Genomic DNA, 144,179 nt, shown 5'->3' with positions numbered 1-144,179 from the left:
GCCACTGCAGCCATTTGCAGAGTGATCCAACAGATTGAGGATTTTTTTTCCCTGTCTCTCCTTCTCTCCGTACATCTGATCTGCCTATCCAATAAAAATTTAAAAGATTAAACTCTTTAAAATATTGCTTGTCAAGTATATAATTTTCAGATTTACTCAAGATGTGTTCCTTATAGACAATAACAGACGAATTTTGTTATTAACATAATAGTCATGTTTGTGCAACTCAGTCTAATGTGATAAGTCTACTTCATGAATCCATTTCCTCCATTCTTACCACAATACAATTCATATCCTTGGTTTAACTTCCAGAACTCTAAACAATTCTGAAGGGAAGATCTTGAAATAAAACACAGTATTAATAAGGAGAACATTAAAGATTATATATAAACAATTCCCCTGATATGGTTATCAAGTGAATGGCATTTTCATGCACGATTCTGAAATTTTAAACAAGTAAGTATCATATAATATGAAACTATATAAAACAATTTGCATACCAATTTTCATGAATGAGATTGAATTTACAAATGTTAAAATGAAAATTAAATTACATAATGCAGTATTATATCTGTCATGCTATCAATATCAACTCTTTTTTAGATCATCTTCAAATTAGTTTCAAAAAGTTAAAATTCAAATCAGTTTTGTAATCATTCTGTTCTTTGTAACCATCAGGAATAGTCTTAGCTAAATATAAGCTGATGTACATTAAAATTAAAGCAATTCAAAACAAGAGTGCTTGTTTTAGGCAATGGTGCTTTAAATATTTCATGTTTGTTCCAGCAGCCAGCATGAATTACCATAATTAATGGGAAGTGTGCAGTTCATCCAAAGTATCATAATTTTTCATTGTGTCATTTTTGAGACAAAACATTGCATACTTTTTGCAATCTCTTATGTAAAGAAAGAGTAGAAGCGATTTTATCTTCCCAACCAAGTAGTTTAGAAAATTCTGTATTGTTGTAAAAATATTCTATTATTATCCCTTGACTTTTTCAAAATTTTCTTTCTTAAACAGAATAATATTTATTCATTGATTTGTTCTTACAAAAGTATCATAGAAAACTCTTGAAACAAAGTATAAACTGGAATTGGAACTTATCTTTTGAAGGCTAGAGTTTAAAGTGACAAGATATGTAGTTTAGAAAAAAGCAGAAATCACAGCAAAATCTCTTTAAATCAAAACAAAAATATACGTACATATATAATGTATTTCATTTTGCAAAGTTCATGCAAATAATTCCTCAGTGTTGCACATTTCATAGTTCAAAAATGACCTCTATGGTTTGGAAATTGACCGTTCTGACTTTGCTGTACTCCTTGCTTTTTGTCCTTCTTCACAAGGATGTATGCTGCAGGGTGTAAGGCATGACCCTCAACTGTTTATTCTCAGACTCCTAATAAGAGCACTCTGAAATTTTCCAATTTGAGTTTTTCCTCCCATCTCAGAGAAACTATCAAAGTATACCTCTAACAATATCTTATATCCTAATATCAGAACCATCTTTCATCTGAAATGTTCCTTCGCTCTCTCTTATCTTCTGTGTTGAAATTAGATTTAACTAACTCCTGATATAATGAATAACACGGAGTTGATCTTAGCAAAAAATAGGATGAAATAGTTCCAGTTTTGCTGACTCTTACCTGAAACTTCTCTTATTTAAGAAATGTAACTCATTTATTATGTAAATTATTCAAAACGGAGGGGTGCAAAGAAGGTGCAGCACACAGGAGACAGAAATATTTCATCCACTGACTTATTCCTCAAATGCATACAACAGCAAGGACTGGACAATGCCAAAGTCAAGAACGTCAAGAACACAGAGCTCCGTCCAGGCTCCAGGGACTCAAGTCCTTGAGGCATGGCCTGTACTTCCTAAAATGTCCAGGAACAGGAAGCGGGAATCACAGCTAGGATTCACAGGATATGGCATAGCATCATGCCAAGTGGAGTCTTCACCTTTTTGACAACCACCCAACCAAAACCTCTTTTATTTTTGATGCTCTATTATTTGTCCAGAAAGATAACTTCTTCAATTTTTTTTTCTTACAAGGCCCCATATTGACGCTCTAAGTATCTATTACAAATGAAATGGAAAAAAAAAAAAAAACTTTTTCCTGTGGTATGTTTTCTTCCATTCATTGAGAATATCAACATAAACTATTCTTCTTACAATAAAATTTTATCACAATACTTTCGTTGTCAAAATTGTTTAGTGTTCAGTAAAGACACTCTCTTGATTAATTATGACTAATTACATCAAGTAATATTTTCACTATATTTTAAGTATAAAGATTTCCATTACTTTGGATAGTCTGCACCATCCATTGCTCCAATTCTCGTCACATGTCCAATTTTTACCAGTACTGAAAATCTCACTGCAAGTTTCACCAATTTTAGGAAGACTTTGCTGAACAAGCTACTTACCTGCCCCTCCACCCCCACCTACTGGGATATTCAAAATGGTGTGATTTGGTAACCCACAGAAGGAGTTCCCCAATTTTGAGTCAATCACCATGTGAAAACCTGGGGTGATTTCTTAATTTTGTAAACTTTTAATGTTTTAATCATAAAAATGGGTTCAGATACACAGCTTACATTGATTCTTTTTTCTTTTTTTTACATTGCTTCTTTTTTTAATAACTTTTTATTTTGAATTTTGAATTATGTGGTAAATTTCATATAGGCTGCAATTTCCGCAAAACTCCCACCTCCCCCAACAGATTTTCCCCATTTCACTACAATACCGTAGTCCTTCATAAGGAATCATAATTCTATTAGTCTCTTGGTTAAGTGTACCCCGACATCGTTGGTACAAATAATGTCAGACAGTCCAGCATCCCATTGTCTACACATGTCCAACAGTTTCATTGGGAATCCATCTTTTGTCTGAAAGCAGGGATGCATGTTCCATTATTCCCCCACATTTATATATGATAGACCCCATCACTATACATTTCCATAATTGAGAAGCCACAAAACCATATTAACAACTGATATGATTAGAATAGCCACAGCAACAACAACATCAACAACAAATTACAGCACCATGAAAAAGTTCACCACTGAGTAACCAACACAGGAGTGACAAGAAGGAAACACAAAAGTCTATTAGAAAAGCTGATGCCACCGTGTAATCCACAGGCCAGTGATGAATATGACAAGAGGAAAGGAATTAGTTGGAATAAACAAAACTGAAATAAAAACATCAAAACACCTGGGATAAAGCCAAAAAAGCAAGCAAACAAACCAAAACAGTATGTATCATATTATTGAATTTGCACTTTCCATATTGTTTTTTTTTTATATAAGAGAGAACATATGGTATTTGTTCTTCTGTGCTTGACTCATTTCACTGAGCATAATGATCTCTAGTTGTAAATGATATAATCTCATTCTTCTTAATAGCTGAATAATATTCCATGCCTCAGCAAATTTTAAAAAGTTGAAATCATACCATGCATCTTCTCATACCATCAAGAAGTGAAGCTAGGACCATCAAGGGGTGAAGCTAGGGACCAATAAGTCAAAACACCCAGGAAGACCTATAAACACATGGAGACTGAATCATATGCCACTAAATGAGCAATGTGTTAGAGAGGAAATCAAATGGGAAATTTAAAAATTGCTTGAAACAAATGAAGGCATCAACACGACATATCAAAACTTATGGGACACAATCAAGACGGTGCTAAGAGGAAAGTTCATTTCGATCAGTGCTTGTGTCAAGAAACTAGAAAAGCATCAAGTAAATCAGCTAACCTTACAGCTGAAGGAACTAGAAAAGCAACAACAAAGCAATCCCAAGATTAGTAGGAAACAAGAAATCATCAAAATAAGGTTATCAATATATTGCTTCTTAAAAGCTGGCATAACAAGGTATTTACACACATGTATGTTTGTGTGTGTGTATATCAGTTGACATAATAAATTTTATCTACAGCTTTGACTAAAGCACTTTTGCTTGCCACTTATGCAATCATTAATCTCATATCTGGTGATTGTGTATTACATCCATTGGTACTTAATCAACACAGGCACTTTCATTGTTCCAGGTATCAATTCAATATTTTAGTTTTCAATCATGCCCAATGCCACAAAGAAGCTGATTAATCAGTTTTGGCTTATTTGTTATAAGAATTTCTTATCAGTCTCTAGCTTGGATCATAATCTTTCCAGCATGGTAACACATTCTTTTAATCCATATACCTAGATAACAGACATAGGAAGCCCAGAGATCACTATCCCTACAGGTTGATGATAATAACATTCTAAGAATAATTTGCAACCAGAACATTGACCTTAAGTAAAAAAAAAAAAAGATTTCAAATCAGAATTATTATATTAATTGGCATTCATAAAATATTACATTCGTGTTTTTTTGAAGTAACATAACTATTTCATCATCCATTGCATCATCTGCCAAATGACAGTAACACCATCATACACTGTAGTGTGAAAAGAAATCATGATCATCTTTACGGATGTGCTGTATTAAACTATCCTATAGAGGCTAGAAGCACTTGAGATTAAACAAAGAGAAGTGACTTTGCTTTCATTTTCACTACTTTGTAACCAAATGTAGATAACTGTAGTTTAAAACTGATCAGAATGAGAAGGGCATTGTGACATAGCATGTAAAACCACCTTCTGTGATGCCAGTGGTTTAAGATTGATGAGATCCAAGCTGGCATTATAACATAGAATGTAAAGCCACCATCTGTGATGCCACCATCCCGTGTGGGCACTAGCTCAAGCACCAGTTGCTTTACTTCTGGTCCAGCTTCCTGCCAATGGTACAGGAAATTTAGTGGAGGTGGCTGAGGTACTAAGGCCTCTGAACCAACGTGGGAGACTCAGAAGAAGCTCCTGCTGTAAGCCAGTCTCCAGTATGGACATTGAGGCTTCTTGGGAAGGGAACCAGCAGATGGAAAACCTCGTTCATTCTCTCTCTCTCTCTGCCTTTATCTTTCTCCTATGCAATTCTGACTTACAAATAAATATGTTTTTTTTTAAGTGAGGAGACTTGGTCCTGTACACTGGATGCACACAGGCTATCAGACCAAGGATGAAGGACACAGATAAGACTATGGAAACCAATAGATGTTGCAAGATTTCAATATAAAACTAGACAAAGAGAAGCAAAAAGAGGGATCTTGCATGGTCACATGGAAATGAATGGATGAAAACTCTTGTATTTCACTAAAATGCAGTTTGTAACAGTACTAACAGTTCTGCTTTTTTTTTTCCTATGACATGGTGCTATTCTAAACTTGATAGGTGGGAGCCAGTTGTTGCATAATGGGTAAACCTACCACCTACAATGCAGATATCCTATATGAGTGCCCGTGCCCGTCCCAGATGTCCCATTTCTGATTCAGCTTTCTACTAGTGCACCTAGAAAAGGATTAGACACGGTTCAAATACTTGGGTGCCTGTAGCCACGTGACAGACCTGGGAGACACTTCTTGCTCCTCGTCTTGGACTGACCCAGTCCTTGTCAATACAGCCATTTGGGCAATGAACCAACACATGAACAAATCTCTTTATCTTCCCCTCTCTTCAAATCTGATTTCAAATACACAAATACTTTTTAAGTGGACTGGAAGGCCTGGTTTTCATTAAGATGACATACTCCACACAGGTTACTATGAATTAGGATTCAACAAAACTTTTTGTTTGAGGGGAAAAACAAGGTTTTATTAAGGGGAAAAACAAGGTTCTAGAAGAGTAGAAGAGCTGTTTCAACAATGAAATAAATTGCTGACACCAGACTAGCACTCAACTTAGAAAATACCAAGGAGAAAAAAAAATCCTAAATCAACTCTTGAGAAAAACACAATGACTTTGTGCATAGTAGATATCACAAATCTTTAGATAAATGATTCAAAGTGAAAAATTCAAACTGAATTGATAGAAAACCCACATTAATAACTATTTCAGCATTAACCAGCATTCCCTAAGAAAGAACTTTGCAGCAATCACTCAAAAATCATTGAAAAAGATTAACATAACATGTGAAATGAGACATACTGCAATTTATGCTAGACAAACTTTGAAAATAATGGACACTAAAATATTGAGTTCATATCTTATCAGTAACACCAAAAACCCAATGAGTAATTAGTAATTATGTGTAATTGATATGAATAATAATTTTGTAAAAAAAAACATTGATTACCAAGCTTATGTGCCAAATACATAAAACCAGTGTGAAATCATTTATTACATGGGGAAAATCTGTAAATAATTTTTCCCACTGATGCTGTTCTACATTACTTTATAGATTTTGCTCTCCCGTACAATGTTTCCAGATTTGTTACTAACATATAAATATGTGGCATTTATTTGTAGATGATAGTCAATCTAGTATATTCCACATAATAACAATAATGAGTTGGGTAGAAATTAAGGTAACAGTTTTCTTTTGCATCAATAATCACAGATTTGTAACAACTAAGGTGTCAAGCTGGTTTTGTACATTTAAGTGTTTTAATTACCAGTATTTCTGATTAGAATTCCCAGCTTTACAAATCTGAATCAAATAAATCAGAGCAATCTGATCATTACCACCACATTTATCAAAAAATAAAATTTGAAATATAAGCAAATTACAGCATACTGATAAGCAAATTTTTACACACAGAAATCAAATTTCCAGTTCCTCCTCATTGGAGATTTCCAACAGCTTGCTTCTCCGCTCTGCTAGAATGGTATCTCATGTCATTATTTTGCACCTTCAGTCTTGACTGACTTTTCTCAGTTAGTGAGGGATCAAACAAGTTTCCACTTGCTATTGTCACAACTGGCCATTGCAGAGCCCACAATCCCGGTTTAACTTTTGCATCCAGCAGTTCTTTTCCTCTCCATGACTCTTCTCCTGAGTATTCAGACTCACCCCAGGCACTTCATTTGTCTGTCTTTATTCTGTTTCTCACACCTCTCTCCTGCCACCCACACTTCCTGTGCCTGCATCCCTTTCACATGTCCTGAAGTCTATGTTGTCTGCTGCCCAGGTTCTTTCAGTTACTGTTCTATGTTCTGGTTGATGGGTGGGGCGCTTCATCTCCTCTTCAGGAGGTCTTCATCACAGAACATGGAGAAGAAAGAGACTTTCCACTACCATTGGGGGCTCAATTCTTGCCTAGAATCAAAAAAGACCATCCATCTTCTTTCTTTTTATCCAGCTTAAAGTCACCATCAGGAGAATAAAAGCCACATGCTACACATGGCAACTCCAAGGAATAGCAGAAATGGAGGTAGGTGTGTTTGAAGAATGTTGAATATACTTTTATATTTCTACTCTTTAGTCTATTTTTATCTCGCAGGCTCCTTGAAAGAAGATGGAAAGGAATTCTTTTGAAATGAGAGGAAAGGAACTTTAAATTGCTGGAAAATTATGTGTCATGTATTTGTTCACAGTTTTATGGGAATACACATTTGTCAAAATTAATGAAATTGACCCTTAATAATTATGTATTTTTGTGTATATTCATTATACTTCAATTTCAAAAGAAGATGATATTCTGTTCCTCTTTTATTCCTCCAGTAGTCTCCTATGCCAGTTGTCTCTTGATTCACTATCCAAAATGATACTGGTCATACGGTCACATAAAACAAATTAGAATGTAATGTTTAAATTACTCTAGCCATATTTATGTTCTGAAAAGCAAATGGAGGTACTGGCTGCTATCGTGGTCACTGAAAACGTAGAGTATGCCCAAAAGGCTCTATTGGGATATGTTGATCAGAAACAATGCCATATACTCAGCAGTTAATCAATAGCTATCATTTGTTGGTGATTGATTTGGTTGACTCCACCAATCCTTTTGGATGACCTGTAATCTATTACCTCTATTTGCCTATTTTCTGTTTTCTCCATCATTTATGGTTTATTTGCCTTAATCTGACCCAATGGCTTATTGTATATACCAACTCCATCATGTCCTTGAGTTTAAACCTAGACTTTCTTTTTTTGGGGGGGAGGTGACAAAAGATGTTTATTTGGTTGATTCAACCACTCATATAAAAGTTTAAAAAAAAAGATGAGTCAGGAATAGAAGAGTCAGGCTGGTGTGGTATCCCTGCCTCCTCTGGGGCAACACCATCATAAACATCTACACACCAAACACCAATGCATCCAGCTATGTGAAGCAATTACTAATGGACTTAAGGGGAGACATATATACAAATGCAATAATCCTAGGATATCTCAACACCCCATTAACACCAATAGACGGATCAATAAGAAAGAAACTCAACAGAGAAACAATAGAACTCATACAGATAATAGAACAAATGGACTTAGTAGATATATTTTTCTTTTTTTTCACTTTTTTTATTCATTAATTACATTGTGTTATGTGTCACAGTTTCATAGGTACTGGGATTCTCCCCACCCCTCCCCAAACGCTCCCACCATGGTGGATTCCTCCACCTTGGTGCATAACCACATCAAGTTCAGTTGAGATTCCCCCATTGCAAGCATATACCAAACATAGAGTCCATCATCTTATTGTCCAGTCAAGTTCAATGGCTTCTTAGGTATACCCTCTCTGGTCTGAAGACAGAGCCAGCAGAGTATCATCCCGATCAATTAAAAGCTCCAACATACCATCAGTAAAAATTTACATCATTATGGAATTAATTGACATAGTAATGAGTAGCCAATATGTTAAAAATAAATGCGAGTTCTTAACCACCTTCTGTGACCACCTCACCTACACTTCAATTTTAGTTTATATACAACATATAACATACATAACATAACATGTTATACATAACATCATGTTATCTTAAATTAAGGCAAACATGTGGTATTTAACCTTTTTGGATTGGCTCATTTTCCTTAGCATTATGGTTTCCAGTTTGGCCCATTTGGCCACAAAGAATTGCATTTTGTTTGGCTGGTACAGCCTCTATGGAAATCAGTATGGAGAACATTCGAACAACTCAAATTCAACATACCGTATGATCCAGCAATAGCACTCCTAGGAATATATCCAGAACACTTGTTGTATGAGAAACCAACATGCACTCCTATGTTCATAGCAGCACAATCAGTAATTGCAAAAACATGGAAACAGCCAAAATGCCCATCAGCAGAGGATTGGATAAGAAAGCTATGGTTCATCTACTCCAGGGAATACTACTCAGCTATTAAAAAACAAAATGCAGGACTTAGTAGATATTTACAGAAGCTTTCATCCTATGGACACAGAATACACATTTTTTTCAGCAGTGCATGGCACCTTCTCCAGGATCAACCACATGATAGGGCACAAAACAGTATCACTAACTTCAAAAAAAATTGGAACCATATCTTGCACTTTCTCAGACCACCAAGGAGTGAAACTGGAAATCAATAAATCAAAATGCCTCAGGAAATATGTAAACTATTGGAGGTTGAACAATATGCTACTAAATGCACAATGGGTCAGAGAAGAAATTAAAGATGAGATCAAGAAATTTATGGAAACCAACAAAAACTTAACTACAACATTCCAAAACTTGTGGTACACTGCCAAAACCTAGACTTTCAAATCACAGTTTGTACAGATTCACAGTCTTCAACAGGACATTTCTTTCTGCCTTTAGTAACCACTGTTTTCCCTGACAACCATGTTCAATGCACTTTTGTCATATTGTATGAACTGGATTGCTATCTGACTTCTCTATAATTTTACTTTCCTTAATTCATTCTTTCATATAGGTTAGCAACAGTGTTAGGCCACTCTTTTATTTGACTCCTCTCTGACCATTTTGGTCAGCATTGCTTTCCACTCCCCTGATAATAGCAGCAGCTGCTTTGGAACCTTGAATCATATCTTCTCTTGAATTGCAACTAAAAGCTATTGTGTAACTGTAAGGAAGCAGTGTGCCTAAATGAGTAGCTATCTGAATTCTAATGCATAGCAAAAAGGTTAGGTGTCATTGTTGTTTTGTTTAACATCCTTCCTAGAAGCCTAGCAAGTCCTTAAAGGTAGAAAAATATCTCCATTTAATAACATGCCTTCGGTGTTTAGCAGAGTTGTTTATGCATATCATTTATCTGTACAGCTTAGACAGATTAAAAACGATACCTTATTCTGCACATATTGGTAATCAGTAAACTTCAAAGATTTTAATTGTAGCATATGCAAGTGATTTGAATGCAAATAAGAACAACATAGTATAATCCTCCAGTAGATGAAAGAACAGTGTATAGTAAATCAGCCCTGAGTTTCTCAACATCAATACTTGTTGTTTATTTGATGTTTAACTCTCATGTAAATAATATTTAAAAGAAAACATCAGAGCTCATCGTCAAATCAGAAACATTTATCCCTGAAACCAAGATTCGGTACACATGTAACAATGAGCAGCACATCCTGCCATGCAACTGTCCCTCATGGCCTTGCCACTCCCCTTATGCAGATGGTCCACACCATGATTGCTTTCAAGTGGGAGTGTGTTTTGAAGCACACTTGTGTTTCCATGGATGGTTTTCCCAGGAGGAGCTTTAGTAGTTTCCTAAAACTGATGAGCTCTGTCCACCTCTCAATAATTTTGTGCCCATAGACCACAGCCATTTTGTCAATCATAGAATGCACCTGGTGCAGAGAGGGCAGAGTGAAAGTTGGAATGTAAGCACGACCTTGTACTGTGCTGTCCTTTGCCAGAATGTGGTTAAGGGAATAACCTTAGAACCACTGATAGGGATATAAAATTCATGGGCCACAAGACAATTCAGGATACAAAAAGATCTGGCTACATCAACCCCAAACTAAATACGTAAATTATCAGCCTTAAACCAGTGATTGTTTAATCTGTGCTGACACTCATATCAGATAGGAGATTTTATGGTTTCTTAATGTTGAAATCATTTGAAGAGGATTTGAATGCTGGTTCATGTTGCTGAGAAATCCACTTTCTATTCCTTTCACCCATTGTTAGACAAGGGGTCTAATTTATCAGAACATGCTGATATTGTAAAGCCTTGAGGGTATGAAAATAGGAAAATAAGTGCAGATGGATTTAAGTTTGACAAATAAGAACAACATTCCTGAGAAAAGCAAAGCACAAAAGCCCATCACCGTCTATTTCCATGCAGGACAAAATTCAATCAAACTCAAAAAGTATACTGATGAGAAACATATTCTAAATAATTGAGTTTTAATAGTTTCCATATAAATAAAATAAATAAAATATCCATAACCCAGTTGCACTAGAAATATACTCTGGCAGGCACACAGATAGAATCTCAAAAAAAAAAAAGGCATTTAAAGTAGTAAATATATAGAAAGTGGCAGTCTAAACCTTCTATATCAGTAATTTTTCATTGCTAAAAACCAGAAAAGAATGTTTTATATTAAATTATTACTAATTTGAGTCCAATGCACCAATCAAGGGAGAGAGAAGACTTTGCAACAAATTTGTTCTGTCTTGTATCTTCATTCGAACATTTTTTTTCCAAATCAAATTGCACTGCAGTATATACAAATAGCGTATCTTTCTCCCTTCCTAACCCCCATTCTGTCTTCATATGACAAGAGCCATTTTATTTTGGGATAGCTTTATAATGCATGATATTATGCCCTAAACACTTAGTTATTCGTTCATTTCTTAATTTTGAGATAGGTATATTTCCATTAGTTAAGTAGGAGAAAATAGAAGTGTTTTCATTATCTGTCCGCATTCATATTTAATTGTTGAATTGTCGAGAGTGCAGATAACAAGTGCCACAAATCAAATCAAACTTTCAAACCTATTAGTTAAAATTACTTTTTTACAAAAAGGCATAACAGAAGAAAATTTATCTTCCTGTAATATTTCTCAATAGGACTTTAGTTTAAAGGATTTTAGTAAATAGAAAATTGCCAATTTTACTTTGTTTAAACAAAAATTTATCTTCTGAATATATCATAACTTCATTGTTTTCTTACTCTGCAGTTACACTGATATAACTGGATATTTATTTCTTTAAAAAAAAAACTAATTTGGGAAGGCGGATTTCAGAGAGGCAGACACAAAGATCTTCATTTGCTGCTTCACTTCCCAAATGGCCGTGGCTAACCTGTTTTGTTTTTAGAAGATCCTTATATTGAATCCTCAAAATATAATGTCTACTGTGCAAAGATTATCTTTCAGTTTTTTATGCATATCTCTAAAAATATGGGGGCAACTATTAAATAAATTCATAGAAATAAATTCTGACACCAGCAAATATAGTTTATTTTATTAATAATTGATTTACTTTCTATTTTTAAGGATTTGCTTATTTTCATTGGAAGCCTGATTCAAGAGAAAGGGAGACACGCAGAGAGGTCCTCCATCGCTGGTTCACTCTTTAAATGGTAACATAATTCCAAGTTGAGCCAATTCATAGCCAGAATCCAGGAGTTTGTTCTAGGTGCAAGGTTCCAAGTCCTGGGACTATCCTGCACTGCTTTCCCAGGTCATAAACAGGGAACTGAATCAAAAGTGGGACAGCCAGGACGCAAACAAGCACCCATGTGAGATACTGGCACTGGAAGATGGAGGAGTATCCTTTTGAGCCATGGTGCCTACCCATGAATAATCCTTAATAATAAAGGTCAGGTGCTTCAGACCAGGACAGGGACAAGACCAACGAGTTGTATGTTTGGAAAAAAAAGACAACAAAAAAATCTGTAGTTTTGTTCAGGAGAATGTAAAATTTGCACATTGGAAACTGACAAGTTTAATCTTTGTGAATTGACAAAATATTGTGAAATTTCTCAAACTTTTAAATCCACAAGCTAACTGTCAGCATGAGTTGAAAAGCTATTGGCTAAATAAGAGATTGAATCTAGACCAGCAGTATGGTCATAATATTAGGAAACAGCACAACCCAGTGAAATCCTTAACTCTGGTTAACATGGACAATTGTTATATACTGCTAACGTTTTTAATGTTTCATCACACACAGATCTTGCTTACCTACACTCTCTACCAGGGCTGCCTTTGTGGCACGATGAATGAAGCCACCACCTGTAATTCACATATTCTATGTAAGCATGGCTTTGAGTTCTCCTTGTATCACATATGAGCTCATTCCTTGATGATTCCTCTGGAAGACCTTGGAGGGGCTATGACTCTTGCATCCAACTAGGAGCCACTGGCAGAAATCCAAGCTCCTGACTGCAATCTGACCCTGCCCGGGGAGGTTTGTGAGTGATGGTAAGACCCATCTTCCTCTCTCTATTACTTGCTTACTCTTCATTTTTTCTTTCTGTAAACCTTTCTGATAAAGAAAGATATCTTTAAAAATGTATTAATGCTTGCATCAGTAATTCTCTATTAATTCTGTCTCAACATTTTACATATTTAATCATAGTCTAATTTTAAATGTATGTGTAGTTCAAAACTACTCTACAGAGATAATCTTATGAAATAAATCAAAGTATAATTTTATTATTTACTGCATTCCAAGAGATACCTGTAACTTCATAACACTTTTTAATGCACATTTTAAAAGAACCCAGACAATGATTCCTGCTTTCTAGAGTCTTCATGTTTCTGTCGTTTTTACGCACCCACACAATAAGAAACTGAAATTACCATTTGAGAATGGTAACTTCAGAATATATTAAAAGCTTGGTATAAAATTATGTTGTATTGTTATTTTGAACTCTGCTGAAGTTGAACGCATGTGGGTATGATTAACGTATATGCACATGCAATAAATAATCTAAGTAAAATAATGAAGAAGACTGTCTTGGGGTACTTTCTGAGCCATTCTTCTTCTGTGCAGATGGAGTCACGGACTAGGGGTGTTGGAGCTTCAGTGTTTTTGCTCAGCCAAAATGCAAGTTGAAATGAAATCTCAGTGCATGAGTATTAAGAGAAGAAGCCTTTAGGAAATGATTAGTCGCACTCTCAAAAGTGGATTAAAGCCCTTAAAATAGAGTCCTAAAAATCCAGTTAGTTCCATTTAGCATTCCATCTCTGTATTTTGGAAGGCAGCTATCTTTGGTGAAAAAGATCACATTTTCTGGTCCTTTGATCTTGTACTTAGCCTTTAATCCCATGAGTAATTCAATTGTGTGACTTAATTTTTTTCCAGTCTCAGGTACTTTGTTATAGTAACACAACACACCAAAAAGGGGAGTTTCTTGGGATATCTTCCATTCTGGAAATATGACTATCTGTATGCGTCCGCAAGCCGATTTGACTCTCAAAGTGTGAGAACTGAGTATTTACTTTTGCAAAAGCGTTCAAGTCATCCAGGTGGGCCAATTTGAGTCTTCAGAGAGTTTACCTCAGATTCGGATATGTAGGTAAGTTTGAAAAAAAAGTAGATTACATTTCACTCTGACAGTAGCCTGAAAGATAATTAAGTCAATAGATCTGCGTCAGGGTGATTAAGGAACACACAGTTTCATTGAGAACTTGGGTAGTAAAATAAAACCTCGAGCTTTGAAGGCAATCAATGTAGGTTTCAGGAATCATAAAGAGGGTTTTATAATAAAGTAAATGCCCTTTCACGAGTAAAGCTAATCATTACCAATTCATGAAAAAGACGGGGAAAACTGAGCAGATCAGCCAGTTCTTTGTGCGTAGTTTATGTCCTCCCATGGTTAGGACAGAGATGGAGAAACCTCCAAATCAGTGTTTACTACGCGCATAATTAGAAACAACATCCTCTCTCCTGTACACTTTGGATCCATTTTATGCAGCCTCCTAAAAAGTGGGCATTTGATATCCTTTTATTTAAAACTGTTGCAGAATGGAAATAAAAGAACAGAGTAGTCGTACATTCAGTAGTGTTTTATTATAAGAAAGTGACTTTGCTTATAATTGGATTGTGGGATTGGGGGCAGAGGTAGATGCACTAGTGTGGACATTCACAAGGCGTTTTGCCTGTTCTCATTTAGCCCTCCGCGTAACAATGTGAGCTAAGTTGCTATGCTGATTTTAAAGGTGAGAACAGAAAAACGCAGAAACGTTAGCAACTTGCTGAAGAATGGACAGCATTGAAGTGTTGCTCTGGTATTCAATTTTGAATAGGTCTGTTACCTAAAGTCCTCTTTCCCTCATACCTTGATAAATGAAGGAGACAGCCAGGAGGCATTGAGGGTTAGTGTGAAAGAGAATGAAGCAGACAACTGAAAAGTTCTAAAACTAGCTAATGTACATGTTTTACAATTTTTGGTAAGTTGAGGCCAATTGAACTGGTACAGCAAACTTAATAATGTCAGAAAATTAATTACATCTGTATCTGTACATTTATATCTTAGCAACTGATGCAAATTTCTGCAGGTAACCATTAATACGAAGAATGATTCAAGCAAGTCGCTGTATTGCATAACTATTTTAACATAGACCATTATAAAATTATCAGAGACTTGATTTAAAAACATATAAAATGTGAGATACTAAAACAAATAATGCCTGCCTTTGTAAACATGTAAAAATAATTCTAGACTTTTATGGAAGACAATTAGCAACAGTATGAATAAGACTGGTGTTTCTAATTAGACTTCTTTGAGTCTGACAGGATATTTATATCATCTAGGAATGTATTCATTCTTTCCATGTCTTTGTTTTTTTCTTCACTAAAATAGTGCCTCCCACACAGGTAGAAAATCTTAAATACTTTGATGAAATTCATGCATATATTATCCCTTGTATATTTTAGTAGGCTTTTAATGAATGCCAACAAAACATTACTGAATTGCTGCTTAAAACATTCAGTACATATGATTATGTGAATTTTAATTTACTGTGCATTTCAACTTTTTGTTATTTTGAAAAGAAACTCACAAAATAAGTTATAAAAAATATACTATTTTAACTTATCTTTGAAAGCGTTATTGAAGTTATCAATATTTATGGTGCAAAAAATAGACACAATCTATACCAAGAAAGAACACAGTCACTTTGATGAAAAACAAACAGAAGGCCAATCAAATTGAGACAGATGACCCACTGCTAAGCAGGCATTCTCTAAGCATTGTCAAAAACACAGGAAATAAATCACTACAGATAAATAAAGTTATCAACATTCTGCCTCTTAAGATGACTATGGGTTTACCTTCAATGAAGGTGCAAAGCATCTGTTACAAGGATGATGAGGTTAGGAAGAGAGGGAATGGGGGTGGAGTTTCCCTGACCAATTTTAAAGGAGTGATTTGATGGTGTCTCATTCATACATTTATTCCGTCACTTGTCATAACAGAAGACAGAAAAGAACCCACAATGCAGCAACAAAGAAGAATTAGCCATTGTGAGGAGCTGAAATGTACTTGGATATTTGTTCCAGGTTAGTGGTCCTCCAAGCTGACTGCACAGGAACAACTGGGCACTTTGCACAAACAACGATGTTATGAACGACCTTCTGCAGCTTTCTTTTTGCCACAGTGTGCAGACACAATGCTTTTGACAAGAGTCTGCAGGTGCTTCCATTGTGTTGACGGAGCTGAGTGCAACTATAGGAGGCTCATTTTCCTATCTTTAAAAAGCAGTTAGGTATATTTCTATTTCATTCTTTATCTTAATATGTTAATTTACCTTAAGGGTTAATCTTAATATTTATTAAAATATTTTTAAACAAACACAAAGCAGTGGTATATGCTTGCAATGAAAGAATCTCAACTGAACTTGAGCTATGGTAATGCAACAAGGTGGAGGAATCCACTATGGGGGGAGGGTTTGGGGAGGGGTGGGAGGAATCCCAGAACCTATAAAACTGTGTCACATAATGCAACGTAATTAATAATAAAAAAAGAGAAAAAACAAACACAAAGCAGTTATTGCTATGCTACATCCTGCAGCAATTGGCTTGTTCCTCATTTACAAATCCCTGAAATGCTAAGCTACTTTAGATGTAACCTAGAAGCCAAAGTTTAACCTTCCTGGACAAGCATCACAAGCATGCTTCACCACGGCACGAGTGACATTCTGGGTTTTGTCTGTTTGTTTTTGCCCTCATTCTTGTTCGTTTGTCTTTGTTTTGTGATCGAACAGAGCTGTTCTGTTTATTACTGAATGGTTATAAAATTCAGAATCCCTGTTCTTTACCTACTACATAGATACCACTCTTTAGTTGTGACAAACAAAATCACTCCAATCACTGCCAGGTGTCTTTGCACTATAACTGATTGTTAACCCTGGGAGCTTTTTGTGTCCTTCATGAAGTATGAGGCAGATGAACAAACCGAGAAGAGAATTTTTAGTTAACTATGTTATTTAGCAGAGCAGAGGGATTGAAAGAGCCGAGACAAGGCTCCCAGGAAAGTAGCCTGGAGGATTTCTGTGAGCAGGAAAAAGCCTTTGAAGAGAACTGATTCAGAGCTCTTATATTCATTGCAAAGTTTATATAAGGTCCTTTGAGTAAAAAGTGCCTTATTTCTTGGTGATCTCCCCTGCCTTCCACACTTGATCTTTGCCTAAAGGCCTAGAAGCAACCCCCCCCCCCTCGCCCCCAGCTTCCTATTTCCCATTCCTTCCATCTGATTGGGACTTCTACAGGACAGAGCAAAAGTTCCATCCTGAGGCCAGTAAGGAGAATCTGTTTGTTTTCACCATCCTTCTGAGAGCGGTCCCGGACAACTGCTCCACCCAGCCGTCCCTCTCTGTGGCCCTGCTGCTACACTGTACTCTTCTCTGGACTCACCAGGGCAGTTTTTGATGGTTTTTGTACTCACCCCTGCTTTCTAGCTCGGGCTGTTTTCTCAGCTTGTTCTCCCTCCGTGTCGCCATTTCCACTATAATTGACTTATTTCACATAGTTGAGAGTTGATTCACTAGCTTGTGTTTGCTTTGCCCCATCATCAGGGCTTACACAATGAATGTCAGTGTACTGTCACTGGTTGAACATACATATTTTTTCGTAAGAGATGAAATATCTGAAGAAAAGATAGATACGATGGATTTAAAACACTTTGCAGGAAGAAATGAGTCACCCAGTTGAGGTTTATAAACCTCCCAAGAGTAGAGTTTTTTTGTAAAGTGGGTGAAACGTGGACAGAAAAGACTGGGAAACATCACAGATCTTGACAGACAGGGCACCGCCTCTCAGGAGACGGAAGTTAAGTGACAAGCTAGGTAAGAGAGAGCATCCCGTCACCTGCACCACAAACTTCTGAGAATTCTGCTGTGACGGCTTACAGCCTTCAGGGGAAACAAAATGGAGAATTCATTTCCACACAAAAAGAAAAAAATATGTTTTGTTTTGTTGTTTTATTTTATGGCAGCCATTCAGATTTTCCCAAGAAAGAGCATCACAACCAATGGACAAGTTTCAGCATCAAACACAGAACTTCCAATCAGTTTTGTGGTGTGTCACTCTGAAGTATGAACAGATTGTTGAAGACCACCATTCATCTGAGCAAAAACTAAGACGAGGTGGAAGAGGAAAGGGGAAGGAGGGATTAGAGGAAGCTTTTTTTAGAGATGCATTAATTTTTATTGGAAAGGCAGCTTTACAGACAGGAGAGAGAAAGATCCTCCATCTGCTGGTTCATGTTTCAGGTGGCTGCAAAGGCCAGAGTTGAGCCTATCTGAAGCCAGGGGCCAGGAGCTTCTTCCTAATCTCCCACAATGGTGGCAGGGTCCCAAGGCTTTGGGCCATGCTCGACTGTTTTCCCAGGTCATAAGCAGGGAGCTGGATGGGTAGTGCAGCAGTTGGGACACAAACTGGCATTATGGGTTCCTGGTGCATGCAAAGTGAGGATTTAGCTACAGAGAGAAAGTGCTGGGCCATACAGAAAATATTTTCACAAGATTTAGTATCTCATGATCTTTCAGGAATAAAAAGGATTAAATGAAGGAAGAACAGTTAATATAAAACACCTGTGAAAAACACTAAAATATGATTAAATGAATGTAAAAATATAGCAAAAACCTGCTGGATTCTACAAGAAAGACAAAATATGAAGAGATATTTGGACAGAAAATAATAGGGAATTTGATGAATAATTAAGAAATAACACATCCATATAATAAGATCTTCAAAAATAAGAAAGAAAATGTATAGAGAGTAAATTGACGAAAATAATAAGAATCAAAAAAAGATCTCAGATGTAAATAAATGAAGTACTCAGAGCTGGAATGACTTCAGAATTTGATTATTGAAACCAAATTTTCCAGAACCTTGCAATGTGACTTAATTTGGTGACAAGCACTATAAACAATTAAGTTTTAAGTGACATGTTTAGGGTAGTACCTAATCCAATATGGCTACTGTCTTCTTAAGAGGAAATTTGGAAACACAAAGAAATAACCAAGGCAGATTCACACAAAGAAATCAGGATGTGAGAAACCACCAAGACATTGGTCATTCGGATTTGGGTTTTGTGATATAGTGGATATCAGCACCAATGTCACCATCTTAAATGATCACAATTTTCAGTCCCAGTTGTTCCAGTTCATATTGAGATCCCTGCTACTGTGCCTGGGAAGGCAGCTGAACGTGGTGTAAGTACTCAGGCCACCGAGGTCCACATGGGAGATCCTGATTCCTTCGTTCTAGCTGTGGCTTGACCCACACCTAGTTATTTTGGTTTGGGGAAATGAACTGTAAACAAAAATCAATCTCTCTCTCTCTCTCTTTCCTCTTTCTCTCTGCCCCAATGTTGTGTGTCTGTGTGGGTGTGTGCCTGTGTCTCCCTATCACTCTGTAACTCAGTCTTTCAAATACGACAATTTTTAAAAATAGCACTAAAAACTTACTTGATCATTTATAGGCCAGTGAGCTGAGCTGAGTCTCAGAAGAAACTCAAGCAGTCATGCCTGCTTCTTTTATTTTGGATATATTTATATAGTCTATCTATATACAAGTTATCTATTTCTGTAAGACACCCAGTCTTCAATATTTTGTTCTGACAGGTCTAGCAAACAAAAGCCACCACAAAAAGAATAAACATTGTCATCAAGCCCCTTCATAGTGAAATCTCAAAACACAAAGTTCTAATTAAGAGTGAGAAAAGCTCCTAGAGAAGTGAGTTTTGCAAATATTAAGAATATGGACAGTGCCATAGTTCAGAAAAACAACCCTTGAAAGGGGAAGCCAAGTGGATATTTCCTTGACAATCCAAAAAGAGAATTAATTTTCCAGCTAGAGTTCTATATCCAACCAATCAATCAAAAGTAGAATAAAAAACTTTTTGGCAATGCATGGTTTCAAAATATTCATCACTCATGATTTCTGCTGAAGAACATATTGCAAGATCTATCCTATTAAATTCAGTGAGGGAAGCATGACAGAAAATGACATGAAATGGAGAGCGCTAGTGATACGCCCAGAAGAAAAGTGAAAGGAGCAGAGAATCATTTGGGATAACGGTGAAGTTTGAGTTTGAAAATGGATTTATGTAATTGAGGTACAGAAAACTTTTAAAAAATGAAATATTTTTTAACTACAGAAAAATATACAAGAATCCACAGTTGTGGGTATGGAATTTTTGGATATAAATGTCAAAGATGAGTGATATTTACATAGAAATAATAATGTACGCATGAGAAAACACCTACCTAGTAACTCCTGGGAAACATGAAAATATGCCTGGGAGGAAGTGTTGCTCCAACATGTGAGGACGCATCCTAACTTGGTCTATCAGGAAGCAAATCTAATTCATCTGAACCTCTTGGGGCATCTCATACGCATTACACTCTAATATAGGGAAATCATTTATAGGAAGGAGAAATATTCGCATCAGCTGTTTGGGACCACATTGTGGTATAGCAAGTTAAGTTGTAATCTGACACACTGGGGTCCCATACCAAAGGTATGCCAAGTGTGACGCTTCTGATCACATTTACTGCTAACGTGTTGGGAAGACAATAAAGGTATCCCCGTGTGCTTGGGACACTTACACCTCTGTAGGAGAAAGATTTTGCCTCCAGGCATTGGCCTAGCTGAGCCACCATGCTCATGGCCATTAGAGGAGTGAACCAGTGGGTGTGCAATTTCTCTCTCTCTCGGATACATACAATAAATCATACATTTTCAAAAAAAGGTCCTTATAGGAAACAAGAACAAAAGAAGAGCCAGGATGGGTGCTCCTTTTGTTTGCTTTGTTAAACAGTAAAATATTTTTGAATTTAAAAATGTTGTATTTTTCATGATTTGACGAAAACACCAATCAATGTGACTCTGGTTTGGTATAATCCTATTCCTGCCCACTCGGCTGACTTAGCCCCTAGCAGCAGAGTCAGTGTTGCATTTCAAAGATTCTTTCCCCTTCTAACATCCTTGAATCTTCATTTGGGACATAATGGATCTTACAAATTTGTCACATACTGGAAATTTGATCAGTGTCCTCTTTTTATCTTTCCATTCTAGGAGCTAAAGAATAAGACAGAAATCCATTTATTTGAACCTGTGTCCTGGGTTAAAACGGTGGTTATATCTCCATGCCTTTCTTCTAATTAGAAAACGTAGAATATTCATTGCTAAGAGCAAATGAATAATTTGAAACCCTGTTACATAAACTGCCGCCATTGGATATTGCTGATCCTTGGAGTGGTGACCTCCACATATCCTGCCTGGAAACTGGCAGGTGGCTCTGCTGAGCTGACTGGCAGGGCTGCTTACGGTGATTCCTCTCAACAGCAGTTTGAAGTTTCTTCCCATAGGACATGGATTCAAGTCATTCTGGATTTAAGGCACCATCTTTGAAATGAGTACACTATTACCTTTCCTGTTTAAAGAAAGGAATGCTTGGTGGGGGCGGGGGGGGAGGGATACTTTAAGCTTACTCTAGCTTCTAAAATGTTGTTTTAAACTAGTATATGTTTCTCAGAGCAGACAATGAAAGCAGCTTCTACTAAAACCAGCACGAAAGCAAAGAGATTCTTAGCATTTCTGACAATAACGACCGACAAGATAAATATTTTAGGAAAATGTTTCCCACTGTTACTGTTAGATCACTATGGAGGAACTAGTACTCAGAGACAGAAAGAGAAAATGAGTTTGTCCACGGAGCACTTGAACAAAGGAAGCTGATGGATTTCTCGGTGGGGAAATGAAAGACACATTCACATTACTGGTTCTTTTTTAGGTCTTGTAACTACGTTAATGAGCCTTGTCTTCTGGTTCTTGCAAATGTTAACATTCTCAGACTTGAGTGTGCCTCAGCTCCCAGACGACAGCAGGAGCTTTTCCTGGAATAGAACAAAAAGAGACCCAGGCCCCTAGGTCTGTGGGGAGAGGTCTTCAGTTTGTTTTCTAAAGCAAAACACATTTTTGGCATTATTTCTGTGGTTTGCTCAAATGTGTTTCATTTTCCTGAATGAAATTTTTAGTTATGTGCTGTTCTTTGGTATCTTTTCTTCAGCTTGTTTTCTCAAAAAGCCAGTGCCTCTGAAATAGCAAAGAGTGCAAACCCATATTGACTTGCACAAAACGTATGTTCATTCACATGGAACTATCAGGCATTGTAAAGTCTAAAACTCAATTTCACCACTTTCCCAATGGCCATGAATCCAAGCCTTATCCAATGGAACAGGGTTCTGCTGTTTCTGTCCCTTGTCAGTGCCTGAACTTCATGCAGCCTGGAGCTGCAGCAGCCCTTACTGAAAATGGCAAAATAAGAGGCTTAGGCTTTCCCTGGCTACAGTACACAATCCACACATGAAAATGTTGCCAAGTGTACCAATTAACGGAATATCAAAATTTGCATCATGGTTAAGTCCTATCACTTGAGGGTTCTGTGCTCAAAATACATGGCAGGCTCTTGGAAAAAGGATGTGGTCTTTGCATATTTTTAAGAAAATCTGCAAAATAGTAGAGTGCATGTAGACAGCACGTATTTGAGGGGAAAATGATCTTGAAATTTAATTTGCCACTCTATGTATTTTGCTCTTTGACACAGTATGTAAGCCTAACATTTAGGATGGTTTTATGCAGAGGATATACATCTTTGCAGAATTATTCCAGAAAAGATCAAAGTTGTACAAAGATGGTGTCCCAAAGTACTCGCATATAGTTGTTGCTAATACAATCCTGATAGTTCCATAGATAAAGATGTTTCAGCTAGTTACAGAAAGAAAAGGTAAGAAGGACCTTTGAAATGGTCTAATGAAATATCACTCTCACAGATTTTTTTTAATAAATAAATCAAACAAGTCAGCCTTGTGCACTAGGATGTATACCCAGAGTATCGCTGCTCTATGAGTTCATACATCAAACTCTTGCCGCGCATTTAGTTTACGGCCTCTGTGTAGTACCTAGGTTGATGTTCTTTCTGCTCCTGACCAGGAAGCAGAGATTTTCCAAACTAAATTGTTTAGGGCATATGTCCATGCGAAAAGATCACAGAGCGGTCTTTCTCACTAACTCTCAGTATCACAACCTGCCAGGTGGTCACCCCTCATTAGCGGCTACCTCAAGAGCAGAGCTTGGCAGCAAAAAATGGGAGAAAATAATTGGGTGGAATTGAGGGACTGAGCAGAAAAAATTTCCTGTGCTTATGTACCACATGCTGCTCTATTGCATCTAAAATTGTCAATGTATATACAAAAATGATAGGTGACTATATGCACACACACACAGATACCTAGTAACATGATAATGACTAAGGGGAAGTGTTCTTTTTTTTCCTGTCCTCTGGCAGGCAAGGCATGAATACACAAATTAGTGTTGACACAGGGAACAGGCACATGTCCTCTTGTGGGCTAAAGTTCCACTGGACACTAATGAGCATGCCTTCTAGCGTTCCCTCATTAGACTCCAACTCTTTTCTTCCAGTTTCTGAACTTTTCCCATTACAGATTCCAGGCTCAATTAATATTAAAATGTGCAGGAATCACCATTTTCAGAAAAAGCCAGTAAACTGCATTATCTCCAATGTTTGCACTGATACAATGCACAGTGATTTTTCACAAAGAACTCATTTACCCACTAAAATACCACATTCGGAAACTGTCGGTGCAATTGTAAGACATCTTAAAAATGCTTTACAGAAAGATATTGCAAACAAGGGGAAGCTTTCCAGAAAGCTGTCGTGTTTAATGTCCCTAAGACCTACATTCTGAATCAATGAAAAAAGAAACATGAGTTAAATGAAGACATTCTCACTAAGCACTGGAAACAGTAAGTCATGACAAGTTCAATTATGGGGAACGAAAAAAAAATGTGTAGTGCACTGGAGAGTTTTAAAAAAGGGTTTACACATAGATTTTTTTTTTTCTTCCTAACTCTTGCTACTCTAATTGTTTTGCCAGCTCGCTACAACATAAGGCTTCTGAGGCAGTTCACTACTTGTCAAGCCAAATTGACAACACTTTGTGACAGCTGGTCAGATTACAGACAGCAAGAGATAACAGAAGGTTTGGCCATGCTCTAACATTCATTGGCAGAAGGAGATGGGACCCTCAGTCCTCAATGTCCAGACAACCCCTTTAAATTCAATTAATGAAATATTAAATAAGCTGAAAAGGTATTTTTGACACTTCAATAGCTGACATTTTAAATCATCTGACTTAAATTAAGAATTGCTTAGATTTTTACAAAGGATTTTTTTCCGAAGAAATTGCAATCCAGAAATTCCTCTTCGACGGTCTTCTTCTAGGATGATTTTATGGTTTTATGGTCTTAAGAACAACGTCATACACCAAAACTAAAAAGGAAATTCCTGAGCATTCCAGGATCGAGTGCAGTCTAGATCCAGGCTTAGCGTATGAGGGGAACGGATTGGATTTAGTAGGTGGGGAAATGGCACAGGGCAAGGAAAAAGAGTAGAATATCAATTTGCCAAGGGGCTTCTTCACAGTTGCTCTTAAGACGGTATTTAAAAACTATACTCTCTAAATCACGCTGGGAGAAGATACATTCTGGGAGCCATGCAGTTGGGGCGGATGGCATGGGGTATGATGAGCACAGCTCCTCCCTTAGCAAGGCTACCAGGAGTTTTTGGCTGTGTGGCAAGGCCTAGAACAACATCTCTCTAATCCCAGCATTGCTGCCTCACTTCATTGCATGAACACTCAATCACTTGTGCAATATTTCCTGGAATTCTCCAGAGGTTGTTGTTTGTCTTGCAAATGTGAAATGATATCTGTAACTGATTTAATACTAGAAACTGATTATATCAATCATGCAATGGTAAAAAGCTCTTTAGCAACTTAAATCATTGAGACACAGCTAAAAGCACACAGTAGAGCAATTGAGCCTATACTCAATTACTGTCCCCAAGTGTCTTACTGTGTGCCCACTTTCAACCTGGAACTTACTCTAAGATGTATGATGTTCTCCATAAGATAATATCTTGATAATATCCTGGAACAGATGACAATCATAGAAGCACAAAGAGTTTGTTTACCATGCAACCTCAGACTGTTACAACACATGAAATGACTCATTTTGGCTTCTTACCGTGGAAGGCAGAATGTATATGGACATGTTTTGAAGGGAGACAAATGGGAACCCCCAAAGAAAGATGGTTCAAAACTTCTGCCTTATATTGGCACTTATATTTAAGGAAAGAAAATAGTTTGAAAACATAAAAAGATGTTTTTTGTAAAGCTCCTCCATTCATAGAAAGGCTGAGTTGCCCTGATCCTGATCCTTTTCACTGACTTTTGACAAAAGAATAAAAACAATTGAATCAGTACTAGATGAAGGAAATGATAATTCATATATGACTGATTTTAAGATTTAATAAAGAATTTATTATATATGCCTTTTAAATTCCTTTCATTTATGGACTTTCTTTTTAAATCTTGTACTCTTGATATTTTAAGTAATATTAGTTATGTTTAGTGAAAATTGATTTTGGATATAAGTAAACCAACTGTCACATTTGCTGTCAACCGAGGAGTTCTTGGCTTTAGCCGCGTAACTGCAGGTTTGAGTGAGTAATGGCTTGCTAAAAATGTTTTCTTTGAAGTAAAATAATAATAGTGTGTTTTCCTTAGGATTCTTTTTGTATTCTCTTAACCATGAAGTAAAAATGAAACAGTTGGATGTTGTTCAAAAGCTTGTGATGATGTCTGTAAAAATAAAGAAGGCAGCTTTTCTGAGCTGTGCATTATGAGCATCATGCCATAGTGGTCCACGTTACTTCCTATCTTCTGGCCCATCCAAGCATCCTTTGCAAGCTCTCAAGTCTGTTGGAGCTGGTCTCTGGCAGATACACACTATTATTTCTACTGATTTACTTTTTAATTATTACTTTGATTATTTCCAAGAGAAAACAGTGAGTACACAGAAGAACAATACTCTAATCTTCAAAGTTAACAAAACCAACCCACTTTATATTATAAATATACTATCATCTTCATTGATAGTAAAGGCCAAAAGAGATCACACTGAACTATGAGTTCAACGTTCTAAATTTTAACTCCATTCACTGGATAGCAAAAAATTTATACTCTGTTAATTAATCTAATACATATATCTTAGCATCTACTAAATACTGTCTTATTTCTAGACTTTAAAGGTTAATATCAGTGGTTTCAGTGGACAAAATTTCCTGTTGCAGTTGAAATTGCATATTATGCCAACAGTGATGCCTAAAGGGACATCCAGAGTAGCCATGCGTTAGTAGGAATTTCTTTATTATAATACAAAGACCGAAAAATAATCATTGATTTTTCAACTTCTATTTTTGCATCAAAATTTTCAAATGTTTGTTCTCATAGCTAGTAATTAGCACTGCTGCCTCAGCAAGCAGAAACAGGTATATGTAGTCTGTTTCAAATTTGTCGGCTGGGAACTGACAGTAACAGAAGGTTCAGAGAATTCCCCCAAAGTAGTATTAATATCTGTCACTTCTAAAAAATGTTTTTAAAATCCCATATTTGACAGAACTGAGTTAAAAATATTCGGGATAGAATCTGGTGTTTTATCATAGCTGATTAAGCTGCTGCCTGTGACACTGCGATCCCATATGGGTAAAGGATCATATCATGTTTGCTCCATTTCCCATCCATTGTCCTCCTAATGTGCCTGAAATAGCATTAAAAGGTGACTCATATCTTTGGGCCCCTGCACACACCTGCGAGACCCAAAATATGTCCCTGGGTCCTGACATCAGTTGGGCCCAGCCTGGGCATTTGTGGCCATCTGGGAATGCACCAGAGAGTAGGCATCTCAGTGTTTTGTCTCAGTATCTTGACATTTCGAATGAATAATTAAACCTTTTTTTAAGAGTTTCTGGATCAGAAATGATGGGAATAGAAGTGAGCAAAATGGAAATCAATCGTATCAAGAGCCCATGCTTTATATTTGCTTCTAGACTGTCATGAAATTACACCTATCTCAATGCGTTATATTGCAAGAACCACATAACTTTCACTGAATTTCTTTAAAAACATTGTGTCAGCCAACTTTCTTGTGCTAAGAACATGGAGAATGTTTAAAATATTCTCTCTTAGGAAAATCCTATCACTTGTCAGAAGATCTTATGACATCTCACACATGAGCAAAATCTACGCAGCCACTTCTATAAATTCAGTATCCCCGGGCAATGGGGAAGGAGAGCTTTCAGACAAAGCTTGTTTGTTACCATCATAGCAGTCTTGGTTTCATTCACTGTTCTTTGCTGATTACATCAAACCAGATGGGGAAAGAGATGGATAAAATGATAGCATGGAGATCCACAATTCCAATAACTAAGAAAACTCAGGGAATATTAGCATAGGCATCATTGACAAAGGAACACACATTCAGAAAGAAACAGTTTTGCTTAAAAGCATACAAACAAAAACATGGTTAACAAATTGCAGAGCACAAGCAAAAAACATACTTATTTAAGGAATGAAGTACATATAGTTTTGTTTTGTTTTTTTTTTTTAAGATGTATTTTATTTTTATTGCAAAGTCAGATATACAGAGAGGGGTAGAGACAGAGAGGAAGATCTTTCCTCTGATGATTCACTCCCCAAGTGACTGCAACAGCCGATGCTGTGCCAATCCAAAGCCAGGAGCCAGGACCTCCAGGTCTCCCAAGCAGGTGCAGGGTCCCAAGGCTTTGGGCCGTCCTCGACTGCTTTCCCAGGCCACAAGCAGGGAACTGGATGGGAAGTGGAGCTGCCGGGATTAGAACTTGTGCCCATATGGGATCCAGATGTGTTCAAGGCGAAGACTTCAGCCGCTAGGTCACTGGGCTGGACCCATGCATCTAGTTTTTAACAAAAATATTTTCTTATCATGAGAAAGCCCAAAATCTAGGACAATAGGTAACAGGAAAATACCATGTGAAAAATATTACATGCTGCAAGGTATTCCAATTAGGTGGAAGTCAGAGGATGGAGGAAGCGAAAGAAATATGAGTCAGTGTTTATAGGTTGATGAGAAAAGGCTAGGAGAACACCATGTGTACAAAGTCAGACAAAGAAGACTATGCATGGTTCAGTACAATCCAACCAAAACCAAGGTATTTGCAGGTGATGGGAAACCTATGGTAGGCCTCTGTCATAGAGGCCCTTTAACCCGTGAAAAAAAATTCAAGCTTGCCTCTCCAGGAAAGGGGAAGTGGTTTTGCATCGTGAGCAAGGGTAAACCTAGTTTACTTTATAAAATATATGTGAACAAGAGGAGCAGTGCAAAACAAATAATGTTTAAGCCACAGCTTCAAATTAAGGATTTTGTCACTTTGTTATTGAATGACTTTAGGTCATACCATCTATTACACAGAAATACAGTAGCTACCTGAGATGGCTAAACATCAAAATGAAATTGCCATAACAAGCATGGATAGATGCTGGGGTTAAAAGGAACTAATGGTATAACTATCAACATATCAACATTGGATGGGTCTAGTTTGTAGGGTAAAGCTACGGGAGTAGAAAGAAAGAATGACAAAAAAATGAAAATGCAATAATAGGATAATAGAGTTTGTAGGCAAATGGAGAATACCAATAGAAGGCATGAGTGGGACAAAAGATTGTTAAAAAGTTAAAAAGCGAGGATAATGAGGTTTGCATTACAAGAAGAAAACTTAGAAGTATGTATTAACAGTAAAATATCAGTAAAGACACCATCATATGGCATTCCTCCTGCTAAGGTTGGGAACCCATTTTAAAACAATTTTTCTAACAGGATGTTGTTCACAGTAGAGATACCCACTTTTAGGATATGTATAATTAATGATTTAGTTATCCTGATAGAAACATCCATGAAGAAAACTTCATAGTCTACCATTAGTGTTTCCTTCCACACTCAAAATTTTCCTTTAGGTTCCTGTAAGGTGAAGCCCACCGTGACTTTGGACAAGTGAGTTGAGCTTTGGCTTCCACACAAAACACACAATCATGATGTCATATGCAGACCCCTTGGGGGAAACTTTTTTAAAAGATTTTTTTGTTGTTATTGAAAAAAAAACAAATTTACAGAGAAAATACGAGAAAGATATTCCATCTATTTCACATTGGCTGGACTGAGTCAATTTGAAGCCAGTGGCCTCCTCTGGATCTCCCAACTGGATGCAAGGACCCAGGAATCGAGCCATCTACTGAAGCTTTCCCCAGCTGTTAGTAGGAGAGTTGGATTGAGAGAGAAGCACCAGAACATGAACTGGTGCCCATGTGGGATGCTGGCTGTGCAAGTGGAGGATTAGCCTGATGTGCCACACATTTCCCCGAGTGGGATCTACAACAGTTGGGATACTCAGGGGAATTACCCTCACTGTATTCTCACAAATGGCTAGTGACATTTAAGGCTGGGAAGCATTTTGTTAACTGAACCCAGGCCTTTGCTGAATACTGCCTGAGAACAGAAAGTATGATAAACCACCTGAACACTGGCTCAGATGTTTCGTTTTATTGATAATATGGTAGCAAGGATGGAGTGAATATGTGTGTGCTTTGAAAATGTGCATGCTGAAGATCTAACTCCCAATAAGATAGCACTTGAAGTTGAGGTTTGGGGAAGTCAGTAGGGTTAGGTGAGATCACCTTAGCAGGGTTTGTTATGGACTAATTCCTATATAAAAAGAGACACCACACAGATCATTTGTTCTCACTCCTATGCGACGATAGGACAAAGCCATTGTCTGTAACGAGAAAGGAGAACTCTCAACACAACCTGCTCATGTTGACATGTCGATCTTAAATTTCTAGTTCAGTCATGTGAGAAAATAGGCTCTGTTTTTTTTAAAAAAAGCAAACCTGAGTGATTTTCTGGCCAACGACTATGCACTCAAATAAGTGTGCTTTATAGAAAATAGCATCTATTGAAGAACAATGTGCCAAAAATTCTAGTGATTATCCCTAGTTTGTGGCTGCCTACTTATCAAAGATGTCATTTGGGGAAAAAAATCAAAGTTATATTTTCAAAAGTTCCTTTGTCAGGAGAGGAGTCTGACATTGTAATGCATGAGCTCCATACTTCACCAAAACACCAATTCCAGTCCTGGATGCGCTACTTCGCTCCTCGATTATGGCATGGCATAGTAACAAAGATGTCGCAAGTGCTTGGGTTGTCACTAGTCATGAGGAAACCCAGAACATGTTCCAGGCTCCTGGTTTGGGTGTGGCCAGCTCTGTCTCAAGCAGCTGTTTTGTGAGTGAACCCAGACATGAAAGAACGTTCACTCTTACGCTCCCTTTCTGTCCCAGCCTTTCCCGTCCTACCTTTCAAATGAATCTAACAAATATGTAATGAAGAGAGATAGAAAGAGAGAGAGAGACACACACACAAAGGGTTTGGTGTGTCCAACACTAGACAATGTGAACAGCTTGGTTCTCTACTGAAGTGATTCAGTTTGAGAATTAGCCCTGACAAATGATCAAGAATTGTGCCCACATGGGCACAGCTGTCTTTGTGGCAGAAGAATTTCAAAAGAAACTTGGCTCCCTTCTGAGTTGAGAGAGGCATAAGAAACGATGGTTTATTTTCTTGCATTACTGAGTTAATGTTGTACACTAGCCCATAGAGCCTCAATATCTCTTCTGGAAGGACCGATCTCTGCAATATATTAAGTGTACTTCTGGTTTTTAAATTACAAAAATTCAAAATTCAGTCTCGAGACAATAGAAAACCTCTCATAATAATAGCTATATCTAATAGGAGATTGTGATCTAGCTTTCACAAATAATGTCATTATGTTTCTAACAGAATAGTAAGCATATTGACTTTCAGTTCAAAAAGTAGAATAAAAGTTTAACACAGTGTTTCAAAAATGGTTGCTAATATAAGTATATTTAAGGATAGGATTGTAACTGATTCTTGACAAATAAAAGAATCCAAAAGTATAATGGTGTAATTATCATTTATTTTCATATTTTAATATAAAGGATTAGTATATTCTAATGTTTATTTGTGAAAAGATGATTAAATGTAACATTTGGATTAAATGTCTCTCGGTAAATTCTGCCCTAAAATATGTGAATTTAAAATAGTAGCAAGCCCAGCTGTGCAGCTCAAGGATCTAGATTGGAAGGAAAAATGGATCAAGACAATTTTAAAAGTCTGTGCTGATGAATATTGTAATCCTACTGCAGCTGTTGTAAGAACAAAATGACAAGAAGCACTTTCTATTGTGGAGCTCCAGTTACCAATCTGACACTGTAGCTTTATTATCTCTAATTCTGGCAAAAGTCCCATAAGGGAGTTATTACCATCTCCATTCACTGAAAAGAAAAATGAAACCCACACAGGGCCAATTACTTGTCTAAGACCACACAGGTAGTAAGAAGCAAGCCAGTTTAAAAATAGCTCCCTGTTGGTCCAAGTCTCACACTCTTTCTATAAAACACTAACTTGCTTAAAAATTTGATTCACAATAAATGTGTTAAATGGAACAAGCAGGGAAAACAAGAAAGACCATACAGTAGGATTATGTTCCAGGGTGATTGACTAAAAGGCAGTGGCAAGTGGGCTAGCAAAGAATAATCCCCAAACAAGAAGAAATCAGTAAGAAAGAGCTTCAGTAACCAAAAAGGCAGGTAGAAGGGGCTTCCAAAAAGATGCCGTTTTCTGAGTTTTCTATAGAAAGGGAAAAGATGTCAAATGAATAGAAGTATCAGAGTGGTGGAAGTCAAAGGCTTATATAAAAAAGAAGGAATATTGCATGGAGGCAGAGAGAAGGGGGTGAGGAGAGGGAGTCACCAATTCAGGTAGCTAAAAGATGAACAAAATGAAAGGAAATGAATGATATAGTCACCTAAAAAATAAAACAAAGTTCCTTCTGTACATCACCAAGTGAGAACCAGACACAATCAAAACTCGTTCCTGCTGCCCCCCGCCTGTCACCCAGCATTCGCAGGCACACAAGCACTGGACACTTACTCTGTGATGAACAAAAATTGAATTCTGGAAGAGCTTGGCATGTTATCAAGCATTCCAGTCAGTCTGGGACGTTGGTGCTTTGTTTAATTGATAGAAAGATTCTACGTTTTCTAGCTAGAATAAAGTCTCATCATAGTAGAACAAATCTAGTAACTCATATGCTCCTTACTGATTTATATTGTTAAAACAGTCAAGTTATATTTATAAAGTGGTCATCACAAACACCTGTACAAAAAGGACTGTGACCCTACCTTTCTTCAAGGTAAGTTATTAACTAGCTGAACTGATTTTTTTTTTTGAAGATCTGCAATTGATAATATTTGGAACTTATGGGTAGGAAGGACTAGGGACTGTCATTCGTCTCACCAGCTGTCCTGGATTTACACAGGTCACCATATATTAATCTACACACACAGCACAACTTGTGTGAAATGCCAATAATGCTTGCCTAAACACTAGAGAACGTAAAACATGGAACCTTGCTTTTGTTTTAGTTATACACCACGTTAGAGGTGTAACCCAGGATTGTTGTGCTAGATGTTCGATGTTACATAGGCTGTGTGAATCTAGATGATGAATGCTACAACTGATAATACAATTTTCCATTCTTTTTTTTAAGATTTATTTATTTTTATTACAAAGGCAGGTATATAGAGAGGAGGAGAGACAGAGAGGAAGATCTTCCCTCCGATGATTCACTCCCCAAGTGAGCACAACGAGCTGGTGCTGCGCCAATCCGATGCCGGGAACCAGGAACTTCTTCAGGGTCTCCCACACGGGTGCAGCGTCCCAAAGCTCTGGGCCGTCCTCGGCTGCTTTCCCAGGCCACAAGCAGGGAGCTGAATGGGAAGTGGAGCTGCCGGGATTAAAACCGGCGCCAATATGGGATCCCGGGGCGTTCAAGACTAAGACTTTAGCTGCTAGGCCATGCCGCCGAGCCCCAATTTTCCATTCTTGATACCCAGAGCACTGCTTCCCAAGAGCTAACAATTTTTGTCTGTTTTACTCACTGATTCACTATCAAAAATTTTTCTGTCTCAGGAATACAATATATAGTAATTTCCAAGAAATGGATTCAGATTTTTTCATTTATTAAAAAGCATCCCTCATTCAATGTCTGACAGTAAATCTTTGAACAGCATCTGCATTCCGTATTCTGTGTTGGATGCTGAGATTATGAAGTTAAGCAAGGAGGACATGCTTGATTCATATGAATTACAGTGCAATTAGAAACAAGTAAATAGCAGTGATACATGATGTAAGTGCATGCGTTGAAAAAGTTTCATAAACATATCTATTAAGAACATTTAACATTGGCTTATAAAGTTGTGGAATTCCCTCAGGATAAAGTATTCTTGATGATGAAAAATTCAGGGAACAGAGGCATCCTTTGTTAAAAAAATTGTATGGGTGAAAAAAAAAAAAAAAGAAAAAATACATGGTGTGATGGTGTGCCATATATGCATTTCCCTGGACTGTAAGGGTCAGTACATTTACATCGCAGATTGCAAGTGGCAGAAGAGAAATCTGGAAGGGCAACAGGTGTCAGAATAGTAAGACGCTGGTAAAACAGGCTTAGGATTTCGAGATTTCCCATAGAGCGATCCTTTGGGACGGACTGACTCTCCACCTATGCAATCTACCAAGGAGTCTCCCTTAAGGAGCAGCTGTACTTCATTAAAGGCATAGCTCAGATGCCTCCGCCTTTTACATCTCAATCATTCTTGGAAAAAAAATAAAAGGATTCTGCCTTTTTGTTTTGAGACTTTTTTCCTATGAATTATGTAACTAATCCTGACATCAGGGTTATATTGAGCTTCATGTAATGAACTGGATGCGAACATCTATCGCTTATGTTTCTTCTCTGTCAACTCAAAGAAGTGTAATGCAAACCAGACTAGGGTTGGTGTGACTATTCAATAGTCACCAATGACTCTGTTTCCTTTTCTGTGGCCCTCCCTTCTGTCTCAGCATATGCTTCCTATCCTCATAACAGTGTCAAAATCCCCAAGAAATAGTGAAGTTCCTGGATCATAGCTGTTTTCCATATCATCTTATTTTTAAAAGTGAAACTAGGGGAAAGGAGGATGCGCATCCCCATCCTGCATGTGTTTGACTGGAAGAGCTACTCTGAATGCAGTGGTGGCTCCGTTTTTAAGGGAAACAAGTTAAGGAAAGCTGTTTAGTCAATTGCACTCAGACATGAAGATTTAGAAGAAGGCAGGCAGAAAATGCCAAGATCGGATGTGCATTTTTTGATGATCATCCTGATAGAAGTGTGCTGTAGTAAGAAATCAAAGGCAAAATATAAAGGCTATACTATTCAGATAATCTTGTCCTAGCATGACAGTGAATTGAGAAGAAACTGGCAGTGTGCCTAGCAAAAAGTGGGAAGTTCACCAGCCATTGAGGGCCAAAATGCATGAACACTTTTTTCATTTAATTTCTATTATTATATTTCATGATTCGGTTTTGTAGGCATAGTGTCCTCCTCTATTGTCTGCCTCCTTCCTTTTAACTGCCTCCCATCATTTCCCTAAATTATTATAGTAGTATAATCCCTTATTAACATATGTAAGCAATTGGAGTCCCCTGTCTTTCACCATTGGGAAAGTTACCATTTATAGTTTTATTAACCATGTTTTTCAATGCAGCTCCCCTTTCTACGCATTCAACAATTCCTACGACCCTTATGTTTGAATGTGTTGCTGAATTCTTGGATTGTTGTCTTCGCTTTGCTCAATTTCTCTTCCAGGGTTCTGACTGGGCATTTTTGTGGGCGGTTACTTCTAGCTCCAAAATTCTTTCTTTTGCCTCTCTCATTCTATTATTGAAACTTTTCATTGCATGTTATTTGCTCCATTGACTTCTTCTTTCCTAATATTTCAGCTTGATTTTGCTTCAATGCTGCTGTTTCCAATGGAGCATATTTGTAAAATTTCTTGAGTTCCTGTATCTGCTTCGCACTGTTTTTAACGACCTTTATGATTATTTAAAAGTCTTCATTTGGCAGTTCCTTGATGTCCTTATCAGCTAATTCTGAGGCTGTAACAGTCTTTTATTCCTTTGCGGGCATCAGTATCTTCCCTCAGAGGGGCTTGTCACTCTTATCTTGGTCATTGCAATTCTTGTTTTGAAAGATATATTTATTTTTATTACAAAGTCAGATATATACAGAGAGGAGGAGAGATAGAGAGGAAGATCTTCCATCTGATGATTCACTGCCCAAGTGACAGCAATGGTCGGAGTTGAGCGAATCCAAAGCCAGGATCCAGGACCTCTTCCAGGTCTCCCACAGGGTGCAGGGTGCAGGGTGCCAAGGCTTTGGGCCATCCTTCACTGCTTTCCCAAGGCACAAGCAGGGAGCTGGATGGGAAGCGGGGCTGCTGGGATTAGAACTGGCACCCACATGGTATCCCGGTGCTTCAAGGCGAGGATTTTAGCCGCTAGGCTACCACATCGGGCCCAGTCATTGCAATTCTGATTAGTTGATTCTTCTCAGGCCAGTTTTACCTTTAAGCTGTGTGTTCCATGGGTCTGCACACCTACATTGCTAATGTCGTTCAGTGGTTGTGGCGATTGTGCCTCTGCCTCCGACTAGTTTCATTCTCCAGCTCCCACTCTGAGCTCCTGCCACGGCCTCCGCAGCCAGCGCCATACATTTCTACCCTGACCATCTGTGATCCTATGTCGTGGCCGCGCCTTTGCTCCGCCTTTCTCGCACTCACAGTTGCAGTGGTACCCAGGGTTGGGGTGGTACCAGCTGTGACTTTAAACTGTGTGGAACATGTGACTATCAGTGGGGCCCAGTTCCCCGCTGATTTTTCTGGCCTCACTTTGTGCAGAACCTGGATTTTTTTTTTTTTTTACTTTTGTTTACTTTTTTTTTCTTATTGCCAGAACCTGCTATAGTGAAGTCAGGGGACAATGCAGACCTATATTGCATGTAAACAGTGAGATGCTAAGTAGCTATTCCTTGTGAGATCAGCAAATTGCATTACTGGGGTGCAGTCTATGGGATGCAAGTGACTGAAGTGCGCAGTTAAGAGAAGGAAGGAATCCAGCTGAAAATTAGTTAACTTTCTCCTAAAACTGTGTGGTTCTTGGTTGCAGAAAGAAACAGAAATCTACCACATGTTGGCTTCTTCCTTGAATGACAGACCAGGTAAAAGTCAGAAACCAGGAACTCTATCTTAGCCTCCTACTGGAATAGTAGGGACCTAAATTTTTGAACCAGTATCTGCCATCTTAAGGGAAACTAGATAAGAAAACTATGGAACATGATTCCAGGCACAAGGACATCAGATACAAGCATGTCAAGGAAGGACTTAACCTGCTAAACATGAACAGCTCGTTTCATCCCCTGGCCTTTGGATGTAATCCAGAAACACAGCAAACAAGGTTTGTGAGGCTGCTCCCATCAAATACTGCACGCATTTTCCAGTTTCCCTTGTTTTAAGCAAAAAGCTATACTCTAAACACTCATTAGAAAGTATACTGTAATAAGTGCACAAACCAGCGATATAGCTGGCTACTGTCAATATTTATGCATTGTGAATAGTTGTTTGTGATACTTTTTGTTTTTAGTCTCGTGATGAGTCTGAGCGACGGACACAAAAATTGAAAGAGACTGACCTCGTTCCCAGAAGAAAGCATAGGAATACTGGTATCATTGCAATTCAGTGGTGGATGTCTCCAACACAAGGAAGTCATGAAGTGTAAGTATCAATTAATTAGAAAAAAAAAAACTGCCTTCCTCTCCAGCCTGAAATGGAGTAAGTTACATAAGAGTTTTAGCTCTGCATGTCATCTTCCAGGGGCAAGACATCATGTTCTGGGCTGAGCCTACTGACAAGCCTTGTCCGTTGGAAGGTCATTGCTTCAACTCCTGAATAAATTTTATCTGCTCATTCATCCAAAGTAATTTCTATGTGACAGACGATGTACAAGACCATTGGGACATGGCAGGGAACAAGAAAGACAAGGTTCTGCCTTCATGCACTTCACAGGAGGAAACGGAGTTTTGAAAAAGTCTTTGTCATCATGTCAAGTTCTAAAAGGCAAAATGAGACAAGGAGACTTCTGTGTGACACGAACACGTGTGCTTTCTGCTGGGTTCCCCTCTGTCCGGCAGAGTAGTCATCACAGTAAAGACAGCTTTAGAGAGGCTGGGAATGTATGAAAATTTTACATGACACTTCAAAAAAATTAGAATTCAGGACCAAAATGTATCATGTTCTATATATCTGTATCATCAAACATTTGTGTGAATGAAAAATGAAAACTATGGTGTCATTTTTATGCTTAAAAGGAGATTTCAACTAGATCTAGTAAAGAGGACAGATTTAAAAATTACACAAAATGTATCTTCTCATATATGTGGTCAAAGAGGATAAGAGAGTGCATTAATGTGCTTGAATGCAAACATTAACTAAATGATTTATTAAGGAGATATGCATGCATAACAACAGAATTTTGAAAATTACTTTTAAATTATACTTTTGGTAATTTAAAATATCTACTTAGTCACAGTAAAAACATTTAATATTTAGAGAATTTATTTAGAGATAGAACTGCTTTTTTTCAGTAGATGAGAGGGTACACAAGGAAAATTGCTTAATTGTTTAAGTATACACAAAAATTATAGACTGTAGCCAAATAAGACAAATGTTCTGAATTTAAGTTATTCAGACTTTTAATAATGGTGTTGTATTTGCCTCAATCAGTAGTGGAAGGTAGAGGATTTTTAAGAGTTGAAAAGAAAACAAACATGCTATGGGCCCAGCACGATAGCCTAGCACCTAAAGTCCTCTCCTTGCATGCGCCAGAATTCCATATGTGCTCATATTCTAATCCCAGTAGTCCTGCTTCCCATCCAGCTCCCTGATTGTGGCTTGGGAAAGCAGTCGAGGATGGCCCAAAGCTTTGGGACCCTGCACCTGTGTGGGAGACATGGAAAAGGTTCCTGTTTCCTGGCTTCAGATCAGCACAACACCGTCCGTTGCGGCCATGTGGGAAGTGAATCAATGGACAGAAGATCTTCCTCTCTGTCTCTCTTTCTATCCGTATATCTGACTTTCTAATAAAAATAAATAAACCTTTAAAACAATAAAATAAAATAAGCATGTAATGAAGAATTATTTAATGATTTTTTTCAGGTAGAAAGGAAAAGATATCAGGAAGAAAGAAATTCAAATTTACGTAGAAAACCTAATAATAAACAACAGGTCTTCCATAATGAATACAAAGAATAAATATCAGAGACCAATTTTCAGAGGAAAATATGAAAAAGCTTGGAGGCTATCAATACTTGAGGATTATTTATGTAGAATATCAGGATTGTGAAAAGTGAATATAATATAGCATCAAGGATTTCAGCTATTCCTACATTAATATTCTGGATAAAGCCAGATAAAGGGCCGTGTTTTCAAAGGGAGAATGGCTTCTGGAATCTGCAAGCATCAAAAAGGTGTTTTTGTTTTGTTTTGTTTTGTTTTGTTTTGTTTTGTTTTGTTTTGTTTTGTTTTAAAAAAGGAGAGTAACAATCATAGTAAATGTTGCGTGGTACCCGTTCCCTCTCTCTCCATCTCTGCATGTCTCCCCCCTTATCGCACATGTGCTGAACAAGGCACACAAAGTCAGCACTGCTTTATGTTTTCAACCCTTTTGCAACAACACATTGTTTGTTTTTTATTACTTCTTGTTTTGTTTTCTCCACCTGATCACAAGACCAGATTTTTCTGAGAATGTCTTTGAAAGGCAGAATTACTGAGAGAGAGAGAGAGAGGGAGGAATCTCCCATCCACTGTCTCACTTCCAATAACCATAATGTCTATGGCTAAGCCTAGCAGAAGCCATTAGCCAAGAACTCTGCTCTTCCCATGTGGGTGCCAGGTCAAGCGCTTCGGTTGCCTTCCAATGCTTTCCCAGGTGCATTGGCAGGGACACAAATTGGAGCAGCCAGGAGTTGAACCAGCTCTTATGTGAGACTCTGGCATTGCAAGCAGATGCTACAATCACTGTGCAATGATGCCAGTCCCGAGATGTTTCAACATTGGTTCATTCGTTGCAGCTGAGGCTATGTGACTGAATTCTGGAAATTAACATGTCTGTAATATGCATCTAGCTTGCGGAGGCCTTGGTATAGATCCTACAACACATTCCCTTTCCTGCCTTACTTTGGAAAGACCAAGAATGTGTAGTAATAGCCCACAATATGGAATGACAGACACAATTGAGAGCAGTGAAGACATCACCAGAAGACAGATTCAGAGGACGTCCCTGACGCTGACCTGGGCACTTTTGAGGCGCTGGAAACCTCTGGCTCCGGATGAGACCTGGCTGAGCCCTGCTTGTTGGAATAAGTCAGAGGGTTGAAGACCTCTATTTCTCTTTCTTTCTCCATCAATCTACTCTTTCCAATAAATACATAGCTATTTTTTTAAATGTGAAAATAAATCAACAGACAAACCTGTTTGACATAACATGCGTGAAAAAGAATTGGTGACATTTTGTTTGCTTGAATTAAAAGTATCTAAAATCTTCTAAATTTAAACATTCATGTGTAAAACACAATATGCAAATATTAGAATAATCAATGTGAAAAATAAAACCTGAGAGTTATGTATAATGTGTTAGTTCCCAGGAAACTAATGCTTAATAAAATGTAGAGTGAGTCATTAAAGGCTTTTTTCCCTTTGAGAAATCAAAGGGTATTGAGCATTCTGAAAAATTTGGGCTTATATTGAGATGCTTAATATGCACAAAACTAGCCATCATTTCAATTTGTCTCTAAAAGAAAAATTTCTGAGCTTAGTTGATCACTGATAGCTCAGAATTATTCTCTCAGCCAATTATCCTGTAGGTTCTATAAAAAACCCATTATGTATAGTTAATCTTAATACCAAATCCAATTTCAAAGAATATGTGATAAAGAGGCTCTCAAACAAATGACAGACGATTGTTGAGTTTGACTCAATTCAGATTGCATTCAACAACATCACATCTTTGCTCAATTTCACATAGCTCCTCCGACTCCGTTTTCCCCCTTTCTAAGCACGTATATCTACAACATCCCAGCAGTGTGTGTAGCTCGGGCTCATTTTAATTACCACTTACGTTCTTCCCTTCATTCAAGAGCATGCCTTTATTAAGTAACTATATCCATTTTCCACTTAAAAGTGCACAGAGAATTTTTTTGTCTTGTGTCATTTCAAGTTTTGAATGTGCTTATTTCCTTGTGATGACTGTCTTCCAGGTTTATGTACGACCCACTGCTAGACAAAAGAGTGGAATCAACCACAATCATAGTTTGTTCTTTACTTTGTACCATTTATATTAATTAATTGTGCTAATTGGTAATTTTTTATGAACAATTTTGAATATGGGCATCTTGTCACTTCATTTACCTGTTCTAACACCAGTGCTAGAGCAATGATGACTGTGATAGGATAATCATTATATAATACTAAGCCACGTTGAGAATTTTTGGGTTTCAGTGACTGCATGATAGATTTTGCATCATTTTCTTATTTTGTATTCTAGAATGTTAAAATCAAATTACTTGTGTCCTCCCACAATCCACAAGTAGAATCACTGATGTCTACTGTCATTGTATTTGAAGACAGGTCCTATAAGGAAATAACTGGAGGCCTAATCCTGCTAAGATTTTTTTTTTTAAGATTTTTTTTTTTTTTTTTTTATTGGAAAGGTGGATATACAGAGAGGAGAGAAGAAGATCTTGCCTCTGATGATTCACTCCCCAAGCAGCCGCAACGGCTGCAGCTGAGCCAATCCGAAGCCAGGAGACTCTTCCGGGTCTCCCACGCGGGTGCAGGGTCCCAAGGCTTGGGCCGTCCTGGACTGCAGTTCCAGGACACAGGCCGGGAGCTGGATGGGAAGCAGGGCCGCCAGAATTAGAACCAGCACCCATATGGGATCCTGGCACATTCAAGGCAAGGACCTTAACCACTACACTATCGCGCAGGGCCCAAACCCTTCTAAGATTTACAGATGCAAAGTGTGTGAGTCCAGGAAGGCACAGACTCGGAAGGACTCATGGAAACAGCAGCCATCAGCTGGCCTGAGAAAAGAGCTCCCGATTACAGAATCCCTGGTGTCATTCCGGGTCTTACGAATTTTGACAAAGAAAATTATGTTCTTTTTTTTTAAATTTTAAAAAGATTATTTATCAAAAATTGTTTAAAGGGCAAATGCAGGGAAAGACGGAGTGTTCCCCTCCTCTATATTTTGACCCAAATATCTACAACTTTTAAGACAGGGACAAGCTGAAGCCAAGAGCAGGGAATTCAGTCTTTGTGTCTCACACAGATGACAGGGTTCTAACCACTCAAGCCGTCTTCTACTGTCCCCCAGCATGCACATGAACAGAAGGCTTGAATTGAGAGAAGATCCAGGAAAGGAACTTGGAAAGTCACAGGAGATATGAATATGTCAGTAGGTGTCTTAACCAACCGACTAAATGTGCTCCCTCCTTCAAGATTCTCATTTAAACCATCAAGTCTTTGGCATTTGTTATAGCGACTCAAATAAATCAATTTCACGAGTTAAAAAACTGCTTTATGCTCTATTTAAAAGGGGTATCTGCTTAGCTTCAGGGTAATACAAGATAGGTGGCTTAAAGCTGTCTTAAGTTTTTCATTTTTTAATATTTATACTTCAGTTAATTATACTGACAAGTATTTCCTTTATATCTGGAGAAAAAATTACTAAATGAAGGAAGTAATCCAACATGTTTATGCAAAGTATATATTTTCACAGTGTCACAGTTCAGAAAAAAAACACAATTTACAAAAATATAACATCACGGGTGAAGTTTTTCTCAGAACATTTTTGTTAAAGATATATTGATTTTTATTAGAAAGGCATTTTTACAGAGAGGAGAGACAGAGAGAAAGATCATCCGTCCACTGATTCATTCTCTAAGTGGCCGCAATGGCCAGAGCTGAACCAACCCAAAGGTAGAAGCCAGGAGCTTATTCCAGTTCTCCCACGCAGGCTCAGGGTCCCAAGAATGCTTTCCCAGTCCACAAGTAGGGAGCTGGCTGGGAAGTGAGGCACCCAGGACATGAACCAGCACCCATATTGAATCCCAGGTGTGCAAGGCATTTAGCTATTAGGCGACCATGCTGGGCCCCCAAGGGCAATAAAGCTATGCTAGCGGTTGGCCAAACGTAACGGAGTTCCTGGTTTAGAGTCCTATCTCTGTTCTCCATTCAGCTGCCAACTTACACAGACTATCTCTGTTTCTTTGAAGAAAGCACTCTATGCATTCTTCTTGGACCATGCTCATAACTTCTCCAAGGTCACGAGACATGAACCTGATCAATTAGAACTGCCAACTGCTGCTCCAATACCTCCAACAACCATACAATTTGATGAAACGTTCACACACCTTCTGCAGCCTGAAGCCCAAGACTTGGCTTGCAAATTAGCAACTTGACAACAATAGAAACTAAGCACTTTGGATCACTCGGGCTTGCTTTGTTGATACTCTAATAACTTCAACTTCACATGAAATAACCTATGTCTATCTTTCTGGAATGAAGTCTTTTTCATTCTAGGTTTCTGAGCTGTATCTATAAACCATTCAGTGCTACATGATGTATTAATCAAGAGAAATGTATGGCCAATGTCAGCTGCACATTTTCATCAGGAGAAAAAGTCCAGGTGAAGTTAACAATTGTCAACATATAGAATGTAGACTAGAAACAAGATTGTTTTAAGGCCTAGATTTTGGGTGGCTTATTATAAAGAAAAAGCTAATAATGGGTCAGGTGTTTGTATTTGTGATACATTAACAGAAGTATTGAAACACTCTGTTTTATAATTAATGACTCTTGGGTAAGTTTCAACTTCCTACAAATCTTAGTAAGTACAAATATTCTCATATTTTTTTCCTAGAGGAAACGTCTTGGTCATATGTTTCTAATTTATTTTTATTTGTATCTGTATAAAGTATGCTTATACATATATTAGTTTCAGTTAGTTCCTATAATTTCTACAATGACCCTTTAAAAAAACTAAATGATATTGTTATATTTTCATATCTTCCAAAATTTAGTTGTCACCTTTTTTCCCACTCATAATGTACAAGTGTGTACTTACATCAAAATCGTAAGTAAATGTAAGGTCCTGCAGCATTTTCTGTTTTATGTTGCTCTATGACAAGGAGAAAAAGAAAACAAAATGGAAATTTGTCCTTGAATGTCATTTTTAAATGACTTTTACACAATTTTAACTAGAAACATTGTACTTAAGCATCTATTATAAAGTCACACATGCCTTAGCTGTAGACACCATGGGGTCATGTGTGTGTGTATTCAGTCAACCCAATTAGAAATAATGTTCATTTTCTTTCAGAACTCATAGCTGGATACAAAGAACTAATAAGTAAATCTATTATTTCAAGATATGCCCTGACCATCACAGTTTCATTATTTTGATTTCCAAATGCTCTGTTTATGAAACTGCACTTACCACGGGAAATTGGGGCACATGGCCAGCACAGTGAAGCGGTGCGGCTACGTCCATGTTTAGAATTGGTCTTCCACACATGTTATTTAAAGTTATTCTACTATGAACTAAATTCACAGCAACTTACATGTAAATATCATTAAATATTTGATCTTTAAGTATGCACAGGAAATTAACATATTGGAGGGAAATGGCCACTGTGCACTAGAAGGATGAAAACTCTAAGAAATTGCATGTTTTTTTCCACAATGACTTCTTGGTGAATAGGCATTTTGGTTTAGATATTCTCTTAGATTCTGAAGAACTTGGCAGTTGCTGAAAACTGTGAGTCACTGACTACAATTTAAAAATGTAATTATTACATAGTTAATGCCATGTGGCATTTTCCTCAACTCATTTGCTATTGACCAAATTCTCACGTTTGCCAATTAAGCATCCAAAATAAATTATAGTTAAAGAATTGCAGAATCAACCTTGTAATTTCAATATTAGAATATTTAAAATATATAGCAAAGAATACTTTATTAATAATCATTACCCATCAGTAAATCACTTTTCTAGAAAATCAGAATTAGAGCAGAGTTAACATTAAGTCAAACCCCAGAAAAACAAATAAATGTAAGGGTGCTTAAAATTTCTTTGAAATCACATGTTGCATTTTAATTCTATTTTCCACGGTTTTGAAATACCCTCGTAAGTGTTTAAGTTTTCGTCACGTTCTTTAAATTTAAGATAATTTACTTAAATAAAACTGCAAAACAAATGCTAATTCATTATTTTAAATGAAACAGTTGATTGCAGAACCCAGTGGCCTTAGAACTTACACAGAGAACAATGCAGGGCCCCTGTGAGTACAGGTGCAATAGGTCACCAATCACCCAATGAAGCTGTCTGATGAAGTCAGCATGATGAAGGTAATCAGCCAGCTAGGGACATGGGCTGGGCACACACCTTCCCCCTCTATGTCAGTCTTCCTCATCTACCATTCAAGTAACACCCCCAAACAAATCTACCACCACCCACCCAGCTCTACTAAGGCCCTTGAGGCCAGCATCAAGATTCCATCTCTGTTCCCTGGCGCTGCCATTGTGGCCTGCCAACAAGGAGCAGCACGCTGTCTTCATCTCCATCCTCCAAGTGGACACAGGAGAGAAGGCAGGAATTTCTCATCCTCTCTTCCCTTCTACTCTGCCCCCATCCTTAGCAGTGCCCTGCATAAGTTTTCAATCCGTTCTCTTTTGTAACAAACAGTAAAATTCAAATAAATAAAAAAGTGTATGAATTAGAAATCTGACTGAATTTATTGTTCTGACACAAACTCAAAACTTAGTATTTGTCCAAAAATTAATGATTTTGCCCATCATGATTTTAGAATTAAAGGTAATAACTCCTTACATTTTACTTAAGAAAAGCACAGATCGTTTCCGAAGTTATAAATTCTGTGCATTAAAACTGATATATTCTGAAGAGCAGGAACAAATTTTGAGGAATTACCTTATTACAAACTATTAATTATTCAAATCAAATATTTGTATTTTACACAAGCTAAGTTAATACATTTTAATGTAGAATTCCTTTTATGGGTACAATGTTGGTACTCAATGGTAGAGATGCCTTTAAGTTACTTCTGAACTGAAACTTAAATAAACAAAAAATTTTGATATATAGTTTATGCTAGTGATTTCAAAATTTTTTAATCATTTTCAATTAGTTGCATTTTACGTATTGGATTTTTATAACAAAAATTACACATACACACATGGATACATATACAAAGGAGTTCATTATTGGAAAATAAATAAATTATTTTTGTTCAAAAATGTGAAATTCATGAATAATTTTTGCATAATGGTTATTTTCTGTGAATTTCAAATATACATAAACATGTTTATGTACTTATATATGTATATATTCAGTCCTAAAGTAAATTTTTTCCAAAATAATATTTTTTTAATTTTCTTTTTTTTTCTTTTTTTTATTAATTACATTGCATTATGTGACACAGTTTTATAGGTACTGGAATTCTCCTCGCCCCTCCCCAAACCCTCCCCCCATGGTGGATTCCTCCGCCTTGTTGCATAACCACAGTTCAAGTTCAGTTGAGATTCCCTCATTGCAAGCATATACCAAGCATAGAGTCCAGCATCTTATTGTCCAGATAAGTTCAATGGCTTGTTGGGGAGACCTTCTCTAGTCTGAATTTAGAGCCGGCAGAGTATCATCCCAATCAATTAAAAGCCCTGACATAACATCAGCAACAATTTATAGCATTATGGAATTAATTGACATAGTATTGAGTAACCAATATGTTAAAAAAAAAAATGCAAGTTCTTAACCACATCCTATGACTACTTCATTGACATTTCAATTTTAGTTTATATACAGCCGGGTTCTATACATCTTAAAATGGCTATAGACGACTGTTCAGCTGTCTCGTGTCTATTTTCATTATAATATTTAGCATTTTATAGCTTTGAAGCATAATTTTGCTGAACCTGGCTATTTTTCGGTTAGTCTAGACTGGCTTATAACTCTAACAAGAAATATGTCAGCAGTTGAGGTGCAGAACAGTTTCAGGAGGGGTGTGCAGAGAAATCGTCAATACCCTAGTGAGGAGTAACTAATCTTTGTGTCCCACCTAGTGAGGTATAAGTGAATCCACGCTTACCGTTTTCTGTCTGATTCTAAGCTTTCCTCGTTGTTCTCTATCTAGTCTAGATTTTCGTTTGGTTGGTTATTTGCTTGTTTTGAGGGGTGTCTGGAGCGATCCTGATGGTCATTGCAAGAGAGGGTGAGGGCCCCAACTTGGAACCATGGGAGGACCAGAAAGAGCTCCCCTCCCTAGTCCCAAAGAAAATTTACTGTTTTTCTGTTTCTGTGGACTGCTCAGGGCTCCTGGCTGTTGTTCTGATGCCCTTGGATCCTGCGAGGAAGGATTTGGACTTCTTCCATCCCATGTGGTAGATCCAAGCAGGAGTGGATGACCTCAGATCAGAGTTCACGGCCTTCGAAGGCACTCCAATTCCCTGTGGTCTCCTTGGCAGTTGGGATGTAGTCCTTGGTGCTCATACTGATAGTCCTTGGTGAGGATCCGGGAGTCTTCAGGGTTGGGATACAAGCCTCCTCCTGTCCCCCTGCTCCGCTCTGGGGTCCCCCCCTGCTCTGTGCATATGACCTTTTGTTAAGAGGCTGTCATGGTTGCTCTTGATTTCCCCTATATATCTTTGTAGTTTAACTATTGTCTAATGCTGTTTCGAGTCTGTTGTTTATGAGTTACCAATTATGATCCTGATAGGTTATATTTCACGTCTTCCTCACACATTCTAGGGAAGATTTCTCTACTCTCCCACCCCATTACGGAATAACATAGGATATTAAAAGTATATTAGGTTTTACAATTCTTTGACGTAGATCATAAGCAATCTGACTCACATTGATTGTTGGTTCATTGGTTACTTCACAAAATCTTATTGCATGTGAGATAGGCTGTTTGAGGTTGAGATAATATTACATTTTACAGGTACTATTTTTCATATTGACATCATTTCATCTTAAATTAAGGAAAACATGTGGTATGTAACCACATGTTAGATTCAGTCCTAAAATAAATATTTTCCAAAATAATATTTTAACTTGCTGTGTGCAGTGCACTCTAAGATGATTTGTATTTCTCCACACTTTGTTAAATTCTGGTATAGGCACATTCAATGGAATGATGAAGCAATGGGTTAATGTTTTGATAAGTAATCAGCATTTCTTAGCATGCACAAATTTGTGTACCTGAAAATTCCTCTTACTGTGAACTATTGTGTCCACTTACTGTGTCTTCACCTTTACAAGTCCTTTTTCGGCTAGCACTTTTTTTAGTTCAAACGGCATTACTTCTGCTTTATTACCTAAACTCCTTCCAGAGGCAGTAAATGCAAAAGTGTCATCACAAACATTTTTTTTAAAAAAAAGAGAAAAATGAGATTTCAGTTTAGAGCATATAAGTAAGGAACTTTGAGGCTTCTCTATTTTAGCAAGGAGAAAGATGACCCTGCTGTAGAAGTAATCTTCCTAGACCAGAAGAGAAGTGAGGTCCAAGGCAATCCACACTGGGGGCTGGAATTTTCCCTGGGAAGGCAGAGGATGCAGCAAGAAGAGCAGAAGCTGATGAGCTGATGAAATCCACCTAAAAAGCAGACAGCAAATTCATTCATTCATAACACAGTTAATGGTGACTGACCCTTTAACTGTGCTTACCCTTCCTGAAGGCTACTTCCACCAGGGGGCTTGGAACAATTGGGTGCACACATGTCAGCCGCCAAACGAAGAATCCTGTGTTCTGGGTACAGAACTCTCTTCCTGAAATCACAGAATATTTTAAATACTTAACTAGAAAAGCAATCCTGAAGTAAATTTTACCTGTCATCTTTTCCAATTGACATACTGATATGCCATAAATTGAAATGATGACAAGCCAAGCAGTACATTTAAGGCAAAAGAATAAATATTATGCCATACAGTGCTCAACAAGAATGAGATCGCTCAAACACACAAAAGCAGTGTTTCCTTCAACATCTTAAAAATTGCTCCTGAGTGAGTTAATAAAAAATTTATTTAATGCAATCATAATCCCTCTTCCATCATTCCTGAAATGCAAAGACGTCCTGCTCATCCTGACTGCGCATCCACTTAATCCCCCTACAATAACCGTTTCCAAATAAGCTTTCTGTCTCTCTGATACTCACTGCTCTTTTCAATGTTTTACATGTTGCAGCTGACTTACATGACACTAAGAGATACTATGTCCTGTCTCATACAATATGTCGATTGATCTAAGCCAGCTGTAGGACTCGCATCCCTCTTTGCAATTCTAGGAGTAGTCAGGTGAAAACATTTCTGGATAAGGGACAAAAGGCCTGAGAATAAATGTCCAACTTTTATAGAAATGAAGTAAAGATGAGCAAGACATTTCTCTCCTCCCCTTCCTTCAGGCATCTGAATTGCTTTTGTGAGGCCCCAGTGCTTGGGGTATAGCTGACAATGGTGAACGCATACTGTGTTGACAATGCTGAGTTTCTGAATCATGCCTGTAACATGTTCACTCCCACTTTATCAAGTGAAGTCATAAATTCTTACATCTGTTATATTTAAACCAGTGTGGGGGAGTCTAGCATGCAATGCATTCCTTAAAATCAGTTGAATAGAAATCTTATTAATAACAATTTGTTTGCATAAATATTTTGATAATTCCAAGTATATAATTTCGTGTAACCTTACCACGCTGGCTGAAAGAATCAGTGATAATTAAACCAGTGTATTTTTTTTTTGTCCTGCTGTGACATAAACCGATCTCCCTCTCCATGGAAATGAGCTTTATTCTGTGATGCTGTCAATTTCATGAGAGGAGGAATTCGGTGAGGGATGCATCTGGGTTCACTGCCAGAGGACAGTCTCCTAGCTGCTGTACAGCTTCAGGCTGGCAGCTCAGCACCGAGACCCTCCCTTGCCCAGATGGTCTGTCCCTCCAAGGACTACCCGGCTCCAGCGTCAGCCTTCCCTGAGGTCAACTGAAGCTTCTGCTGCCATAGCTCACATTCTCCCTCAGTTCCATTCTGCTTCCCTCACATGCTCATAGGATGGGATCCAGGAGCTCACTAGAATTATCCACCTACTTGCTGATTCTGGCTTACAACAGGTGGTGTCAGCAATCATCCTAGGAAGCAGCTTCTGAAACGGAGTTGGGAAGCTTGATTGCCCACGAGTCAGCTAAAAATGAAGACCAGTAGGAGGAGTGCTATTAGCCCTTGGCAGCTAGTAATGGTAAAATTAGTGTAGTTCTTGCTGGTGATGAACAGGATTCACTTAAGTTTACCAACATAAGGAATGCAGCCACAGGTATACTATCTCAGGTGCTTGTGAGGTTTATGAGATAAATATTCTTGCACACAACAAAGAAAATTTTAAAAAGTGATCGTTCTGCAATTAAAGTGTTCGAGTGGTAGTGTCCCCTTGGTTGCTTGTTAAAATATTTTTATTGCCTGCAGGCGGAGTGCAATACAAAAATAAACATCTTGCTCATTAATTTATTATAAGACTTGCAGAGTGAATACGTTAAAGGATCTTGTCCTGATTGGAAAGAAATCAGTCCCTGAGATTTGGAATAGAGACATGCATATTTTCAGACCCTCCAGGCTTGTGGAAGTGGCCACATTCGGCGAGTTAACATTGTATTCATCCTTTCTTTGTGAAAGCTGTGGAGGCCTCAGCCTTAAATGTCATATCCCTCTGGCTCTATCCTCTCCTTCTATGTGAGTATAGAATATTCTTTACAATTACCTTGCACTATAATTTACTCAGGAAAATGTCAGGGTTGCTAGGGAGAAAATGGAATATACTGTAAGGGAACTACAAGGCAGGTACCATGAAGAGTAAAGACAGCAAGCTCAGGAATGGAATTTTCCCTCCAGGTTCTAGAATTTGACAACCTAGGAGCATTCTCCCATAATATAGAATTTAATATTCTGGCACACCAGGAGAGGATGCTAACGCATGCATAGGATGCCTCATAGAAAATAAGCAGGGGTTGATAGTGTGCACTATACAAAGCAGAAATATCTGAGCTGCTATGAAAGAGGAGAGGGAGAAATTCTATGTCCGAAGAGTCAGGCACGCAAGCCGAAGATGCACCCAGCGAAGAGCACCCACAACAGGGCCAGAGGGCACACCTTTCACTTTCAAGACAAGAACTACACCTGCAAGAATACAGAAGCTTGACTGAGAAGTTCAATAGGGACTTTCCTCCACAGTCTAGACTTGAGATTAGGACTGTGCCCTTAACGATAGAAGCCAATGAGGCATAATCATCAGGCATAGTTGCTGGGTATGTGGCTGATTCAGATGGCAGCCTACGTTATTTCAGACACAAAATGTTATCGGGATAATGAACAGAACACAGCACCTCTAGGAAAAATATAGACAGGCAGAAAAGGCATTATTCAGTCTGCAGGTTGACTCATTGAAACCCTAAAGTGGAGGACTGAAAGCTATCAAAGAACCTGAGCCAATTTCAGATTGAGAAGTAGTTGGTATTTAGACATAATTGAATAACAGATTCAAAACCCTGGGAACAAGAATATTACAGAACCAGAGTAAACATGCAAGTGATAACTGTGCATTCCTGGTGTGACCTGATATGGTTTGAATGTGGTCTGTCCCTTACCAGTGGATGTGTTAGAATAGCTGTCCCAATTGTAAGGGTATTGAGAGAAGATGGAAGTTAAATATGTGGCACCTAGGGCAAGGTACTGTGTCAACAGGGTTGCCGTCCTTGGGGATGGCAATGTAGATCTTCTAGAAACCCAGTTTCCACAAGAGGTTTTCTATGAAAAAGCCATACCAGCTCCTTGCTATTCTCTGGCTTCCTGTCCCCCGATACGATCTCTTTTACACAAGGCTGCACCATAATGCCATTCTTCATAACATGACACAATCAGGGAACTCTTCCTGAGGTCCATGGATATTGTTTGGACTTTCTGCCTCCAAATTCAACCTTTGGCACATTGTAATATCAATAGAAAGCAGATCAATACAGAAAATAGTGCATAGAGTATAACTGTTGTTGTATTTCATAATACCTGCATATGTATAATAAACTTTCAACCTGGGAAATGGGCAGGTGTTAGAAAGGTTTGCAGGACCAGGATAGAAAGTGTCTAGCATACCTTATGTGGAACATGACAGGCAATTCTGGTGGTGGCACAGAAGACAGACTAGGGAATTCATCTCCAAGAGAATGATTTTGTTAGGAACTGGAGAAAAGTTCATCCTCGTTATGGAACAACAACGAGCTTGCTTTCATGTTGTCCATGACCCATAGCTTTGCAGAAGCCCGGCTTGAAGAATGATGAGCCAAAATGATTGGGAGGTGGTAATCTTTTCATTGTAACTTATTTATTTATTTATTTATTTGATCATCAGTGAAACAGAAACATATACTCCCACAAAGACAGAGAGAACTTCCATCCACTGGTTCACTCCCTAAATGCCTACAAGACCTAGGGCTTAACCAGGACTGGGAACCAGAACTCAGTACAAGCCTCCCAAGAGAGTGACAAGAACTCAGCTACTTGCACTGTTACGTGCTACCCATCAAAATGTGTGTTAGCAAGAAGCAGAACAGAGTGAAGGGCTGCGGTTTTGTTTATACAAAAAAATTGACTCCTTCATAAAGAAAGTGTGACTTACATCTAGTACAGCGGGAATGAGCTATTCTGAGAGTAGGTTGGTATCTGCAGATTTGGTTATTTCTCCAGAGAGATTAGAAATCCACCCTATCTTTAATTCAGGTCCTTTGTCACCTTGTGATACTTCTCTACATGTCATAATACAGCAAGAAGCTCTCCACAAGATGCAGCTGCTAGAGTGTATATTTTATAGCCTCTAGAAACATGGTGAATGATTTGATATTATTTATTAACTAGTCTGCATATTCTGTGACAGCAACACAGAAAAGACTAAGAGTTAAGTGAGTGAGTATTAAGATACCATGCAAATGTTGAGCTACAGTTTTCGTAACTGTGATCCACTTTCAGTACATGTTAGCAGGCTGAAGTAGTAAGCAGTGGCCTGTGATTGTGTTATAGATTCCAAAATTAATTTCCCAAAAATATTATGGACTCATAAGCCAGAAAAAATAAAATTCAATTAAGAAAGTCCTAATCCTCCCGGGGTTCACCCTTGGAATGGAAAGTGTGTGTTATTCACTGTAGAAAAGAATTTGCTAATGCCTAAGTATGGTAAGATAATAGAATCATTTTATAGGCTTTAAGCATGCTCTGTGATTTCATTGCTGTGGGTTATGATGTTTTGTTATTGTTGATTTATGTTTATGAATCAAAGCAAGATAACTCTAATCTGCCAAATACAAACTCAAAATTTCCTTAAGTTTATGAAAAATGGAGTCAAAGAAGCATATAATGCAGTAGTCCTATTTAGTACGAAATGATAAAAACTGTGAAAATGCAAAGTGTTTTGTTGAAAATATATTCTGATCTTCCAAACCTAATAATAATTTCTTCATTTGGCTGTAAATTGCTGTTCTCAATATGGAAAGTATTGCTGAGATATTCCACCTTGCATTATCCTCAAATTAGATTTTTTAACTATAACTCTGATAAAAGTGATGCATTTAGAAGTCAAAGCTCGAGAGGGCTCATTCATTGGCTCAGGCTTCAATCTAGACCTCCCATGTGGGTGGCAGGAACCAAGTGCTTCACCATTTCCTGCTGGCTTCCAGGGCTCTGAAACACTCAGGATTCATACTCAAGTGCTTCAGGGACACGGCCATCTTCACACGCATCTCAGTCACTGCCAAGCGGCCACGCCCTTGAACATTTCTCAAACGTGAAAATCACAATTAAAACTAATGTAGTATGTAAACAGAAACCCACTTATAATATCCTTTATGTGTAACTGTTACTTAACATGGATTAATCACAGTTATCAACGGCATGCCTCATCCGTTCCAAGTACTCACTGATAATACAACTCTATGAAGTGCATAATTCATTGTCTGTTGTACAGAGCAATGAACCAAGATGAATGGTTTAGGCAGTTTCCCCATGGTCTGCCAGAAGGAAAATGGAAGAGTCAAACTAAAAACCAGCTTTGTGGACCCTAGATAGCCAGTTTTTACGCAGATCTTTGTTTTCTGCTCTAAATAATATTAATAACAACAATGATAATTTCTTTGAGGTTCCTACAGTTAATAAAGTTTTTGTAATACAAAGCATATATATATGTGTGTGTATATGTTTATATATGACATTTTGTATTATATGTATAAAATAGGTATGGTAAGAAAAAAGCCTCACAAGAAACAACTTGTTATACAAAAAGTGGGATGCTTTTGAATTATGTATGCATGTAATATATTTTTGTACATACACAAACTTTTCCCAATGTCAATATTTCTATTATACATCGCTTCAAAGAAACACATTCATTTTGCCCCAGCTGTGATATTTGGGAACAGCCAAAGATGAGTCCCTGGCCCTGTCATCAGAAGTCTTTTTATTAAATTTAGCAAAGTACAACTAGAGAACATAATAGTGAAATACTAGTAGAAATGTATTTATAACATAAATCTGTTGGAGTTCTAACAAAGTAGCTGCCTTCTTAGGAGATGAAGAATAGTTTCGTTAGGAATGAAAAGGAAGGAAATGACATCAGGCAGCCATGAAGTGAACATATTATTAAACTAGAAGGCATAGACTGACCAAAGTGAAAAAGACCTCAAGACAGAAATAGTTTAAAGTTTTCTATGCAAATGTATTGAAGGAATAATGGAAGGTAGCGTTGTTTAAAAGCATAGTTCATGAGGCTGAACTTTAACTTTGCTTATTTGTGAAGAAAACCCTTTAAAAGAGTAGGTGTAATAAACAATCATGTTCAGAACTGTATTTCAAGCATAAAAACAGGTACCAAGGATCAAATCTGGGAATATTGAAAAAGCCTACCAAGTAAAGTGCCCAGTGCCATAGTAAACTCACCTAGCATGTAAACTGGAAAATTAGAAGCAACACTGGATTTCATTAATACATACACAACCTTAAGACAACCGTAGTGCTTTAACTACATTCTCATGCAGAGTATGGATCAACCCATTATACAAAGCCAAAGCCCACATCCTGCACGGTAGCCTAGAGGCTAACGTCCTCACCTTGCATACGCTGGGATACCATATGTGAGCAGATTCTAATTCAGGTGGCCCTGCTTCCTATCCGGGTACCTGCTTGTGACCTGGGAAAGCAGTGGAGGATGCCAGAAGACTTAGGACCCTGCACCCGCGTGGGAGAGTGGGTGGAGGAAGCTCCTGGCTTCAGATGGGCTCAGCCATTATCGCTACAGTGGTTGTGGTTATTGTGGGAGTGAATCAACAAATGGGAGATCTTCCTCTTTGTCTTTTCGCCTCTCTGTATATGTGACTTTCCAATAAAATAAAATAAATCTTACAAAAAAAACAAACACCCACACACACACAAAAGTCAAGACCCGGGGACCAAATCCACCCTTCCGCCTTTTTCTGCATACTAGATAGAGCCATATTAATTCACATATGTATTTCATGTGGTTTCTTTTACTCTAGAAATGTGTTGTTCAGGGGTTGTCTAAAATATCACATGACATTATCAGTGTCTAAAAAAAGTGAGAAAAAGTGTTTTGATGGGTTCAGAAATTGTTTTGAAGAATTCTGAGAAAAATCTTGAAATAACACATATCTTTAAGTAAATGAGAACCATCTTGTTATAGTCAATAATAATATAAAAACTTATGAATTTAAATATCCTGTATCCTAGACCCATAGACACGTATTTGTAAATTACTGTCTAAGCTTGAACTCTTAATGAAATATGCATCTGATAGCTTTCAAAAGACAGAAATGCCACATATAGTTAATCTCATGCATTTCCATTCTTAAAAATTTTTCATGTTTGTGTGTGATATCATACAACTGAGTTTTTCCTCTTTTAGAGATTATACTCATTTTCTATGACTCCTGTTATAAAAACTACTTGCCTCAACTAAACCTACATTTGCTTCTTAAGGCAACATTAACAAATTATGAAAAAAAAACACTGCTTCAATATCAGCTCCTTGTTTGCATTTTGTTTGTGTGTTTGTTTTTAATCTCACAGCTCTGGAGTCTGGAAGCTTCAAAGTATGTTGTGAGCATGTCATCCTTCTGGAACACGTAGAGCTACAGCTTCTTTTGCTTCTCCAAGCTTCTACTTGACTGGCAACAATCTTTGCAGTTCCTGTCTGTCTACATCCTTCTTAACTGGGTATCTGTGTTCACTGAAAGCCTGTTTCTAAATAAAGTCATATTCACAGGTTACAGGTGTGCACAGAGTTTGCCGAGACACCACTCAACTCATCGCCCTGCTTAATAAAATCGAATTGAGAAAACCATCAAAATACCATTTGGAATAGCCTAAATCAAAAATCTTTAGCTTAACCCAGAAAAGGGATTAGATAACTCTAATTAGCATCAATTAATCACTTTGCCAAAAACAAGATATTTTAGAGACTATGTGAGAGATAAATTGTGTTTGGATTTTAACTGTTATGGAGGATACCCAATCCTGAGAGTTTAAGGAGACCAGATACTGAATCTTTTCTCTTTGTAAGAAAAATAAAAAAGGAAATATACAATTTGTTGATGAATCAATGTTCAAGATAATTGATATCTACCACAAAGCCTAAATTCAATCCGAGGTGGGAGGCTTTTCATACTCCCTGGAGCAACAATTGCCTTTTTGTCCCAAACTTGAAGAAACCAAGGCAAGGAACACAAAGCCTCCTGTCTGACTTTCTGTCTTAAGCCATTTACTGCAGAGCTTGCTGGCTATAAAGACTGCTGCCAAGGGTCTTTGTATAAACATGAGGTTTGGTGATGGGTCTATTGGTGCCTCCATGCCAAGGCTCTTTGTATAAACAGCCGGATTTGTTATGAGTCTATACAACAACAGGTTTTGTTCCTTCCCAGGTGAATATGCTGGAACCCAGACATGAGTTGCCCTCATCAGTCACAAATCAAACTCTGACACCAATTGGACAACGCAAGCATCAAAAAGAGATTTCCTAAAGGGAAATGAATTGGCACACAATGTGCTGGACAGCTTGCCAATACCCTTGTTTTATTTCAATGTATCATTTCTTGCAATTCCACTATATTGTACAACTGGTCACACAGAGATTAAATTTTCCTGCTAGCGTATACAACCTCAAAAGAAATCTATGCCATCATCTTCCATTACCTGTGGGATTATGTATGCTGATACAATAGCAAATGAAAATGTGCCCAGAATAGATACCTAGTAGTCATCCAGTGTAGTCCTATGGGATGCAATTCAAACATCTCTGTGCTCTGTGCTTAACGATTGCGTGTCTACTCTTTGCCAGTAATGTTTTTCTGAATGAAAAGAAGAAACTGGTTGTACTACTCTTAATTTTACTTTTAGTAAAGTTTCAGAGGTAGTTTTCTGCAGGAATTTAGCAGCTTTATTGTGGTACAGAAAACATCAACAGAATGGTTGTATACATAAGCAATCTGTATAAGCAAATACCACTTGCATCAGTCTAAGAGTACCTGATAAACTTGTCAGTGAAAGTGCTAAACCTTTCATAACATAAAAATGATTCACCTTCCTCATAGGATTCACTCATTTAAGTTCAACTCAACCCCAAAAAGGCCTGAGTTCTTGCTCATCTTCATGAAAAATTTTGCCACGAACAAAGAACTCATCATCCTCATTCTCAAAAATAAAAATTATTTTATAAGTAGTTACAGTATGTGCATAATCATCTCTTCTAATTTGTTGAACAAATAGAACTTACGTGTCGAATATCATGCAGAGCTGTCCCAAAACTTTTTTAAAACTCAACAAAAAATGAAACTGATGAACATTTTGCTAATTAGCATCTTAGTATTTATGAAATGTTGAGGAAAATTCTAGAGAAACAACATATAATCTTAATTTATTGTCTGCAATGGGAGCATAACTGAAACTTAGTCCTGCAAGAAAATCAAGTAGAAAATATGTAAATTTATTAGATATTTACATGTCCCTGTTTCATTAGCACAGTTCATATCTGGCCTTCAACAACAAAACTGTCTTTATTAACTATCTACTTAAAAATTCCTTACTAAAAAAAAAACCAGAAATTAAACATCAATAGAGAAATTTACTTTTTAAGATTTTATTTATGGGCCCGGCGGCGTGGTCTAGCGGCTAAAGTCCTCGCCTTGAAAGCCCCGGGATCCCATATGGGCGCCGGTTCTAATCCCGGCAGCTCCACTTCCCATCCAGCTCCCTGCTTGTGGCCTGGGAAAGCAGTTGAGGACGGCCCAATGCATTGGGACACTGCACCCACGTTGGAGACCCGGAAGAGGTTCCAGGTTCCCGGCATCGGATCGGCGCGCATCGGCCCTTTGCGGCTCACTTGGGGAGTCAATCATCGGACGGAAGATCTTCCTCTCTGTCTCTCCTCCTCTGTGTATATCTGGCTGTAATAAAATGAATAAATCTTTAAAAAAAAAAAGATTTTATTTATATAGAGAAAGATTTACAAACAGAAAGATCTTCCATCTGCTGGGACACTCCCCAAGTGGTCGCAATGGCCAGAGCTGAGCTGATCTGAAGCCAGGAGCCAGGAGCTTCCTCCAGGTCTCCCATGTGAAACCAGGGTTTCAAGTTCTAGGCAGTCCTCAACTGCTTTCCCAGGCCACAGGCAAAGAGTGATATGGGAAGTGGAGCATCTGGAACATAAATCGGCTGCCAAGTGGAATCCTGCCACTTGGAAGGCAAACGTTTACCACTGAGCCATCATTCCACATAATGCCCAATTCATTTATTTTTTCTATATAATGATATCTCAACTGTAAAAATCCACTTTTTATTATTCTTTATTTTGAAAATGAATGTGGCCTTCAGTGAGATGCTCAAACTCTTCGTGCAAACTGATGTGAAATAATTTTGTTCACACCTCCAAGCATATAATCACATAGAACTCTTCCATTTGAGTTCAAGGCCCTTGGCTGTGGGTAGGGCTAGGGGAATCTGGTCTATGCTCATGTGTCACATGTGATGGTGAGGACAAAAGCAGAAGCAGAGATCACAAAGTAAAACGTCCTACTTCAGAACAAATGATTAACTTCTTCACTTGAGTACAGGCCACAGCATAACAACGTAATTCCAGATTCTCTGTTTCTTTTTGTATTTGCCATAAGAAAGAAGAAACTTTATTGAACATTAATAGTGAAATCATTCTGCATTTTTAAAATGTAGATGATTTACTAAGAAGTTGTCATGGTAACCTTATGCTTATAGAACATCATTTGAGCCTTCAGAAATGTTCAGCTAGCAGGGGAGGTTTAGGGTGTTTCAGTGGGTTAACCTGCTGCCTGCAAAGCCAGCATCCCTGTGAAAGTTGGTTTGAGTCTCCATTGGGAGGCTTCTGATTTGGGTTCTTACTAATCTGGCCAAGAAAGCAGTATATATTGTCCCAAATCCTTTTGCCTCCAGACCCACAAAGTGGACACAATTCTGCCAGGGTTGGGCCAACCAGTGAGTGAACCAATGCATGAGCTCTCCACAATTCTTTCAAATAAAATAAATAGATCTTTAAAATAGAATAATAGATATCTCATTACAATTTTTTGAAATTAACATTGAAAAAAGTTTGTTTTTAAATTTTTCTCAATTTATCTTTTAAGCTGAACAGATTTACACATTTTTATTTATAATAAAACTGTGTTTCCTTAAGTTAAACTGCTTAGTTATGCAATAATACATCAATGAAAAAAGAAAAAAGTTTTCAATGAATTTTCCCCAACTATTTTATTTTTTCTGCATTTTTCCAATTATCTTATTATCTTGTTGCTCCATTTTAATGCACTATGTGTGTATTTATGCAGATAGCTTCTATAATTTATCACTTGTAGTTTTAACAATAGAGATCTATATTTTAAAAATATTTTCTGTTTTGCTGTGTTTAATTCTTATTTTTATCTTCTTAAAGATTTTTAAAATTTTTTTATTAGAAAGACAGATATACAGAGAGAAGGAAAGACAGAGAGGAAGATCTTCCATTTGCAGGTTCAGTTCCCAAGTGGCTGCAACAGCCAGAGCTGAGCCAATCCGAGGTCGGGAGCCAGGAGCCAGCAGCTTCCGGCCTCCAGGTCTGCCACACAGGTGCAGGATCCTAAGACTTTGGGCTGTCCTCGACTGCTTTCTCAGGTCATGAGGAGAGAGCCGGATGGTAAGTGGAGCAGCCAGGATACAATGCAGAGCCCATACGGGAACTCAGGGCATACAAGGCAGGGACTTGAACTTCTGGGCTACCGCCCCAGGCCTGTGTTTTGTTTCTTATTCAGTGGTATACTTTCTTTTACTTATATATGCTGGTTATTACTGATTTGAAATTCAATTTCATATTAATTTAAGATTTAAAATAATTGCTAAACGTTTAACTCAGAGTGCTTATCTGTCCCCATGTGTGTTCCATCCAAAGTATCACAGGTGAGATTGTTGTGTGGTTTTTTTCTCAAATGTGTTTAATAAATGGGTTGTTGCTTAATAGAATATAAGAATACATATAAAAATATTCTGATATGATATTATATTTATCAAGTTATTTTCCTAAGCCATTAGCAGGGTCCTGGATTGAAAACAGAGCCAAATCTTTGATGGCCATTATGTATTCATGTCCCTAAATTCCTGTCAGAGAATATCAGGCAATTTGTTTTTCTCAGATTTAATCCTAAATTAAGAAAAAAAAAAAAACACAAGTGAGATATGACTGCACAATTTAGAGTTGTGCTCATTGATCTTTTGCAACAATTTCTTGAAAATGTGCATTACTTGAATCTTATTCCCTCATTTCTATTGTTCTTTGGACCTGGTTAGCAAACAGATTTTAAAATTTTTTTCCCAACAGTGAGAATTGTTTCCCCAAACCACAGCCAAGACCCAATCTGTGGAGGCAAATAAATCACCCTGGCCTGGAGATGAACTCCTAAAGCACACAGAATCCGTCACTGCATGATCTACGAGCTTTGTGTCTGCGTTTACTTCCGATTCTCCAAGAGATTCAATAATTTGAAAGTGTTAATGTACATGAATGTGTGTCTGTGTGTATGCTAATATTGTTATATATTTTATCATTATATAGTCAGGGAATATCTATAAATTGTTTTTTGTTGTTTTCACTCTTACATAACGATGCTTAGATTTCAATGTCCAGCTATTACTTTCTAAGCCTTCCTTAACTTTTCTCAACTAAACTTTCTCAGAAAATCATTTTCAAGGCACTTCGCTCAACTAAAAATTTTTGTAGTTACTAATCAGGTATATTGTTAATGAGAAGCCATTTTAATTATTAAAAATGTCACGCAGTCCAGCTGATGTTGCAACTCATTTGTCCCTGTACAATGAACAATGAGAAAAGCATAATTGACAAGCATTGAAGAAAAGCAAACATTAGTATTTTGTGAACTTTAATTTTAATCAACTTGATCAAAACTAAGTTTATCAAATTGACTTGATTATGTCATTTCAAAATTACATTGCTTAACATTTCAATGATAAACAATGAGAATATTTTAATACTTGAATAGTGGTAGGATTTTAGCAATCACCTATGTTGGGCAGCTTAGAGTCCATTTTATCCTCAAGAAAATAAATTTATTAAGTAATAATCTGTCCAGAATTTTGCATAAACTATTTTATAACCTAAAAATTAGTCATATGGAAAGGTGAGCTACACTTACCAAATCCAAAACAGAAAAATTTTATGATCATGTATAATGGCAAAAACGTGGAAAAAAATCTGAAAAAAATCTGTTAAAATTCATCAAGGTGTGTCTAATCCAGTTATGTAAAAGGAAAACTGTGGAGTCAGCTATATATTATAAAAGCAAATGAAAAGATGTGTTTGAGAAATGTTTACTGAAAGTGTTTGAATATGATAGTGAAAATGCTGTGTGCAAATACATTCATTGAAAATGGAAGCAGAGTAGCGTTAGTTACTTATTATAAAGTTGACTGTGATTTATTAATTCAGACTTTTTTATTTAACGGGCAGAGCTACAGAGAGACAGTGAGAATTTACTCCCCAAGTGTCTCCGAAGGGTTTAGTTGAGCCAAGCCAAATCTAGCAGGTAAGAATCCGCTCATTCCTAGACATGGATACCCTGCTCAAAGTACTTGGGCCATCTTCTCCTGCTTTCCCATACAACATTGGCAGGAATCTGAGTGGGAAGTGGAACAGTAGAGATACAAGCCTATACTCATATGGGATGGCGACATTACAGGCAACGGCTTACACAGCTGTGCTACACAGCCAGACCCTAAACGCTTGTATTGAACAATAGGACAGATTCGGCATTCCCTTTGACATAATCTTTCCTGTCTTCAGATTACTCTATGTTCTCCAAGCAACCTATCTCTCTTTTTTTTTAATTTTCTTTTTTTTTTGAATTTTATTTATTTCTTAATTTCTTTTTTTTTTTTTTTTTAAGTAATGATTACATGGTTGATCAGGCTTTGAACCTGTCCAGCTTTGAACCTGTGTGTGGAGTCACTTTTACAACTGAAGAGTTACAAACTTTCTGGGTTGAGTTTTCCAAACCTAAGAGCGTGATAACATATACACAATGATTTCAGAAATGTTCTTAGAAAATGCATATTATTCATACCTTGAACACATATTTCCAAAAATTTTGTGTACCAAATAAACTTGTGTTTTACTTCCATTTTCCTCCAAAGGATTTGAAATGTATGCATACGATGTTTAAAGTTTCTGTCATACTTGGAAGCTAATAAAGTTTATGTTAGGATGACAGGAAAATTGTTCAGTGTTAAACATATTTTCCTTCCAGACAACATTTGAGCTTCATCAGCTGTTTCATTTTTTCACTGTCTTATTCAAGAGATAGCAGGGAGGACCTGAGGAAGGCTAGTCTTGGTATCAGCATTTCAGAAAAGAACTGATCTAAATCTCTGTTTTATTGCTTGCTCCCTATGTGACCTTTAACAAAGCAATTAACCTTCAGACACTTAGTTTTATCATCTGCTAAATGGAGATGGCAACCCTAGATATAAACAGTGAACAAGATCATTCTTGAAGGTATCTAATAAAGTGGCTGAAGCACGGTATGACGTCAATAAATATTAAGTTAATTGTAATTTTGCTTTAAAACCACAGTCATAAACTCTGATGTGAAATGCAGTCGTTTATTATGTTTCAGTAATTCATATCTCAATTGGCTTTAATATTATTAACAAAATGACTACACCCTCAAAGAATGAGTGGTAATCATATATTAATGGAGAGAATTCTTCATAAAAAACAGAATAATTTACAAAGCACCTGAATTGAACTTCCCAAATATTAGGTCTGTGTCTAGACACTTTGAGAAAGTTTGAGTCCATGTGTGTTAATGGCACACAGCTCAAAAAGAAAATAAGTCAAATTAAAAAGTGAATTGAAAATGGCATATTCCTAGTTCATTTTTGGCTGTTCAAGTGACTTATGTGGTTTTCTACATAAGAAAAGATGGTGTTACTGTCCCTTCTGATTTAAATTCCATGCACATATTCATAGACACAATCTGTAATGAAGGCACTGAGGCTTCAATTTTGGTTTAGTTGGTATATAACTAAAAATCGAGTAAACTCAGCAACGCTTTTGGCAGACATTTGACACAGCTGTGAAGATGTGCTTTGGGAAGATTATATCAAATATCATATTGTATGGGAGCTGGTTCCATCCACGCTTTACATCCGGTTTCTTGCTGATGCTCCTTGGAAGGCAGCATATGAGGGCTTATGATCTAGGATGCCTGCCACTAACGGAGATCTAACGTGGAATTCCAGGCTCCTGCTTTCCACTCACCCCAACCCTATTTTTGGATGTTTTTATTTTTTAATTTTTTTGGTTATTTAACCAGCTGATGGAAGATTGCTGTGTGTTTTTTCCCTCTTTATTTCTGATTTTCAGATAAAACAAAATTAAAAATAAGATTTATTCATATGTATATAAATATCCATGCATACATACACACACATATATATTTGATAGGAATGTGACACAGGGAGGAACTTCTTGGCTACTGACTGTGCTGCCAGTTGGGGAGTTAATCAGCATATATAAACTATCTTCTTTGTTCCTCCTCTCTGTAAAATCTGCCTTTCAAATAAAAATAAGTAAATCCTAATAAATAAGAAAGAAAAAAAATGTAACTGAAGCTTCCTCTCTAAAGAGAAGAGGAGGAGGACGAGAAGGGGGAATAGGGCTGTGCTTCTTGTTATGTGAACATAAATTGGTTGAGCTACTAGACTTGGGTTATCTGATGTGCCACAACCTACATTGCCTTAAATTCTCATTCATATGTCAAATCATATACATTTCAGAACATTAATAACCCCCAACTCTGACCATCCTGGAGAAGAAACTGAAGTTGGAAATTTTCAGTGTAGTGACTAGTAAACTCCTCTTTAGTTCCCTTCTTCCTATGCAAGTTCCTCAACAAACCAAATTCTAGCATCACAAAGAGGGAGTACTCTTATGCCAAAAGTAAAAGATTAAGCAGCAAGCTATTAGCTCAGAATTAATCAAAAGGTTCCTTCATGTTCAATAAAATCTGTCCTCCTCTATTATATTTAGTATTTTAATAAGGAACTAATGAGCAGAATTAAATTATTTTAAGGTTGGTTAAGCAGAGGCACTTAAAAAGTAAACTCTGCTTTGGGTAGATGGATAATAAGCGCCAAGTTATATCTCTCACACTGAGAATTCAAAAGGTGATTGCATTTTTCATGACCATGGAATCCAGTACCCTTTCCAAGGAGAATCATTAAGAATGTGTCATTATTTACCATAGTGCTACATATGTCCACTAGATCTACATAATGCCAGTAGAGCTTTTAAAGGAGGAGATTCAGCTGCCATTTTAGTCTGAGTATTTCAAACAAGTATTAATCACATGGTTTGCTTTTATCTGTGCTGGCAGTAACACCATCGTATACACAGGGAACAGGGGTAACAAGTACATGTTCAAACACTTGAGGAATGGAATTATGCATCAATACAAAGAGTTGTCTATGTCCCAGTATTATTTTTCTAGAATAACGTTTCTGAATATACATATATTTTACAGAGTTATTTATTTTTATTGGAAAGGCAAATTTGGAAGGAGAGACAGAAAGAAAAATCTTTCATCTGCTGTCTCACTCCCCAAATGGCCTCAACAGTGAGAACTGAGCCGATCTGAAGCCAGGAGCCAGGAGTTTCCTCTGTTTCCCCCACGTGCATGCAGGTTCCCAAGGACTTTGGCCATCCTCTGCTGCTTTTGCAGGCTGTAAGTAGAGAGCTGAATTGGAAGTGGAGTAGCAGACACACGAATTGGCACCATTTGAGATCCCAAGTGCTTTCAGATGGTAGATTAGCCTGTTGAGCCACTGTACGAGCCTGAAATAATTTTTTATCACACAGTAAATAATTCATCTAATTACTTTGTATGAGTTGGCATTATTGTTGGCATTATTTATATATATATATAAGATTTATTTGTTTAAAAGGCTGAACATCTTTTCCTGTTTCTGTCCATGAGTTACAAGTAATGAATCAAAGGATGCCAAGACTGTGTTAATGTCTTCTCCCTTACTATTTTTTGTCCTGTCAACATAAGAAAATCTATTCTAAGAATTGCTAGCTTCATGTAAGATAAGAATTAATGAAAGCTCTGCATGACACCTGGGTTCTTTCAGGTATAAAGGTTACATATTCTTAGATAAAGCGTGTCATCCTGAAAATGTGGATGATGGCCTCAATGCAGACTAATAAGATTATCTCTCCTTTAAGCATCTTGTCCTGACACTACCTGATAGCCTTTGCATGGGCTTGTGATGGCCAGAGTCACCGCCAGGTTGCCTGGCCATTAGTGATGTGACTAATGCTACGTTAAGGACGTTATCAATCTCTCTCTGTTAGTCTTTTACTTGCTGCAGTTTCTTTCATGACGGTGACATGATTCTTGGATGTAGATATCTGTATCTCTCTTCTAGGTAGTTATAGAAACTATTTCCCACCATTATTTGGACTTTTGGAATCACAAGTGGTGTCAATTTTTGCATAGTTCTTTGTCACATGAGATTTCTTTTCTGGTTTCAGAAATGCAATCTCCCCTTCCTTGATGATAAAACATTTTCCTGAACTATTTTAACCCTTCCCAGTTTAGGCTTCTTTCATTTCAGGTGGATGCTACAACACGTTATGGATTTAGTGAGTTCGTGGTGATATTACTAATCAGTGAGGTAAATCCATTTGCACCTGTTTATACATCTGGTTTGTTTTCTTCCCACTTGGCCATTTTATTTTGTTATTATTATTTTTACAGATTTATTTATTCTTATTGCAAAGTCAGACATACAGAGAGGAGGAGAGAGAGAGAGGAAGATTTTTCCATCTATTGATTCACTCCCTAAGTGGCTGCAACACCCGGAGCAGAGCCAATCGGAAGCCAGAAGCCCAGAGCCTCCTCTGGGTTTCCCACACAGGTGCAGGGTCCCAAGGACTTGCATCATTGTCAACTGCTGGATGGGAAGCAGGACCGCAGGGACTAGAACCGGCACCCAAATAGGAACCTGACACATTCAAGGAGAGGACTTTAGCTGCTAGGCTACCACACCGGGCCCTGTATATTTATTATTAAATGCACTGTGTTCTTTTCTTTATGCGGTCAGATTCCTTAGCATTAATTGTAATTCCTTTTGACATGCAGATTATTATTTGGTTTGATTTTTATCTCTATGAATTATTTATTTTACATTGTTTTGTTGTGTTTGTCCCTCTAGGTATTCTAATTGAATACATCATAGATTTACTTTGCTCTGTATTATACATGAGTGCCTTTCTTTCCGGCTTTTATTGTATTCAGACACCTTATGCCTTGATCTGTTTTCACACGCCCCTCAGTGTCTCCTTGCAACATTTTAAGAAAATTTGCTTTCTTTTGGAGGCTTGTATTTAGACTTTATTTTTTAAATGATGTGTTTTTCTTATTTTTCCAGAGTTTTGTCATTTTCTGCATATTTCTGGGTTTTATTCATTTTTATCAATTGCTTCTGAATTTGTCATTTGAGATTTTGTTTCTGTTATGCAGAAATCCCTTAGTGTATGCCATACAGGCTCTAACACTAATGCTTTCTGTCTTGAATTTATAAAATTTTTGTGACATGAAATATTGTTTTTTAATTTTGGGGGGTCTTTTTAATTTTACTTTTTCCTTCATTCTTAAATTTGCCTCCTTCTTTTCCTCATTCTTGTTCTTCTCTTCTTTTCCTCTTCTCTCTCATTTCTCCTCTTCCTTTTCACATTATATGTCGCAGTCTTTACTTTTGATTCATGTTCTGTTCCCTCAAGGAAGCCTCCAGGGCCCAACAGGAATAGGGTTTGTAGTCATAAGTGGAAAATGAGGTTCTAACTAGCCACCTTAGATCTTGGTTCTCTTCCATTGGTATAGAAAAACCAAGGTACTTGCAACTGATGTTCTAGCTCACCAAACTAATCCTCTACCTCCAAGTGCAAGCATACAATATTGGCTCCCTTTGTTCTGCTGGATGTTTCTCTTCCTATCCAGTTCCCTACCTGTGTGCTGGGAAAGCAGTAGAGGATGGCTCAAATCATTGAGACCCTGCAACCACATAGGCGATCCAGAAGAAACTCCTGGCTCCTGGTTTTGGATTGGCTCAGTTCTGGCTGTTTTGATCCCTTGGGGAATGAACCAGAGGAAGATCTTTCCTTCTTTGTCCATCCATCTCTCTGTAAATCTGCCTTTCAAATACAATATATAAATATTTTTTTAAAAACTCCAGAAAACTGCAAGTAATTTTATATATGCTGTTTTTTCATTTGGGTAATTAGGATATAACTGATTTTTAAACAATGGATCATAAATAAGTCTGTACTTTTATCTCTGGAACCTGTGTGCTATATTATACAGAAAAAGGGACCTTTTGTGAGTAAATTTAAAGGTCTTGGGATGGGAGACATCCTTGAATTCATGGGTAGACCCAATGTACTGCAAAGAGCCTTGTAAGAGGGAGGCAGGGGTCAGTGACAGAAGACAGCACAATGATGGGGGCAGAGATTGAAGTGATCAACTTGGAAGATGGAAAATGAACCACACACTAGGGTCCCCAGAAGTCATTACAAGTTTAACAAAGCTGGATGCAAATTGCTCCCTAGAAACTCTTGTAGGAGCCAGGCCTAATGCCGCTGTGACTGAGCCATGAAATGATTTCAAACCTCTGACCTCCAGATCTGCTAAGAACAAAGGTATACTTTTGTCAGCCACCCAGTTTGGAAATTTGTGACAAAAGTCATACTATGGGAACTAGTAAGCCATAAGTTTACAATGGTTCTCTGTAAAGGAAATCTTCCAATCTTTCACCCTGAGATGCCTTTCCATTTATCTGTGTGCTCTTCAATTTCTTTCAATGTGTTATGCTTTTTATTGTAGATTGTTACTTTGTTGGGTAAATTTATTATCATTATTATTATTATTATTATCACTTCACTAGCTATAGGAAATGGGATTATTTTCATGAGTTTTTTCGCAGATAATTTGCCATTGGTATATAACAATAGTACAGATATTTACATAACCTTTGTTTCCTGCAACATTGCTAAATTTTGTTTTCAGTTTAGTTTTTCCTTGGTGGAGTTTTTTTGTTGTTGTTGTTGTTTTCTCTGTGTGATATCATTATCATTGCAAGCAACTACAATTTGTTTTATTCCAATTTCTCCAGACAGGACTTAAAAATATTTATTTTTACTTGTAAAGCAGATTTTACAGACAGAGGAGGGATAGAGAAAATTTTCCATCCACTGGTTCCGTACCTAAAATGGTGCATCAGCCAGAGCTGAGCTGAGCCAAAGCTGGGAGCCAGTTCTTCCAAATAAGAAAACTTCCAGTTCTCGCACTTAGGAGCAGCGGCCCAAGGACTTGCTCCACCTGCTGTTGTTTTATAAGGCCTAAGCAGAAAGCTGGATCAGAAACACAGCAGCTGGAAAACAAACCATCTCTTTTATGGGGTGCTGGCACCATAGGGTGTAGGATTAGCTTGCTATGCCACCACACCTGCCCCTGGACAGGATTTTTGGTACCACACTGAATATAAGAGATGGCAGTGGACATCAACACTGTTTTCGATACCCACCTTGGTGATAAAACCATGCATGTATAGCCAATTCAACTTTGACAAAGGTACAGAGAAAAATCACTGGAAAGGAGGTAGCCTTTTCAATAGATAGATGTGGGGGAAGTGGGCATCCATCCTAGACAGTGAACCTAAGAATCATCTGTCCATTCTCATGGTGTATAAACATTGATTCAAAATAAAGACAAAAATCTGAAAATTGAAAATGTGAAACTCAGAAAGAATAGGGGAAAAACATCAAGACATTGGAATAGGGAGAATGTTTTTATTTTCCTTTGGAATCCCCAAACACCAGGGGAAAAAATGCAAAACAGACAAAGGAACTTTCCTTAGACTGTGCAGCAAAGAAAAATAAATAGAATATAGAAGCAATCTATAGAATAGGAGAAAATATTTACAGTTATATATCTCATACGTGGTTTAAACACAGACTGTAGGACTAATTCTAAAACTTAAACAGCAAAATATAATCCAATTTAAAAATAGACGGTGGATTTACATGGAATTTTTCCAGTGAAGAAATGTCAGGAGGCATATGAAGATATGGTCATTATCACTGGTTATCAGAGAAATGCAAATGAAAGCCACCATGAGATATGACCTTATTGTTTATTACCAAAAAGGCAAAAGCCAACAAGTGCTGGTGAGGGTGTAGAAAAAAAAAAAAAAGAAAATACATTCTCTTTGTTTATGGGAATATGAATTAGGACAAACATCGTGGAAAACAGAACTGCCACTTCAGCCACCACCCCACTGAATAAACCGACCCTGCCTAAGAGTTACCTGCAACCCCTTGTGTTTTGTAGAACCTATCGCAATAGCACGGGACAGGAATCAAGCTAAAAGTGCACCAAATAATCAATGGGTTAACAGTGAGGTGCTGCTGCAAAATACCGTGCTACCCAACCACAGACAGCAGGAATGGAAGTAAAGTTCACAGTGTTAGCTAAAATTAATCAGACCTTAAAGACAAATACAGCATGATTTTGCCTTACATATGAAATATTAAAAACACCATGAAATGTAAACTATTAACTAACATAAGACTGATTAGCACAGGCTGGGGAAACTAATGAGAAAAAAGCAATAGGTAAATTTGGATGGGCATGTGCAAGTTACAGCTAGAAATAACTGATAAATTGCTGTGTTGTGTTTCACTGTAATATAAATATAAATGATGATGACGTATTGTACACATCTTATAAAAGTAGCAGCATTTATTTTAAATGTTTTCATAACGATGTTTGAAGAGACAGGCCTCCCTGATGGGCCAAAGCGTAGTTTATTTGTGTAGAAAAATGTCCCATGGTACCCAGAAATCTTTACAATTTATGTGTCAAAAACTAAAGAAAAATACATTTTAATAATCACTGTAATTAATTTTTTTTTCATTTTAGCAAAACTCTTGAAAAGTTTCTTTTCAAGCTGGTATTCTGTTAGAGAGCAGATTGCTTTGTTTTTCATTTTGTTTTCTTTATTATCATTCTCTATCATACGGCTAATTGCTTTCTCATGACTAGGAAGTCTGTTTTCATTCTGAAAGGCTCGCTGGCAGGTGGATGTACAAGAATCACTTCCCTTGAACATTACCTACGTGGTTGGGGTATGGATCTGTCATGAGAGTCAGGCATGTCAATGAACATGTCTCATTTTCCTGTCATTACAGAGACCTCATAGCATAGCAGGTCTCATAGCTTGGCAGGTCCCTCTAAACCTCAATACCTTCTGTATAGCTCTAAGTTTCGAGTTTGAGCTTCCTTGCCATTTCCAAGTACATGTTTCCACACAAACAGGCAGTCGTTACACTCATTTTCCCAAATTGCCATCAGTTTCCCATAAGCTATAAAATAAAATTATGCAAGACACAAATGCCAAGACTCTCACCGCCCGTCTCCTGGGCTCTATTCCAATGTCCGAATGTCCCACACAGCAGAGATCCACCTGCAGAGTCTGTGAGCCACATGTCTTCATTCCCCCTTTACATCCTAACTCCTTATCCCAATTCCTACATCTCATTCATCTCAGAAATTATCAACCGCATTGCACAATATTTTAATAAAGGAGTAATTAGCAATTTGGGTGTTTGAAGTCTATAGAAACGGTTAACTAATCCAAAATTATATTAGAGGAAAATTCCAGTTAGAAAGCACTTCTAAAATAAACCACTTTACTGTAAGAGAATGAATAGCCTTTTCTTTCATCTTCCAAAGATGTAGATTCTAATAATATTCTTGTTTTAGAGCTTTGCGTCATTGGAAATAGTGTGAAGGAAAATTGCTCTAAGTAAAATTTCTAAGGACTCATTAGTTTCCTGTGGTCCATTCCTGAATCAATATGCATGCCGTACTTAAGTATTGTTGACAAATACGTGGAAAGACACTGCTCTTGTTTCTACTGTAACAGAATAGAATTCTTCTTTGTTATGAAATTATATACATCAACAATTCTAACATTTAAACATTGGAACACTGCACAGCGCATGTATTAAATCTAGATGTTATTTGTGGTATCTTTCCTGGAACACTGGCACTGTTTCCATAAGTTGCATCACTATAAACGCTGTCAATTTCGAAGTAAAAAAAAAAGTGTACTATTGAATGTAAGTTCTGTCAGAAATGATTTTATAACAAACCTTGATAATTATATTTCCAAACAAGCGAAAATGCTAAACCCAGAAGTCATTCTCATTCTAGCAGCAGTATGCATGTAGTTAGCAAAATAGTCAACCGTTGTTGACTTTTTCCAAAAAGAGACGACTCTTTGAATTGAGTGTTTTGACAAAATGATCATTTAATTTACTAATGCATTATGCATACAGATATTAAATTCTGCTGCATAATATTTCCTAAGCAAAACACATTGGATGAAGCCTAAAAATTATTTGTTTTGTAGCTACTATTCTGGAGCGTTTTTTCTCCACAGCAAGAGATAAATATCTTAAGCCAGAATAATATATTCCTGTTTATCTGTCCTCTGCTAAAAGAGCAGATACTCTAGACTGAATCACAAGCCTATTAAGAAAAAAATAATTGCAATTGCATTTTAAATATAGTGTGTCCCAAAAGTAGAGAAAAAAATTGCTTAGTCATGATTTACCAAATCTAAGCAAAATATCTATCAGAAAAGAGTTCTCTTTTAGTGTAGAATTCATTGTAAAAATGAATTTAAATCATTATGGAAAGAGTAAAGTATAACATTAATTATACAGTATTGTTTATCTAAATATAAATAACTTCAAAAAATCATGTGATTGTCCAAATATTATCTTCTCTGTCTAAACAGTTTCAAATACAAATTTCCTGTATAGTTTTTAAGTGCATTTTCAAGTTATTACCGTTGTGTTTGCAAGATAGAATCACTTCAGTACTCTTCTATATTGACGACTTCTATTATTTTACAGGATTATACACTGTGCAAAGGATTTATTTACTTGAAAGACAGAATTATACTAGGACAGGCAAAAATGGAGACAGAAGTATCTTCCATCCATTGCTGCATTCCCCAAATACCAACAACAGGACAACTAGACCAAGCCAAAGCCGAGAGCTTCATCTAGGTCTGTGCTGTGGCTGGCAGGGACCAAAGTACTCGGCCTTGCTCCACTGCTTTTCTAAGTCCATGACCAGGCAGCTGGTTCAGAAATGAAACAGCTGGGACCCAAACTAGTGCCCACATGGAAGACCAGATTCTCAGGCAGCATCTTCACCCACTGCAACAGGATGCTGGTGCTGGATTTATGTTTCAAGATATTAATAAGCAACATTACAGTACTATCTAGAAAATCAGTTAACCACCATAACAAGGGGAGAAGTATGTCAAACAATCTTCTAAAATCTATTCAAGTTTCTCAGGGGAAAAATATAACTGTTTGCATGGATACAAAAACCTGCACACATTTTTTTTATTTACCCTTATGAATGTGTCTGAGGGATATCAAACATTACATTCTGATACTCCTGAAAGCTGACAGAAGAGAGAGATCATCAGATAAGTAAGATCTTCTCTGAGGTTGTACACATGGACATGGTCAGAGAGAAAGAATGCAGAAGACCTTGCATCACGTGATGTTTTAATCATGTAGTGCAATTTCTCTTGAAGAGTATAGAATTACCTTCTTTGAATTACATAGAGCACGTGATCTTATCAGACCCAAAACAGAAATTTCAATTTTTTAGAGACTTTTAATTCATTTTTATTGATCAAAGCTAAGAATTTAGAATTCTGACCGGATGACCGGATCTCTGATGTGTACGCCTTGGGCCCCCATACTTGGACCACTGTCCTCTGCTCTTCCAGGTTCACTAACAAGGAGCTAGAAGAAACACTAAGCAAGGACTCAAGCCAACACTCCACCAGGGATGTCAGTGTGGCACACAGCAGCTTAACCAGCCACAATATATGTGAAAAGACTTGGTGCAAGTTGTCATTAAATTTAAAAAAAAAGTTTTGCTGAATTTAGAGTCATCAAAGCCAATATCAAACCCAAATAAGAAACAAAATCCACCTCAACCTTGCTTTTTTGTTTAGACATAGGTATTCATTTCTTCATTTGGCAAGGGGAGACAGTGAGACAGCCTGTTTGTTGATTCATTTCCCAGGTTCTTGGAACAGCCAGGGATGGCTAAGGCAGAACTCAGCATGAACTTCATCTGAATCTCCAATACATGACTCATCATTCTTGCTTCCTAGGTGTGTCAGCAGGAAGTTAGATTGGAAGCAGAGGCAGGGGTGGGACTTGATCTAATTAGAGATGTGGGCATCCCAAGTGGTGGCTTAACTGATGAGATTATAACATTTGACCCATAACAGTCCATGCTTTTAAAATCTAACTCATTTGTCTCTCTTTTTATAAAAGATCTACTCAGTTTTACTGAAAAGGTGGATATACATAGAGAAGGAGAGATACAAAGATTTTTCATCCAATGGTTCATTCCCCAAGTGCCCTGAGCTGATCCAAAGTCAGGAGCCAGCAGTTTCTTCCAGGTCTCCAACACAAGTTTAGAGTTCCGAGGCTTTGTGCCATCCTCTGCTGCTTTCCCAGGCCACCAGAATGAAGCTGGATGGGAAATTTAGCAGTCAGGACATAAACTGCTGCCCATAGGGGATGCTGGGCATCCAAGGAAAGATTTAGCCACTGAAATCATTGCTCTGAGATGATAGCATCACTTTTGACAAGTGAAAAGAATGATGAAAATTGATAAAAATTGAGAACTGAAAATTTGTGAATAGCAACATAAATAACATATGAAAAGAATCACAGAATAATTATTAGACAGTGTTGCAAGTCTAAAACACACTCTCTATAGGTAATATTTCAAATTTTGAAAAAATATCATTACCCATTATTGTTTTATTACTAGGTAAGTGGTGTTCTTGATATCAATGTATTAGAATCATCTCAAACAATAGTAATTTCAACATAGGCGAGTATAAAAACATTGGTTTTCAGCAGAGGAAATACCTGAAAATGATTGAGAAATTTTTCATGAAAGTACTCATTTAGATACTTTTTCAAAGAAATGGAAGACACAGTTTGTGTATCACGTGACCCCTAAATTTAGTGTCAAGAGATGTAATTATCTTTACAGTTCTTAACAGAAATAAAAGAATATATCAAATAAAAATAAAACAAAACAAAATCTCCCCCATCCAAGGAGACTTTCAGATCAGGACCCAACAAAGGTTATGTTAATATCTCTTTTGGTTTTTTATCTGAGCTCTATCTTTTCCCACAACTATCCTTTGCACTGAATGTCTAAAGAATTGCCAGAAACTGTTGCACAACAATACCAAAGTGTTTTCTCTTAAAAAAAAAAAAAATGTAGTGAGGTAGTTGGATGTGTTAAACATCCTTGATAATACCAACTTCCACATATTAAATATTGCCCATTTGGGGGCAATTGTGAAGACAAGAGAAACAAACATGTAATATGAGTGTATTGCATAGCATGCATGCATATACAAATAAAGAATAGTGTGGGGTGTATTTTGTAAACTCTGAAGTGCTGTACAAATTTGTTTATCAGAACAAGCCATTAGCCATCACTCTGCTCACCTCCCACGTGCTGCCATCTGTTGTTTGAAGGACTTTCATGCCCTTGTCTGTGCCTCAAATTGAGAGGTCCAAATTTTGGCATTTTCATAATGTTTCCAGTGAGAATTTTTTAATAAGTAGTGTTTAATAACATATGATATAATTCTAGCACGTATTCCAATTTAGGCAAAATTATGACATGTATCATTTTATTTTTTTCTAGTCAGTGTTCAAGATAGTATGAGATCTCCCTTGTGTTGGTAAATAAGGCCACACAGCAGTGACAAGAATAGTAACATTTTTTAAGAACCCTATTAATGGGCCTGACGGCGTGGCCTAGCAGCTAAAGTCCTCACCTTGAACGCCCCGGGATCCTATATGGATGTCGGTTCTAATCCTGGCAGCTCCACTTCCCATTCACCTCCCTGCTTGTGGCCTGGGAAAGCAGTCAAGGATGACCCAGAGCTTTGGGACCCTGCACCCGTGTGGGAGACCCAGAAAAGGTTCCTGGTTCCCGGCTTCGGATCGGTGCAGCACCAGCCATTGCGGTCACTTGGGGAGTGAATCATCGGATGGAAGATCTTCCTCTCTGTCTCTCCTCCTCTCTGTATATCTCACTTTGTAATAAAATAAATAAATCTTTTAAAAACAAACCTATTAATTCACTAAGTGTCTATGTTTGATATGATTGGTGAAATTGTGGATTTCTGATACATTTTTAAGTGATGTTTAGTTAAAATGTTTCTATGAATGATTTATTCTGAACTTTCACTCCTGAATAGCCATTGTTAACATTTGCTAAAATAGTCTTGTGTTTATTATGAAATACTACACTTATGTAATTATTAACTTTTATGTTTATTTTAAAACTTTTATGATAAAAAAGTAAGAATTGCAACCAAATATGTTCTGTCTACTTTTCTGGTTATTGTGGTGCTGCTATTTTTGCAGTCTTGCTAAAGGGAATAAAAGTAACCCTTGCATACACAGGCAGAATGATATTTTTGTTTTAATCCCTGTTTATCCCATAGTTCCTAGCAAAGCACTGAACCCTACATCACTTAGGATTATTTAAAGAATCAGAAACCTATTTCTGCTATGTAGGTTTCCATCCTATTACAAGGACAGATACACTCAGAGAGAAAAGATACACAGAGAAAAACACAAAGTGAGAGAGGAAGATACATATATGAATTTGTTTACCATGCCTTTAGGACTGATTGAAGTCCAAAATCTATGGGTCAAGCCAGACATACAGAAATTCCAGCAAGACTTGAGAAAGTTTTGAGTTCAAAATTTACAGAGAAATCTCAGGCAGAGTTTCAGCACAACAATCTAAAGAATAAATTTTTTTTCCAAGAAATTCTATTAAGACTTCCAAAGAATTGGAAAAAGTCCTGTCATATTATCAAGGGTAAAATAACTACTTTAAAGTTATTTGATTATAAATAATAATCATACTCACTGTATAACTTTATAGAATATTCTAGACTAGTGATTGACTAAACATCTAGGCACCTCTGCACCTCTGTTAAGTTAGCTCATAAAATTAGCCACTAAAAATCTTAACAATGATCCAATAACCTAATTAACCTTTTTGTTAATTTTACTTTTGTACACACATTTAAGAAAGAGTTGAAGATGTTATTTAGTGTTCAAACATCTGGAAAACTACATACGAAATGTATTATTTAAAAATTTAAATGATATTGTCTGGAACTCAACTGAAACAATGGTGACAGATATTAATGGCGCTATTGGCAATTTATTTCAAACAGGTTTGAAGTCAATCAGTTTGGGCAAAACAGGGACAGATGCTCACTGCGAGATTCCTTCTCTTCTTTGAATTTAACTTCCCACGAGAGCGTAAGTAAAGACATGTGCATAATTCATCACATCATGCTAAGGAAAGTAATTGCATACACCTGTAGTAGTGTTACCTTTTCATACATATGCTGAATAAATTTGCTTTTAGTTAGCAAGTGTTTCACCAGCGTGATGATTTGATAACGGGTAAATTCTTTCCAGTGCTCATTTGGTGAAGAAATCGGCAGATGTTGGTTCTAATCTTTTTGTAAAGGTTATTTGTGGGAATTTCTTACTTCTCTAACTTTAGATGCTTAAAAGACAATTTTCTTTTTTGGGGGGGAAAGCCAAAATGGGTGAAAGTTCAGCCAACAAACTGAGCAATAAAAGCAATAAGTACTTCTCAAGTACTATATTACATCCTATCTTCCCCCTTAGATAAAATCTCGTTCATATTATCTTTTTACTCATCTCTCCTATTCACCTCTTTTTAACCTTCCAGTGGGAACCAGATTTCAAACAAAAGGCTGCATTAGATGTTCACATCAGGTAAAATCAAACTAGGGCTTCAGGAATTTTCCTGAAGATTTGACTTGCAACTACCTGCATTATGCCAAAACTTAAGAAATTGAAATGGCATTGGAAAGCCTTACATTGGATTTCTAATTCCATTAGTTTGTGCCATGTCTCCTAATTTAATGTAATTTACTAAGGTCATTTGAGGAGCTCTTTCCAAAATGCTTAAGATTTTTGAAATGACAATGTAACATCCAAGTTCTGGCACGCCATCAGACTACTCCTTCTGATTAGATTCTCTGTAGCTATGTATGAACTTTTCATTTACAGGTACAGCATAATGTCTTATGTGCAGATACACACAAAATCCTTGGAGCATCGTAGAAATCAATCAGCTCTTTTGATTTGTTCATGTTAGATTTTGTAAATTGATACTTTTTTCTGGTTTTTGTCAACCAAAATTTGTTGAAACTTAGATTTAAGCAGGAAATTTACAAATAACCCAACAATACAGTTTTATTCTAATATCATACTTAATGTTTTTACTTTCTGCATTAATTCACCATTATTAATACATTTCCCTGAAAATGATACATTTGTAAATACTTTCTGTTAGAATCCAAAAAGATACTTACAAATAATAAACACAATCAAATTCAGCTTTTTTGATATAGTCTTTCAAATTGTAAGCAAATTTTCACCTTTTATTATTGTTACTTTGCTGCATTTTCAGATTATCTTTTACCTTTTTATAATACCTTTTTTATTAAGGAACTTCTTTTAAAAATGAAAATTATAAGGGCTGGCACAATTGGCTCAATTGGCTAAACTTCTTCCTACACTGGCATCCCATATGGGCACCAATTTGCGCCATGGCTGTTCCATTTCGCATCCAGGTCCCTGCTTTGTGGACTACAGAAGAGGATGGCCCAGGTTTAGGGGCCCTTGCACCTATGTGGGAGAACAGGATGAATCTCTTGGTACCTGACTTCACTGCAGCTCAGTTCTGGCATTTGTAGACATTTGAGTATGAACAGAGGATGAAAGATCTTTTCCTCTTTTTCTTCTTCTCTCTGTAACTCTGCCCCTCCAATAAAAGTGAGTAATTTAAAAACTGGAATTATAATATATTTTATACTATTTCATATAATACAGCATAATTCTGTTTTTTCAGATTTAAATATTCGGTGTTTTGCCAAATATTATAAATGCCTCTTGTCAACTTTTTCTAATTGAAGTCAATTATCATTTTCCGTATTACTAAATTTGCAAAACTATAATTGCAACACAACAATTTCTAACACAAATTTTATTCTAACAATACAATTGGACTTTTTTGTATTTATGCTTCACATTTTTTTTAGGTTTATTTTTATTGGAAACTTAGATTTATAGAAAGGAGAGACAGATCTTCCATTCATTGGTTCACTCCTCAAGTGGCTGCATAAGCCAGAGTTGAGCTGATCCATGCAGGGTCCCAAAATCTTGTGTCATCCTCTACTGCTTTCCCAGGTCACAAGCAAGCAGCTGGATGGGAAGCGGAGCAGCCAGAACATGAACAAACACCCATATGGGATCTCAGTGCATGCAACGTGAGGTCTTTAGGGTACTGCTCAGCCCATGTTCATGCTTAATTTAAATTTAATTAACTGATTTATTCTTTCTTGATCCCTATATCCTATGAGTCATAAAGTCACTCATTGTGAAATTTAGTAATTTATTTGGAAGATCAGGTTTAGCTACATGTTACGTAAAAATATGGGATAATATAAAGTATTACAAGTATTACATACAACATAATTATTTTCTTTTTTTTTAAATTTTATTTATTTTTTTTTTTAAGATTTATTCATTTTATTACAGCCAGATATACACAGAGGAGGAGAGACAGAGAGGAAGATCTTCCGTCCGATGATTCACTCCCTAAGTGAGCCGCAAAGGGCCGATGCGCGCCGATCCGAAGCCGGGAACCAGGAACCTCTTCCGGGTCTCCCAAGCGGGTGCAGTGTCCCAATGCATTGGGCCGTCCTCAACTGCTTTCCCAGGCCACAAGCAGGGAGCTGGATGGGAAGTGGAGCTGCCGGGACTAGAACCGGCGCCCATATGGGATCCCGGGGCTTTCAAGGCGAGGACTTTAGCCGCTAGGCCACGCCGCCGGGCCCTAAATTTTATTTTTATTAATATTTAGCATTATGTGACAGTTTCATAGGCTCTGGGAATTCCCCCATCCCTCCCCCTCCCCTCCCCCCTGGTGGATTCCTCCACCTTGATGCAGCATTACAGTTCAAATTCAATCAAGATTCTTTCCTTGCAAACATATACTAAGCATGGAGTCCAGCTACTTATTGTCCAGATGGGTTGAACAGTTTCTTGGGGAGTATAATTATTTTCAAAACCAGTCCCATTTCATATGCGTCACAACTAAAATATGGGCCAAAAACTACAAGTATCAATTAATTATATTATTCATTCATTAAGCACACATGTATCCATCATGTGCTGGCCTTTGTGTTTGAGAAGAAAAAAGTAACACAGAATAAAGCTCTTGTCTCATAATACAGATGAAAATGCAAAATAACTAATAAAACATCAGATCATGTGCATTTCATGAATTAAAAGCAGGCTAGCCGACTTCTGACAGGTGATGGCTAAGGAAGGTTTTCTGCAGGAAGTGACACTGAAACAAAGATTTGAATGATAATGAGAGAACAGTCTTGGAGGAGTGCTTCCCATACAGAGGCAGAGCCAGGCTTGCTGAACAGCTGAAGATTGCAAAAGCACTTTGCATGTATGATTCCTAGGAAACAAAGCTTTGCAGTTTAAGCTTAGAGATGAAAAGAATATGAAATAGCCTGTAGTTGTCTGGATTCTACTCTCTGAACTAATATACCTTCGTCTTGTCTTGTAACAGTCCATTCTTCTCTGGAAGTATCAGAATGGAAACGCTCTGGGTGGAAAACAACTTCTTGATTTAATGATCTGGAGAGCAAATAGAAGTCCTACTCTCCATGGATGAGGTCCCCTGAATTTGTCCCCTAAAAAGGACTCTCTAGTAGCTCAAAGAGCCAGAAGAAAACAAACATACAAACAATAACACACCGGTTGGGAAGGAAGGTTATAGTCGTAGAATGCGATCTAGACCGACGATCTTAAGGCCTGGAGAACTTTCTGCTAGAGCAGTGGAGATCCAGCACTGAAGACCTGATACAGGACATGTGACAAGCAGCTCCCAGAACAAATGGAAGAAGTGTCCAAGACACCCAGTGTTGCTTGAACGAGAGAACCTATGCCTCACAACTGAAAACTCCTTCAGAAAGGTTAGAGGGAAGAAAATGATTACTGATATGGAAAATAGTCTTGAGGGAACAGACTCGTCTGAAGGGACAGATCACGACTCCAGCATCAGTGCACACTGGGGGAACTGGAATCAGTCTACGCTAAGTCGAAGGACCTCAAAGGTGCATGTTTTCACTTACAAAGTTATTATTACTGAGATATTAAACTTCTTCTTTTCCATGGGTAGATCCCATTGTTACAGATAGAAAGATGGTCTGTTACATCTCTTATCAGATTACGGTGTATGTCAAAAGGTTTCTACCTATGTTTTGGCTTGAACATTTTAGCTTGAATATGTGATGTTATATAGCAAATTTCGGGATGTCACTCTTGACACTATGCTACATTACTCAGTTATTATTGGCAGACTGGGTTGAGTCGTTCTTGATACCTTGATAAAAATAGTCAAATTTGGTGGAAAAACATGTGATGTAAGGTGTTATAGACTTAAAAATGTGAGGAACATCTCATACCTGTACAAAAATGCAGTCAAATGGTATCAAAAAGCTAGTAAAGTCAGCCACAGGAAATGCCTTCTTCCAAAAATTGAATAAAGTTCAGTCTTGCCAATATCTGAGGCTCAGCTTTAAAAAAATCTTGGGGAAAAAAAAAAGAATTAAAACACAGGTTATCTATTCCCTTGAGCAAAATCTGAATCTCAAAACAGAAAATCTGGCTTACCTATGACCAGACCACTGAACCACAAAGAACATGAGCTAAGGAGCATCTCTAACTCAGTGAGTGTATTAAACCGTCTTGCACTGGAAAAGATAACTTGCAGCTCTGTGCAATATTAGTTTATTTGCTCATCAACTGTTACTTTTCTATAATTTAATTTGAAGTCTCATTTACTCTGCTACGAATCAGAACCACTCTTTAAAAGGTGATATGCATTCTTGCCTGAGAGTGATATCATGATACCTTTAAACACGCCCCAAAAATGACAAAAACAGTATCATTATAATAATGTCATTAACTCAGTTTAAGCTTAAAATTATGAACTTTGAAAGTTCCCTGTGTATGAATGTTTCCTGACCTTAATTTTTAGCGATGTGTTGTTGCACAGATCCTTGAAATGCCTTGTGACTCAGTGTACTGATTTAAGAAGAATAATGTTAAATACTTCCAGGAGCACCTTTAAAAGATTAAGGAAGACATCATATGCAAATAATTATAAACCTTTAAGAGAGATCAAGTTTATTTTTAAAGTTCATAGCATCAACAGTAATGATGCCATATCTTAAACACATCTGTAGTTCTTTCATACACACAAAAGAGAAACATTAGGAATTTTTCTCTTGTTTCTTTTCTTTTTTTGTGATGTATAGTTAGTAAACGTTGCCTTTCAAAATCCCTGAGCCTATGGAACTGCATCATAAAAAATCAAAATAAAAAAAAAGTTTCAGAGCGAATCATTCAATATGAATGAGGAGTATGTACAAAACACAAACCTTCCCCAGGTATGGTGTCATCCAACAGCTCTATACATTGCAAATTTTTCCTATTAAGATTTTAAAAGACTGAATGAAAAGAGAAAATCAGTTGTACTTTTATTTACATCAGCAAGTTATAGACATTTTTTTAAAAAAGAAGCGAGTTGTTTATTGTTGAAGTTCTGCACCGAAGGCAAAATGAATTCTTTTGTATTATTTTCAAAAAATTTAAAGAAAAAATTTCCAAAGAATAAGGCCAATCTTTTATAATTAGTAACAGATTTCCAGGTCCAATGTAGAAAATATGCTGGAGTCCAATTTTCTACCTGATCTTCTACAAGAATATTTCTAGGCAATTTTAATTAATGCGGGTTGTCATATTGCATTTCCCAAATTATAATGAAATGGGGTGAGATTAACATTGTTCACATTTCAGAACCTTGAAACAAAAGAAAAATGCTTTCATTGTTCCCTTGTTGAATGACTAAAAGCATACTGTAACTTTAAACTGGCTTTCCTTCTTTTAAAAAAATACATTTTTTTTGTTTTTTTATATATATATTTTTTATTATATTATTTATGTATCTGAGGTGAAGGGGGATATTGAGGGAGAATCCCCACCCAGTCTCCCACCCGCCCAAGATCCCAGATGTGGGGCATGCTGAGATACTTGCTCAAGTGGTCTTAATAGTCTTCCAGTTATGGACAGCTGCCAGTTACATCCCTCCCAGCTCGATTAGGTCATTGAAGAAGCCACTGATTGTCACAGTCCATCATGGAGTCTTCGTTTGCCCAGTATTTCGCTGCCCAACGTTTAGCTGAGGTGGTTGATTGACCTGTTCCGTCCTCCGTCCTCTTCAAGCCAGGGCTCTGAGTCCAGCAGTTCGATTGGGGAGATCACCAAAGAGACTTAGAGGTATTCCCAGATCAGATTCCCGCATGTTCCAGCTAGCACCGGTTCCGGCACAGTCCATCGCCACAATCAGTTGGTGGTTGTGGAATGCAGTTTTACAAAGTGGAGAGAGAAAGAGAAGGAGAGAAAGCCCTTCCAGCTACTGTTTCAATCTTTAAATGACTCCAGCGATAGGAGGGAGGGTGCAGGGGCTGTAGGACTTAGGTGTTTATCCCCTGATTTCCCAAGTATATTAGCAGAAAGTTGAATCAAAGAATAGCAACCAGGAATTGAACCAGGGCCCTTACAGCACACCTGCACCACAGAGGGAGGCTTAAACTGCTGTGCCACGGAATTAGCCCCAATTTTTCCATCTTAAATTGGAGATAGCACACTGTTTTCCTCTTTCTTTCTCTCTCTCTTTCTTTCTTTCTTTCTTTCTTTCTTTCTTTCTTTCTTTCTTTCTTTCTTAATAAAAATGCATGCAAGCGGGCTGGCCTTCAGTGCCAGCATTCTGAGTGAGCACTGTTTCGGGTCCCGGCTGTTCTGCTTCTGATCCATCTCCCTGTTACTGTGCCTAGAAAGGCAATGAAAGATGAATTAAGAGCTTGGGTGCTTACATCCACCTGAAAAAATTAAAATGAGTTCCTGTCTCATTTCATAGTGGCTCAGCTGTAGTCATTGCAACTATTTGGGGAGTCAACCAGCAGATAGAAGATTTCTGTTTCTCTGACTATTTCTCACTCTCTGAAATTCCGTCTTCCAAATAAATAAATATATCTTTAAAAAAGAAATACAGGCAGGGTTTTGCACACAGTTAGGATGCATGAATATTGAAAGTTTCTATCAATAAGCATAAATATCAATGACTAGGAAAACAGGCTATCAATCCATGATGAGTTGAGTTTAATCCTAATTTAAAAATAATTAGTGGGTCAGGCAGTGTGGTTGAGTGTGCTAATCCTCCTACTTTTGGTACTGGCATTCCATAGAGGTACTGATTCTAGTCGCACCTGTTCTGATCTAGCTCTCTGATTGTGGCCTGGGAAAGCAGGGGAGGATGCCTCCAGCCCTTGGAGATCCAGAGGAAGTTTCTGGTTTCCAATTGGCTCAGGTCTAGCTATGGAAGCAATTTGCAGAATGAATCAGCATATGGAAAATCTTTGTTTCTCCTCTAAGAAAATCTGCCTTTTGATTGGGAAAGCAAAATAACTAACTCTTCAAAAATAATCAGCAAATTATTTTGATTACTCTGACAAAAGACAATTTTAAAATATTGAATGGTTCTTTTTAATATTGCCCCCTTTTTATGTATTTGCATACATAATCTGTGCATATATTATTGCAAAATTTAAGCTTCCACATGACACTACCCATTATTTGATGATGAAGAAAATGCCAAATCTTCCTCTATCCAAGGTATCAGTATTTAATAGCTGACCGAATCTTGAGTATTACCACTGAAACAATAATACCAGGGGTGAGGTAAGCAGTTCCTGTCTGACGGTGTAACTTTGAACATTCTTCCCATTTCTAAACCAGAGACCTTCATGGCTCTAAACAAAATGTAACAAAGTCATCAGGTCTAAATTCGCATGTAAAAGTAAACATATTTATGGGCCCGGCGGCATGGCCTAGCGGCTAAAGTCCTCGCCTTCAAAACCCCGGGATCCCATATGGGCGCCGGTTCTAATCCCGGCAGCTCCACTTCCCATCCAGCTCTCTGCTTGTGGCCTGGGAAAGCAGGAGAGGACGGCCCAAGGCTTTGGGACCCTGCACCCGCGTGGGAGACCCGGAAGAGGTTCCTGGTTCCCAGCATCGGATTGGCGCGCACCGGCCCGTTGCGGCTCACTTGGGGAGTGAAACATCGGATGGAAGATCTTCCTCTCTGTCTCTCCTCCTCTCTGTATATCCGGCTTTCCAATAATAAATAAATCTTTAAAAAAAAAAAAAAAAAAAAAAAAAAAAAGTAAACATATTTGTGAGTGTAATCTTTCATATTTTATAACAAATATTTTTCTTCACAAATGCAAAGGCTATTCTGAAACATCATGTATAGTTTGGGTTAGATAAAAATTTTATTTTTCAGAGAATCAAGATGGCAGAATAGGGTAAGGACACATTTAAACGGACTAAGAAACATGTAATAAGGATGAAGCAAAGAGGACACATTCCAGGAAATAGGAGAGGACAGAACAACAGCAGAGGGGTACCTGGAGTCTGACAGACACAGGAAAGCAGCAGACACAACGGTGTGGTGCTGCAGTGACTGATACTTCAACAACATTCAGCTAATGGCAATCTGAACTCCACCAGCAGCCGGAATTCCTCCAGCAACCAGGTGGGAAGGGACTTTCACTGGGAGCTTGGGAGGTGAACCCAGACAAAGAATGTCTGTCCTGCCTGTCCATTTGATTTGACCAGGAGCAGAGACAGAGCAGCAGATCCCAGACGGGCAATGCGAGAACAGGGTGGATTTCACAACCCAGTCAGCCCCCTAGAGCTGAATTGGGCACCATTTTGCATAAGGAGGCAAAGGCAAGGGAAAGGACTGAGCATATGCTGAGCTGGGAGTGAACTCATTTCTGACTCAGTGAACTGCATCAATGTGGCATTCTACAGGTTCCACCCAAGAGAGGTGTGGGTAGCCCTCATATCTGATGGCCAGTAGATCAAGAATTCTAGTAGTGGTATGTCAGGCGCCATTTTGCACACTGAGCTTTAGGGCTGCAGGGACAACAGTGATGAGAACTCACTGAGTTCCCTGGATTGCACTGGTCCCACAGGAAACTAATACTGACTGTGGCATTGTACGGGTCAAAATAAGTTCATGTGGCAGCCAGACCTAATGTCCAACATTTTCCGACAAGATCAGCACCACCAACGACCTAGCTATATAGGGCACCTGGTGTCTCCCTAATCCTGGGACCTGCTCCAGCCGGAAGTGGGAGAAAGGTTGTACAGACAACAGTGCAGCCTCAGCATGGAATCACAGGAGGTGGAGAGTGGTGAACCAGGAGCTGGGGCTGTGGAGACCATGGTGGAAATCTAACATAAGAACCCAGACCTGGAACTTGCTGGGGGGAGTGGCACAATTGGCTGCAAGCAAAGAGTTGTGTACCAACTGCAATAAGTAAAATCGCTTTGTAGACCTGTGGGAGACAGAGCTTAGAAACCTGCCCCAAGGAGAAGACTCTGCTAACCAGAAGTACAATGACCAAGAGCAAAAGAAGAGACAAAGGCACGATGAATATTACTGAAAACTCCTCTGCAAAAGAGCAAAACCCTATGCCAACCTCAGAGTTAACTGAGGAAGACATCGAGAAAATGGGATACACAAAATTCAGGAAACTCATTTTAAAGCTTCTGATCAGAAATAAGAAGCACATACAAGATTTCAAAGAATTTAAGGAATATTTTACAAAAGCAACAGCAGCAATAAAGCAAATCAATGCTGATATATCAGCCTACTTTAAAAAAAAAGGCCAGCTCTTAATTAAGTAGCCTAATATTGGGCTTCAAAGAACAAGCAAAGCTCCAAATGAGCAGAATAAAAGAAATTTTAAAAACAGATGAGAAACGAGAACAGGAAAAGTACAACTAATTAGAATGGCTAGTTATTTAAGAAATAGAGAACATATGAAATTATTTAACTCATATATTTAAGAGAATATAGAAATTACTTAAGCAAATAATTTTTAAATGACCCTAAGCAAATCACAAGTTCAATTATTACTAATAATTTTGAAAGCAAGGGAAAGCACATGCACTGATAGCTTCATAAGTGAATTTATCTTTAAATGTTTAATTTATTCACTTGATTGGGAGAGTTTTAGGGAGAGCAGGAAAGATACCTACAGAGAGAGGAAGAGATATTTTACCCACTGGCTTACTCCTCAAATGGCCACCACAACAAGGGCCAGACTGGAACTTCTGATTGTCCTGCCTGGATGTTGGGGGATAACAACTGGAACCATCTCCCATTGTTTCCCAAGCCATTATTAGCAAACTGGATCAAAAGTGGAGCATCCAGGTCTTTGAAACAGCAGGTGTTTAGCTGACAGCATGCCACAATCTTCGCTCTTTAGTTCATGAATTCTACCAAACAACAACAACAAAATCAATGTCAATATTTCTTAATTTTCAAAAACTTTGAGCTGGTGTTGAGACCTAGCATGTTAAGCCTTTGCTTTCAGGGTCAACACATAGGTGCTACTTCACGTACCAGCTGCTCTACTTGCTGTCCAGCTCCCTGCTACTTCCTGCCAATACACAAGGGAAAGCAGCAGAAAACCATCCAAGTGCATGGGCTGCTATGTTCCCTGTCAAGCAGGGCTGGACTTAGTGTATGAAGCCTATAATAACACGTGTGCAGTACTGTGATGGTAAGACAGGCAGAAGATAGCATCAGACTTAAGAAGGCTGTCAGGTAGGCATCGGGGAGGGAGAAGGTCTGATGCATTTACATTTCAACAGCTCCCTAATACACAATTATTTTGTCTAGAAAGTCCTGTATGTAAACATGCTGGCCAGAAGATTTCCCATCCATTCATTTCCTTATCAATCACTCCAGGGCCTTCTAGAGGAGATTCAACTAGCTTTTTTTTGCAAAAGATTCAAGATGTCTTCCCACACTGCTGCCCCCAAATGGGAGATCCAGATGAAGCTAGAGTTGCTTGCCTTTAAACTGGCCCAACCCTAAAAATTAGGATAATTTAAGGCATGAAACAGTGGCTAGAAGATCTCTCTGTGTCCTCCTCTCAAGGTAATTCTGCATTCACTCTCTGTTTTAATATCTATATCTATCTATATCTATATTTTCAATTAATTACATTGCATTATGTGACACAGTTTCATAGGCTCTGGGACTCCCCCAATCCCTCCCAGTGCCCTCCCTCCATGGTGGATTCGTCCACCTTGTTGCAGTATTACAGTTCAAATTCAGTCAAGATTGTTTCTTTGCATACCTATATCAGGCATAGAGTCCAGCATCTTATTGTCCGGATAAATTCAATGGTTTCTTGGGGAGACCATCTCTGGTCTGAAGGTAGAGCTGGCAGAATATATGCATCTTTTTAAAAACCAAGTTTAGAGAGACAGAGAAACCTTACATTCAGTGCTTCTCTGTCTCAATGGCCACAGTGGTCAATGACAGGACTGAGCCAGCAACAGGAACAAGGAAATTCACTCAGGTCTCTAATATCTGTGGTAGGGACCCAAGCATTTGGGAAACACCTGCTGCTCTTCCAGGTAAATTAACAGGATACAGGATCCAATGACAGGCCCAAGTTTTTTCTTTCCCATAAATAAATAAAGCTTTTAAAACCTATCAGTTATAAAAAAAAATGTATATGTTGATTGAAGTGATCAGCATTCCATTGATATCTAAGACAACACAACATATAAAATCTATAGCTCAATTTTTTGATAAACATTGGTGTAAAAACCCTCCACAAAACTTAAGTAATCTCAATCCATGTATACTGAAAAAAAGCCTATTCCTTATGATCCAAAGTTGTGTTTGTAACATCAAGATCCATTCAAAATGCAAATCAGTGTGATCTATCACTTCATAGAATAAAAAGACAAAGCCCGTTTGTTTATCTCAAGTGGAAAAAAATATCGAATAAAGGCTAACACTATTTCTTGATTAAAAACTCCCATCATTTCACATACAGAAGGAAAGCTCTGCAACATAATAAAAGCCACTTGGAAGGATCCACAAATAGCAGCATAGCCAATGGAGGAAAACATTTTCTGTTAATACCTGGTTCAAACCAATGGAAAGCACTTTCAATATTACTGTTCAGCCTGGTAACGGATGTACTCACAGAGCAAATAAGAAAAGCGTATAAAATGCAATCAAATGAGAAACAAATAAGTTCCCTCTATTTGTGCATAACATTCTTCTGTATGTAAAAAAAGAGAAAAGTTTCTACAAAAAGCATAATTTTAAGAGGACAAAATGACAACGCTGAAGAAACAAAGGAGAGCATTTCCAATTATAATATCACAAAAAAACAGAAAGGCTCCAGCAATAAATTGAATCAAAGATGTGAAAGACTTATACAATGAACACAAGACATTATTAATGAGATAAACTGAACAAAGCACAGGTTAATGGAAAAATATTCAATGCTCATTAATTGGGAGAATTGGTATTTTAAAATGTTCATGCTGCTCAAAGAAATAAACAAAATCAATGATAGTGCCAAATATTCAGCATTCTTGAAATCTGTTTGGAAATAGAATCATGCTTAATACTCTAATTTTGAAAAAATAAAAACTTGAAGTATCACATATCCTTATTTAAAATTACATTGCAAGGCAACAATATGATTATGTTTTGATGAACAACATGGTCCAGCATAAAAAGACACATAGCGGCAGCTGTTGCAGAGACTCCACTGTCTAATCCTCCATGTGCAAGTGTCAGCATCCAATATAGACCTTGGATCTAGGTCTGACTATTCCACATCCAATCCAGCTTTCTGATTATGGCCTGGCACAGCAGTGGAGGGTTGCCCAAGTTCTTGGGCCTCTGCACCCACTTGGAACATATGGAAGAAGCTCCTAGCTTCTGGCTTCAGATCATCTGAGCTCTGCCTACTGTGGCCATCTGAGGAGCAAATCAGCAGATGGAAGATCTCTCTTCCTCTGCCTTTCCTTTTCTCTTACCAATAAAAATTTAAAGTCTTAAAAAAGGAGCAATGACACATAAACTAGAAGATAATATTAATTTCAGGAATAATATCAAACATATATGGCGAACTAACATTTGACAATTACACCAAGAAGGCACAACGGAAAAAAAAAATGCTTCTTTACCAGTGTTCAAAAAAAGAAAACTGGATTTGTACCTTCAAAAGAAAGAATGTACTCAACGTAAATCATATGTAAACACAACTCAAAATAGAAAAAGATGAAATTATAGGATTAAGAACTACAAAAGTCATAGAGTACAACAAAGAATGAACTCCGGGATTTGTCAATAATTTTTTGGATCATGTCAAAAATTCATGCCACAAAAGCAAAAATAAGCAGAATCATATCAAACAGTAATGTTTCTGCACAGTAATTGGAAAAAATCAACACAATGAAGCAACATTCTTCAGATTAGCAAACTAAAAATATTACCATATCATAGACTTTTTGATTTAAATACATAAAATTTATAAAGAACATATACCACTCACTAGTAGGAAAATACATAAATCAATAAAAAATGAACAATATCCCTGAACATTTTTCTAAGAACTCATGAAGGTCAGTTAGATAAGATGCTGTGTGTTAAAGGATGCTCAGTATTAGTAATTATCAAGATAATGTAAATCAAAACTCCATGACACACCTTGTCACACCAATTAGAATGACCAAAACTCCAAAAACATGAGAAATGTTAGTAAGGTTATGGACAAGAGGAAACATTGGGATACACTTGGTGGAAATTCAAGTTTGTATAATAATTCTGGAAAACATGATGGTGGCTAAATAAAGCACCCACACTGCATGACTGAGCAATCCCTCCTCTGCATACATCCAAAGGGAATTAAATAATTATCTCATTCAATTATTTGTACACCATTCACAGATATTATTCACATAAATCAATAAACAAAGTCACTCTCCATTGACAAATAAATTAATTAGATAGTGGGACATGTGTACCATGGTTCCCTATCCATCTCTAAAAAGAATGAAGTCTTATCATTTGTCACAGCATGGGTGAGATTGAAGCACAGTGAGAAATAAATCAGATAAAAAAGGAAAAAGAAATGTTTTATAATATCACTTCTGTGAGTAATCTAACAAAAAAAGAAAAAAAGAAAAAAATCAGCAACACTGAAATCAACACCAAGCAGTGATGAACAGAGAAAGAGAGAGAGCAGGGAGGAAATGAGGAGGTAGACATGTAGTTGTTAGATTACAGATACATAGAAGGAGAGTCGAAAAACAAATGGTAGCATGAGGACTTCACAAAACATCGAGGTGCTACGCTTGCATTTCAAGTAAAATACACAGATTTTAGCTGTTCTTGCTTCGGACGCACATAAAACAATGGGTAATGAGGTCAAGGATTTATGTGTAAATTTGCTTCACTAAGGAAAACGTTTAGCTATGCATTAGTGTCCCCTAAAACGCAATAGTATATTTTAAGGATACACAGTGGTTTATTTTAAAAATATGTAAAAAATGTGAATAAATAACACCTGCCGATTTATGGGCTGTTTACTTAACCAAAGACTAAAACGACTAACAAGGATTAGCTGTCAGGCTGTTATTAATTTTATGAATTCCAAATTCCATCATTCATCTCATTTTAACGGTTTGAGCACAGAACTCTATAAAACAGCTCCAGCTGAACAGGACAGATGATAAGGATTTCCGTTCATTTGCTCAACTTTTAGTCAACATTGACAAAGGTCACATGAGAATAGAAAATGGACTGAACTGAAGTGGGTGCTGCATATGGTTCATTATTCAAATCTATGGCCTCATTTGTCTAGCCCATTCATGATCAGCTATAATCAAACGTGAGCTCCTAATGCAATATAGCACATTGCTAGTGTTTCGCCTTAGCTGGAATCGTAATGCACAGAATCATGTCCTATATATGTATATAGGACATGATTCTGTGCATTATGATAGAGAGATAGATAGAGATACATATAAAGATCTGAAATTCAACACAGTTTCTTATTTAATACATTTGAGCCTCATACAGACTTTGGGAAGCGAGATATATATAAACAAGGATTTACACAGGCTGTCCAAAGCAGAAAGTCATAAATGAGTAAAATTGATTTTTGTACTGTTTATCAAAGTCTCACTTTATTAAATAAGAAAGTCACCCCGATTGCTCTGTCAATTGGGTTTTATCCCAAATACTAGTCAATTAGGAATCTTCTAAGATAAACTACTTATTTATTATGTACATAGAACACCAATTAGGACAAGAGCATGGTACTAACACTTCAGGAAAATATTAGTTAGATTTTTAAATACAAAATTTCTACATATCTTCAAATTAATGACATATGTGAGATATGTGTATTTTAAAACAAACTGGGAAAATTATATATGAATTGATCTTGAATCATGGACATTGAAAGGTACGCTTCTGATGTAAAGGAAATTATTCCAGATGTAATCATAAAAAAAGAAGGGAGGAAGGAAAGATGAGAGTGAGAAAAGATAGAGGAAGGGATAATGTGAGGAAGGAGGGAGTAGAGAAAGCAGGAAACAAATCAACTAGGCTTAACTAAAGGTTAAACATGTTATACATCTAATAGAGGAAAAGAGCTGAATAATTTTATCTATGTGAATAAAACAACAATTAAGGCTTGTAGAGTTTAAACATAGTTTAGGTTTAAACTGCATAACCACAACAACAGAAAAAGACAAGTGGGAGGATGGTTGGAGTTCATGTGTAACGCTCCACCAATTTAATGTACATGCCACATACCTGGAGTTCTCATAAAACTCTGGAATCTGATATGGTACTTCAAGAACAAGATGCTGAGGGTCTTGTTCTAAGGATCTGAAAGCTTAACTTGGTTGAAATGACATAAATTGGTTATGGACCACTTTGGTACTCAGCAAGCACTTAAGCTTCTAGTATTGCCTACACATATTGCCAGTATCTCTATTACCTTTACATTGTTACAGAAGACATAAATATCAAGCAAATGAAGATGAAAAATGGAATGGCAAATAGCATTCCCTGACTGTTTCTAAATAATGTCAAAGAAGGAGTGAAACTCAGCATTCAGCAGGAGGAACAATAAGAAACAGAAAAATGGTAGCTTTAAGCCCAAACACACATGTGTAGACTAAACTTGAAAGACAGATTTTAAACCCAAATTTAAAAATAACTTTATTCTTCTTTTGAGAGCCATCTGTAAAGATAAGCCTGCAAGGTAACACGCCTTTAACTTAAAAGAGAAACATAGTAAAAACAGCTCATTGAACCAGTTCGGAACTTAAATTATGCAAATAAAGAAAACAGAGACTTAATGATTGGGGGATCAATAAAAAATGAGAATAAATATATGCTAATATTGTAAACATAACACTGTAAGTATCTAATATGTCCTAAAATATATTGTTTAAGATTTAAGAAAACAAGAAGAACACAAAATATAAATTTAACCTTAATAAAGATTGATTCATATCTATTCCATTACATGATGAAATTAGAACCATTGATACAGATTTGAAAAGTTTATATTTTTTCACAAACTGAGGGCATATGATACTTAAAGAATTTCAGAATGATTATCATGTTTTGTCTTCCTGGAATATTTGCATATGCTAACAGTTTACATGCTGATGCAGCAAGTGTTAACAAACATTAAATCCATGCACAATAAAATAAGAAATTAATAACAAGGACTCAAAAAGCTTCAATCAATTGGAAAATAATCAATATTTCAAAATCATTCATCAAAAGTGAGAACACAGTGAACTTTTTTTTAAGATTTATTTTATTTTTATTGGAAAGTCAGATATACAGAGAGGAGAGACAGAGAGGAAGATCTTCCGTCAATGATTAACTCCGCAAGTGACTGCAACAGCCGGTGCTGTGCTGATTTGAAGCCAGCAGCCAGGAACCCCCTCCAGGTCTCCCACGCTGGTGCAGGGTCCCAAGGCTTTGGGCTGTCCTCGACTGCTATCCCAGGCCACAAGCAGGGAGCTGGATGGGAAGTGGAGCTGGGATTAGAACCTGCACGCATATGGGATCCCGGCACGTTCAAAGCGAGGTCTGTAGCTGCTAGGCCATGCCGCCGGGCCCAAAAGTGAGAACACAGTGAACTTTTAAAAGAAACTATCAAGTAATCCACATATTAGAATGTAGGTAAAACCATAATAAAAGAAAATTGTGGAGGAAACACTTGGTGCTGTGGTTGACATAGTGCTTGGGACACTGCTGTCTCCTACGGGAGTTTCTTTGTCCAGGTCCTGGCTCTGTACCACACTTGAGCTTCCTAGTGCAGTGCAGCCTGAGAATCAGCAGATAACTGCTCCAGGCTCTGAGTTCCTGCCACTCACAGTGACAGAAACAAGGGTTGGGTGCTGGGCTTCCATTTCTCCATTGATCCTAACAGGGCATTGCAAAGTGGGAACTGAACTAGAAGATTCTATCTATACCACTATTTCAAATTAAAAATACATACATACATATATGTACATATGCATCAAATGTTTGATACATATTTATAGGTACAATAAATACAAGAAAACAAACGTTTAAGTATGTTTGTTTTAAAAAGGAAGAAACATCCAATAGAAAGAAAACCTAAAGATAGAAAAGACGAAAAATTATAAAGCTTCTATGTGCTTTGAATTGTACCTGAAAGTTACAGCAGAAACTTCTAAAGACTAGCTGAAAATTAAAATTAAAAATTAAAAAAGATCAAGAGAAAAAGAAAGCATAACATTGAGAATAAGAAAATGTCACTATTAGATGTTCTAGAAACATTAAAGTTCAGAAAGTATTGTAAGCAAAATTTCTTTGTGTAAATCTGAAAATTAGAGTGATATGAAAAAGAGCCTACAAAAACTACAAATTCCCCTAACAAAGGAAGCAATTTTTAAAAATTTGAGCATTCTTATCTTTCAAAGAGATAAAATAATTTAATCTCATTCCACAAAATACACTCCATGTTCAGAGGATTCTATAAGCAAATCCTTACTGTTAATGAAGAATTAAAAAATAAGCAATAAACTCTGAGCATCAGCGAAAGAAAGCTCTTCCCCTGCACAATCTGTAAAGCTAGCGTGAATAATAATCTGGAAACAAAATATCACAAAACTTACTTAAGAAAGAAAATTACAGGCAATTTCTTTTCAAATTATAACAGCATTTTTAGCAAATCAAATCTAGCAATTTGTAAAATCAGAATGTTCCATTTTACTAGATTTGATGTTTTTAAGGAATGCCAGATAATTTAAGCAAGAATGCCTGCTTGTATAACCTCTGTTAAACCTTTGACTCAAAGTCAAGAAAAAGAAAAAATAAATAAATGATTAAAAACAGAAATAATAAGTTACATTGTCTTTATTCCTACTTGATAAATTTGTGTGTCAAATAATTTGAATGTCTTAAAATCACAAGAGAAGTTCTATAAGATCTCAGAATTCGAAGTCAATAGACAAGAGAATCAAATGGCATTTGCTTAATGAAGTATATTTAATTAAAATCTATTTTTATTATAAGAGATGGGAAAAATGATGCTCAAATATTACAGAACTATTACCATTTATGCTGGATAATCAAAGCAATAGTGTGATTATTTTTGCTGTTGTAAATATCTATCGGTGAAAAATATGGCATTTAAAACTATCTCCCTAAAGTGTTCTCTGCTCATCTAACTGCATGTCTCGTTCTTTTGACACTCTCTCCTTTGTACCACTTTTGCTTAAGCACATATTTAAACTTAATCTATAATTTCACATAAGATTCAAAATATATTATACTGATTCAAATGTAACTTTTTAAAAATAACTATAAGATTGGAAATGTTGCCTGCAGCTAGAACACTAAGAAAATGGCACAATAATGGAACTTTTGTATATTATCACTCACCATAGCCAGGCACATACTATAGCAAATAGTAAGAGTGATAATATAAGAGTGATAAGATAATAGTAAGAGTGATAAGATAATAGTAAGAGTGAATTAACTAATTCCAAAGTAATTGAAATATTTTGCTTTTCTTTGTTATTTTATCCTTTTTTTCCAGATGCTCTAAAGACAGTTTTCTAAGGCAACTCTTTGCAACAGGCACTCCATGATACTCTATAGTGAGGACATGTTTGCTCTGTGTGGCAAAGCATGTATCTTACTTCTTTGTCTTCACCAACAATTTCATTTCTCTAAGGAGTTATCATGTTTAGTTATATCAGGAACAAACGTGTGGGGAAAAGATTTCCTCTCTGGTTAGCAAAAATTCTGTTCACTATTTAAAATTCTTCTATAAACACATGCTTTCCATAGCCGAGCTAGCTGGAGATAACAAAGGGGCTGCTAAACACAGTGCACGTGTGTTCAGTGCTCTCCGATCAACGTTGCTCAGCTTGCTCAAGTTTCTGGTTGTCTGAAAGCCTCTATATACATTGACTCAGAAGCAGTGACCTAAATATGTCACTGCTTAAATGCACCCTAAAAATCTCTGGGCCAATATTCTGTGTTCCTGAAGGTCACTGCCTTTGATTAATACCAGTGTGCCCCCAGTCTCCAACCACAACCTGTTCTTCTCCCTGAGGGAAGGATTAGTGTTGGCTAATCAGCTCTGACTGTGTCTTAACAAGTACATGGGTATTAGTGGTCTGTATTCAGTAATGTACTAAACTTGGTCTCTCAGAGTTCATCACAACCCTTCTGCCAGAATTTGAGCTCTTCCATTCTACATATCCTCAATTGCAGATAATGGTGATACAACTGGCAGAGTTGTATTATATTTCTAGGTCACCCTTAAACCAGCCATATGGGACATTGTACAAAATCATGGCACCTGTTCCTTTAATTCTTTGTTTTCTGTAATGACACCTATAAAAACTCCCGTAAATTCTGAATGTTGCAGAGTGGGGACCTGGTCCCTGGCCATTCTGAAAGTGAATCATTATTAATCCACACTCCCAGAGTGCAGAGATGAATGTTCTGGAGTACACATAGCAATGGCCACACTGGCTCCCTCTCCTTGTTTCTTCAAGACTGTCACATTCAATCACACATTGCAGGCTTGACAAACCAACATAAAACTTTATACACACTAACAACTATAAAATATGCTTTGAGTGAAAGTCGAATTTTCAAATAATCTGTGCTCCATACGTACCCAATATGTTAGAGTTCTCATAACTTCATTATTGCTTTAAAAATTATGAAAACAATTTACCCAATCAATAGTTCATAAACAGTAATCACAGACTCAGTGTTGGGCTTGATGATTCCAAAATCCTTGACATTCATATTGGTATCACACAGGTTTTCTTTCCATCATTCATTGATTCTTCTGAATATAAGTTCTAGCAGAACTTACTGTTATGCACATCAGGTTATGTTATCAGCTTTTACAGTTTACAAACTGACTTGGAAACAAAGGTAACCTGACCACACTCATCTGCGTCACCTGTCTTCAGTATACAGAGAGCCTGATCTTCCATAGAAAACATGGGCCACCTGCTGCTGATTTGAACACCTATTTTGATTTGAAGCGAAACACTGTGACAGTTGTAAAAATTCTTTCAATTACTACACAGTCAGAGTCTCTTCACCCTTGCCCCTGGCAGCCAGGTCTTGCACCCGTGTCTGGTTTCTTATGAGCCAGGAGCAGAGGGCTTCCTGTCCTCCTCCACCCCTCTTTGTACCTGACCTAGCTTCCAGATCTATCCTTTGGGTGAAAAGAATGTTGGAACTAGGGGGCCACTGTTGTGGCTTAACAGAAGGTTAAGCTGCTTCCGGCAATGCCAGCTCCCAGGTGGGCCCTGGTTTGAGTCCTGGTTGCTCCATTTCCCATCTTGCTTTCTGCTGATGCACTTAGGAAAGCAGCAGACAGATAACCCAAGTGCTTGGGCTCCTGCACAGATGTGGGAGACCCTGAAGATACTCCTGGCGCTTTATGATCTGAATGAATTCCCCTGAAACTTCTATGTGAAAAAGTAATCACCAACGAGATAGTAGTTGGAAGCAGAAACTTCAGCAGGTGATGAGCTGCATAACAGACCATACAAAGAGAGCTCAAGGGACAGCTTTGCTTCTGAAGTCTCTTCTGTGTACAAGGAAAGAGCAACAGGACTCCACCCTAGCAGCAAAACTGTGCCTTCACCAGACAACCTAGCTCTCAACATCTTTTTTCTTGGACTCCCAGCTTTCAGAACTCTGGGAAAGAAGTTCCTATTTACACATTACACAGACTTTGCTGTTTTGTTACAGCAGTCTTAAATGGACTGAGACAGAAAATACCAGAAGGTAGATGCGTGTCTCTGAATCACCATGAGACACAATAGCATAGAGTTGATCATGGATTTGGCCATGTGCTTCCTGGGTTAGATGGTATACTTGAAATCACATGCCAAATAACTATGGAAGTTCTTGCATTTATCTTTTTAAAAAATAATTTATTTGAATGGCAGAGTGTGTATGTGTGCATCACATACATCTACACTGACATACCCACACAATGAGAGAGAGAGATGGCAGAGAGACTTCTATACGTGGGTTCACCACCCAGAGACGCACAGGAGTCACATCTGACCAGGCTGAAGCTGGAGTCAGATATTCTGTCTTGCTTTCCCACATGACTGGCAATGGGCCGGGGAATTGAACACCTTGCACTAGTTTCCCAGGTGCATCAGTAGGAAAGTAGATATGAATTGGAGAAGTCCTACTTGAGTCCTACTCAGTATGGATGCCAGAGGTCATAAACAGTTGCCTCACCAGCTGTATCATATAGCCAAACTCTCCTATAATCTTAAAACAATACATTTTAAAAATAAATATGTATTTTTTACCCCCCCCAAATACTCCTTTCCAGAGCCAATGTTTCTTTCCACCTGAAGGCATCAGTTTCAGGCCTTAAGTGTGCAGTTCCTTCTTGTACTCTGCGTCTGACCCTGAGGGTCACTCAGTCTCTGCTTCTAGGTCATTCTACTTTGCCAATGAGGTACCATCCCAAAATCAACAACTTGGTTGGTGATACACACACAAAAAAAACCCCTAACTTAACTCATCCCTCCACCCAACCTCATGTTGGGTTATGTTCCATATTGACAAATTGAGCGTATGTTCCATATTGACAAATTGAGCGCTGGAATTTGAATTCTTTCAAGAATTCCAGGGAGAAACTAGAGGTGATGTTACTTTTCACCCAATGTCACCAAGCACACGTTATCCCTCTCAATTTGGGATCAGAAGAGCAAACCCTGGGTATCTGTCTAGATGATTTAATCCTCTATTTCTTTTGTCTTTCATGACATTCTGAGAGGCTGAAAGAATTGAGCTTTCTGTCATTGTAACGACTCCTCTTACCAAAGCCTAGTTAAGCTTAAAATGTTCTGAGAATCTTCTCCTGTACAATGTACCCCTATGTCGTTAATACTACCAGCTAGGTTATAGATGAGGGAGAGTGAAAAGATGAAATACTGCTGTCCAATTGCACAACTGTTTTCTGAATATCAGATGCTGAATATTGTTAGAGAACCCGCCCCTTACGACTTTCCCCCACCTCCACAGACGGGACAGCTTAACACATATCCTGAACACTTCACCCAGAAGGAGAGAAACAGTACAATGTATGTTAATAGCATTGACAGCTGAGAAATATAATAAACAGATATACACTTAGGAAAATCACTCTAATAATGTTGCATTATACCACAAAGTAGATTTCGAATATACTGTGTTGTCTATATGTAGAATTCAACAGTGTATTTGTTAACTGTAAGCTACTAAAAGGACTTTCAAAGTCCTTTTTCAGCTTTTTCTCAGTATTACTCCTCTTCATGCAGAGCTCATTATTTTCAGCTTTCTATTTTACGCTATTCTTAATTCTCTGCTTAGCAGTTTCTGGTGAGGGCATTGTGGTGCAGGGAATTCAGCCATTGCCCAGAACACTGACAGCTCATATTGGAATGCATCCTCCCATTCCTGGTACCTGGCTTCCAATCTAGCTTCCTGCTGCTGAGCCTGAGAAAGCAGTAGAGGCCCTCACATAGATCTCTTCTAACCACTTGTGAAATCAGGACGGGCTTCCTGGCTCCATGCTTCATCACGCTTGGTTGTGGGATTTGAGGAGTGAGCATGCAAATTGAAGACTTTCTCTCTCTCTCTCATTAATTAAGTAAACATGTTAATTAGTTAATTAAATATATATGCACATAAGTAAATATTTTTTAAAAGGTACTGGGATTTGGTCTATTAGTTAAGATGCTGTTTAGGAAGTTTATATTTCACACCAAAGCAATAGAGTTTGAGTTCCAGCTCCAGAGCCTGCTTTTAGCTCCCTGCCAGTGTGCACGCAGCAAAGCAGCAGGTGATAACCCCAGTGGTAAGAACTCTGCCTGTCTCCTACTTTCAGTTCTTTGGTCACTGAGAGTATTTGAGAAAGGAACAAGGGGATAGAATCTCTCTCTCCCCCTGTGTCTCACTTTCTGCTCTCAAAAATAATAATATTTTAAAATAATTCATTTTAAAAACAAAAAAGCTGACCACTTACTATTTTTTCTTTATGCTATGCACATATTTCTAAAATGTCATCTAATTGCTACTGTTTTTTCTGAAATTGTCTTAATGTTTCATATTTTAAATATAAATTTGAAATCATCCCAATAATACAATGGGGCACAGCAAGGGACAGGGTTAGGGTTCAGACCCAGTCAACTGACCTGAGGCTCTTGTCTTACCAACCCAACCCTCTGTGCCTGGTGACTTACTCATTGTGGGATCTCTTGGTCTCGCTTAAGCAAGACTTGGCAGAGACCATCAAGAGACAAAAATCTTTTAAGGACATTGCCCACAATAACATCCCAAGAATGTATCATAGCCAAATCAACAGAAATCAATGCAAAAAAAAAAAAAAAGAAAAATTGTTTTTTCCTGTTTAAAGAAAATCCACTGTTTGTTTTATGACTCAATAAAATTTGCATTTTCCTAAAATTAGACTACAGACTAAGCAATCATAAAGCCAAGTATTTGAGCTTTTAACCTCACAGGGGGGAAATAAATAAAAAATGGTTCCAAGGACAAGATGGAATATCGAAAAAACTTTTCCACAGTTTATTTGGTTTCTGAACGACTACAATTATTACTAAGTGAAATAGTCTCTCTTAATAAAATGTTACTCACTGATTAAAATTAGGAATAAAAGTCACAAAACAACAACTTTGACTCAGTGACACCTGCCACTGTTAGAAAAAACAGACACGCTGAAGGGTAAGGTAGGCTCGAACGTGTTGACGCTGTGCTGCTATCAGAGGATAAGATGACTTACTGAGTTTTCCCCAATCAGATTTTGCACTCAACTCTCACTGAACAGTAGTTCTGTGCCGCCCTTGTAGGAGAGATGTAGAATCCTGGACCACAGATTTTTCATGACCTCTCCATTGTGTTCTGAGAAAGGAGATGTGGATGGCAAGGCTGGTTCTCTTCCTGGACTCTAAGGATCCCTCTCTTTCTCGCTCTTCTTAATCCATGCCTTGCTTTCTCCTGAAAATCTATCTCTCCTCTGAGCTGCAAGAAGAGACACAAGCTCTCCGGCCTTGGACCAGACCTTTACTCAAAATCATGCCCCGTACTCACACGGGAATTAGAACCTCCTCTTTACTTATTTTAATTTTTGCTGGTGAAAATGGAGTGTAATAATAACTCCCTAATAGGCACTGAAAATATATAAGTTAAAAAATACTGTATAAAATATCTTTGGAAGAAACTTACATTCTTTATTGGGTGTACAGTGCTTATTGTGTTCAGTCTGGGAGTAAATAATCAATGAATCATCTCTCACTGGAGCGTAGTCACAGGAATACTCTAAGTCAGGGGGATATTGATTATTCTTTTCTCTCTTACTTGTTGCATGACTTGTATTTTCCATAATCATATAAATAATATGAAATAAATTTATTTTCCAAGCATTGTGTTGGAAAATTAAAATTCTGAAGAAAAGGTTACGCACCAGGTCACTTCACATCTGCGGTAAAATATTTATTTAACCTCTGATGGATAAAGTAACTTTATTTCCAAAGTGATGATTTTCCGTGGATTTTGGATCACTATGAATCTCTTGCTGGTCTACATATTTTGTCCAACGTTATATGTACATAAAAACATTTTTCCAATATTGCCAAGGAGATCATATAATTACTCCAGATAATTTTTATAATAGTTACCCGACAGATGAAAAATATTGGGAGAAACAAACTGACAGTATCTGACAAAATTAACTGAGAGTGAAAGGCAAAAAAGACTCATTTCAAGGGAATGTGCATTTCAGGATAGTTTGAAATCCTGGCTTGGGACTGAATATGCAAGTGATGATGATCAAAATTCCTTTATTGTTAATTCCAGTCATAATTTGAACTTCATATACATCTACCTTCAAATAAGAACGTCACAGTGAAATTTTTACCTCATGAATCTCTTGGCGTTTTAGAACTTGTATCAAGCTTACTTCATCTTATCATCCATGTACCAGCTTCACCGGTTCTTCTTCAAGTCATCTTTTCAGGAACAGTATCTTCTTTTGTTGCCAAGTAATTCACTAAAGTTCTAAAATGTAATAGCAGGTAATGCCTAATTTTTTACATCATCTTCTTTTCACTCATGGCAAGAATTAGTACACCACAAGAATAATCGAGGTTCTCTCCCTATTCTAGAGCAACTCAGAAACCAATACACAGGGCCTGATATAGAAACCTAGTGGAGAAAGTCCTCACCTTGCACACACCAGGCTCTCATATGGGCCCCAATTTGTATCCTGGCTGCTCCACTTCCCATCCAGCTCCCTCTTGTGGCCCGGAAAGGCAGTAGAGGACAGCCCCAAGATTTGGGACCCTGCTCTCAAATGAGAGATCGGGAACAAGCTACCGGTTGCAGATCAGCTTCAACTGTTGTAGCCCCTGGAGAAGTAAACCAGCAGGTGGAAGATTTTTTCTTGCTGTATATCCTTCTCTCTGTAAATCCGCCCTTCCAGTAAACGTTAAAATTAATAAATATTTATCTATATCTATCTATATAGATCATATATATATAGATCATATATATAGATATATAACTATATATATAGATATAAGACTTGACAGAAAGATAGATTGCCTATATTGTATAAGGTGTTATGGTCTTACAACCAAAATAATTCACAGGAAGAATGGCATATTCCATATATTTTTGACAGCTTACAGGCACTCAAATACATTTTCAAAAATTATAACATAAATATTATATTTCAGTGTAGAAGCTGTGAGGATTTTTTTAATCACATAAAATAAAAATTATCCAGTATGAATGTAAGGCTAGGCAAAATAGGTTGCCTTTCTGGTAATACAGAACAAGGTTTTGCTGGTTAATATTAAATGTGGGTATTAGGCACAGGAAAACCCTATTGCTGCCAGGCTAGATGAGTTTTCTACAAATGCAAAAAAAAAATGTTTTACATCATTGCTAATTCAATTATGTGAAGCATTTACTAATGTTTATCATTAATTCTAAGACTTCACATGCAGTAATTCATCTGTCACAGCATTGTCAGAAATCTATCAATTCTTTCACTGTAACATTCATCTCCATGATACATCCATTACAACACCAGACTGGTCTATAAACTATGAAGTCATTTTCAGAATTAAATGCTCAGAAGCACTTGTTCAGCATCCCTTTAAAACACGGCTTTAATCATATACTTGTTGATTGTATTTCTTTGCTACCATTTGGCTCTACAACACCCACTTTTTTTTTTTAAAGATTTATTCATTTTATTACAGCCAGATATACACAGAGGAGGAGAGACAGAGAGGAAGATCTTCCGTCCGATGATTCACTCCCCAAGTGAGCCGCAACGGGCCAGTGCGCGCCAATCCAAAGCCGGGAACCTGGAACCTCTTCCGGGTCTCCCACGTGGGTGCAGTGTCCCAATGCATTGGGCCGTCCTCAACTGCTTTCCCAGGCCACAAGCAGGGAGCTGGATGGGAAGTGGAGCTGCCGGGATTAGAACCAGCTCCCATATGGGATCCCGGGGCGTTCAAGGCGAGGACTTTAGCCGCTAGACCATGCCGCCGGGCCCAACACCCACTTTTAAAAAGATTATTTTACCTGTAGACCAAAACAAAGTGTACAGCATAATGTGCAAATAGTACTTTCAAGACAAGCTAATTGGAAATAATTTACACTTTGAAGATTCCAATGCCATTTCATAATAATAGAAGCTTCTTGACTAATTATAGGACTCTCAATGTAAGTATCATTACTGTATCAAATAATTATATTGAGAGGTATCAAGTAGTATGTCCAACATAGTGAATAAAATTCTTGCTGCTTTGGCTTCTTTTAGTGAATCAACAGAACTCTACCCTTGTAGCCACAGGCACAACCTGCTCTGAGTCAAAGGAAAAATACATCTGTAGCTTTGTTAATTAAAATGTAATCCCATTATCAATCTGAGAAAATGCTTGTTGAGACAATCAAGATGGCGGAATAAAACAAGAATACGTTCAAATAGACAGTGAAATATTAGCTAGTGTGAAGCAGAGAGGGCATATTCCAGAAAATAGGAGAGTACAAAATGATAGCAGATGAGCTGTCAGACATGGGAAAACAGCAGACACAATGGTCTGGTTGCAGTGAGGTAAACCCAGACAAAGAACTGCCCATCTTACTGGTCTGTTTGATTTGACTAGGAGCAGAGACAGAGCAGCTGGTCCCAGATGGGCAGTGTGGGAACAGAGTGATTTTCACAATCCAATATGCCCCCTTTTGTGTAGGGAGGCAAAGGCTATGAGACATGACTGTGCGTGCACTGAGCTAAGAGTGAACTCATTTCTGACATCCTACAGGTTCCACCGAGATAGGTTCAGGTTCAGGTAACCCTCAGACCTGACAGCCAACAAATCAAGAGCTCTAGTAGTGGCACATCAGGTGCCATTTTGTACAATGTGGCAAAGACTTTAAGACTGCAGGGACAACAGTGAGTTGTGCATGTGTTGACCTTGGCAAGAACTCGCTGAGCTCAGTACATTGCATTGGTCCCACATAGAAAATAATACTGACTTTGGCATTGTACGGATCAAAATAAGTCCATGTGGTCCTCAGGCCTAACAGCCAACAGGTTCTGACAAGATTAGCAACAACAAAAACCTAGCTATATAGAACACCTAGTGTCTTCCTAATCCTGGGACCTGCTCCAACTGGAAGTGGGAGAAAGTCTGTACGGACAACAGTGCATCTTCAGCATGGAATCACAGGAGATGGAGGATGGTGAACCAGGAGTTTGGGCTACAGGGACCATGGTGCAACTCTAACATAAGAGCTCAGACCTGGAACTCGCTGGAGAGTATGGCACAAGTCACTGCAAACAAAGAGCTGCACACCAACCACAATATGTAAAGTCAAACTGTAGACCTGTGGGTGACACAACATAAAAATCTGCCCCAAGGAGATGCATGAGCTAATTAGAAGTACAATGACCAAGAGCAAAAGAAAAGACAGAGGCACAATGAATATTACTGAAGACTCCCCTATACAGAAGCAAAAGTGTTTGCCAACCTCAGAGATAACTGAGAAATACATTGTGAAAATGGGGACACAGAATTCAAAACACTTGTTAGGGAGCTTCTTATCAACAAGGAGAAGCACATAATAAAGGAGTTAAATGAATATAAAGAATATGTCACACAGGAAATAGCAACACTGAAACAAAATCATTCCAAGTTACTGGAAATGAAGGATCCAATAGAGCAAATTGAAAGTACAGTGGAAAGTCTCTAAACTAGAATGAAGGAGGCAAAAGAAAAATCTCAAAATTAGAAGATATTTCCTGTCACCAGAGGGAGAGAAACAAAAAGCTGGAAGTAGAGCTTGGTCAAGCTAAAAAAAGTATTCAAGAATTGAAAGACACTATCAGAAGGCCAAACATAAGACTTATTGGATTCTCAGAAGGTACACAAAGAGAAGCTGTATTAAAAAAACATAGTTAATGAAATAATAAGGTGAATTTTGCCTAATCTGGAGAAAGAAACATCCAGGAGGGGCATAGAACTCTAAACAAGGTTGACTAAAAGCGATGTTCACCACGACACATGATGATCAAGCTCTCTTCAATTGAACATAAGGAAAAGATCCTTAAATGTGCACATGAAAAAAAATCAATTGACATATGAAAGAATGCCAATTAAACTCACAGGAGACCTCTCACAGGAAACTCCACAGGTCAGAAGAGAATAAAATGACATAGCTCAGATTCTAAAGAAAAAAAGTGTTGACCCAGTTTAACATACCCGGCAAAACTTTCCTTTGTCTTTGAAAATGAAATAATATTCTTCCAAAGTAAAGTAAAGTTAAAAGATTATGCCTGCCCTACAAAGGGTACTGAAAGTTGTTCTCTTGACAAACAGGAATAGCATCTACCAAAACCAAAGCAAATGTGAATACCGCAATAAAATAACAGCAGAAGACTGAGTCAATGACCATCCCATTACTAAAACGACAGGACCAAATTACCACCCATTTACATCAACTCTGAATGTAAGTGGCTTAAACTCAACAATCAAACATGATAGATTAGTAGTCTGAATTTTTAAAAATAAACATCTATTTGTTGCCTACATAGATACATCTGACCAACAAAGATCAGTAGGAACTATATTTCATGGATTTTGATGTTTTAATATTTAGTTTTATTTCTTCAGCACAATTTTTTCTCATTAAATTCTTCAATGATTCACAGATCACAGAGTAGCATGATTTTCTTTGAGAAGATTCTTGATTTTCTTTTCTTCAATTCTTGATTTTTCATTTCTTCAATGATGCATTAGTCATTCATTAGCATGTGATTTAATTACATGGGATTGTATATTTATTCTCTTCCTGCCTCTTGTTGATTTTGTTTTATGGAGTTTCACTTAATGGGATGCATAGTAACTGTGCAATAAAGACTGTCATATCTGGTGGCATTTTGTTAAACTTTATGGCATTGTAAATTTCTGTTTTCCTTCCTGTTGCTGATTTTGTTGTGTTTTTTTCACGTGGGGGATTTATAGTGACTGTGTAGTGGAGACTGACATGTCCACATGTGAGGATATGGTGCAGTGTGAAACTCTACCTCCAGATCGAAGATAGACTCCCAGTGGAACTGTTGGCTGTGCCTGACAGTGGCATGCTGGACTCTCTGCCATTGTTCATGCCCACAATGAAGGACTTATATGACTGTTTATGAAAAACTATGCTGTTGTGATGATACGGGAGAATTTAGTGTGTGGAGGGGAAGGATTTGGGGAAGATGTAGGGTAAATACCAGGGCCTATGGAACTGTTTCATAAAATGATAATTAATGAAAAAAACTAAGGAGAAAAAAAATGACTGTGAGCTTCTTTACAATTTCTACAATTGTAACATGCTATTTGTATTACCTTTTGTCCAAATATTACAGATTAGGCTATCTCCAGAGGCAGCAATTTCTGCCTGAAATCCAAACATTCCCTGATGTAATCTGCTTCTTCCATGGCAGAACTGAATGTATCTCACTGCAAAGAATTCAATGAGCATGCATTAGGATCATGTGTGTTTGAGGACACCTAGAAATATAGCAAGTCTGCAACTTTACAAGTTTTCCACAAACCCAAAGTGTTATGAAATAAAGAGCCGAATTTTAAGAATTATAGATTCAAATTTTCAAAATATTTTTCCTAAAATGCAATTTCTCAAAATGGCATGAGCAAAGTCCCTGATAATAGGTACTCCAATTAATTCATAACAACTCTAGAGTTTTTATATCAGGTATATGTTTATGAACCACACTTTCTGAATTTCTTTTTTTAAAACATATATTTGCTTATGTTAAAGTGCATGTGTGTGAGAGAGAGAGAGACTTTTCCATTTTTTGTTTACACTACACATGGTTGCAACAATCAAGGCTGGGCCAGGCGGAAGCCAGGAGCTTCATCCAGGTATCCCACAATTGTGGCAATGATCCAAGTAGTTGACATATCTTTCTCTGCTTTCCAAGTGTCATTAGTTGGATCAGAAATGGAACAGTGTCGTCATATGGGACACCAGGATGCCAGCTAGTTTTTAACCTGCCATTCCACAATGTTGGTTCCTGAGCTGCTTTTCTGACTATTTTCTTAAAACAGAATAGATGAGCCAGGATCCTGGGATCACTCATTGTCAGCTCATATTCTTGGATGTTTTCTAAGCAAGGTAATACAGGGTAACAGCTGTTGAAATGTAGAAATCATATCTTCTCCTTGAAGCAACTATGGGTATGATGACCTGCCAATTGTATCTCCTAGAGATAGCCATTGTACCGACTATCAAGCTTTCTTCATCACCTTCAATCATGCATGGACTAAACGTCTCTTGCTAATGATCTTTGCCAAGAGAATCAGACGTCCCCATTGTCATGATTCTGAACTGAGACTGAGGTGAGAAAGTCACTGCTCTATGAAGAAAATAATGATATCACTATTACAAAAGTACAAAATTTTTACAGGAATAGGGATTTCTGATTTTTATCATATATATTATATTTACTTATTTTAGGTATTATGCAACTACACTTCCTATTATATTATCACAAAATGTAAATAGATTACTATTTACCTGACTGTATTAACTGATCAGTTACATTAATCATTATAATTATATCAGTGTAGTTGTACAATAGAATTTGCCAAAGATGTTTTATGCAAAGGCTTCTTAAGAAATATCAAAACTCTTTTTTTTTTTTAGAAAATAGCCATTTCTCTTTTCAGTCCTTTATGTTTGGTATATGCTTGCAATGGGGGAATCTCAACTGAGCTTGAACTGTGGTTATGCAACAAGGTGGAGGAATCCACCGTGGTGGGAGGGTTTGGGGAGAGGTGGGGAGAACCCACGTACCTATGAAACTGTGTCACATAATACAATGTAATTAATGAATTAAAATAATGTAAAAAAGGATGTTTATCACTGTCTTCCCTCATAAAAATAAAATTAACATTATTTTAAGCCAAAAAATTGTACCAATGCAATTCACCCTCTCACTTCCCCCCAAGACAATTTTCCAAACTGTCCCATTTCCAGATGTACCATGTACATCTTCTGAATGACTGCAAATATTTGGTCACTTTGCCTGGTATCCAAATGGCATGAATGAAGAGGAATAGTCGATGTGTGTCTAACGAGACTGAAAAGAGGCAACGATAGCACTCTCACTGAGACCCAATGCCGTGGAGTCAGTGCTCTGGGTACTGGATCTCATTGTAGTCCTACTCCTGTGGGCAGCAAGACAGAAATGACTGGCTTTTATGGAGTATTGTTTAAAAATGAAAGCTCTGAAGATTTTCTGATTCACATTCATTATCCACTGACCTGTTCTCAATGGATTTCTCAATGAGAATTAAAGCTAATTGCCTTCAGCCAGCCTGCCTGGAAAATAATAGTCCAGTGATTTACAGAAAATCATTTGTACTGTAGAGGCCATTTGAAATAGCGTACATTTTAGAAGTTAAATATCATGCTTTCTTTGATGATCAAATTTTTGCATTTGAACTCATGCACCATTTATTTCTTTAAAGAAAATCAGTATTAAACAACGAAGACCTTTGTGGATGAAATATCAATAACATTAGTTTGCTTCATCTCAAATCATGTTAATGTACTTGAAAAGAGACTTGTAAAATATGACATGAGATTCTATTAGGCGAAGCGTTCATTAAAGAAGAAGAGTGCTAATACTGCAATTACTCACTGCAAACACAGGAATCTGTATTCTGTAATGTTAGTGCATTCTTGAAACACACAGAGGTCACAAGACAACCTAACAAAAGGTGTGTGTGTGTGTGTTTTCTATAAAAAGTTATTGGTTGCAAGAACACGGTGGACATAACGGGCATGTTGCTACAGGTTAAGACATCAGTTGGGCTAGAGGGCTTGAGTCCCAGCTCCATTCCCTATTCCAGCTTCCTGTTAATATTCATTCTGGAACAAGCTGTAATGGTTCGAGTTCTTAAGTCAGTGGTGCCATCTACAGAAAGGACCAGAGGTCAGTCTCCAGTTCAATGATAAAACCTGGTCCATTCCTGAGATTCAAGGGGATTTGGTCAGGATGGCTCTTTCTCTCTCTCTCTTTCTCATATCCCTGTCACTCTCCACTTACTTCTGCTCCCCTTCCCGCTCATTCTCCCTCCCTCCTTTCTCATTTATCCTTCCCTCTCACCCGCTCTCTGCCCCTTCCCATTTTTCTCTCCCCCTTAACAGTCCTTCCCTTGTCTCTCCCAATCTCTCTCTCACTCCCACTATCCCACTCCCCCCCCACACACTCTCTCTCCCATCCACTCTGACAGCTCCTCCACCCACTCTTCCTCTTTCTCTCTGTCTCTCTCCTTCCCTTCTGCTCTCATTCTGTTTCTCTTCCCCTCTCTCTCCCATTCTTCCTGTCTCTCTCTTTTTCAATCTCACTACCTCTCTCCCTTTCTCTTTCCCCTTCCTCCCTCCCTCTTTCTTCTTCCCTGGCTGTGCCACCCTGTGTTTCCTTTCCCCTCTTTGTCTCACCTTCAGTCTCCTCTTGCCCTCTCTGTTTCTCATTGTCTTTCTGCTTCAAACAGAAATGAAAAAAATCATATGTTTAAAGGACACAACTGAAGTTTAACCAAATATGAGATGCAACATCCTCTCCCAAAGGCCTTTCTTTTAAGGTTCTTTCACTATTAAAGAATAACCACATGCAATTAATAAAAAGGAATTTGAGATGGGCTTGACTGACCCACTGGACTCCACCTTGGGGAATGTCTACAAGCATTTAAAGGAGAATCACATTGTGTTCAAAAAATGAGGTCATGAGGACAACAGATTTAGTTGTGCAAAAAAAGAAGCACTTGCCACTGGAAGAACCGGGCTTCATCCTTGCAATTTGAATTGTCACAGCGAACCTCATAAAGTGACTTTAATGTGAAAATCAGATGCCTAATCTCTATCCATGAGCCAGTGAGAAGGTCTTGGGGTGACTAGAGCTTCCAGGCTTCTTGCTTCTTCTCAAAAGTCAAGGAACGGAAAGCCAATTGCTAAATTTCGTATTCACTTAGTTTTCCTCCTTTATCTTAATCTGTCCTTCCTATACAAGAAATTAAAACAACCATCACTTCTAGCACCTTGATCCCATAACTACTAAACATCATAGACGAAACAAAGATGACTTGCGTCTGAAAGGAATGAATGTTAAAATAAGGAAAATGGAGCTAGTCACTGTAGCTAGCTAGGAACACTTCAATTTCTATAAATTCACCAAATTCATCCCTCAAATTGAAATATTTTGCCATACTTGAAGAAGGTTCTGTACATTTTCACACAGTCTAAAAATGCCTTCACATATTATTTCATCAGGGATATTTTTGCTTAGTTGTTGCTTTACACTTACCATGCAGAAAACTTTCTCTAATCCTGGATCTAGAATTTAATTGCTCTCATATACAAAAAGCTCCAACTCTCCACCTGCAACTTAGCTTTCATTCTCTGTGCACTAATTATAGCGTGTTCTGTGGAGGAAAATGTTGGGCAACTCTATAAAGCAAACTTGTAAAACTTACTTTTGTCATACCAGTTTGGCTATTTTTTGGAGCAGATTCTAACAGCCTATTTCTCTGCAAGCAAACTATCCGGTATCTTAGTCTTGTTATTTGTAGCATGGAGCATTAAAGCATTCTTTACTTCAATCTTTCTAAAAATATACTTACAGAATCAATTCCATCTGGTTTGAACATCTGATATCTGACAAAGCACTTCCATCTCTCTTATGTCAGGTAGAATTGGGATTAAAAAGAGGGATACCACAGCTCATTATTGTCCTGCTTGTGGGCAGTGATTCTCTTACTCTTTCTGCTATAATTATTTTTCAACACATACTGAAGATGTGAAGAAGAATCCATCCTCTTATCACCAAGACATTCATAGTTTTCACTTGCTTGTTTCATTGCCAGTAACCATTGCTTGACATGCTCTTTGCTTATTTTGCATTCCATCAAAACTTTATCAACTCTATTCAATTATTTGTTCAGTGAGATACTGTATTTTTTCAACAATAAAGCAGAATAACCAAATTCTTCATTGACTTAGCATACTTTCATCAAAAAAAAATCTTTTAATTTATCTTTTTTTCTAAGCATATCAGTTTGAACTTAGGAAGAATACTGATTCCACAGTATTGCTATGTTTTGTTGGGGTCCATAGAAGAATTCATCAATAACTAAGGTTTCAGTATTGTGTCCTCTGAACAGGATTCTGTTGCCAAAGTGAGTAAGATGCTGCTTGCCACATGTGCCTCCCGTATCAAATTGCCCGGGGTTCAGAGCTGGGCCCTGGGTTCCCGCTCAAGCACACCCAAAGCGGCAACAGGTTATGTCAAGTGACCAGGTCGCTGCTGTCTCTATGGCCTGGATGAGTGCTTAGCTTTTCCCTTGCCCTGCCAGACATGTGTTGTGTGAATACTCAAATAGAAAATTCCCTCTCTCTCCCATTCTCTCTCACACTCGCTCTCTCTTACTCTCCCACCGTGACGGTCTTTGCCTACCTTACCTATAAAAAGGGCCACGGGACTATGGCCTTGGCTTCTGCCACGAGACCCCTCTTGTCTTGGCACGTGCCTGTGGTGTTGGCCCCTAGACTCCCTGCTGTCTCATCATCATGTAAAGACCCCTGCAGCCTACACATTCGGCAGCGTGCAAGGGCCCCACTCTACCTCTTCTGGTAACTGAGTACTTTCTGGTAATTGGGTCATCTTCCCCCACCTGCTCATACTGGAAATAACTTCAGGTTGTGGGTGAGTTACACAGTGCCACCCAGCAATGTGTGTAACCTTTAGACTGATTTGCCAAGCTTGTATGTGTAATAGGTACCCACACCCTATAGACATGATGTTACTACCCCAGGCCGTATTTTTCCTTGCCCCACCCTATACAAGCTTGTGCTTAATTGCCTATGAAAAGACAAGCATCCACCGAATTTGTCTCCAGCGATTCACTGTTAAGTGTTCCTCACCGCACCCCACCTGCTTGACTGGGTGGTCTGCTGGCCAGAGACACTCCAGATTCCCAAGTTCCCCCACCTCTCTTTCTAATTGTCTATAAAATAAATACATTTAAGCATTTGGTATGAGAGCAATTTCTTAGAAAGAATTTATATCTTAAGTGAATGAAAGACCACTTATATTCATACACTCAAAATGAATACAATTCTGTTGTAAACTTTTTAATAGGAATATACTCTAATCTTATCTTTATAGGCTTAAAGTCGTAGGAAAAATCCATTTTTTTCAAAGATTTATTTTATTTTTATTACAAAGTCAGATACACTGAGAGGAGGAGAGACAGAGAGGAAGTGGAGCTGCCAGGATTAGAACCAGCGGCCATATGGGATCAAGGCGAGGACCTTAGCCACTAGGCCACGCCGCCAAGCCCGGAAAAATCCATTTTTAATCATGCATGAAAACTTGATTTTAAAGTTTGATAATAGAGATAACATTCATACTTCACTTTCCTCTACTTTTAAACATTTTTAAATTTTTGTATTAGAATTGATGATTTATTAGAGATGTGTTAGAGTCTTTTTCTCATGAGACATTTTAAAGACCTTTTGATCTTGATTCATTTTTCCAAATGGTACAAAATCCCGATAAGGTAATATGGAAGCCAATGCCAAATTTCAGTGTTTCCAAATATGTGCTTATCTAAATGCACTGTCAGACCATGTAGATCCTAGGAAAAACCACAGAAGTAGATTTGTCATAGTATGCCAAGTATTTCACCATGGTTGAACCCTTGGTGATTGAAGGAATATGTATTTAAAATGAGGTTGCACAATATAATGGGAAAGTATTGCATTTATGTTTGGAAAGATCTATACTTTTCCATTTGCTATCATTGAAATACTAGGCAGTTTAATTAACACTTTTGAACATAAAATTCCTCATTTGCAGAACACTCTTGACCCTCCCTGAGTTTCTGTGTGTTTTAGAAATATATTTAAAATATCGGCACAATGCCTGCCATGTGAGTCAAAGGAGAAATGCATAAAATACAGGAAATATGTTAATGCTTATATTGATTAAAGCATTATTTACTGCCCAGTACACAAGCACATTTTAAAGATCAGATTTATTAGCACAGTTGATTAGGCTGTAAAAATAATATTCTTTGGTTAAAATTTCTATTTCCTTTGTCATAGAACAGTTCAGGGACATCATTCCAACACAAAATGCTTTCTGAGCAATCTACTGAAGTCCATCCATCTATCTTCCCAGGCTCAAAAATTAGCAACTTTCATTGTCTGGTGTCTGGGGAGGAATACTTCAGTATTTGGCCAGGTTTCTACTGAATTATAAGTAAAGCTTATAAATCATGATATTATGTCCTCATGGTCTCCCTGGATCTAGCAATTAGTAGGGTTCTTTCTTGGCTTGCAGCCACAAACTCAGAAGAATCTCTACACTGAAGCATACACAGACCTCCACATTAAATGAAAAATGACCTCAATTATCCACATTCTTCACTCTGCCCAATTCTTTTAATTATTGCAATATTATGTTAACCAGACTTCTGCTCCAAACATCAAAATTTCCATCAGTCATTCCAGTTTTCCTAGTCCTTGTCCCTGGTACCAATTATTCTTTATGTAAACATTCATTACATTCAGGCACAAAAGTGTGCAAATCTTTTATAGTAAATGAAGGCTCTCAACAATTTCTGATTGATATTTTTGTGATGAATGTCTTCACCAGTGAAAATGCTGATAATTTTAAATGAGCATGTAAATTTTTTTGTTAAAGTGATACAGCAGATGACTTACAGGCATTTGGTGACTGAGCCCATAGATGGGAGCTCTCTGCTTGCAACCTTCATGGAAACATCGCTCACACCAAATGAGCACTGTTGAGTTTCTTGTGCATTTCACATGAATCTTTTACTCTTTTTTCTCTGAGAACATCACCAGTATTTGCTTGATTTCCGTGCACCACATCGCCTGTTCTCTCTGATATGGCGGTTGTCATGGCTAGCAGCACACTCGCTTGGTTTTCAAAGTCACCCTGTGAGGCACACTTTGCCTTCATTCCCTCAATTTCAATTTTGGACCGCATACATCTAGGCTCTATTTTTCCCTTTTTGGCCTACTCACGGATTGTGCTAAACAACTCATTTTATTTGTTCATTTTTCCCTTAAGAAAAAATGGGCAGGAAACAAACATTTTTATATCATACATGTTCAAACAGTTATTATTTGATGACTTTTTTGGTGCAGCAATATATTCCCAGAATTCTAAAGGTGTTCTGTGTGTCTCCAGTATCCAGTACTAGAGCACCAGAGAATTAACACTGTCTAGCTAATGATGATTTTATGAACCTGTATTTAATTTTTAAGGACTATTTCTACTCTTCCGTTAAGAACTTGTGCTCTTCAACTTAATGTTGTCACCAATTTTCAAACTTCTCACTCTTTAGGACTTCAGAAATTTCGATGGTTAGCACTATCAGTTATTATTTACTTCCTATGTGCTTCTTGAGTTTTTCAATTCTTTGACAGCAATTTAATACTGCTGTCTGATATATTACTGAATATATACTGAATATATATTACTGAATATATACTTAACGGAATCCCTAAATCCGTAGAAGTTTTTTCATCAATTTTTTTTTTCAAATTGTTTCCCTCTCTGATTCTTCCTGTTGTCCTCAAATGGATCATGTTCTCTGACTACGTTGTCTCTCTCTTCTTTTTCTCCTTGATCCCTTTAAAAATGTTTGTTGCCAAAGAATTTATATCTGGAATACTTAAAGAGCTCTTGTAATGGGGAAAAGATAACATAAAATTAAGATTTTAACAGAAAATAGTCGATAAGCATATGAAAATGCCTTTAACATCATCAATTGCCAGAGAAACATTAACACTTCCCTATTAGACTCATCCAACTTCCCTCCAATGTCCTGGAGCTAAGGTTGACAATCACAGATACTGAGGGGAATGTGCCATAATTACACGTGGCAGAATCATTCCCACTTCAGAGAGGGCAGCACAGGAGATTAGTATTCCACTTTGTTCACCGATTTGTTCCACACTTGGCAAATTCCCGCAGCTCTTGCATATGGACCATCAATATCACATCTTTCATGTACTTTTAGCTGTGTTTATCTCTTCTGTTATATCATTTAGCAAAATGGACACTGTAACATTTTCAATATGAACAGTTCAATTTCATACTATAAAATAAACCTTCTTTCAATCTTGAAACTCTATACCTTTTAAAACACCTTATTTACCAGATATTCACAAAAGGCCTGTTACTTTGGATGTGAGTACTTGCATGTTAACTTTGCAATTGACCTCATACCTTCACTCTCTGAGATAATTTGGTTTATGTGTGCCTCATAAGCAGAAGACTGATATCTTTTTAGCACATGGGTAGATAACCTGTCTCTCTGTTTAAAGAGTCAATCCACTGTCACTACAAAACCCAATTAACAAATCTAGTCATAACCACAGAAGATCCCTAAGCTATGGCCTCTTTGCTTGATATCACCGCATCCTTCTGCACTTATTTACTTGGCTTTGTACTCAGAATTCATTTATTCTAGCTACATAGTGTAGGCAACTGGAACTGACCTCACTCTGGTGCCGAATTCAGCCGTTGTCACAAGGCTACTTTCTGTTCCACTTCATCAGATGTAACTACTCCTGGGTCAGAATCGTGCCAGTGTAAACCACAGCACCTCAACCCAGAAGAGAACCCTGCTCTGATGTCTCTTGTCCAGGGAAGGAAGCCAATTACAACTGCAAAATTTGATGTTTCCTCTAAAATGCTGTTTTTTTGGTTTTTTGGGTTTTTTTGTTTTTTTTAGTTTTAAAGTAAGATTTATTAGAAAAGCTGAGAAAGGAGACTCCCGCCCTAGTGACAGGAGGGGGTTCTAAGATAGAAAAGATCCTTATCCCCTGCCATAGTGGCAGGAGGAAAAGCTAAAAGACTCTAGTCCCCTGCCATAGTGGCAGGAGGAAAAGCTAGAGAGAAAAACTCTAGTCCCCTGCCATAAAATGCTGTTTAATATTTTCAAGAGTTGTGTTTGTGTGGGTGTTCACACAGATTATAAGTAGGTGAGGATCTTTGTCCAAGATTTTTCTCCATTTCAGAATATATCATTTTATTCTCTGTGTTTGTGTACTTCCACACTGCCTACTTTAAAAATGCTGAAATGTCTGTATTTCATGTATACTTCAAATGTTTGCATGAGATTTCAACTTGAATAATTTCATGACTTAAAATAACTTTAGATTAAAGGGTATATACACTTTAAAGTTTTAATACATAATATTAAACTGGCCTTTCACTAAGCAGTATGAGGAGGTTATTGACCCTATAGGCTTCCAATCAGCTCAACTGGGGGAGTTGTGGCCACTTGGGTAGGAAACCAACAGATCAAAGATCTTTTCCTCTGTCTCTCCTTTTCTCTGAAAATCTGCCTTTCCTTAACAATGAATAGGTCTTTAAAATCCATAAGTAAATCATAAACAACCTTTTCTTGTGTCAGAATTTTCTTCTGTGAAATTATTTCATAGTTGTCTCATGCTTTTTGAGCCAAATAAAGAGAAAAAAGGACAATAATTTCAAAACACACTAGACATTGTATTTGGAGGATTTGATACAATGATCTGTTAAAAGTGAAATAGAGATTAGTTCGATTTAGCAAAGTTTACTTGAACAAAAAAAAAGTTTGTAAGCTCAAACAACTTTCTATACCAAAGATAGTTTTGAACTTTTTCCTCACTATGTGGCAATTGCAACCAAAAAGACAGGAAGATTTATAAAGATGACTTGGTCCTTCTGTATGAGAGTTCCTATTGGGCTTACTCTGGCAGCCTTTAGCCTGGGATTGGCTGGTGTGATGGCTGACATTTAGTTGTTGTTGAGTGGCTGAGGCTGAGTTAGGTGTGTTCTTCTACAAACTGTCCCCTCCCTGTTAGCTCAAACCAATTGCTATTCAGATATGGAGGCTGACCAAGGCCAATTAAATTCCAGTTAAACAAAACACACGTTCCCAAAATCAGAACTGTAAGCACTTCTAGATCCTATCTCCAAAGAGTCTAACTCAATGCATCTGAAGCTCAGAGATTTTTATCAATTACTCTAGATAACACCAATGTGCATTCTGACCTTTGAACCAATGGACAGCTTATTTTCCAACTGGATAGAGTTGAAGTTGCTGTTCATTTCACTAGAGTAACACTCATGAAACTGTTGAGAAAGCTAGTTTCACAGATATTTTAAAATATAAAAAAACCTATCTGATTTACTGATGGATGTGATGTGCGCTTGAGAAAAAGTGACAAATCCAAGATTTGTTAGATGCTGAACAGTGCACTTGATTTACATAGATTATTTCATTTGGCCTTAAGAAAGTATTCAGGGTCAGTAACGTTTTGCTGAAGGGAATCATACCAGCTTATTGAGTTTTTTGAGACAAAAGATATCAAGGAAAAGATAGAGAGTGGAAAGGCTTTTTAAACTCTTCATTTCTATCCAATTAAAGGATACAAAGTTTTCCATGGAAAAAATTGTCTTCTTGGAGATCAATGAAAGAATTGGTCTGAAGCGATGCCTGGAGGTGGCTGTTGGTAAGGAGTGCAGGTGTAACTGCAAAGGTCCCAGAAACAGCCTCATCTAAGCTTCCAACCTGTGGACTCCAGAGAAAATTTTCACTTTCACTTGTCAGGTATAACCTTGTACTGTCCTAATCCACTGAGTATGTGATAATTTAATACAACAATAACAGAAAAACAATAGCAATCTACTATTGCCAGTTTGCTGTTATTTTCAGTGTGTTTATCTTTTTATGTGTACTGTACATGTGCTTCCATCTTTTCTCCTCTGTACAATTTTTAAAAATGTATATATTTGGTTCAAGTAATATAGTTCATTTTTGTGATATGTAAGTGGAATCATGCTAAACATAGCATTACTTTTGATCCACTAAACAATATGAGGAGTCTTCAGAAAAGTTTCTAGAAAGTGGAGGTTAAGCATAAGTATATGAAAAAAAAAAAAAAGCTCTCCCTGTAGTAGAAAAAAGAACACACTCCCATCACCAGAGATGGAATTCAATGCTGAGTTGAATACACACAAATAAACCACCTACAGTAGTGTTTAACTTCCATAAGTTTTCAAAAACAGCTTTCCCAAATCTTACCACATCTATTTTCCTTTATCTTAAAACATCCGCACAACTTAATGTTCTTTTCAAAATATGTATACCATTTTATGGGTATATTTTGGCCAGTACTTATTCTGGGTGATGATTTATCATATGTGGATCACTTCCTATAAATATAAAAGTATTATATCACAAAAGTGTTACACACATTTCTATTCTGCCTTCCACCAGTTTGTCCCTCCAGCACAGCCCTAGAACACTTGAGGTGAGTGAAAGTCCTGCTTTAAAAAGCCAGATGAACAAATCAGGGAAGAGATTACTGAGAATCTCATTTTATATGTATATATATATAAACTACAGTTTCATTTTTTCTGATTTTCCTCAACAAACTTGCTGTAATTAGGTTACACAGTTATACCAATCACAAACCGTTATTTGTAAGTTATATTTTTGCTTTCTGATACCATTTTCAATTCCAATTCACTTTGATGAAACAGTGATATGGAGTAAGAGTGGAGAAACTCAAAAAGAAGAGATGCAATAAAGAAAAATTTACATTTCACATATTTATTAGAGGCATGGGGGAGTACATTGCTGTTTCTGTAACCTGAGGGTAAGGTCTGGTAAAGGTTGGGGATGTGGACTCAGGTGACTGATTCAGGAGGACTTGAGTTGGATCCATACTGATTCACGGACTTGACCTCAGAACAGTTAATCTTACTAAATCAAAAGTTTTATGGTGGATTACTATGTTCAGAGTCCTCAGTCACTAACTTTATGACAACTACTATGGAAAAATCATGCTACAATGAGCATTTGTTTTAAATCGGGTATATGCTTTACATGCAATAATCAGAAAATAATGTCAAATATGAACTATAGCTATTGCAATTTTGTCATTTCTTATCCGATTGAGTTTTCATGGTTTAATTTTACACTCAAATAATAACATATGGGAAGAAAATGCCTGTAGTTCCTTAAATTATTCAACAATCACTAATTAATTACTGCAGCTTAATACATAAGTTATTTAAGTTATAAAGTTATTTAAAAGCTGCTAATTTCATCTTTTTCATGCTAAATGAGCAACAGTATGATTTTCTCTAGGAATCTAGTATATTTTTAGCGGGTTAGTTTAGCGGGTTAAACACCATGATAACTTGGCAACCAAGTTTGCTAAGATAAGTCGAAAAGTCTCAGTTCCCTGATGAAGAATAGCCCACTCAGCCCTATCCACCTGTAAATGGATCTCCATGATGGTAAACTGTTCTGACAAGCTGCACAGGTTCTCTTCATGGAGGATAACTTTCTGCAAGAACACCATTGTCAAGTACATGAAAATAGTTGAACAGTGGCTTTCACAGATTTCAATGTACTTTAGGATTACTGCTAAGGCTCACCAAGCTTGTTTTCCAGAGTGTAAGGTAATAATTTTCCATTTACAAATCATTAATACCTCCTTTCTCCCCCTGCTACCGTATCTCCCTTTCTCTCTCTCTCTGTTACTACAAAAAAGAACTTAACTGATCCATGTTATGAGTTACTATGCTAAGAGTTATATTTTATGAAAATACTTCAATTACATTTAGTGTGGATTAATGGGATGTCAACCACATTCAGGAAATACGGATTGAAAGGCAAATGTAATCATCATTTTAAAAGCTTGGCTTCAGTGATGTTTACCAACATGAAGCAGCCTAGTCACTACATGGGAGAGACAAAGAGGTAAAACAATTTAACATTGCCCACTGTACAACAAAAGATTCGCTCAGATGACTCCCTGTATCGCTAACATTTTAGAGCAGTTCTTGACTTTTGCTCAAATGTTCATTCATTTCATAATTTGCAGGTTGCAGGTGTAAGACCCATTTCACTGCCATTCAGTATAGATATCTATCGCGCTCTCTCTTTCACGTCTGAGAAATGAGCTGTGTGGTGGAAAGATATCCTGTAGGTAGATTTGGGGCGGGGTCACCTTTAAGTTCTCCCTGGTAGGTCCTGAGTAGCCAAACACGGAAGCTGGCCATGGAAGTTGATCATTCTGAGCTGCGAAGTACAGGCAGCATGGGTCTACATTCTAGTATCAGAGAGTACTTCAAGAGGTTTTGGGGAAAAGAGATGAAAAGGTTTTGTGCAAAAAAATACTTGAAATAAAAGCAAAATTTTACTGTAATACATACATTTACTGTAATACATATTGTAATACATCTTTAAGTTTCTTCCTCTGTATGACTTTCAAAAATGTCTGTATCAAGATAGGCTTATTTTTCCATTCCTTTGTCCATGAAGTTTTAGAGGCGTCCTCCTATTTTTACCTTTTTCATTATTCATTCTTTCAGCCATAAGGAAAATGTTTAGAGATTTCAGGTTGGGAATGAAGTAAAGCCAATCAATTGTGATTTCCACATGTTCTTGAGAAAGTTACAACATGAGTCAAAGCTCAAAGGCAAAGGTGATCTTCAAAGTGTGGCTTCTGAAAAACTTTAAATGTTCAGAATAATTCAATGTTGCTTTAAAGACCAGATTTTTAGATTACCAGTTAAGATGCCCACATTCAAATATCTGGGTTGCATTCCTGAGTCCAGCTCTCAGGTGCAGTATTGCGGTACTGTGCAAGTCTGGAGGTAGCAGTGACAGTAAGAGCAGTGGGAACTCCGCCATAGGTGTGTGAAACCTGGAGTGTGTTACTGCCCCTGCCGCAGCCCTGCACCAGCACCAGCCACCAGGCACATGGGAAAAGTGAACCAGCAGACAGAAGTTTTAAAGTCTGTCATTTTGCCTCTCAAATAATTTTATAAGATGGTTTATCAAAAACACATAATCACCATCTAACAACAAAGAAAAACAGAAAAAATAAATGCAGCAACAATATTTCTTTTTTAAGCTTTCAGTATTTTACCAGCAAAAAAAAAAAATTCCAATTTGATTCCTAAATACCTGTCAAGTTCTCAATTCTTAACTACCAGAAGCCCTTATTTAGTCACGTAAGGAAGAACTCATTCAAGCATACAAAACTTACAAAAATGAATTATGTAAAAGCTGAAGTCGAAATACATTCAATATGTCTTCAATATAGAAGTATTCTTATGAAATATGTAGCCATTCACTTGTCTCAAATCTACTTAGCTACACTTTACTTCACTGTTAAATGAGCCAATCCACATCAGAATGAAAACAATTTTGAAAAGACTATAAAATTATTATTAGAATATCATTAAAATCATTCTAACTTAGGAATTAGCCTGAGTGAAGCACTTTTCTTTGTTTCTCCCAGTCTTTCTTCTTGTTTTCTTAGTTTTCTGCTTTTCATTTCTCGAACATTTTTTCCTGTGTTCCCCGCTCTCTCGTATCACTCCCTTCCATCCTACTTTCTTTCCTCCTGTCATGGAATCATAGTTTATTTCATACTTTTTATTGCTTCTCAGCATTTTGGTTTTCTTTGGGCCTTTGAGAGCAGAGGAAGAGTGCCAAATCTTAGGGATTGTCTTGGTTCTCATGTACATGAGCTTTTCATGAGGAAACAAACTTTCATTCTTACCCTCGCAATGTGATCTGCCTATTAGTGCAATCTTGCTTGGACACTAAATTGTTGCCTGATCTGTTGACCCAATTATACATGAGTAACAATAAAGTCTACCTCTTAAAGCAGTCACATCGGGTGGAAAATAGAGCAGTGGATTGCTGAATAAGGAGAAAAATTCAATGCAATAATTTTTTACGGACTTTCTTTGAGTTCAAGAGACTGATTAGTTTTCTGATGAATTACCCAACTGCGCATGTATATAGTCCTTAATGAGCACTAATGCCCTGACCTTGTTGGAGGAAAGCATTTTGAAGTAAATTTATGGTAGATGGAAAATTACACTTAAACCATCTGGAGCACTTCTAATTTTCTTATCCTCAGAAAATAATAGAGAATTATCAAACTTGTCCCTACAGCTAGTTATGTACTTCTTTAAAGAAGAAATTGAAACCCCTCCAATTCCCAATAATAAACATGTTGGAACACACAAATAATATACCCCAAAGTGAAACTTAACCCCATGTGGCTGCTTCATGTATACAACCTTGTCTGGCAAACGTCTTTGAAGGCACTTCCTCAGTACAAACTCTGGCAACATGCGAATTGCTTTTCACAGTGTGTGTATACGTCTTTCAATCTGCAAGTTAACCACTATTGAAGCACAGTTTATTTCCTGAGTTCTAAATCGACAAAAAGAAATGAAATTCATTGCTTTCTACCTTTCCCTGACTCATCTATAGCAATCTCTCCAACACACGTATTCTGCTTTCTGTGCAGCACTTATCCACAGGCCTTTAATCCCAGCTGTCCCCAAGCCCCAAGTGTCCATTCTTGAACTCAGAAGACCTAGTGATATTTTTAACGTGTTAGTCAGAGTTTTGTCCCTCGCCTTAGAATCTTCCAAAATTTTCCAAATGTCAGAAGTTGTCTTTCCAAGATACAAATGTGAGATAAGGTATGGCATGCAAGAAATTTCTCCAACAACTGTTCCCAAAGAGACTGAGAAAGACCTGTTCCCAGGGGAGATGTGGGAAAGCTAGATGGGGGAATGGAACAGTTGAAGTGAGAGTGTGTTCACAGGAGAAATCCAACAATCATGGCTACTGAGTCACCCGACAGAAGTTGCTTGGGCAGGGAGACTGTGAGACTTAGCCTTGGTATTTTCCCAGAATACATACTAATAATTCCTTATTGATTAAGGGCTTGGATATTTAAATCTCAGGCATTTCTTTTCAGTGAGACAAAACCAGCCTCAACAGCCTGAGATCTGTGGCAGAAAAACAGACAGAAGCTGGGATATGCAAATAAATGGTCCTGCATTTGCTAAAGTAGCAGGGCACCAGTATTTCCCTCTACATAACTCCACTTAAGCAGCTTCCAGTGACTTCACTAGGTTTGTTTTGTTCCTGTCAACACACCCCTTGGCATTCTCCACTCCCATTCCTCACTGTTCCCAAACTGTGCTGTTCTCTTCCTGTCACCAACCAGGTATGATCTGGTGACCTCTTCACTCGAATTTATTTCATTTTATGATTTTAATTTAAGTTGAAACCATGACTTTTAGCCAAATATTTACATCATCATCTGCTCCAAAAAGCTCCCAACGAATCCTGGGTATTGGAATTTATATTATTTTTGTTATAGCACTGTGCATCTTATATAATACTACTTATTTAATTGCTTCTGCCTCCCTGCATTGCAACATAAGCATCATGTCTATCTAATGCATCTCTCTGCCCCACCACATACAGCACAACAAACAGCTGTTTCAATCTCCTGTTATGAAATGTGAATTTGTTTGTGAATATCAATTAAGGAATTCTTTATTGAGCTCACTTATGTCCAGAACACAACCTGGGAAGTATGAGAAGCTATGTCTTTTTTTGTTTGTTTGTTTTGTTTTAGAACCTATACATAAAAAGTCAGTATGCAGAGTGCTTGGAGAACTGCAAATAAATCTGCCATATGACCCAGCTATTCCACTGCTAGGAATACACCCAAAAGAAACGAAATCTACATATGAGAAGGAGATCTGTAATCCTATATTTGCAGCAGCACAATCTACATTAGCAAAGATATGGAAACAACCCAGATGTGTGTCCAAAGAAAAGTGGTTAAAGAAACTGTGGTACATCTACTCCATGGAATATTATTCAGCTATTAAGAAGAATGAAATCATACCAATTGCAACTAGGTGATCCCAACTAGAGACCATTATACTTAGTAAAATGAGTCAATCACAAAAGAAAAAATACCATATATTCTCTAATATAAGGATAACATCATGGAAAGTATAACTTCAGTAACCCCATCCATACTGGGTTGTTTTGACTGCATCCCATGTATTTTGATGTTTTTGATTTCAGTTTTATTTATTCCAAATACTTTCTTTTTTCTTATCAAATTCATTGCTGGCTCATGGATTACATGGTGGTATCATTTTTTCCAAGAGACTTTTGTGTTTCCTTTTCCTCTCTCGTGTGTTGTTTACTCAGTGGTGTGTCTCTTCATGATGCTGTAATTTGTTGTTGTTGTTGTTGTTGTTGTGGCTGTTGTTCTAAGTCATACCAGTTGTTGACATATCCAAATGTGGGAGTACAACGCAACATGCATTCCTGCTTCCAAACAAAAGATGGACTCCCATTGAAACTGTTGGAAATGTGTAGACAATGGGATGCTGGACTGTCTGATATTGTCTGTACCAGCAATATTGGGGCATACTTAAATAAGAGACTAATAGATTTATGACTCCTTATAAAGTACTATACTATTGTAGCAATATGGGGAAAATCTGTCAGGGATGGGAGTTTGGGGGAATCCCAGTCTATATGAAATTGTACCACAAAATTCAAAAATTCAAAATAAAAATATATTAAAAAATTTAAAGTACAGCTAAACATAAGAGGAACAGAATATACTCTAAGATCTCTGATTTCTAAAAGCATATATCATATAAAATACCAAATTTAAGAAACAAAACCCTAAGTACATATGTTCCTACCTTGAGTCACATATCACCAATAGCTTTACTTCGGGTAATTCATGATTAAAATTTAACCCAAGGGCCAAGCTCAGTAACCTAGTGGCTAAAGACCTCCGCCAGGGAGTGCCAGGAAGTCATTCAGGTCTACGTTCTGCTTATGGTCGGGGAAATCAGCAAGGAATGATCCAACACTGTGGGCCTTTGCAGTTTGTAGGAGACCAGGAAGAAACTTCTGGCTCCTGGCTTCAGATTGGCTAAGACTCTGCCATATGATGATTTGGGGACTTGAACCAGCAGATAGACTTTCCTCTCTCTCTCTCTTGCTCACCGTCTGTCTGTAGCTTTGCCTTTCAAATAAGAATAAATAATCTTTTAAAAATACAGAAATATTTCAATTCCTCCTGTCTTTGATATTGTCTTGATATTTGACAGTGCTGAAAAATACCCGTTTGAGTTTCTTGCTGGCATCCACACTGCGGGTCCTTGAATCAAGAAGTACTCAAGCGAAAACCATAAACCCACAAGATCAAACTGATCAAGCAACACTGTTATTTGTTTTCTTTTTATATCAATAACGTATTCCAGAAGAATAAACTCCTCTCCATAGACAGGGAATAAACTGAAAGCTGGATAATCTGAACACAGATAAGGTAAAAATTAGGACATAACTTCATAGGTTCACAGAACATAGACCTGAATGACTTCCGGGCCAAAATTTAGCATACAGAGAAATATTAACAAATGTCCTCTTATATATACAATGACAGACCAGCTAAACTAAGAACTCAGATAGGCAAATCAATCAGGCACTAACACAAAGCCAAAGGTTTTCTCTGAGAAAATTCAGAAGACCACTGTAAAATTTTAACAGAATTACTGGGTCACTTCTAAGGTGGTTCCTATATTAGCAGATGGGTTTTTCAACCCTAGGCACACAGAGCTGAACTACGTTATATTATAATTCAATATATGATAGAAAGTAAAGAAAAAAATTTGATAAAGCCATTAAACATCATAGTCAAAATTGTGCAAGTTAAAAATGTATGTTGAACTGTAATACTGCATCAAGGTGGAGGAATCCACCAGGGGGGAGGGGAGGGGAAGGATGGAGGGATTCCCAGAGCCTATGAAACTGTCACATAATGCAAAATAATTAATAAAAAAAAATTAAAAAAATGTATCGTCCTGTGGTTTGTACACAGTGTTAGGATCAAATGTGGTAACTCTAAAGTTAACCATATTAAAAAAATACTCAAGGAGACTATAGTAGGATTTCAAGGTTCAAGTAGATGTTACTTTCATGAGAGAAGAGTTCCTAGCTGCAATAATCCCATTCAGAATAAAACAAGGTAAAATTCTGGGGTTGGTATTTTGACAGAAGAGGTTAACATGATGCCTGTGACAATTGCATTCAAACAAGTACAATATTGAGTTCAGGCTACTCCACTTCTGACTCAACTCCCTACAAATATCTGCAGATATACCTGAGCACACAGTGGAAGGTGGCCTGGGCTTGGTGTCTTAATCGCACGTGATTAGATGGGGTTCCAGGATCCTGGATGTTTCCTGGCCCAGGCCCAGCCATGATAGCCATTCATGGAGTGAACAGTGGATGGACGATCTCCCTCTGTCTCTGAATTGATGCCTTTAAGACAAATCTTTTGAAAAAGGATAATATTTGGGCATTTTTTTCTATTCACAAAGTGGGCTTCTCAAGAAAAAATATCTAAAAAAGCATGCTTGAAATTAAAAAGAAAACAATTATGCTGTAGAATGTACACAGCTGATCAAATGAGGCGTCTCCCTTTCAGCAAATAGCCCTGCATCTATTTAATAACAGAAATTATTAAGTCAGAATGCAGATCCATATATAAAGACAAATTGTTCCTGGAGGAATGGGAACGTGGTTGGCAAGAGTGTGCTTACTCACACAACCAGGGCACTTAAAAATAATTAAGGCTCTTGTCTTAACTAAGATCTGTTGAACTTGAAATTCTGGAGGGTGAAATTATTTTTAAAGCCCTCCTCTAGATTCCCCAATTCAGTCCAAATTCAGACACCCCCATACTAGAGGCAGAGTCTACTGTTCCATAATTATGTGGATTTGAACATTTCCCTAGTTCCACCTTACCCAAAACCACACAAATTCAGTAGTCTGAACCAGGCTTGGTGAAGGCATTATTTGTGGCTAGTTGGCTAGCAGAACAGCTCTAGATGCAGTAAAAGCTGCCCCATTTTAGGAATCTTCTGGTGATAACCTTAAAGCAGGAAAACTTATGAGGACTGGGACAGAGTTTCCTTAACAGACAGGTTTCACACCATGTGAGAGCGTAACAGCAGCCAATGGGTAGATGACAGAATGGACCAACAACTGAAAATGTTGCCCTGAAAAGAGAGAGACATGGAGATTGGGAGGTGGCTGGGAGTAGAGCTGAATGTTAGCCATACTTCTAAAGATCTTGAATTAAAATTTGTGACCTGGGACTGTCAACATCAGAAATTCCTAGTCATTGTCACAAGACAGGGGTGATTCAAATGTCACCCTCTGAAAGGGCATCAAGTAGAAATCATTCCCAAAAGGACCACCCTGGTCCAGACCTAGCGCATCAGAAACTCCTGCTGTTTCAGTTCAATCATGTCACCGCCTTACTAGTTTCCACGGATTGCTAAAGGTATAAATCAGCAAGCCGCCTCCACCATCACTGAGACGGCCTTCTCCTTTTTCTGCTTCTCATGCATTTATAAATGCCTGTTCCAGAACCTTAAGTTGCTGAAAGTCAGGATTCCACCCCTCATGCCTGGGGAACCCAATATTCTCTTTTTCCTCTCAGAACAACCACTTCCACAGTGATGAGCCAGCCTTCACCAAGCTTCCTTGTTCTTCTATTATTTCAAAATGCAATAAAGGTCCTGAATAATGTGATATGAATAGTCTAAATACGTGTTCTTTGTCAAATGCTGGTCTCTATGTTGTGAGGTTTGTAAGACCTCTGGGGTGACCCAAGATGCTTCAAAGCCAAGCTTCCTAATCCATCCAAGTCCTGCCTGCAATATGGTGCCACCTGGTGGCTGTGGCTACCTCCAGTTTATTTAATACCTGAAGGCAGTTCTGGTTAAGGCAAGAAGCCACATCTTCTGGGAAAGGAGCTCTAATCATAGGGATTTGCCTAGGAGTGGATCATTTGTTGGTCCAGAGAAGTGATGATGTTAAAAGGACACCCCTGCTCAGCATGCACTTCTCTGCTGTCTCCCTTACCTGGTCTTGTCTTCCTAAAGACAATAATGTCTGCTATGGCTTAAGGACATAGGTTGGGCTTGGGAAAAGAGCTAATCATTTATCTCCACTGTTTCCAAATTTGATCAATTTTAGATGAGTTATTGCAGGGCTTTGCCATATTATTTTTCTAATGCATGCCTTTCCCTAATTAGCTTTCATCTTCTTTAACAAAAGCTTGTCACGGTTCTGCTAGGCAGTCAGAGCAGCATCACACTTAATTCTCAAAGTCTGCAAAATTCAGCAAAATTATATTTCCCATCTCTGATTTCCTCTCAGGCTTCTTGTCTTGGCTTACTCATGCACCATTTCTCTGTTTCTCCTGAGTATTCTAAGGACATCGTCTATCTGATGGACAAATCTTTCATCAGTTTTGATTCTTTTTCTACCCTTATGATCTTGAGATACTTCAAGATGACTTTAAAATGACATTAAGATGGCTTGTAATCATCGTATTTCAAGAAATTAACATATTGTAGATAACTGTACATGCCCATTGTCTAGTTGTAATGAAATACTGGCTAGTACGTAGGTTATAAAGAACAAAAGTCTTTTTGAGTTCATACTTCGGAGGCCTTAATGGTCCAACAGCATGGCAACACTCTCTGCTTAAGATTTCATGAGGCTGTCTTGCCGCATCATAGCCTAGTAGCAGGAATCAAGTGGACAGTCCAAGCAAGCATGTTATCTATGGTCTCTTGTTCCCCTTTAAAGTAGTTAACATTACCATGTGCGCCCCCCAACACTTAAATGTCATTAACTTGAAAATAGGGATTAACTTCCAAACACACAACTTTTAGTCAAGACATTTGTGTTCGCTTTTTTGTGATGTGTCTTCAAAGTACTCAAGAAAATATATATTATGAAGAAATTATGATTGTAATAGGTTTCAGTATTTTTTGCATCAGAATACTTTCCTTTAGTTACATTTTGGATTCTTCCCATTTGTAAATATCCTCATATTCCTCCCATTTGACGCGTCCCTAACATTAGATAATTTTCCCATTGCACTTGGCTCTCTGAAAAGATTATTTTACTAGCATTAGCACAGTAAAGGTTATTTGATCATAAACAGAGAATAATTAACCCTTACTCTATTAATTTAACATAAAAGCTGATATGTTATTTTTATTGATACCAGAATACTAATTTAAGCATCACTATTGTTCTAAAAGTTATCCTGGCCATTATCTGCCCCTGTATTCCATTTTTACTTGCGTCAGACAGCTGCTAATCTGTAAGCATCTATCATGAGCAAGAGATAATGCCAGCAATGTGAAGATGGCAAAGGTTAATACTGGAAAGAACCTGCTCTCACTCCTTTGTGCCTAAAATGCACTTAGAGAAATGATGCTGAGAATGTCAATGATTAAAAAAAAATCAGTATATTATGCACCAGGTATTGTACTAATTATTTTATAATGATCCCTATAGACATATATACATTTCATACATCATGTAAAAACAAATCAGGGAGATGTGGACACATCAAAATCCTTCCAAGAAAAAAAGAATGAATAAATGTAGAAGTAGATGTTAAATACTAACATAAAAAAGGGCAAAATCCAAGGTAAAACATAATAATATAGAAGCTAGAAAGAATAAGGTTGTGTTTTCATAATTAGGAAAGCTATGCAGAGCTTTCAGATGTGAATAACAGAGTGGTCGTTGGCTCTGCTGGTGCTAACCCCCAAATGTGACTTCATGTGGGAGCGTCACACTGAGTGCCCAGCTCTCCCTAACCCTAACCGCACGAGGCAGGGCTGTCTCTCTCCCATTACCCGTTTCTCTTTCTCTCCCCCTCCCTGCTCTCTCTTTTCACCCTTCCTCTCTGAATACAAAAAGGAACTAGAATTTATGGATAAGAAAGGAATAGCATGTTGAATTATGACATTTTTTTCTGGGAAAATAGTAGGTAAATATAAAAACCATTTTCTTACTTTGACTCTAATGACGTGTTCAACCCATCCTTCGACATGGCATTTCAGTTAATTTTCTGTTCCCGTATAGATTTGTGTTCCTGAGAATTCATCTATCACCGAACCTTTTGCCTAGGCTTGTTTAGTAAAAGAAAATTAAATGGTAGACGCAATTATTCTGGATTTGGAGTCTTTGATATGGAAGAGAGCAAGGGAAATATAGAAAGCCAAAATATATAACATTTGCACCAGGCTTGCTGACTTTTTCTATTCAATGATAAATATCAAAGTAAAGTGTTACCCATATTTCTTTCCATTTTTTATTTTCACTGTTACATTATTTGGAGAGCAATAGATTTTGTATTTTCAGTTATGAAATAAGAGCAAGGCTTCCGAAAAGAGGAATGGTAAAGAAAATGTGGCACATTTTTCCATCTAATAATATACAGGCATTAAAAATGGTGTTTCACCATTTGCAACAAAATGATCCCAACTAGAGACCATAATGCTCAGTCAAATAAGTCAGTCCCAAAAGGATACATATGTTATCGCTGATAAAAGACAGCTTTACTTCAAAATACAAAGCAATTAGATACATAGATAAGCAAGTATGTACATATATTCTCCTAGATGAACTGGGTGATGGAGACCAGCGTACTAACAAGTGAAGATACACTGTAGTATACATCTCTACTCCTGAATAAAAGGAAGTTGGTGGGTGGCATGGTGCCCATTGAAACCTGTCAGTAAGGGGCATAGCTCTTTCTTTGAATGGGGAGAGTCCCAGGGCAGAGAGTGAATCCCCCACAGCTTGTGACTGTTGCCTGCATTCTGAAACTGTGTGAAACCTGGGACTGGGAAAAATAAACTAAAGGGATACAAACTTTTAACAAAAAGGAACAAAATAAAAGTTTACTGCTTGTAGTTTATATGATCCTATTAATAGGGGAACCAACAGAATCAAATAGGAGATAACTGGAACTAATACTTTGGAAAAGTGAAGGATGTAAACTCAACACAGAAAAGTCAATCACTACAGACACAATTTCTAGACAATAAAGAACTTGTGAGATAAGTTTAACTCATAATATGTACAAAATAATTAAATGCCTTGTATAAATTCATTCATGAATTTAAAAAATCTATAATCAAAACTATCAAATATTACAGGAGGAAATTTAAAAAAAAAAGACAGAAAAGTTGAAAAAAAAATCTTCCATGTTCTGGAATGGGAGAATTATCTTTAAAATACCTGTACTTGTGCTCGCTTCGGCAGCACATATGCTAAAATAAAATACCTGTACTCCCAAAAGCGGTTTCAGATTCAATGCTTTCCAAATGAAAATACTAAGGACATTTATCTCAGATCTAGAAAAAAAATACTGAAATTCATATGGAAACCCAGCATACCCCAAATAACTATAGAATTCTTGAAAAACTACAAAGGCATCACAATGCCAGGGTGCAAGACACACTGTAGAACAGTTATGTTGGCTATACACATAGACCAAAGGAACAGTGACGGAACAGAATAAAAAACCTGGAAATGAAGCCTCACCTCAACAGACGACTTAAAATTAGCTAAATCAGTCAGTGGTGGACAGGAGAAGCTCTTCAACAATCATGTTAGAAAAATTTGGTCTATGCATTTAGAAATACGGAAGAAGACCCCTACATTACACCTTCTGGAAATTTCACTCGAATGATAAGGATTTAAATCTATAGAAGAAAGCATCAAAAAAAGTCTGAAAGACAGCAACAGGCAAAGAGTGGCAATAAGTGCAACAAGAAGGTTGGGTTACATTAAGCTCAGACATTTCTACGCTGCAAAGGAGAATGTCAGGAAAATCAAGAATCAACTGACAGATTAAGACGAAATAATTGAAATCATGCAACTGATAAAGATTTAACATCCAGTATCTGTGAGTCACAAAAACTCAACAACAAATTAATCATCACTGAGCAAAGCATAGGAAGTGGTATCTCTCAAAGAATGCATTACAAATGGCACTTGAAAAAATGTCCAGTATCACTAGCCAGCAGAGAAATACAAATAAAATTGACAATGAGTTTTCTCAACAACTCACATAGAGTGACTGACATTTAAAAACAAAAATATGTTAGATGCTAATGAGGGTGTGGGGAAAATGGTACCCTAACACTGTTAGTGAAAGAGAAAATTAGTACTCTCAGAGTAAAGTATGGAGATTCCTCAGAAATCTGGAAATTGACTGGTCCTAGAATCCAGATATCCCACTTCTGGGAGTTCACCCAAATAAGATGAAACCAATGCATGTAAGACTTATTTGTACTCACCGTGGTTTTTTTGCATTTCAATGTAAAACTGATGACTGGATGAAGATAATGTGGTATAAATGCACAGTGGAATATTACCCACTCAAAAAAGAACGGAATCCTGTCTTTTGCACAAGAATGGTACAACTGAAAATCGTTATGCTTAGTGAATTGTTAGTCCCAAGAATCAGATATCGTTTTTCTCTGATATTTGTTAGTTAAAACAGATTACCAAAAAAGTTATAGAAATGGAAGGGAAATTTTGTGGTGTGACAGTTGCTTTTAGTTCTTATGCATATTGTTGTGGAAACTCGTTCTTTATCTTGTTTTTCCCCTTAGAACTTCACCCATATTGGTTCCCTTTATTATAACAAAAGCTAAAACTTAAAAAAGGAGTCTAGCATGATAGCATAGAGGATAAAACCCTTGCACGCACCAGGACCCCATACAGGCACTGGTTCGTATCCTGGTTGCTCTACTTCTCTTCAGTTCAGTCTTAGCTGTTGTGGCCACTTGGGGAGTGAACCAATGGATGGAAGATCCTTCTCTGTAAATCTGACTTCCCAATAAATAAATAAATCTTTAAAAATTTTTAAAACAAACAAAGAAAATGTTTCATCAGCTAGTTCTTTCCTCAAAGGTCACAATAATCTAGGTATTTGAACTAGATGTTGAAGGCACAGGTGTTTTGAGCTATAACCTGTAATCTTTTCTGATGTTCATCAGCAGAAGTCTACCCATGGAAAGTGAAGGTGGGATTCATACCGTATGCATATAGGATTCAGTCTTCCCAAGTGACAAATCAACTATGGCTCAATTTTAACATCAATTAAAATTTTATTCAACAAATCCTGGAAGTCCTGTGTATGGTAGAAATCTTCAAACAAACAAGAAACACAAAGATAAGGCCCTGCTGGTATCTACTTTAAAAGAGAAAAGAAAGGTCAACCTGAGGCACACCATGGGCTTCAGGATCTCGAGTGATTCATTGCACAACTTACTTTATCTTTTTACTCCAACCTTTTCATCCATTAAAATTGAGACAGTAATAATCACTGTTATTAGGATAGAACAGAATTAGGATAAATAAATGACTTGATACTTAAAAAGTGATTGGAATAATACACAAGACTGTCAGTGGACAGTAGTGTACATCAAAATATTCAAGAAGTTGGGAGTTGCTGTAACTTTTATTAATATTATAGAATGATTGTATTACTATAGCATTAGTATTATTCCATTGTGTTATTTGCTTGGGAAAATTCAAATTATTACTCTGGAAGTTATTTTATTGTCTTCACCACAGAAAAGTGATTAAAATTGTTCAATTATTTCAAACTGATATTTGGAAAGTTTTAACAATGAATAGAAGATCTATATATTTTTTTTATTGCTTTGTCCAGCTCCAGCGCCAAGATCTATATTTTTTTTAAAAAGTCCTGGATAATTAGTTTCAGTCCATTAATGTTTGTGGTCTATAGAATCCCTGTAGCACCTTTATCCTAGTTTATTCAAAGAAATACAAGTTGAGAAAGGTGTTCAGCCTCACAACTAAGATGGTGGGGATACCTGTGCCCCAAAACACAGTGATTGGGTATAATTCTAGTGCCTGACACTTGATTCCAAGTTTCTGCCAATACATAATCTCAAAGGCTTAGATGAATGGTTCCTGCCACCCCTGAGGTTGAATTTCCAGCTTCTGCTTTGGCCTCGGGTTAGCCAATGATGTTGTAGGCAATCACAAAGTGAAGCAGTGCCTGGTTGTGTTCATTTTCTGTCTCTTCTCTTATTCACACTGCATTTTTCAATGTGTGTGTGTATATATGTGTATGCATGTGTGAATTCTATCTCAAAAAACACTAAAACAGAAATTTAACAAAATCACATTTCAACTTAAGAGACTATAAATCCAACTTCAAGATAAAGGCCAATCACCATGTCTGTTTCAATAGGTAACACACAAGTATTCTAATTCAAAACAGTGTTGTAAAAATATATATAATTTTATCTTTATTAATGCTAGATAAACATGAACAGCATGTAAAATTAAATATCTGTGAAAACCATTAATACCGATAAAATAATGCTGAATATAATTGATCCCTCTTTAATTTTCAACCACTGTGACTTGAATTCTGGTTTATGGAAATATTTTTGCTAAATTGTACAATAGAAAGTTTGAAGATTTTCAACATAATCAAACTTGTTCACTACAACTCATACTGAGTTCATGTTTAGGATAACCTGTATAGCACTAATGGTAACTTAAACATTGTAAATAGATGACTTTTAGTGTTAGATTCCTCTATACACATAATATTTTAATGTTACCCCAGAACAAATACAAATAATTGCTGATTTGTTTGATTGCAAAATTAACAATTACTTGGTTATTTACTTTTACTTATGTATTTGAAAGGCAGCCAGAGGAAAAAGAGAGAGACCCTACCTGCTTGTTCACTCCCCCGAATGTCTGCAAAGTTAGAGTTGAGCCACGCCTAAGTCAGTAGCCAGTATTCAACGAATCCACCTGGGTCTCAAGCAGGGATCGACATGGGTCCATGCCCTTGAGCCACCATCTCATGCCTTGCAAGATTTACATTAGCACAAAGGTAGATCAAAAGTGGAGTAATTGACAGGTGGCGGGTACTGTGATATACAACATCGGTGTTCCAAGCGGTGACTTAGCCAGTTGCTACAGGATGCACACCTCAATACATTATTGAACTACAAACCTATTTGCATGTAAGAAACAAAATGCCTATGACATGGATAAGTGATGTAAGAATAGCACATGTGATAGAGACACATTAGCACAGATAGGGGGAAAGCAGTGTTCGTAACACAGACAATGATTATTTACAGACACCTCAAAGTCTCTCCATTGTTTTATAGACATCAAAAAGACATCAGTTTGTTATTTTTTTCTCTCATTGGTTGTTCTCTACTTAAATATATCTGTAAATTTGATAGTGCTCTAAATTGAATTGAGTCATTTCATATTAGGAGAAGAATCAGCAGCAGTACTTTTCTTACTTGAGAGGCATAAACAAATCATCTACTTCCTCATTTATACTCAGTGTTAAGTTCATGGCTTCTCACTTAGAAAACATTACTCAGGTTAAGGTTAGAGGGGACTGGAGTAGTCCTATCTGTCAACAGGCACTACATCGAGCTTGCTGGTACAGTGAGTATTGAAACTTCCATACACATTCAGCCAGAAAAGGTTTCAAAGAGAGTGGAGGAAACATAAAACAGCATGAACAGATTGCAGATTTTGTCTTTTCAAATCATGTATCACCACTCGCTAGATAATCAAGTAAGAAGAGTTAAGTACATGGGAAAACCGAGGGAGCAACAAAAGAAATCCAGAGAACCCACCCCCAAAATCTAAAGGAGGCCAGCCATTATAAAGTTTGGAGAGAGAGAATTAACAAGAGTCAAGAAAGGCATTATTGAAGAGGCAGGAACAAATGAGTAGAGTCGAAATAGAGAGAAGCAGGATGAGAAGGAATCTGTCACAAGGCACTTAGGCTGAGGTTGACAGAAAAGCAATTTGCCACAACAAAATGGAGAGCTTACCATCAGGGACCACGACATTGAAGACAGAAACAGAAAAGGATCCTCTTTGGGTAGCTTGAGGGGTGGGGTTAAGGTGTAGGGGGAAACAGCCAAGTGGGAAAAGGCAACAACTTAGGGAATTTAGAAAAATCTAATAAACAAAATGAAGTTCTTTTTTTAAAAGATTTATTAACTTATTTATGTGAAAGGCAAAGTAGCCGAGATAGATGGGGAGACAGGAAGAGATATTCAATCTGCAGGTTCACTGCACGAATGCCCCGGCCAGGCCAAAGCCAGGAGCCAAGAACCCCATTTGGAATTCCCATGTTGATGGCTGGGACGCAAGGTCTTGAGCCATCACATGCTGTGTTCTCCAGGATTGCAGAAGTTGGATTAAAAGTGGAGCAGCTGAGCCACAAACTAGCAATCCAATGTGTGGCACACATCACACATGTCAGTTTACCCATTCCTTAAACATTTTTTGCATATGCATGAGTCACAAAACACAATGAGAATAGCATGGCCATATATTGTCAGATAGATATTTACCTTTGTGATGTCCTATTTTTAAATAAAACAAAGTAAAATTGAATCCATAGTTATGAAAACAGTTACTTTCTGCCAGTTAATATCCATGCTAAAGTAAATGTTACTTAAAATACAAATTACTAAGGTATAATCCAAAGTAACTTAGTAATTATAGCCAACCTAGGTTTTTTCATAATCTAATGAAGGGCACAAACTGAAGTAAAACACATTTTATTTATTTTAGTAGACAAGAACAGCCAATAGTAGATAGACACTTTTAATCCATTACACTATGCTATGAGATTTCAGCAGATTTTTAAATCTCATACTCCTGTAATAATTCATTGTGATCACTGTAAATATGAATAAGTTCATTTTCATTAACGCTAAATAACAACATAAAAATTTGAATTTAGAAAAATGTAGTCCAACATTTGAAGTTATAAGTAAATTTTGGCTGATTAATTTGTAGCTTAACATGAGGTAACAGCTTCTCTTGATTGTGAAAGTTAAAACTCAACTGTTGCCAAATAAAAGCTGCTGTAGGGAAGACCAAAAGATGAGAGAGTGTAATTCTTTGCATCTCAAGCTATTCATTTATATTACATAGTTTTGGCAACTCCTTAATCAGAAGCCTGTGAGATGCTTTTTATCATGACAGCATTAATACTTCATAGAGGCTAACTTACACAGGAAAATATTTATTTTTGCTCCATTGTGGAGACTCGCATGTGTCCCCATTCACCTGGTATCTGATGAGGCAGTGCATGGGGTACATAACACACGGGGAGGACCCTAAGTTGTATCATAAACAGACTGTGCTGTCTTAGAAATCAGCCTTAATTTGATTGCACAGACTCTGCACTAACAGCCTAATTCCACATCATTCTTTTCCCAGGTCCCAACCTCAGGCATCAGATTTGAATTAAGTTCTCTCCTTGATGTGTTAACAGAAACCCTTAGCCCAGGGGTCCTTGGGAGATGCCCAAACTCACGCAAACTGTAGCAGACAGCAGTTAGCTCTTATTCTCCTCACATTTTCTTTGGTGACTTTTGTCTTTTCTTTAGCGACTTCAAATTTTTATTCTTTATTTGTTCTTTTCTTTAGCCACACATTTATATGGTAATGAAGTACAGATGAATCATTCATATTTATTTTTCATAAGATTAGAATTAAGCAAATGAACACTGTGAACTACATACAGATTTTATTAGCAGCTGATGAGTAGCAGCTCTCAGTTAGTGTAAAGTGATCACTTGCAATGCCTGGGTTTTATGGGACTGCCGGATACCTGCATGCCGTTTGGCTGGAGTGATCCACATCACACTAACGCCCAGGCTAAGGTAATAACACATCTAAACATGTGTTTATACAGTCTGTAGAGAAATAATGTTAACGCATTTTTTAAAAATAATAATTACAGTAGTGAAAAGAAAACATAATACTATTAATTCTAAATTCTGACGCATGTTCCATTACAGCTGTTGTCAACAACACATCAGAATATTTTTGCCCCAGTATTTGCATTCTATTTCTGTATCCCATATTATCACATGCATGGCATTCAAAGACAATATACATTAACCACTTTGCAGTTCTCACTCAGAAAACTATGGCTTTCTGTAGACTGAATCAAGCAGTGGGCCAGAGCAGTGCTTTCGTTTCAGACTTGAGACTCTCTCAATTGCTGATTGTTGAAAGTGTTTAGTTCTTGAAGGTCATAGGACCAAAATTCCCTGTTTCCTTGCAGGTGATATTCCAAGCCTATTCTTATCCTTAGGGGCCATTTTTTACTTCTTGCCATATTGTCCTCTCCATAGGCAGTGCAAACTGGGGGTGGTTTTTTTCATGATCAGCAAGAGGCTTTTGCCTTGTTTGCAGTCTCTCTGACCTCTTTTCATTCCTCACATGATTCACAGAGACAGAACCAGGATAATCTGTCTTTTGATTAACTCAAAGTTACTGATTGGAAACCTTAATTACATCTTCAAAATCACTTCTGTCATAGAATGCAACATAATCATAAGAGCCATGTCTCATCATATCGCCAAGTCCTCTCAAACGGAGGGGACATCATACAGATTTTACACACCAACGTGTTGGGAACGTCGGTGGCTAATTTAGGTTTCTGCCTTCCACAGCTGTAATGTGAATATTGTAAAATTTTGAGTTGCATGCTTATCAAAGCCATTAGACCACATAAATTCTCAGAGCATCAAGAACAAAAGTGTGACTTCTACATGAACTCAGAAGTTACCACGCATAGTGACCACATGTAATTCAACTGACTGCAGCAATCACAGATGAGCATTTGCCATGTGTATGTAAGGGGGGTTATCAGCATTTTACTGAATTGTCTAAATAGCCACAGATGCTTATATTAAGAGTCTGCTTGGGCCCTGCGGCGTGGCCTAGCGGCTTAAGTCCTCGTCTTGAATGCACCCGGATCCCATTTGGGTGCCGGTTCTGGTCCCGGCAGCTCCACTTCCCATCCAGCTCCCTGCTTGTGGCCTGGGAAAGCAGTCGAGGACGGCCCAAAGCTTTGGGACCCTGCACCCATGTGGGAGACCTGGAAGAGGTTCCTGGTTCCCAGCATCGGATCGGCGCGTACCGGCCCGTTGCAGCTCACTTGGGGAGTGAATCATCGGACGGAAGATCTTCCTCTCTGTCTCTCCTCCTCTCTGTATATCTGACTTTGTAATAAAATAAATAAATCTTTAAAAAAAAAAGAGTCTGCTTAAGCATCTGGTCCCAAAAATCTTCAGAAGACAAGTGTAAGACTGACAGTTTAAACTTTGCCATGTAAGATTGCAAGTTATCAATGCCCTTCTTACAATAAGGAAAATCTGTACAAACCATCAGATTTTTTTTTTTATCTATGATAGAACTGACATCTCAGAACAAATTGTCACTCCCAAAACTGGAGAGATACAAGTAGAAAGTCACAGCTGAAATTAGCTTGACTACAACAGAAGTTGCTAGAACCACAGACTGGTAGGAACATTTACATTGTGTCTTATGAACTGATGGAAGTTGAGTGTAGACCAGCATGAGGCAGAAACTCCTGGGAGCTACAGTTCAAATTCTATGTAAATAAGAATCTCATAATGATGGTCAAAGATCTTAGAAAACAAAACAAGAAATGAACTGAAGAGAAGAGATCATACAGGCAACAGGATAGTGCTAGCTTCGGAAAGCAGAGTTGGAAACATTTCTCCCTCAATTATTTGGAAAACTTTAAGAAATTCTTTCTTAAAGTTTTATTTTATTTTTATTGGAAAATCTGATATACAGAGAGGAGGAGAGACAAAGAGGAAGATCTTCTGTGCATTGATTCACTCCCCAAGTGGCTGCAATGGCCAGAGCTGAACCAATCCGAAGCCAGGAATCAGGAGCTTCTTCCGTGTCTCCCACGCAGGTGCAGGGTGCCAGGACTTTGGGACATCCTCAACTGCTTTCCCAAACCAAAAGCAGGGAGCTGGATGACAAGTGGGGCTGCCAGGATTAGAACCTGAGCCCATATGGGATCCCAGGCATGCAAAGTGAGGACTTTAGCCACTAGGCCACTGCACTGGGGCCAACTTTTAGAAATCTTAACCCACATTTCAAGTGCTTGGTAGTATTTACCAGTGGACCACCTGCGGGGCTCTGTTGAGATGCTTTTGACTACTAATCCTGTCTCCACATTTGCTACTTACTTGCTTCAATTTACTATTTCTTCTCAAGTCATCTCTAAGAGGTGGCAGGTTTCTGGAAGTTGATTCATTTAGTCTAGGTTACCTTAGATTCACTGGAATATTGTTCATGACAGTTTCTTATGATCATTTCATTTCTGTGCTATTGGGAATAAAGTTAGAAAAAACCCAACAACAACTTACCTTCCACAAGGGTACCAGGAGCATTAGTAGAGAAAAGACAGTCTCTTCAACAAATAATATGGTAAAGTGGATACACACACACACAAAGCAATAAAATTAAAATTTTATACTTGCCAAAAAATCAACTCAAAATGACTTAAAGATTAAAACTAAGTCCTGAAACTATACAACTTGTGTTGCCTCAGAGGTTAATAATCATGTGTTGGTTAGGATATCTGAAGCATAAAATATGAAAGCAAAATTAGGCAAGTTGAACTACACCAGAATTTCAAACTTTAGTACAGCCTAAAGTTTATATAAAGAAAAAAGCAACTGACAAAGGAAAAAATACACCTTGTATCTAAAATAGGATTATTATCCAAAACCAAATGCCCAAAAGTAGATACTAAAGATGAGTAAGTAAAAGACTTCAGAAGAGGCAAAGAATTTAAACGGACACGTCTTCCAGAAACAGCTCGGGCTGAAGGAAAAAGTAACCAACACGACAAATCACCAGGGACACACATCAACATGACAGCGAGATGTCACTCACGTCTGTTAAGATGCTAAAATAAAACCATAAGTGTAGGTGAGAATTTGGAAAAACTGGAACTTTCGAACATTGTTGATGGAGATGTTAAACAGTGCAAACACCAAGAGAAATAATACCCGGTTTCTTCAAAAGTTGAAAATACAGTTATTGCATATGATCCAGCATCCCCATATCTGAGACTATATTCAAAGGAATCAAACCTAGAACTCAAGGATGTCTCAGCATTCCATGTCCATTACAGAATTATTCCCAATATTCAAAACGTGAATACAACCTCAATGTCATACACAGTGTCATTCAGCTTTAAAACAGGAAATTGTGCATTTTTATGCTGTGGATATATCTGGAACAAGTCATACAACGGATGGATACTGTATGCTTCCACATAAAGTAAGTGCTTAAAATATTCAAAATCATAGAAAAGAAAGTAGGATGCTGGTGTTGAGGTACTGACTTTAAGGGGAAAACAGGAAGTTGCTCTTCACTTATGCATCATTCATTAATTCTGGAAGCAATGCAAGCATTGCGCCTGTGTTAAAAAAGATAGTGTTTGGGCCTGGCGTGGTGGCCTACTGGCTAAAGTCCTCGCCTTGAAAGTGCTGGGATCCTATATGGGTGCCGGTTCTAATCCTGGCTGCTCCACTTCCCCCCCCCAGCTCCCTGCTTGTGGTCTGGGAAATCAGTTGGGAAAGCAGGATAGCCCAAAACCTTGGGATCCTGCACTTGCAAGGGAGACCTGGAGGAAGTTCCTGGCTCCTGGCTTTGAATTGGCACAGAACCGGTCGTTGTGGTCACTTGGGGAGTGAATTATCGGACAGAATATCTGTCTCTTCCTCTCTGTATATCTGACTTTCCAATTAAAAAAAAAAAAAAGATAGCGTTCTACAAAGTTAAGAAAACTGTTAAGAAAGTGAATCATGTGATAAGTTTCCTACAAGAAATAAACATTGTAATTTGTGTTAACTTCCTAAAAATTAGATTAAAATGTTCGTTTTTATCAGTTTCAACAGTTAAGAAAGAGGTGAGGGAGTTTTATCCCAGAAAGTTACGGCTCCTCTTATGATGCTGCCATCCCATATCTGAGTGTGAGTTTGGTACTGGCTTCTCTGCCTCCAAACACACTTCCTGTTAATGCGTATAGAAAGTAAGGAAAGCAACCCAAATATTTGTGCCTGTGTCACCCAAATTAGAGACCAGGATGGAATTACTGTTTCTGGGCTTCTGCCTTCTTGGAACATGGCTGTTATGGCCATTTGGAAAGTAAACCAGCAGGTAGAAAACCTCTCTTTATCTCTGTCACTGCCCTTTCAAGAAAACAAATGAACCTACTAAAATAAGGGAAAACAAGTTAAGATAAAGCGAACAAAATATATCCTTAGAGAAAAGCAGAACTGAACTAGTGACCAAAAGAGATACCTGGATGTTATGCATTCTTTTAGGACTCAGACAAAACAATTCAAAACAAAGCCAAGATCAAAAAACCTTTCAAGCTAAATTTAAATTGACTTTTAGTTCAATGAAAATAAACATTACTAAAACTTGGGTAATACAGGGAAAGCAGTAGTCATGGGAAAAAATACAGCATTCAATGTGTATATTAGAAAACAAAAAACCCAAAACCAGTAGCATGAGATTCTCTGTTGCAATCTAGATAATGCAGAACAATTTAGCTTAAAGTAAGCTGGAAAAGAAGGCATGAGAAAAGAGTAGAAATCAATGGAATTGAAAATGAGAAAATCAATGAAACTAATGGTGACTGTTTGAAAATATCAATAAATTGATGAATTTCTAGCCAAGCTAACTGAAAGAGAAAGGGAAAAGTCACAGCTATTAATCTAAAACATGATATCATGTATCAGGACAATAAAGTATTATTTATCAATACAAAGAACAGAGTTATACAGAAACTGTATGACATGGTTGAATTATAAAATCTGTATTCCAAAGTTGATCTGAAAATTAAACATTGAATTCTAGAAAATAAAAAAGACAGTAAATAGTTCAGTGATTTTCATCAGTAGTTGTAGAGGATTTTTCTTTTTTAATATTAATATTATTATTATTATTATTGTTATTATTATTATTGTAAAGGCAGATATAACAGAGAGAAGGTAAGACAGAGAGGAAGATCTTTCATCTGCTGGTTCATTCCCCAAGTGACCACAATGGTCGGAGCTGAGCCAATTCAAAGCCAACAACCAGGAGCTTTTTCCAGGTCTCACACGTGGGTGCAGGTCTCAAGGCTTAAGGCCGTCCTCTACTGCTTTTCCAGGCCAAAAGCAGGGAGCTGGATGAGAAGTGGAGCAGCCGAGAAAGGAATCAGTGCCCATATGGGATCTTGGCCGGTGTAAGGCAAGGATTTAGTCACTAGGCTACTGTGCCAGGCCCAAGGATTTTCTTTTAGTAGAAACCACTCCCTGTAGTACCCTAGTGTTGAAGTCATAGCACCATGTTTCTGTCCAACTATAGAAATTTAGTTGCAAAGAGTTAATATGAATGCATATAAAGAATGCTAACCATTTAAGAGGGAAGAGAATCTCAAAATGCGATGCAGTATGAACAAAATATAACCACATTCATTAGATAATGTCATATTAGAGAGTGGGGTAAAACTACTAGATTCATTAACTTTAAATATGAAAACAGTCATTACAGCAACAGAACTGTACATAAATATCATTGCGTAGATAATAACGTAGCTTCCCACAGAGCTATGTGCTCCAATAATGAAACCTCTGTGTGTATTGGCTGGTACAATCAATGAAATCTATGAAGGGCAAATAGTGGGAGTGAATTTTGGTACCACTGAACTGCTAAGTGACAGAAAAAGGCTAGAGAAATCTTGACAGCAATTTATCAGAGTTGAAGAAAACATCAGTGCAAAAATAACTTTTAAAAATGCATTGCTCTGCATAGAAAGGTAATGCTAGAAAGACAAATGATAGACATACCCATAGTACATATGTATTCTCCCTAATAGTCAGTTAAAGGTTCCTAGAAACATTACAGTAGCTGTGCACATCACAACTGCCACCAGATATATGTCCCTAATGTCACTATCCCAATAAAATGAATCAAAATTATGATTCTAGGAATGCAACGGGAAATATATAAAATGAGCATGGAGCTAGTGCAGTTCCAGAGAATAAAAAACTGCCCCCAACACTAAGAATTAAGAATAGAAGCTTCAGCAATGGCATATGTTTAGAGGAATCAAGTTAAAATGTTCACAAACATGGACCAGATATCACTGGGATGTAGCACCCAACAGTCAGAACCAGACTGGGAGTGGGCAGGTTGAACAAGACCACTGTTCCTGCCAGGACATGAGGTGTACTGGGTTAG

This window comes from Ochotona princeps, chromosome 7 (assembly GCF_030435755.1).
Source record: "Ochotona princeps isolate mOchPri1 chromosome 7, mOchPri1.hap1, whole genome shotgun sequence".
Lineage (NCBI taxonomy): Eukaryota > Metazoa > Chordata > Mammalia > Lagomorpha > Ochotonidae > Ochotona > Ochotona princeps.
The sequence above is the reverse complement of the archived record's forward strand: the minus strand, read 5'-3'. Positions refer to the sequence as shown.